Here is a 144179-nt window from a genome sequence, read left to right as displayed (position 1 = left end):
TTGCCAAGTATAAATGTAGTTTGTATTCCTATTCTTCTTCTTTCTACATGTGGAGTACTAGTACATAAAAGAATTAAATTTAAAGCCACACTTCTTATAACCGAATAACAATCAGTTAAGCTAGATGCATGCAAGTATTAAAGTTGCATCAATATAATGGCAGTTCACATAGATTTTGGTATGACTGTAACTTCTTATAACATATTATAAGAGCATAGTCAAAAATTACTTTTGAATTCATAATATATGCTTAAAGAAAAGGAAGAGAAGGATGATACGATACATCTATATCTATCTATACTATAAAGATCGAAAACAATTAAAAATGTTTCTCACTCAAATAGGATCTACTATACCCCTCACGCTGGATCTATATGGGTCGAGAGAAGTGGGAGGGAGGGTAAACCCATAAAAATTACACGTTATAGAGATGCCAAAAAGTAATTTTTCTTCTCACCACATCCGATCCTTACCCGCGCACTGTACGCGCTCATCTGACTCCCTATCAATCGCGTGTCGTTTGTTTGCTTCCTTCCCTGCTCCGTCCGGGTCCGGCTAATTTATGGTCGCCTGTGAGGATTGGACTGGGCGGTCGATTCTCCGACAACGCAAATTTCCAAACGCAGATTTTCGTTTTAGGTAAGAAATTGATTTTCTTTCCTTGTTTTCCGGGAAACGAGTCTAGCTGAACGCAAAAACATTAAATGCACCCCACTGCCTATTCCACGTGCATGTGCATAGATTCATCTGCTAGTTCCTACCGAACTATTCTAAGGCATGTGCAATGTGCATGGATTCATCTAGTTCCCATGCTTGGTAAGCTCCTCCAATTATATTCGTGACGATGGATCCCATTGATAAATACAACGATGTCCAAAAAGATTCCGAATAAATTTTGGATAAAAATTGAAATCAAAATTTGTGACAGAGCAAAAATTCAAGGGAAAAAATTAAACACACAAAACTTTGTGAAAAAGAGAAAAATTTGAGGAAAAAAGAGAAAGTTTGAATCAATATTTTTTGTCCAAAAATATTACAAACGCCAAAAATGGAAAAAAGAAATTGGAGTAAAAATTAGGAAACAAAATTTTCAGAAACACATTTTGCACAAAAAAATTGGAATCGAGATGTGTGGGAGAGAAAAAAGAACACAAAAATATCTGGACAAAAACTTTTGGAGACAAGCATTTGTGTTAAAAAATTGAAACAAAAAATCAGAAAAAAATATAAAGAGAAATCTTAAAATAAAAAGTTGGAGCAAAACTTTGGGAAGATAAAAAAATTACGAACAAATGTTATAGAACAAACTTTGAAAAGATAAAAAAAGAACCGGTGGTGAGCTTTACCTCACCGGCGCATGAATCGGAGTTTGACGGACGGGCTGGAGCACTTATCCGGCTGGTCGGAGCACGCCGATCTAAAACATCTGCACCTCGCGCGGTGTCAAAGCAGCAGCTTGCCCACCGCTTCCCACTTTCACGTGGCAAGTACTCCAATCACCCGGCCAGCAGAAACATTGGATGGTGGGCCCCAGCTCCGGACGCGTGTCCGCGTCTTCGACCGGAAGCAAAAGAATCACTGGGCGATTGTAAAAGAGTTAATTCTCTGAATTCCATTGAAATTTTCGTCAATCCTTTGAACACCACTAAATGGCATTGAAGAGATTTTTTTTGTGTCTATGACATGTAGGGTCAATGACAATTAAGAGATTAGCTAAAATTTTAATAACATAGAGGGAATTGGCTCATTGTAAAATGAGCATCGGGGCTCCGTCGTACTCTGCTCCAGTCCTCCCCTGCTCCGTGGTACTCTGCTCCAGTCCTCCCCTCCCCTCCTCCCTAGCTACCCGAGATCCCCCAATCCGTCCAGCGCCCAGCCCGCCCTTGCCCGCGTCTCCTGCACCGAAGCAGATGCGACGGCGGCACCATCCCCGGTTGGAGGAGGCATGGTGTCAGTGGGGGGATCGACAGTGCCACCTCGATCCCGGCAGCCGACGTCTGGTACTCGGCCGCCGAGGCGGGAGCCCCTGCCCCGTGGCCTGCTGGCCGGTGGAGGCAGAGGGTAGGATGGCACGGCGACGGCGGGCCGTCGAGGTGCCCTTGTGGCCAAGCTGCTTCGCTCTGTGCCGGACCTGGAGCCGGCGCTGCTGTTCGAGATGGAGTTGTTGGACGACAACAGCAAGGCGGGTTGCTTCTTGTTTTTGGTCTCCGATCCATCGGGGATTAGTAGTAATTCAATTGAATCAAGAGCTAGAGATGACGCAAGGGATGTGTAGTGACTGATGTGTAGTAGTACGAGTATATAGTTCAACAAGATAAGAAAATTCATTGGTTTAATAATCTGGTTGCTGATTGGGCAGCTAGGTACTCACTGGCTCCAACTAAAATCGGTTGGAGCCTGATGATGATTCTTTGTTTTGGATACTTTCTTGGTCCAGTAATTTGACATTTTTTAAATTAGAACTGCTGTGACATTCAATCGATGTCTGCTCTTCTCAGTATTTTCCTATTTGGCTCAAGTATGTGTCTAGCCTCAAGTTCATGATGGACGATCAGACGATGCCCCTTTCAAGCGGGGACCTCGGCACGCTACCAGTCATAAGTTTTCTCTCGATGCCGCAAGGCAAGAGGCCAAGAGCATCTCCAAAAGTTTCCTCAATAATCCTTTCCCAATAATGAGTATTGGGAGATGTCTCAATAGCAGTTTTAGAATTATTAGATGAGTTACTTTTGCAATCTCCCAATAATCTTGTCCCAATATAACTAACATATTAGGAGGGCATGAACCCTCCCTTTATTTGAGGGGAGTTAGGGTGAAATATTGAGACAATCCAATAATTATTGAAAAAAGAAAAATATATTGGAAAACTGCTATAGCATACCTTTGGAGATGCTCTAAGGATTCTATTTCTTTTTTTCCATATTATGCGGATATATGTGATCCAAATGCGATTTATAGAGACATGAATTGTTGTCCAATCCAATCCAAATGCGGGTGATTTTTTGTCCATCTCATATCATTGATACTTTTTCCTCTCTAAGTTTGTTTTGATGTCAACATTTTTGTGTTAAAGGAAATAGCTTTTTCAATACAATAATAAAAAAACCAAGTGAGTGAACTGCTCAATTCTCAAATATTGCTCGCTTGAATTTAACAATACCTATCAGAAAATAGTGCTATGCTTGGATTAGGCAAACAACAAATGCAACTAAATCTTGCATCATTATCTTGAAGTGCACTTAGGAACTGAGTTTAAACTTTGATTCAACAATATGATCTGAGAAATAATGTGGCAAAATGTCATCTATGTTGATAAATAAATATAAATATGTGTTCAAAAGTATATTTATTTATTACGTGCTATAAGGAACCAAAAGAATTGAAATTGCATCTGATCTGTAACCTTACCCTCACCCTCTCACGAAGGCCCGCGTCTCAGAAACTTTTTCATTGTTTCAGGCTCGACAGGGCCTACGAGAGGCAAAACCATCGGCTATGTTTGGTTAGGGGTGAAAAAGTTTTGATGCAAACTTTTTGCAACTTTGACCACTAATTAGAGGTATTAAATTAAGTCTAATTATAAAAGCACCTCCACAACCATGGGTACTGTAGCAATATTGTACCTAATGAGGCTTTTGACCGCATGTTTTGGCGATGATTAGAGCATGGTTACTGTAGCATCACTGTATCTAATCATGTATTAATTAGGCTCATTAGATTCGGCTCGCAAAATTGCATCCATCTCTAACTTTTTTTTACAAATAAACTATATTTAGTACTTTATGCATACAAAATTCTCTTTTCGCAAAATTTTAACTGTTACAACCAAACACGGCCATCGATTCCGTGATGTTTCTGCCATCGCAAGCCTTTTTTTTACCGTGAAACCTACCCGCCCACACCTAGCACGCGCACGCGCTTTGGCCTTCCGTGATTGCAGGGTCCAGTTCCTCGTTGATCGCTGCATGTCCGTGATCGGCACAGCGGCCATCAGGCGGCCAGCTGTGACAGAACCGCCAAGTTAAACGGCTTAATTAAGCGTAATGGCCATCATTTGAACGCATCAGGCGCATTAGCTTAATTAAGTGTAAACTGACAGCCTGTTTCCAACCCACAGGCCGATCGAAACACACCAGAAGTCTCGCGCGACGGCGAGTACAGACGGTACCAGCATAATATAATTTCACAAAAATAGATAATAACATAAATATTTACAAAACAGTTTTAAATTTAGAATTTACATAAAATAAATGATAGCAGCGAAAGAGAATATGACCTGAGAGAAGGAAATTTGATTGAGAACCAATAAAACAAAATGATAACTATGAACACATGAGGACGTCACATTGAGCCCACTGATGCGAATCCTGGTTAGCTTCTATACCTGAAACAGGGTAAACAACAAACCCTGAGTATACTAATACTCAGCAAGACTTACCCGACTTTTGGGTATACTTAGCCCACATATCTAGACATGCAAAGCTTTCTGGCTGGTGGATTTATTTGCAGAAAAGCATCTAAGGGTAGATCCTTAATTTCAAAATTTTAGTTCCAAATTATAGTTATAAAGTTGCTACACATCTATGATTTGCAGATCTATAACAATCAATGTGAAAACATAATTGATTAAATAACATCAACATGTATCATATCATTTCGTTTCATTTCCTTACTACGATGTGACTCGGAGATCAAGGTGCTCATGTCCGAGAGCGACTGACGGCGAATCGATCCGATTTAACCTTGTAAGGTGGACCTAACCAACACGACACATATTTGCCCCGTCGGACAATACGAACCAACCATTCCCCTCCCCGCCTCGAACTACAGAACCGCCCCACCTGCATATAGTCAACCGAGCCCTACGAGAGACCACTAAAAGTAAACATATACATCCCAATTCTCCGCGGCCACTCGACTGCCCTAAGGGGTGGGTAGAAGTTCTGTACTTTCGAAACAAGGCAATACTCGGCTTACCGGTTTCGACTACCTCCTACTCCCGGCATGTGGTTAGTACAGTTCAAATATGATCAGCAGGGCCAACAACGGTACGGTCCTCAATCGACTCGGACGGGGCTAAGACACCCAGAAACCCTGTTCTGCTGCCATACCTATACATCATCATCATTCCCCCGTCCGGTCTCAAATTTCCAGTCATTCCATATTGTATTCCATATCTCATATACTGGAATATAAAGATAACTATAAATATCGCGAGTAACCGAAAATTACTCGACTTTTGCCCTATAGCTCGCGAGTGACAGGAAATCACTCGACTTCTAAATATCCTATATCTCGCTAGTGCAAGAAGGCACTCGACTTCTATCGAGAACTATTAAGCATAGCATTTCTATCGTCCTATACATGCTAGTATAACTCAGGGAAACCTAGAGATCATGCAACTAGGGTTCCAATCAACTCCTGAAACGTAATGCACAAGTAATAAACACATATATAGGTGTCATAATTTCAAATAATAGGATGTGCACCAGGGCTTGCCTGGGATTAACACTAAGTCAGTGTTAGTTAGATGATACTCGCTTGGCGAGCATCTTCCTTTTGGTCATGCACATCGGGTTCCATCCATCCGTCTTCGGGATATGTCCACCAACATCGTCTTCGGGTTTGGCTCCAGTAGCACGTCCTTCATATGGTTCATCTATCGTACCTAAATGAGATGCGACAATGCATATGTATGAATGCATGGAAGTACAACACGCAAGGCATTCATAAAAGTACAACATACTAGCATAAGCACCTAGAGCTATTTAACTTAACCATCACTCAAGCATCTCATAGAAGATGACAAGCACATCAAGCATGCCACACAAATTAACTTAAATTAAACCACTGCAAGCATCCACCATTCAGGAAATTAGCCAAACCTTCTAGCCAACAAAATTTAACATGATTCACCCAAAAATGACATACTTGATGTATCAAACCATGCAGAAAAGAATGGCTTAGCAATACTTTTGGAAAGTGAAAGATATAACTAGAAACTAAACAAATGTAAAAACTTAATTTGAGGACATGATCTAGCAACTAAAATTTACCAGCATGATGAGCTATTGATAAAGCATGCAACAATATTTTGCCAACATTTATTGACAACAGAAAATATTTAATTTAGCCCTAGCAAAATAAATAGAACAAAAATAGATTTACAAACATGCACATAGCTTCTGGTTCTGAAATTTTTACAGTGAATTAAACATGCAAAGAGTAAGCTACTGTATAAATTTCATAATTTTTGAACTTCCAAAACTGCAGATATTAAATAGACAAACGTAAACAAGTATTAACCATGATTAAATCAATACATCATGAAAACATTAAACAAACAGCAGGATAAATATTTTTCCTAAGTTCTACATGCCAAATTAAAGCTAATCCAACTAGTTTTACATTTTTACCATTTTCCTACTATTTACTATGCATTTTCAAAGCTTGCAACCACTTAAACTAGCATTTAAACTAGAGCAAAAATTATTTAGAAATCGAAGATCAACATGTAAGGAAAGTTTTAGATCATAGGACAAGTAATCCAACAAATTTTAGTTTGCATTTTTCTGATTTTTCTATGATTTACTATGATTTTTCAAAATTTCAGCCAATTATTGCAAAACAACATTTCGCAGCACTATTCATCTGAGTCTATGACAATGCAGAAAACCCCCTGCACTTGTTTGAATTTCAGCCCGAGGTCCCTGGTCGCGAAACAGAGCAGGGGCGGCGATTTGTGGCCTGATTCCGGCGGCAGGGCTCAACGACAGCATGGGGAAAGTTGGGGAAAAGCTAGATGGTCTCGAGAGCTACCTCTGGGTGGTCTCGGTTGATGCCAGGGTGGCCGGAGGAGGGCCGGCGTCGGGAGCAGTACTTCGGATGGCGATGGTGGCGGCGTGTGGCGGCGCTCCGGTGAGTGGCCGGCGACAGGGCGGCCATGGGAGGGTTCAGCAAGGCCGAACGAAGTGTGGGCGCTCGGCGGCACGGCACAGAGGCGCGTGCGCGCGTCTCGCGGCGAGCAGCAGCATGCCGGTGGCGGCATGACTCGAGAACGAGCGCGGAAACTCGCGGAACGCGCTGGAACGAGGAGAGCATTTGCTTCAGGGAGTCAAGGAAAGTCGATTCTAGCCTTTGGTTGTCGAAGACGATGACCGGATGTGGGAGTTCACCGCTGAGCGGATCTCGGTGGCCATGGCAGCCGATGGTGGAGCTCGGGCGCGAGCAGGCGGTGCGTGCGCGGGCACTGCATGGGCGCGCGGGCAGCACTGGCCGGCGGTTTGATGGCGCGGTGTGCGGCGGTGGCGTGAGCGCACGGTGGCAGCGCAGACTAGCGGTGGCGGCGGCGTGGAATGGCGGCGAGTCGGCGGCGCATGCAAACGGCGATGCGTGGAGTCAGGCTAAAACAAAGAGGAAGAGAGGCCGGTGTCCGCGGGCAAGAAACATATGACATGTGGGCCCCCGTGATTTTCTTTAACACCGGTCGATCCGACGCTTAGGTTTTGAATGCCGGTTGATTGCGTCGGTTCAGTTTACCCGAGACTCCAGCAAATCTGCATCTGAACACCGGTTGAACCGATGAAGTGAAGTTTGAACTCGCCGGTTGATCACTGAAATCATCGGTTGATTGCTAGGTCAGAACTGTGTTATGTTCACCGGTTGATCCGATGCTGTGACATTTGCATACGCCGGTGGAACGCCTGGATTTGACTGAGCTGAGACAAAACTTAGTAACGCCGGTTAAACCGATGGTGAAGATCCATTAAACGTCGGTTTAACCGGTGAACCCGAAAAACCTTCACTCAGCTCACTCTTCTATGCTAAGTCCAATAAATTTATAATTCAACTAAACTCAAGTTAATGGACTTGCATAGGCGACTTTATCCCTCAAAATATTTAGGATAGCATACAAGCCTAATAGTTTTTTCTTTTCAAACGCAAGGAAAAGCCGCGAAGCGAAATAAAGCGCCAAATAAAATGTATGAGCCATGTCATAGGAATATTGAAGATAGAGAGCTTCAAACTCATCATGACATGACTCAGTAGGCAATAACGCACCTAACACTTTGCTCTATTCACTTTTCATGAATTGAGATCTTGCATATGAAACAAGTCTCATTTTCATCAAGTGATCTCCTTTGTGACCCTTACGCATGCAATGATGGTGCAAGCTATAACCACATGCGAGAGAAAGGTAAACATGAAGGTGCACATCTATATGACAAGAAATACATAACAAGAATTTAAGTTCTACTTGTCAAGTTTGAACCCATGGGAAGCTTCTTCATGATGAGTCTTTCTACAAGCCTAGAGGAAAACAAGTGAACCACCACCTCTAGCTAAACCCATGCTCATCACTATCTTACCATGGTTAGACAAGTGTCCTATAAAAATGTATGCATTTTATATGGCACAGCAACATTACATAACGTTTGTCGCATCTAAAACATTTAGCTCATTTCTTAGCCTAACAAAGGTACTCTCGTCTAAAGGTTTTGTGAAAATATCCGCAATTGCTCCTCGGATCTCACACCTTGAAGAGATATGTTTCCTTTAGCTTCGTGATCACGCAAGAAGTGATGTCGAATATCAATGTGCTTTGTGCGAGAGTGTTGAACCGGATTTTTGGCAATTTTTACGGCACTTTCATTGTCACAAAGGAGTGGAACCCTAACTAGTTTCACACCAAAGTCCAAAAGTGTTTGCTTCATATATAGGATTTGGGCACAACTAGGGCTGGACGAAAAACTCGTAACTCGCTAGCTCGCTCGACTCGCTCGTTAATGGCTCGGCTCGAGCTCGACTCATTTTATAATGAGCCAGCTTGTTTTATAACAAGCCAGCTCGTTTTATAACGAGCCAGCTCGAGCTGGCTCGCGAGCCGCTCGCGAGCCATAACAAGCCAAATTAAATCTCAAGCTAACAACTAAAATTGACTAGGCCCGTTAGCTACAAATTTCTTGGCAGCTCGGCCCGGCCCAAATCGTAAAACCCTAACCCGCTCAGCACACCACCGGTCCACTACTCCACCACCAGTCTGAGGAAGTCACGGAAAAAAAAGTCATGGACGGTGACTCATTCTCTTCGCTAGGTCTTCGCCCTTTCCCTTTGCTCCCGAGACCCAGCCGCCGCCCGCCGCCCTTTCTGGTTCCTGCTGCCGCCCGCCGCCCTGCGGCCCCTCCGCCCCTGTGCGGCTGTGCCTGCGCAGCGCACGGCGCACGCAGCAGCACCTGCACTACACCAGCACACCGCCACCCTGCCGCCCTGCTGCGCACACGTCGAACACCGCCCTGCGTGCGCAACCGCCCTGCTCTGCCTGTGTGCGCTGGTCATGGAGGATGAGGAAGAAGTCCAAGGAATGCTTCCTCCGGTGGCGCCAAGTCTTGAATCGAGGAGCAAGCGTAAGAAGACGCCGTCTATGATGGGAAATCGCGGTGGCCGTGGCCGTGGCCGTGGCCGTGGCTGAGGTCGAGGATCAGCAAACACGGACACGGTATGTATTTTTGTTGATACTTCTCGATCTGTAGGTTGCAGTTGCAGCCTAGAATTTGTGATTCGTTTGATTGTGCAGGATGTCACTATGTCAATATATTTATTTTAATTCATGTCAACATGTGATTCGTGTGTTCTGTAGACAGTAGTAATCTGTGTATCAAATTTGATTTTTGACCAATATGTAATCTTAATCTGTGTAGCACATCGAGCCTTTGGCGGAGGATGAGGACAATGGAGAGAACTTTGACATGAATGATGCCAGTACTATATCTTTGAGTGTGCCAATAGATGATGATGATGCAGATGGTGATGCAAGTCAGCAGGAGGATGGAGATGATGTAAGCATGGCATCAAATGCATCGAAGCCAACTAGAGGGCGGAAGAAATTGAAGGCCGGGACTGGTATTCATTTATCGCCTTCTAAGACCAAGGTAAAGAGAGGAAAGAGGGCTGGTTGTTGGAAGTATTTCAAGGAGATACATGTTCAATCTGAGAAGGAGTTTGGTGTTATGGTGACAAAGGCTAAGTGCAGATTCTGTCATAAGAGTTATGTATACCATCAAGGGGGAGCAACTTCACAGCTGAACCGCCACCTTTCCTGCTGCACACAGTTTCAGAACAAGCTTGCTAAGGCGAAACGACAACTTGCTCAAGGTACACTCAACTATGTTGCAGATGATGGATGTCTTGTTGTTAATCCTACTGAATATGACCATGAGCACACTAGAAATTGATTGCAAAGATGATAATTGTCCATGAGTATTCGTTTAGAATGGTTGAGCATAAATGGTTTAATATCTTGATGAAGTGGATGAATAGCAACTATGAATCTATTGGTAGGAAGACTATTAAAAATGAATGCATGAAAGTTTATGAATCTGAGAAAGAGCAGCTAAGAAAGAGTCTTAGAGAGGCTGAATCAATCAGTTTGACTACTGATTTGTGGACATCCAATCAAAATGTGCAGTACATGTGTTTGGTGGCACACTACATAGATAGTGATTGGGTTTTGCAATGCCGTGTTCTTAACTTTCTTGAGGTAGATCCTCCGCACACTGGTTTGGTGATAGCTCATGCTGTTTTTGAGTGCTTGGTGGAGTGGAAAATAGAAGATAAGGTTATGTCAATCACCCTTGATAATGCTTCAAATAATGATACTGCTACTACAAATTTGTCAGCCAAGCTGCTTGCTAGAAAGAATGGTCAGTTTGATCCCAAATATTTTCATGTTCGTTGTGCTGCTCACATAGTCAATTTGGTTGTCAATGATGGTCTAAACCAAATAGAAGGTCTCATAAGTGACCTAAGGAATACTGTGAAATATTTCAAAAGGTCTCCAAGTCGCCTGTACAAGTTTGTAGAGGTTTGCAATGATTATGCTATTGAAGTTGGGAAATGTTTGTCTCTTGATGTTAAAACAAGGTGGAACTCAACATATAAAATGCTTGACACTTGCATTCAGTATAGGCCTGCATTTGGTTATTATGCTCAAGTAGACCAGAACTATGCATGGAAACCTACAGAATCTGAATGGAACATATATGAGAAGATTAGACCAATTCTAGGAGAGATGGCTGGAGCAACCACTGCATTTTCAGGATCAGTTTACCCTACTGCTAATGTGTTCTACCCTTACATTTTGAAAGTCAAGATTGCATTTTTAAAGGCAAAAAATTCTGATGACCCATACTTGAAGAAAATGGGTGCTGCAATGTTAGACAAATTTGATAAATATTGGGAAGAGAAGAACAATGTAATGGTTATTGCTACAATCCTTGACCCTAGGTTCAAAATGAGATATATTCAGTTCTATTTTAATGGGCTTTATGGCCCCACAAGGTGTGAACAAGAGGTTGCTGATATTAAAAAAGAGTTAGAAGAGCTGTACAAGAAGCATGAGTTGGAGCAGCGCCGGAAAATAGGTGGCAGCAACAGCTTATCAACCACACAATCAGCCTCATCATCAAAGGAAACAACCAGCTCAGTGGCTTGTCTTGTTTCTAGTGAATTTCAATCCTTTCTAGAGTCAAGTGCTTCAGAAAGTTCAAAATCTGAGTTACTTATCTACCTAGATGAAGCAAACCATTCCTTAAATGATAAGAAATTTAACTTACTTCAATATTGGAAGGTGAATGCTCTTAGATTTCCTGTTGTGTCTAGTATGGCAAAGAAGTTCTTAGCTGTCCCAGCTAGCAGTGTATCATCGGAGTCCACTTTCAGTTGCGGGGGTAGAATTCTTGATGACTATAGGAGTTCTTTGAAGCCAGCAACTGTTCAAGCACTAGTTTATGCATCTAGTTGGATACGAGGTTCTAAAAGTCCTCATGTTATTCTGGTATGTGATTTTTAATCTATTTTTCTACTCTATTTTCCTCAAAGTATGTGTGTGTAAATATGTAATACTTAATTCTTTTACTGTTTTTACAGGGAGAAGATGGTGATGATGGTGACATTGAGACTGTGGAGCTTCCGAGCAGTGTGGTGGAAAGCAACCATTAAGGACTAGGGATCTGTTGGCTGCGCGCCTGCGCCCCATGGCTGCTTCTATCTTACTTTTGGTGTTTATATATTATCTACAAATTTGATCAGTCTAGCACTCAAGCCGTTGCTCATTTATTTAACTTATGTAAATTGTATGACAGTATGAGTATGACTATCGTGGACGGCGGACTTATGGTCATGGTTGTGGTGGGATGGACAAAAACTTTGTGGAATTGTGGATCAATAGTTGGATGCATTATATTCTTCATTGTTAAAATTATAAATATTTTGTGATTGTTGCTCACTGCTATTATAAAATCTCACCGTATTGTGTTTCTGTGGTTTGGCTCGCGAGCCAAACGAGCTAGCTCGAGCTCTTTAACGAGCCGAGCCGAGCTGGTCTGCTGGCTCGTTAGTATAACGAGCCGAGCCGAGCCAGCTCAATAACGAGCCGAGCTATAACGAGCCGAGCTCAAACGAGCCGAGCTGGCTCGATATCCAGCCCTAGGCACAACATGCACCGGCCGCTATATATTCCGCTTCCGCGGTGGACAAAGCCACGGAATTTTGCTTCTTACTTGACTAAAAAACTAGAGAACGCCCAAGCAAGTGGCAACCCCCGGAGGTACTCTTGCGATCCACACGGCTTTCGGCAAGATCCGAGTCCGAGTATCCCAAGAGATCTAAGCTAGCGCCCTTGGGGTACCACAAGCCTATGCTTGGGGTGTGCTTGAGATACCGAAGGATCCTATTCCCAGCCGAGAGGTGTGATTCCTTTGGGTTTGCTTGAAAGCGGGCACACAAGCACACACTAAACATTATATCGGGCATAGATGTGGCAAGGTAAAGCAAATACCCTATCATAGAACGATAGAGGGATTGATCAACCGGTTTACCGTCCACATCCAAGTCGAGATGCCCATTGATTGCCATGGGTGTCTTGATCGGCTTGCATTCATCCATCTTGAACTTCTTCAAGATATCTTTAGTATATTTTTCTTGATAGATAAATGTCCCTTCCTTCAATTGTTTGACTTGAAAACCAAGGAAGAAGGTCAATTCACCGATCATGGACATCTCGAATTCTCTAGATATCATGGTAGCAAACTCATGGCTTAGTAAATCATTAGTTGAGCCAAAGATAATATCGTCAACATAAATTTGACAAATGAAAAGATCCCCGTTGACGTCTTTTGTGAACAATGTGGTGTCCACCCTCCCGATTTTGAAGCCTTGCATGATTAGGAAGTCACGAAGCCTCTCATACCAAGCCCTTTGAGCTTGTTTGAACCAATAGAGTGCCTTGTGCAACCTATAAATATGGTTAGGATTCCTCGGATCTTCAAACCCGGGAGGTTGCTCAACATAAACAAGTTCGTTAATAAAGCCATTTAAGAATGCACTTTTCACATCCTTTTGATATAATTTGATATTATGATGAGAAGAGTAAGCAAGAAGAATGCGGATAGCTTCAAGTCTTGCAACCGGAGCAAAAGTTTCACCAAAATCCAAACCTTCGACTTGAGAAAACCCTTTTGCCACAAGTCTTGCTTTATTGCGTACCACCACCCCATGTTCATCTTGCTTGTTTCGGAAGACCCACTTAGTGCCGATGATGTTCTTGTTTTTTGGAGGAGCTTCAAGGACCCAAACTTCATTGCGGGTGAAGTTGTTCAATTCTTCTTGCATGGCCATCACCCAATCCGAGTCCTCAAGCGCTTCCTCTATGCTAGTGGGTTCAATACAAGAAACAAACGAGTAATGTTCGCAAAATGAAGCATGCTTAGAACAAGTTCTTACTCCCTTGGAAGGACTACCAATGATTTGATCAATTGGATGATCCTTGGAGATACGACCAAGCATCACTAGCGGTACATGCGTGGATGTTTGTTGAGGTGGATCATGGATGACTTGTGCTTGTGGTGGAACATTTTGCTCTTCTTGTCCTTGCACTTGAGGGTGTTGGCGTTGGAACACTTTCTTGAGATTGTAGATCATCTTTTTGTTTATCTTCATCCACTTGGGGGTGCCATGGAGGTCCTTCCCCTTGATCATTGTCTTCATGCACCTCTTTCGGTTTGATATCCCCAATGGACATCTTCTTCAAAGCTTCTTCAATCTCCTCATCACCTACATTGTCATAGCCAATAACCTCCTCTTGGGAGCCATTAGATTCATCAAACTCCACATCACATGTTTCTTCAACTAACCCGGAGGTTTGATTGAATACTCTACATGCTTTGGAGTTTGATGTATAACCAAGAAAGAATCCTTCATGACATCTACTCTCAAACTTACCGAGCCTTTTCTTCTTATAAATGAAGCATTTACAACCAAAAACTCGAAAGTAGGAGATGTTTGGTTTCTTCCCGGTGATAAGTTCATATGACGTTTTCTTGAGGAGTCGGTGGAGATACACCCGGTTGGATGCATGGCAAGCCGTATTAATTGCTTCCGCCCAAAACCTCTCGGACGTGCCATAATCATCCAACATTGCTCTTGCTAGAGTGATCAGTGTTTTGTTCTTTCTTTCCACCACCCCATTTTGTTGAGGCGTGTAGGTGGCCAAAAACTCATGCTTGATGCCCTCTTCATCGCACTATTCTTCAATCTTCATATTCTTGAACTCGGTGTCGTTGTCACTCCGGATCTTCACAATTGGGGAGTTGTACTCCCTTTGAGCTCTTCTTGCAAATGTCTTGAAGACTTCCGAAGTTTCACTCTTATCGCCTAGAAACATGACCCAAGTGTAACGTGAAAAATCATTAACGATTACTAGGAAATAGAGGTTACCACCAACGCTCTTGTATGTGGTTGGACCAAAGAGATCCATATGAAGTAGCTCGAGCGGCTCGGAGGTAGACAACATCGTCTTGATGGGATGATGTGTTGCAACTTGCTTTCCGGCTTGACATGCACTACATAGTTTGTTCTTGTCAAAGGTGACATCCTTCAAGCCGGCGATCATCCCTCTCTTGTGGGCTTTCTTGAGGTTGCTCATGCCAATATGAGCAATTCTTCTATGACAAAGCCACCCAAGAGACGACTTGGTGAAGAGGCATGTCATGGGGCTTGTTTGTTTTGAAGAGAAATCCCCCAAGTAAATATTGCCATGCCTAAACCCCGTGAATACCAATGACTTATCTTCTTCAAGGGTTACTACAACACCATTCTTGTCAAAGGTACACGTTAGTCCAAGATCACATAATTGAGCAATTGAAATAAGATTAAAACTAAGTGATTCTACAAATAAGACATTAGAAATGGATAAATCTTTAGAAATTGATATTCTATCCAAACCTAAAACTTTCCCCCTTGAGTTATCACCATAGGTGACATGTTCATGATCGCCAGGGTCTTCAAGAGAGGTGAACATGCTATCATTGCCGGTCATGTGTTGAGAGCAATCGCTATCAAGTACTCAATGTTTTCCACCGGCTTTGTAGTTCACCTAAACAAATGAGAATCATTTTTGAGTTTTTGGAACCCAAACAAGTTTTGGGCCTTGCACATGTGTGACAAGAGCTTTGGGACCCAAAGTTGCTTGGGGAGCTTCTTCTTTGCTTCCTTTGTGACCTTGCCAATGAATTTGGCCTTCACCTTGCCCTTTACCTTACTCAAAAGAAAATGGTTATTTTGATGCATAGATGAGTAATTTTTAGGTAAAGTAGGGAGATGACGTGATGGCAAGGGACACTCCCTAGTGTGGTGCCCGGTGACTTGGCAATGTTGACAATATGATCCAACTTCTTTAATGAAGCTAGTCTTGATCTCCGGAGAAGGAGTAATGCCTTGGTTTGGCTCCGGAAATGAACCAAGACCTCTCTTGCCATAGTCACGAACATTGTTGAAGAGAATTTCCTTGTGGATGTATTCTCCTCGTGAGAGCTTCTCCACACTACTCTTGAGGCTTGCCACTTGATCCATCAATTCCTTTTCCCTAGAGGGAGCAAGCTTGGGCAAAATATTAGTAGCATTTGCATCAATGAGTAGGTCATCACATGAAGTAGAAGCATTGACCTTTTCAATATTTTCATTGATAGAGTTCTCAAGACTCGGGTCAATTGCTTCATAGGCAAACTCAAGCTCTTAATATTTGTGAGCCAACTCCCTATGCTCTTGCTTGAGTTTCTTGTGGCTCTCTTCAACTTGCTTAGCAAGTGCAAGTGACTCATTGTGCTTTTTAAGTAAGTCATTGTACTTGCCAAGTAAATCGGAGTGAGCTAACTCTAGCTTGGCATGAGTGCTCTCAAGGTGCTTGACCATGCCCTTTTCCCTCTTGATGACGGATGTATACTCATTGATGAGGTTAGCAAATTCATTTGGATCAAGCTCATCATCACTGTCACTATCCTCCTCACATACCTTTATGTTACTTTTTGCCATGAGGCACATAGGAGATGGAGGTAGCAATGGTTCTTCATTTGTGAGAGCAATGGTGACGATGTCTTCTTCATCACTTGATTCTTCACTTGATGAGACATCGGTCACCCATTCTTGTTTTTCCATCAAGAAGCTTCTCTTGGTGTTTCCTTTCTTCTTTGGGAAGAGCTTGGTCTTCTTCTCATGGCTCTTCTTCTTCCTATATTTCTTGTTCTTGATCTTCATCTCATCTTCTTCATCATCGCTCGAATCATGGCGATGCTTGTTTTTGTTTTCTTTCTTTTTTTTGTCCGGCTTGGGGCAATTTGGAGAGATGTGACATTTTTCTCCACAATTGTAGCAAGTTTTGCTCTTGGAATCTCCCCTTGGCCGGAACATCTTTCTTTTAGGGTCAAAATTGTAACCCCTCTTGTTGATCTTGTCGCTCAAGCGTGTGAACTTTCTCATCATGAGGGCAAGTTCTCCATCATCATCTTCATCATCGGATGTGCTTTCTTGATGATGATCTTCTTCATCGCTTGGGCTTGATTCTTGCTTGATCATCTTGAGCTTGCGGTGCTTGTCGACCTTGGTCTTGAGAGCGATTGATTTGCTTGAAGTTGGCTCTTCGGACATACCAAAAATACCCATTTCATGAGCGCGAATTTCGCCCACAAGCTCTCCCACGTCCATCGTATCAAGATTCTCCTTTTGAAGCATAGCAATGATGATGCTGTACTTGGTCTTCGGTAGGAGCATGAGTATCTTGCGGTTGATGGAGCCACTGTCAATTTTAGATATTTCAAGCGCATTAATGTCCTTGACAATGACATTCAAGCGAGAATACAAATCATTGCAATTTTCATGAGTTAGCATTTTAAAAGAATCATACTTAGCTCTAAACAAGTGATATTTTTGCTCACAAACTTTGGTGGAGCCTTCATGAATTTCAATGAGCTTCGAAAATTGCATTTCTTGCCTTGGCATTCCACTTGAGTTGTTCCGAGGTGGGAGTTCCGGTCAACCCGGTCTTTGTTGCTAACCACACTTCGGGGGTAATCGCATCAAGGTATGCGGCCATGCGAACTTTCCAATAAGTAAAGTTCTTGCCCTCGGAGTGAGGAGGCGAACCACCCATCTTGGCCATAGCTCTACGCGGTGAAGCCTAATGATCCAAATGAGCAACGAGGCTCTGATACCAATTGTAATGATCGATGGACCAAGAGGGGGGGGGGGGTGAATTGGGCCTTTTTCAAATTTCTAAAACAAAATAAAGCAACCTTAACCTATGCAATGCTAGTAAGGCTCAATTCACCAACCGGCTAACTAAGCAACCTACACAAGCTATAAAGGAAACAACAAGATATAAAGCTAAGCAAGGTAGAGCTAAGTTATGATCTCTAGGGTCAAGCACATGAATAAATTGCATGAAATTAAGTGCTTGAAAGTAAAGAGTTGGCAAGAGACGACCGGATTTTTTTCCCGTAGTGTCGATGTGTTGGCACAAACCCCCTAATCCACGTTGTGACACTCACTAAGAGTCTTGTCACCTCCCATGTCACCAAGACAAGGGTGCTCGCTAAGAGTCTCCGTTCACCATCCCGGCGTGGTGGAGCTCAAGCCACGTACAGTCTTCTTCGAGCTCCCACAATCAACTTGGCAAGCTCCGCAAGAAGCACCTCAATCACCAAGATCGCCTAGGTGATGCCAATCACCAAGAGTAAAAAGCTAGGGCCTTCACTTGAGCAAGAACCGATCACCAAGAACGGATGCACACAAGCTTCTCTCTACTCAAGTCCTTAGCTTTGCTTCCTGGATGATTGAATGATCAAATGAGTGGAATGTGAAGCTCAAGGTGGCTCTCAACAAGAGAATAAGTGTATGAGTGTTGCCTGGTGTCAAGAGACTTCAAAATGACCCATTGGAGGGGTATATATAGGCAGCTCACGTGGATAGAGCCGTTGGAGAAAAGCTGCCAGAAAAGTACACAACGCCGGTTAATTCGACGGCCCTCCAAAAGTCATCGTCGGTTTAACCAATGAATGTAAACTGCCCAATTGAAATACTAGCCGTTACAGCTCGGGCAATTTAACCGATGTATCATCGGTTTAACCGGTGAGTGTAGTTGTCCACTGATCAACTGAAAAACCAACTCTCTGGACAACTACACTGACGCTAACTCAAATCCTTCGTCGGTTTAACCGGTGAGTGTAAGCCTGAAAACCCCTAAAAAACCGACTCTCTGGACAACTGAACCGACGTTAATTTTAAACATCATCGGTTAATCCGGTGAACACTGTGTCCAGACTTCAGCAACTGCGTTTAACCGACGTATAGAAAATTGATGTCGTCGGTTAAACCGGTGATAAGACTTTTTCTTGATTTTGTTTTTTCTAATCTGAGTCTTGAATGAAATCTAAATATTCTTGAGATATGAACTGAATAGCACTTGTTTGAGCTTCCAAGAACCTGAGTGACCAATGTGTGCATCCATTTTTGATTGACCATGTCCATGCTCAAGTTACTTGGCCTTAACCCCTCTTAATAGTGCGACCTCTACAAAACTATAAAACCTATACTAACCTAAGTGTCCTTCTCAACCTTGCGACACTTAGGACTAGAAAGATCCTTAGTCTTGTTATACACTTGAGTTGAATACCGAGATCGCCTTTTTGAATAATGAAATTTAGGGGCCTCTTTAACATATGATCCAATGAGCGATAAGATTTCATTAAGCTGCACAAACTCATTAGTCACAATAATGGTTGTCATTAATCACCGAAACATACCTTGAGGGCCTAGATGGTTTCAGCAGTTATCACTGTTTTATTTTGTAACTGAAATTTGTTCTCCTTTAGATACATATATGTAAATATACACAAGCAATTAATTGTCAATTTCACAACTTATTTATGATCAAGATGTTTTAATTTTATCCATGTATAGTATTCTATTTGTTTCTATGAAGGTTGCCTTTCCATGCCACGTGTATATCTTTGCTATAAATATAAGATTATTTTTATTTTTCCTATGAATATATAATCCTTATACACCTTTGCTACAAAAATAAAACTATCATTTATTTATAAAATTTTGTTTTCAATATTTTCCAAATAAAATTCTCATCAAAGATTGTCCAAGATTCCAAGAAGACAACATGTTGAAGTGTGGTTTGACGTTGTGTTTTATGGCTTTTGATTCCGGCTTTCCTCAATTATATTACAGTTCTCGATGGTCTTTCTCCATCGGTGAAAACCTCCTTATTGAGGGGGCAATTTGCCCTTAGATTTCACGAGATGTTGTCGTCACTATTTTTGGCAATCTTCAGTGAATCCCAACAATTTTCTTCTCATTTATGGCTGCATGGGAAATTTGGAGTTCCTCGTGACATGGCCTCTTCGGCTATGATGGTTTGAGATAGCGCATATTCTTTTTTTTGTGTGGCAATGGCCAATGAGTTTCAATAATTTGTCTCCTCTACGGGAGTCTTGATATACGCCTATTAGGTTTTGTTCGGTTGCAAGGGAATTGAAGGAGATTAGAGGAGGTAGGAAGGAATTAAATCCCAAACAAGTTAAAATCCCCCTCAATCCTCTTTTGGAGGGGATTAACCGAACGTCTTACAGGGATTTGGCCTCAGGTTGTCGGCTTCGCGGCCAGTAGCCGCGGATGATATTACTACATCTCCTAAATCAGGCATTGAGAGAATGGTGATGCAGTAGAAATTTCTGTGCTACAGCCCACGAGACAATTGATGATGCCATGAGTTTTTTTTTTCTGAGAAGCCATGGCACACGACATTTAGGTCCTATTTGGTATGGTTCTAACTTCACCTTTTTCTGCTCCACTCCAAAACTCTAGCTGGAGCATGCTTCAGTGGAGTTGGAGCTGCTTGGATAGGGTGTTTGGTTAGGAGGGTACCTCCGATCCAGAAAAGAGGGTTGTGAAGGTGGATTGTCTTTTTTGCCCTTGGTTTGATTGATTGTAACAATAATGAGATATCGTCTTGCTACGCCGCCACGAGCTGGCTTGACTTACTGTTTCTTGCACAGTTTGAGCTACGCTAGGAACCTAAGATATCATCTACCTTCTACGCGCCATGAGCCAGCTTCTCCGCCGGATTCGGCTACTCCACTGCCTCCTAGGAGTTGGTGCCCCCCGTGAGGCCCAAGGGCAAGGCCAGGAAGAACCCAATGAAGCAATCGCGCTTCGACTTCACCAAGGTGGACGCCGTGCTTCTGCCCACCACCATCCTCGTCGGCCGCCCCAACATCGGCAAGTCGGGGGCCGGGGGGAGGGGGGGGGGACAAACTTTTTTTTAATGGGTACCATTTGTGGGTAATTAACCTAGAACTTCATATCTAGGTTTATATTTAACTCCATGCCTAGGTCCATATTTAAGGATTTTTGGAGCTGCAAAAGAGGTAAAAAAAATTAACTGCAGCTCCAGGGGTAGGGTTCTCGGGGAAAAAAGAAAACAAACCATTTTTTTGTAATGGGTAGCATTTGTGGGTAATTAATCCAGAACTCCACGTCTATGTCCATATATAAGGGTTTTGGAGCTGCAAAAGATGTGCTAAAAAAAATGAACTGCAGCTCCACCAGCTCTATGGAGTTAGGCTGCTCCGCCAATTTTTGGAGTTGGGATGTTTGGCTAGCTCCACTCAGCTCTAGGCTGGAGTTTGGAGTTAGAGCCGTACCAAACAGGTTCTAGATGCACTTCAAAGTGACATGAACGGTTTCAGTACGAGGATCATACTAATCTAAGGATAATCTCTGATTCAATCCTATTTCCTAAGGAAAAAAAGGGGACTAGGATGCAAAGTACAACATAGTTGTGTACTTGTGTTCTCGTGTAAGTAGTTTGCAAAAAGAAGAGTATTCCGGCGTGAAAACTACAATTATACACCTCAAATGCCATTTCAATTTTGTAAATTTCTAGGACCGTCACACTAATGACTGATAACATGAATCTTCAAGCCCAACAAGTGTTCTGGTGTGTAGAAACATTGCAGATCCATCAAGCTGACGCATAATACATAAATTTTGTAAGTAGAAAAGTTTGTAGTTGATAAAAAAACGTGATACAGCAAAATACAATGCTGAAACAGAATCCAAACGCTTCGTAGAGCACATAAAATTTTCATAAACTTTTTTTGGGCCACGGATGCAGAATCTAGAGTGAGGTAACAATTTCCAGATGCAAAATTGGCACCCTGTTCACTGAGTTAGGATAGATAACAATTTGTACCATAGCTGCTCAAAATTGGGCAAATGATCAAGTTCCTGGACTCGTGATACAGTTCCCTCTTTTCCTTGTCACCAAAGGGTTCTCAATAATGTTTCCTGATTGAAGTCACTGCTCAATGACAAAATGAACTTGGGCCCATGTGGCCATGATCACCTAATTGCACGTTATAAGTTATAACGCCAAAACCAAAAGCCAGAGCAACCTGAGGGCGCATCAGATCAAGATGATTTTCGCGACCTGCAGACCAGCAGCTCATTATATTGCGTATCCTTCAAAGATGAGAGCAAATATTAGCATAGTGCGAGATCACTTGCTAGCAAAATTGTTGAAATTAACTAATGTTCCCGGGATGATAATACCAGATGTTTTCTACAATCCATTAAGCATCTCCCAATTATATGCTACATTAATTGCAGTTTGCAGATAATACAACTGTCATTTGGTTGCAGGTTGACTACTGATCAACACGGCCATGGTTACGACGATGGACGCGCGGTAGAGAAGAAGACCTTATCGAATTTGATTGTGTAGCAAAAACACAGCACCCCTAACTTCCTAGACCTCACGGAACCATGGAGCTCTCTCCCTCCCGCGTCCCCTCCCCCTCCCCCTCCCGGAGCGCCACGCCACTGTAACAACCCACCTTATTATGAGCATCGATTAACTCTAAGTAATTAGGGTTAAGAAGATAAAAAGGAGAAGAGAAAAGAAAAAGAAAGGAAAAAGACTAAGGAAAGGTCAAACTGGGTCAAATTTCGTCAAATTTCGACCAAATTTAAAAGTTTGAAAAGTTTGAAAGTCAAACACTCTGAAGAGTGTCAAACAGCAGATCTAGTCAAAAGATATTCAAATTTGAAGCTGGAAATTCGAACTCCATGAGAAAGAGTCTGAATTCAAGAGGTCACGTAACATAATAAAAGTGGCTAATTAGCCATGTTCAACAGCTGTTAGTTTGGTGTCCTATTGGCCAAGTCAACTTTTGGACAACATGAAAAAGTTAGAATAAAGTGTGTACTTTGCAGTGGAATCAAGCTTGGAACAAATGGGGAATGTTTTGGAATTGTTTAAAGGCTCCAAAGTTTGGGCAACGTGCTGTTTTAGCTGAGGACACAAAAGTCTCTGCTAAGTCTGAAAGCAGTGACGAGAGGGCAGATTTTGGTTCCAATAAAGTGAGATTTTATGTACAAAAGTTGGACAACAAGTACCTGAATGTGGAGAGATTTGTTTGTACTACACAAATGGTCCATTTTTTGTCATGAAAACACTCAGAAAGATATTTATACTTGAATCCAAACTGGGCTAGTTTGGAAAAGTTAGCTGAAAATTCTGCACTTGGTCTGACATCTGTGCAAGCATGCCATGTTCAGATTCTTATAAAATAAGATTTTAGTTGTTAACTCTGGATGAAAAATGTACAGCTGGGAATGTGGATGTTAGGGCTTCATAAAGATGTCATTTGATCAATTGGAAAATAAGGCAAAATCAGAGAAGACAGGCACATCTCGACTGAAACACTGAATTTCAGTAAAACAACAATAATCAAAGTTATGTTTGAACATGATTAAGGACAAATCAGAGAAAGTGTACAACATGAAAAGTGTGTATGGATGTTTCCTATACGACTTTGGTGTTCATAAATTCTGAAGTTTTGTGATGAATTTTCGAGATAATTAAAGGCAAAGGTGACAGATTTAGGTAAGTTAACTGAAGAATTCTGGGATTTGTCTGAACCCGACCTGTTCAGAGCAATTTTTGGAGGGGTTCAAGACTGAATCAGTATATATGCCTGAATTAAAAGTTTTAGAAAAATATAAAATCTACAACTTTGTTTTTGGGGGGATTTTGATGTACAGTAGTAGATTTTGAAGATAAAAGGCCTGCAAGTTTCAGGTTCAGAAACCTTCAGTTTTAACTCAGTGCAAACAGCCAACTTCAGAGCACTTTTTGACCATGCTGGAGGCTGAACCAAAGAAAGTGCATAACATGAATAATGTAGCTGGATATGCCCTCTATAACTTTTATAATGGCCTATTTCAATGTTCAGTAAAGTAATTTGGAGATATAGGAGCTGCAACTTTCAGATTTAGATGAAAGAGTAGAAAAGAGCAGAGAGGAGCAGAGACAGAGCAGGGAGCTCGAATTTATCCAGTTGCCACCGCCGTCGCCGGTCAGGTCGGTAAAAATTTAACTACTACACGCGTCGGATCGAGCCCGTGCCAGCAGCAAACAAGCAGCAGGAGGTGGCAATCATGCAGGTCGACTTGATTCAAATAAATCGCGCCGAGGTCATGTTTATCCCCTCCCTCCTGCCATTCTGTTTCTTCTCGGCCGAGCTCCTTCCTCGCCCAAATTCGCTGCCGTTACTCCATCCCCGCTCGATTCCTTACATCCACACCACCACCAGCAAGCCACGAACCTATTTGAGCAGTTCCTAGAACAAGCCCTCCTCCACAGCAGCCTGCCCGCGGTCATCTTCTACCTTCGCTTGCTGACGACCCAAACAGGAGGGGTCACTGGTGAGCGAGGTCTTTCCAGCCCTTGGGTTCTGTTCTGGTTGGTCTGGGAGGGTGAGTGGTGTGTGTAGTTCGTGCTAGGGTGGTTTTCCGGCTGGTTCCGTGCACGGGGTGGCCGGAACGCGAGCCGTCGCCATGGCCGAGCCGCGGCCATGGAGATCACTGTCGAGCCTAGTGCTCCGGCCCTCCAGGGGCCTGGCTGTTGGCCGTGGCATGGTCGAAAAAGGGGTCGGGGCCCCACCTGTAAGAGAGAGGGAGGGGTAGAGCTGAGTGTTTAGAAAGTCCAGGGGGTTTTGTGCAAATAATTACTTTAGATTTTATTTAAGTGCTGAAACTTGTTTTAGTTACACTAAATCATAGAACAGTCCTCAAATAGTCAATCCATTCTTTTTAGGTTTGTGTGATTTTTCTTTATGCATTAAAATATAATAACCCTAGGTTAATAATAAGGTTTAATATTTATTTATTTCCTTTATTCTTAAGGGATTTAAATAAATATTTAAATCCTTATTTTATATAATAATAAAATTTGGTTAATTCTTAACCAATTATTAGAAATAATTAGGAATAATAATAAATAGGAAATTAGGATTTTTCTTAGTATAGAATAATTCAAGTTAACCTTAAATAATTGTTTAAAATTTGTTTTAGGGTTTAAATAAATAGGATAAAAATGTGTTAGGGCTTCTAGAAGGGTAATTAGGGTTGGATTGCAACTTTATTGAGAAGAAAAGTTGTGATTCATTTCTAAAACATTTTGCATACACTAACATTGCATATCATTGCTATCAGAAGTTCGATCGAGGTCGTTTGAGCCGAGTTCGTCAAGTCGCTGTCCGAGGATCCAGGAGAAGAGAAAGGAAGTTGATCATGATCAAGTACGAACAGGAACTCTAAGTTGAAGCTTCACTTTTCAAAAGAAAGCAAGGCAAGCCCCGGTGCATTTATACTTATGCTTTCTATAATTATTATGCAATCATCAAAAATTAGTTTATTTCATGATTGTGCATTAGTTCTAGGAGTTGATTGCAACCAATTCTCTTATGCATAATCCCTCCTTGTTTAGTATGACGTCTTTGCCATCTGTTCAAACTTAATTAAGTAATACACCTATGCTTAGCAATGCTTAGTTGTTACGTTATAGTTACCCTATTACTTGAATACGTAAGGTTAATCTGGCTCTCACTTTGATCAAGGGAATGGCTTGTTCTTAAAGTTGGGGGCAGAAGCTAGTGATGTAGTTCTGCCCATTGAAATTAATTTGTTAAGGACCGTTCGTTGTTTTAACCTTTGATCAAGTGATACTACCTAGTCGCTTACTGCCATCGGGAACCGGCAAGCTCGGTAAGTTAGTTGGCTCTTGAATTGGAAATGATTTATACCCGTGCTTGGCATGTGGAGGAAAGGCAGGGGCGTAGCTTGAAACTCACATTGGAGATCAGGCCAGACATGGGGTCCCATGTGGGGGTGCGCCTCTGGGTTCGGGTAACTTTGTTTCCGGTCCTTGGGTGTTGACGCTCAGTAACGACCAATTCTAGACGTCAACTTGATCAGAAAATCATGAGAGTTTGCATTTCTTACACGCACTATCTATCAAATAAATTCCAAAACATACTTTACCCCCTAGAGAATTGCAAGTGGTATTTTCAAGCTAAAATGTAGGTTGTAAGCACACTTTGGTCCAAGATAAAATCACAGATAAAATTAGAGCACAGATTCAGGCTCAAATGGACCAAAAGTAGCCCAAGTGCTCAAGTAAACCGGCTTAGGACAAGGCAAGACACCTGCTTTGGACAAGAAGAGGCCCAGGACAGCCCAACCCCCAGCAGTTGGGGGCGGTTGGCGCCGTGGGCAGGCCGGCCGACCAGCCCATGGGCCCCACCGCCTTACTCCTTCGATGTGGCAGCCTCCCATTGGTCCTAGACGTCAGTTCTTGGAGGATTGGCAGCAGCTCACCCCCGTGACTCCCTCTTATAAATATGAGAGGGGAGGGGGTGAGAATATGGACACACACAACTCAAGTGAAGCTCAACACACTTCTTGCTTTAGCTCTATAGGTTAGTGGAGTTTAGGTGAAGTCTAGTAGTCATCGAGTCCCCGGAGTTGCTCAGGAGTTCTGGTATGAGTTCTTCTCTAGTTCCCTTGTGTAATTCTCGGTCGTTTGTAATAGATTTAAACTATGGTTACCGATATCTGCTCGATTTATATTCTGAGTTATGAAACGTATACTTCGTGATCTGGTTGTGTTATCGCTCAATGCTTGCATTGTGTTATCGCCCTGTGCTTGCGATGGTTAACATATTAGCTTTAGAACTCTAGCAATTGCTCCAGTATTCGTATGTTTGCTCTAGTGTGATGTCTGTCCATCCGAAGGGTGGGGGCTCCGCGCGGGATGCTAGAGTATCGCTTACTAATGTAGACGTGATGTCTAGACTAGTTAAGTGTTGCTGGATGTCGCCCTTTCCCACGGTTTGTAGAGGTAGCCGGCAGGTGGTGACAGTCCTGTCCGTGCCCAGTAATCCTCCACGTTCGGATTGGGAGGTAGGAGGTGCATAAAGCCGTATAGCTTGGTCGGGCTCCTCCTGTCAAGTTAGTAGCGGTCTCCCTGTTGTACTAGTTTAATCTTCTGTTGATCTAATCATAAGATAGCATAGATATAGCTAGCCTAGTACTTTTGACTCGAGCTGCTGACTTCTACCTTTCTCCCTACCTATAGAATATATATTTAGAGTTGAGTGTAACTTGTGTGTGTCACACTACCTCCTATCCAATCATTTATCTTACCCCTGTTTATGCATTTGAATATTCAATCTAGATCAATTCATTAACTAGCATATGTACTTCCATTCGTCGCCTTCTCTGCAGAAATATAAATGACACCCTGGTATACTCCCGGGTAAAATGCTACAGCGGTATTCCGTGCACTTGCGGAATCGTTCGTGGTTCATGAAATACCTGCCATCCCCCTTGGTGTCTGCGGGCGTCATCGCTGGACAACAGCGGTGGCGTTGGTAGGTGCCAACAAGTATTTTTGGCGCCGTTGTCGGGGACGACAAAGATTGAAGATACATAGGCAAAAGTTATGAACGAAATTGAAATTGGTATTCGCTTGCTAAACAAGTTAACTTGGCTTTGTTTTCTGTCTTTCTTTGATGTGAAAACAGGGTAGTGTATGACCAATTTCGACTTGCCGCAAAATTTCACTCCTAATCCAGAGTTGCTTTTATGAAGAGTTCGACCCTGTGTCGTGCCTCCTCAGATCTCGCTCTCGGCAGCCGAACCAGTCACCGAAGCACCGTCAGCTTTTAAAGCTATGGCCCAGAAGACGCTTCGCGATTACTCTGCTCCATCTGCTACCCAGGTCTCCACCGGACCTGAGGTCAACACTGGTGTAAGGATCACCGGGGTGTCCGACCCTAGAGGGGGAGGGGGTGAATAGGGTCACTAATCGCTTTTTAACCTAGGGCTCAAACTACTTGCATAAGATAAACCTAACACATCCTATACATATTAGTTATGACTAAGGTTTATCTTTGCTATTCTCTACTTACCCCAAAATACTTGCAACCTATAACCAATCCTAATCAAACTAACTAGGAAAGTGGAGGCATGCAAGGTAGAGTAAATGCGGAAACATAATATGGTAAGTAAAGAGGTAAGTGCAAGAGAGATGCAAACTCCCGAGTAGATACGGTCATGTAACGTGGTTCGGCACAAACGCCTACATCCACGGGACACCGAGGCTCTTCCGATCACCGTCTTGCACTACGCCACCAAGGCGATGCCGGCAAGCAAAGGCAAGTGCCCACAAGACACCGAGTCTCGTGCACCGCTGTAGCGAAAATGGCCTCTCATGCCATATTTCAATATAATGTTTTGGCGATTGATGACACACACAACACTTGGACTAATGTGATTGTTAAGATGACTATTCTCAGGCTTTTAGGTTCAAGTGATGACAAAGAGAAGAGAGGCGTAGCAAGGCCCGAAGGGCCACCCCTACGGGGGTTCCGCTAAGATATTAGCGGACGGGGGTCGAGGGGGAGCCGCCCCTCGCGGGTCTCAGGGCAGCGCCCTGAAACCTCTTCGGTCCAAAGGACAAGAATCGAAGAGACTGTGAAGAAATTCAATATACCGGTTGAACCGACGTTAAGGAAAATACACACGCCGGTGTAATTGTCCAGAAGCTGGAAACTGAAGGTACACTCACCGGATTAACCGACGTTGAAGAAAATGCATACGTCGGTGCATTGCCAAACGAAGACCGATGAAAATACATACACCAGTTGAACCGACGATGCATCGGTCAATTGCATCGGTTCAGTTGTCCAGAGAGGTGGTTTTTGGAGGAACGTGAAGAAGTTACAATCACCGGTTAAACCGACGCTAATTTTACATACACCGGTTGATTGCATCGGTTAAACCGGCGATACACCGGTTAATTGCTAACGACTAGTTTTTCAAGTAGCAGTTTACATACACCGGTTAAACCGATGATGGCTTTGGAGGTACGTCAGATTAACCGGCGTTAAGCGTTTTTCTGGCAGCTTTTCTCCAACGGCTATATTTGCTTGTGCTGCCTATATATACCCCCAAGGCCGGGTCATTTGAGAGTGCTGGAGTTCAAGGAAGTATACAAGAGCTAAAGATCATCTCCAACCACATAGAGCTTCATTGTACATCATATAGGCTTAAGCACACTTGTGAGAGTGCTTAGTGCTTGTTTAGGCTTAGTTCTTGAGAGAACTAGCTTGAGAGAAAGTCTTGCTGCGGCAAGCAACTTGTGTACTCGTCGTGTGACCCTCCGACTTGGTGTGGAGTGGCAACGACACTTTGTGCGGGGAAGGAGGCCCCTACTTGGTGTTAAAGCTCCAAGATAGTGAAGACGGTTCCGTGGTGACGCTTCGAGATAGACGGTGGCGGTGACCTCGTCTTTGTGACTTGGCGTCACTTAGCCTTTGCTTGTCGGGAGCCCTGGAGGCGTGGCAGGACGGTGATCAAGCGAAGAGACTCGGCATCCCACTTGTTCTTTGTGAGCAAGTGGCCGTGGACGTAGGGAGGGACTTTGGTGTCCTAACCGAACCACGTTAAATCGTGTGTCTTGGTGTCTTCACGGGAGTTTGCATATCCTCTCCCTTACCGCTTTACTTACCGCATTACGTTTCCGCATTTACTCTTTCTTGCTTACCTTTACTTTCCTAGTTAGTTTGATTAGGATTGGCTATAGGTTGCAAGTCTTTTGGGGTAAGTAGAGGGTAGCATAGATAAACCTTAGTCATAACTAGCATGTGTAGGACGTGTTAGGTTTATCTTATGCAATTAGATTGAGCCCTAGGATAGAAAAGCGATTAGCGACCCTATTCACCCCCTCCCCCTCTAGGGTCGGACACCCCGGTGATCCTTACAACCGCCACCGTCTCTCTCGGTCACCCAGCTGAAATCCACTACGGAGCTTCTCTACCAAGGAGGGGGGCTCCTCTTCCCCCGCACAAAGTGTCGTTGCCACTCCACACCAAGTTGGAGGGTCACACGACGGATCACAAGGATTGCTTGCCACAGCAAGACTTCTCTCAAGGGAGCTCTCGCAAGAACTAATCCCTATTACAAGCACTAAGCACTCTCACAAGTGTGCTTAAGCCTATATGATGTACAATGAAGCTCTATGGTGGTTGGAGATGATATTTGGCTCTTGTATACTTCCTTGGTCTCCAGCAACCTCAAATGAGCCGTGGGGTGGCATATATATAGCCCACACACTCCAAACTAGCCGTTGGAAAAAGGCTGACAAAAAGTGCTATCACCGGTTAAACCGATGCTCACGTTTTTGTCATCACCGGTTTAACCGGTGAGTGCATTTTCCAACTAGCCGTTATACTTCAATGGCTATCTCAATCGACCGACGTAATCAACCGATGCAGCGTCGGTTAAACCGGTGAGTGTAGTTGCTGAAAAACTAACTCTCTGGACAACTGTACCGACGTTCACCAATATCTAGCGTCGGTTCATCCGGTGTATAGATTTTGCCTCAGCTGCTGAGTTCATTGCACCGACGTATTCAACTTTCCTGGCGTCGGTTCAACCGGTGTTACCAAAACTCCCAGACGTGCTCCAAGTCAATGCACCGGCGTATGTAATTTTCTTAGCGTCGGTTCAACCGGTGATACTAAAATATCTTAGCGGAACCCCCGTAGGGGTGGCCCTTCGGGCCTAGCTACGCCTATCTTCTCTTTGTCATCACTTGAACCTAAAAGCCTGAGAATGGTTATCTTAACAATCATATTAGTCCAAGTGTTTTGTTGTCTATATCAATCACCAAAACATTATATTGAAATATGGCATGAGAGGCCATTTTCGCTACAACTGGGGGAGAGAATTTTGAGATCAAGACGGGTCTTATCATGATGGTGCAGGACAGCCCTATCTGTGGCAAGGCCAATGAGGATGCTAGTGCTCATCTCCAACAGTTCTTGGAGCTTTGTAGTACTTTTGTTATCAGGAGAGTATCTCAGAATGCAATCCGGCTCCGTCTGTTTTTGTTCTCTCTTCTGGGGAGAGCAAAACAATGGTTCTATGCTAACAAGACCGCTGTGGATACCTGGGACAAATGTGCCAAGGCGTTCCTCGCGAAGTTCTTTCCTACGGGCAAAACCAATGCTCTTCGGGGAAGGATTTCGAACTTCCAGCAGGCATCTAATAAGTCAATTTCCGAGGCTTGCAAGAGGCTTCAGGAGTACATCCTTGCATGTACGCACCATGGGATGGACAATTGGCTCATTCTTCAGAACTTCTACAACGGGCTGACTCAAACATCCCGTGATCATGTGGATGCCGCTGCGGGTGGCGCTTTCTTCTCGCTGAGCATTGAAAGAGCAACAACATTAATTGAGAAGATGGTGTCCAACCAAGGTTGGAGCGATGATTGGCTCCAACCACGTCAGCGAGGCATGCACTCCGTAAAGAAGGCAGACATGCTTGCTATGAAGATTGATCTCGTCCTCAAAAAATTTGAAGATTATTCCCAAGACAAGGCTCCGATGAAGACACTTCAAGCCTTGAAAGCTCGCATGACGTGCGAGGTCTGCGGGAATGTTGGACATTCGAGCAATGATTGCCCGGAAACCCAAGAAGAAGCTATGTACCTCAATGGCAACAACAATGGGTTTCGTCCACAAGGAGGTCAGGGGTGGAACCAGCCACGCCCATATTACCATGGAGGTAACGGTAATTCAAATTCTTTCAATCCTAACCAACCTACATTGAGGGATCTTGTCTACGGCCAAGCGAAGATCAATGAGTCCCTTCAAAAGAAGTTGGCCGCTAACGACAAATCCTTAGAGACCATCCATGCCAAGATGGACGGTTTCTCCACTGCCATTAAGAACTAGCTGAGTTTCAAAAAGATGATTGAAACTCAACTTGCTCAAGTGGCTGCCACCATGCCACCTGCTATGGAAAATGTCTAAGGCAGTGACGACAAGAGGAGGTAAGACCACTCAGGATCCACCTTACCCTAACCATGATAGCAGAAAGAAGGCAAGCCCTATGGCAGAAGAACCATCTCGAGAGGATGAATTCGAGAAGGTTCATGAAGGGAAAACGGCTCCGCACGAGTTCTACGATACCCAAGTATTGTCGTTCCCTATGAAGGTAAGGAAACCAACAACGGATGAGCAGTTCATCCACTTCGTAGAATTGATCTAGCCTCTGGGCGTGCCACGTGGCATGCTGATGTCAGCATGGCTGATGCTGACGTCAGCATTGACAAGTCAACATTGACCAGTCAATGGTCAACAGGTCCATGGGTCAGTGGGGCCTACATGTCAGCGAGTCTCACCGATAGGTGGGACCCACATGTCGGTGCGGTGCGTTGAAAAAGAAAAAGAAAAAGGAAAGGGTGTTAACGGGCTCAAAGTGCAGCTGGGTTGCCTTCGATTTTGGGTCACCGAGTTGGGTCTCGGCCCATCTTTCTCTTCCTTCTCGTTTTCTTTTCTTTTACTCCCTCTCTCTCTGATAGCTCTGGCCCACACGTCAGCACCTTCTTCCTCTCTCTGACGGCTCGGTCCCACATGTCAGCCTTCGCGGGATCTGGTGCGGCCTCCTCCCGATCCGGTGCGGCTTCGAGTGCGTGTGTGCGTGTGTGTGGTGTGCCCTAGGTGTGTGTGCGACAATGCGTGCAAGGTGCTCGATGGAAAGCCCCAACGGGCTCATCACGCCGTGGACGCGACATCGCGGCGTTAGCGCGGTGACTGGCGGCAACGGCGAGGTGGCGGCGACAATGGAGACGGCGGCGGCTCGGTCAGCGCCATGGCAAGGCAAAGGCCTGGCCCTGGGCACCAATGCGCGTGCACGCACATGAACACGTGCATGGTGAAGCCATGGCGAGGCCACAGCGACGGCGAGCAGGGCCAAGGCGGCGGTGGTTCTGTCCGGCGAGGCTCAAGGAAGGGCAAGGCGAAACCGGAACGATGGCGACGGGGCAGGTCGAAGCTAAGGGCACGGCGAAATGGGGTAGGACAGAGCAGGGTCAGGAGGGTTCGACGGCGAGGTGCTACGATGGCGAGGTCAGGGCGGAAGGCTCCAAGGCCGGTGCGCGTTGCGAATGCGACACCGCGTCGGCGGCGGTCAGGACGAGGCGTGCCAAGGCCAAAGGCATGGCCTAGTGTGGCGCACGCGAGTGGACTCACCGGACATGGCCACGGGCCCACGGCGACTTAGGAATGCTCATGCGCGCGAGCACTCGGCATAGCCGAGGCCACGGCATAGCGGGGTAAGGGCTCGGTTCAGAACACGGCCTCTCGACCAAGGTGGTGATGGCGAGCCTGCCTCGGCCCTGCCAGAGGCATGGCCTCTGGTTGCCGGCCGGGGTTAGGGTGTGCACGCGCGAGAGCCTGGAAAGCCAAGGGCCCGGCGGCGAGCCTGTCACGGCGGGTTTGCGGGGTCATGCTTGGGGCAAGGCGTCGGCTCCTGCACACGAGGCAACAAGGGACAAGGGGAAACCTAGGGGCCACGCTACGCTGGGCTCATTGGCGGCCAGTGGCAACGCCGGCAGCAGGGAAGGTCGGCGAGGTCGGAAGGTGGTGCTCACCGGTCGGGCTTGTGGACGACGGGCACGACGCGGTGGCAAGACGAGGCAGGGGAGGTCGAGGCCGTGCCATGCAGTGTGGCAACGGCGGTATAGAGGTTCTGGCATTGGCTTGGTGAAGCTTCCGGTTGTGGCGGCTCCTTCTTCTCCTCTTTTCCTCCTCCTCCTTAGCTTCTCCTCCTCTGCTCCTCTGTTTCTTGGTGGTGGCGGCGGAACGGAGCCCGGGGGCTTAGGGTTTGGGGCGTCGGCCGATTGGGGCTTTATAGGTGCGGCTCGAGGGTTGTGGCGGGCCCGGATGCCGAGAACGGCATGGATGGGACGGGCGCGGAGCGGGGCGACGTGGCAAGCATCCTGGGGCTGAGCGCCTAAGGTGTGCGAGCGCAGCGTGGGATGCAAGCGCACCCGGGCGGTCGCGGCCGACACGGAGCAGGCAATGGCGTCAGTGGGGCCGACGGCGCCGGCGCGGAACGCAGACGACGCAGGTAGAGGAGACCCGGTGTGAGGCGAGCGGGAGTGGTTGGGAGGAAGGGGATAAGGCTGACAAGCGGGGCCCGTTTGTCAGGTACCCAGCGCGGCGAAGGGGTAGGCAATGGGGTGTTGCACAGTGGAAAGGGGCGATGGGTGCATGGGCCAGCTTGGGCCGCGCAGCGCGCGCGCGCGAAAGTGAACGGGCCGGGGCAGCGGCCGCGGGTTGGGTCGGAAAGCGAGTTGGGCCGGTTTGGGTAGGGGCTTTCAGCTCAAGGTGATGTAGGGAGCAAAGTTAGCTTTTGCGATTAATTTGAATGGCCATATTCAAATTAATCACCTCACAAGTTCAACAAAAAATCATTCAAAGCCATTTAAACAAAGTAGATTAAAAAATATGCAAAGCACCAAATATAATGTCACTAGCAAATTAATATTCCTTAATTTAACTCAAATTTTTAATTACTAGGAATTTAGAAAGGTAGAATTCTTAAGTGGATGAAATTACAATGCTGCCACAAAATTTTTTGAAATTCATATTTTTTGACTTTTGAGCATTCCGAAAAAATTCGGGATGTTACTGTCTTTCCCCCTCACAAGAATCTCGTCCTCGAGGTTAAAGGCTTCCTAGGGTTTCGTAAAGGTGAGGGTCAATAGTCCGGATAGTTGCCGCGTTCCGTGTGCGGTGGTTGCAGAAACTTTCTTTATGTTCAGCTTCTTCCATTATAGCTCATCCAAATTCCTGAAAGCATCTAGGCCCCTAATTCGAGTTTTGGTAATTAATGACAACGGTTTTGTGGATTAACGATTTCATTTGAGATAATGAGTATAGGTTGATCCACGAATGAAAGAGATTTGGTTGTGAACGTATGGAGTTTTGGAGATGATGAGCAAAGCTCGGGCTCAAGGCAAAGGTATAAAATAGGGCCTTTGTGTTTTACCGGTCACAAGGCATTTAGTGGATGAAAAGTGACCGTATTTGTTGGATAGATAGCCGTACTATCAAGAGGGGTTGTGTACTCATGCTTGACGGGTCTTTAGTGCCATTTTGCTCAAAATTTCTAGTTGCATGCATGAGGGCTAACGGCGTTTTTGAAAAGATTTGAAATAGACTAAGTTCGAGAGCTGACTGAGTAACGGCAGACAGTCCGCGCCTGAGGGGCGGACAGTCCGCGCCCGTTCCAGAGAGCTTGCAGAGGCTCTGGTGGGCTGGCAGATAGTCCGGCCCGGAGTGGCGGACAGTCCGCGACCGTTCCAGAGAGCCTGCAGAGGCTCTGGTGGGCTGGCGGACAGTCCGGCCCAGGTGGGCGGACGGTCCGCCACTGTATTTCATTTGTACCAGAAAGGTTGTTTCTCTGGTTTGGGCTAAAACGTTAAACTGCGGACGGTCCGCTCCTGAGGCGCGGACGGTCCGCAGGCTAATCTCAAAGTTGTTCCAGAGACGATGTAAGTCTCTGGTGGTGTGGAACTCTTAACTGCGGACGGTCCGCCACTGGGGAGCGGACGGTCCGCCAGGGCTTAACGGCTAGTTCTGACACGCATTAAATGCACTCTGACTCACTGGTTTATAACGGCGGACAGTCCGGTTTTTGAATCGCGGACGGTCCGCGATTTCGCAGAAAAGAGTGTAACGGCTAGTTTTTGGAGGGATGTCTATATATACCCAATGCCCGGCCATTGGGTGACTCTCTTGGCCATTTGGATAGCATTCTTGACACATTAGAGCTAAGGCATCCCTCTCTCACACACACTTGCTTAGAGATTGCTTTTTGAGAGTGTGAGAGCTTCCTAGTGCATTGCATCAAGAGTTTGAGCTTTGTGGCATTAGGGAAACTTCAAGCAAGCGTCATCAACTTGTTACTCTTGGGAGTTGCCGCTCCCTAGACGGCTTGGAGAAGTGGATTTCGTGGAGCACCTCCAAGGAGATTGTTGAGGAGCCCTGATTTCGGTTGTGAGAGGTTTTGTGCTCACCTCACCGGAGTGGTGAAGAGCAACTCTAGTGGAATCGAGGTGTGGAGCGGTTCCTTGTTTCAAGCCGGCTTAAGATCAAGAGGTTCTTGATAGAGGAGCGGTTGATTCTTGGAATCCACCTCAACGTGGATTAGGGGTGACCGGCAAGTCATCGACACCACGGGATATATTCTTGTGTCAAGCTTGGTTACTTCTCTTGCTCACTTTTATTCTTGTCTTTACTTTGAGCAATTTACTTTACTAGAGCTTGATTTGTGTCTTGTCACCCTAGGTTGCAAACCCATCTAGAGATAGTAATAGCATAACATAGGGCTTTCCTTTGTTACTAATTAAATTTCTCTAGTGTTATTGGTTTTAGTTTTTAAACCTCCTATTCACCCCCCCCTCTAGTCGGTGTTCTTGATCCTACAAATGGTACCAGAGCTAAGTACTCCATTAATTGCGGATTTAACCATCTTAGAGTAGAACAATGACTAGTGATCATGAGATTCATGTTGGGAAGCCACCGTTCTTTGATGGGAATAATTATGATTATTGGAAGACTAGGATGTCGGCTCATCTCAAAGCCATGAGTAGAAAGCTATGGAGAGTAGTAAGTGATGGATATGTCATTTTGGACCCAAAGAGTTTGACACCCCTAGATGAGGAAAATGAGACACTAAATGATCAAGGGGTTAATGTGCTCTTTAGTGCTCTTGATGTGAATGAATTTAATAGAGTCAAGAGCCTCACAAATGCAAATGACATATGGAAGAAGCTCATGTAAATTCATGAGGGCACATCAACTGTGAAGGAGGCCAAGTTGTATTTGCTCAAAGGGAATTTTAGTGAATTCACCATGAAGAAGGATGAGAGTATAGCCGAGATGTTCAACCGGCTAAATGACATTGTGAATGACCTCAAGGGACTTGGATTTGAGGTACCGGATGGGGATTTCAACCACAAGTTTCTTAGATGTCTTCCAGAAAGATATGACACAATTGTGACCTTACTTGTAAGGTCAAATGTGAAGACCGCAACTCCCACACAAATATTGGGAGAAATTCTCACCCATGACATGTTCAAGAAATCTCAAGATGAAGCTCATGGTGGAGAAATTGATGTGAAAAAGAAAAGTGTGGCATTCAAAGCTCAAGATAGCAAGAATGAAGAAGAAAGTGGGTGCCAAGAAGAAGAATCGGATGAGGAGATGGCTCTCTTTGTCAAGAGATTCAATAGAATGATGAGCAAGAAGAACTTTGGCAAGAGAGGTCAATCATCAAGAAAAAATCCTTTTGTGGACAAGACTTGCTTCAATTGTGGTGAAGTAGGTCATATCATTGTAAATTGTCCAAACAAGAAAAAGGACAAGAAAAATGATGAAAAGAAGAAGAAGAAGTTCATCAAGAAGAAATGGAATGGCCAAGCATATTTTGTTGAATGGGATTCCGATGCAAGCTCCGATGATGATGATGATGATGATGACAAGCCATCCAAGGGAGTTGCCGGGATCGCCATCAAGGAGGCTCCATCACTCTTCTCTACGCCACATTGTCTTATGGCAAAGGGTGGTGCAAAGGTACAACAAGATGGTGAACTTGATGAACTTTCATATGATGATCTTGTTGAAATGCTTAATGATGCCGATAAATTCATGACAAAGGAAAAGGCTAAGTTGAGGGACTTGAAGTTGAAGTTTACTTCTCTTCAAGATTCCTATGAGGAGCTAAAGACTTCTCATGAGAATCTCAAAGAAACTCATGAGAAGCTTGAGGAAGCTCACAATACCTTGCTTAGTCATGAAAGAAAAGCAACATTGAGCATTGGTGTTAGTTGTGATTTAATTGATGATAAATCTTGTGGCTCTAGCTCTACTAGCTACTTGTGCACCAAAATAGATAACTCATCTTGCAATAAATCTCTCATTATGGAAAATGATTTGTTAAAGAAAGAGGTTACTTGCTTGACTAATGATTTGAGAAAATGCTATGATAGTAGAGCAAAGTTTAATCATTGTTGGGCAAGCCAAAAGTTCACCTTGAACAAGCAAGGGTTTGGATATATTCCTAAGAAAGGGAAGAAGGCTTTTGTGCAAACCAAAACTACCTTTGTGAAGAGTAGTGGGAAGCCATATTGTGAAAAATGTAAGAAGGTTGGCCATGTTGAGAAGAATTGCACCAACAAGAAAGTCATATCCTTTGATTCAAGTTACATGCGTATGAAAAATTTAAATGGCAATGTTAGTGCAAAATTTGTTGGGATACCTATAAATGGTGCTAAAAAGAATACCTAATGTGGTCACTAATGTTCAAGGACCCAAGAAAGTTTGGGTACCTAAAAGAGTTACTTCCTCTTTGTAGGTGAATTACAAGTCCGGAGGAAGACATTGGGTGCTTGATAGTGGATGCACTCAACATATGACCAGAGATCAAATGATGTTTTCCTCTCTAGATGAGAATGTGGGTGGCTATAGTGACATCATCTTTGGTGACAATAGCCGGGGCAAAGTCAAAGGAGTTGGTACAATTCCTATCTCAAGCAATCATTCTCTTTTAAATGTATTGTTGGTTGATTCTCTCAAGTTTAATCTCTTAGCGGTCACTCAACTTTGTAATTTTGGATATAAGTGTAGTTTCACTAAAGATGATGTTGTAGTGACTAGCTTGGATGGAAAAGATCACATCTTTACGGGATTTAGACATGAGGATGTATATCTTGTGGATTTTGCTACTAAAGAGGCAAACTTGTCCACTTGCTTATTCACTCAATCATCTTTGGGTTGGTTATGGCATAGAAGGCTTGGTCATGTTGGCATGAAGCAACTCAACCGACTTTTGAAGCATGATTTAGTAGTTGGCTTGAAGAATGTGAAGTTTGATAAAGATAAGCTTTGTAGTGCATGTCAAGCCGGAAAGCAAGTTGCAAATGCTCATCCCACTAAGAGTGTCATGTCAACCGAGAGACCATTGGAATTATTGCATATGAATTTATTTGGTCCTACAACATATAGAAGTATTGGTGGAAATTGCTATTGTCTTGTGGTAGTAGATGATTACTCAAGATATACATGGGTTTTCTTTCTTCATGACAAGGCCGATACATATGACACTTTCAAGAAATTCTTTACAAGGGCCGAAAATGAATTTGAGCTCAAGGTGAAGAAAGTGAGGAGTGACAATGGAAGTGAGTTTAGAAACACAAGAGTTGAGGAATGGTGTGATGTGAAAGGAATCAAGCATGAATTCTCAACCAAGTACACTCCGGAACAAAATGGTCTTGTTGAGAGAAAAAATAGAACCTTGATTGATATGGCAAGATCAATGCTCTCCGAGTACAATGTTTCGGATAGTTTTTGGGCCGAAGCAATCAACACGGCTTGTCATGCCTCAAATAGATTGTATTGCCATAGATTTCATAAGAAGACCCCATATGAGTTGCTCATTGGAAGGAAGCCAAATATATCATATTTTAGAGTGTTTGGTTGCAAATGCTATATTCTCAAGAAGGAAACTCGGTTTTCAAAGTTTCAAAGCAAATGTGATGAGGGTTTTCTTCTTGGATATTCATCTAATAGCAAGGCTTATCGGGTCTACAACAAAACTCATGGCATTGTTGAAGAAGCAAATGATGTTGAGTTTGATGAAACCAATGGTTCTCATAATGAACAAGAAAATCTTGATGATGGGAGAAGTGATGGTTTGAGAAATGCAATGAAAAATATGTCAATTGGTGATGTTAGACCAAGAGAAGAAGATGAAGATGAAGATGGTCCTTCTATCTCTATTAGAGTTAATCCTTCAACTTCTATCTCAAATGATCAAGCACAACAAATTGTACAAGATTCAAGTAATGATGATTCTCAAGTACAAGATCAAGTTGGTTCATCTAGTGCACCTTCTTCATTAACTCAAGAACCCATTGTTCCTCAAAGAATTCATCATATTCTTGCAAAGGATCATCCGGTGGATCAAATCATGGGTGATATTAGTAAGGGTGTCCAAACTCGATCTCGCATTGCTTCATTTTGTGAACATTATTCTTTTGTATCTTTTGTTGAATCTAACCATGTAGATGAAGCATTGAGAGATCCGGATTGGGTGAATGCTATGCATGAAGAATTAAATAATTTCACCCGGAATCAAGTTTGGGATTTAGTTGAGAGGCCCAAGAATTATAATGTTATTGGTACTAAATGGGTTTTTAGAAACAAGCAAAATGAAGATGGAATGGTTGTGAGAAACAAGGCAAGATTGGTAGCTCAAGGCTTCACTCAAGTCGAAGGTTTGGATTTCGGTGAAACTTTTGCTCCCGTTGCTAGATTAGAAGCTATTAGAATTTTATTAGCTTATGCTTGCTCTCACAACATAAAACTTTTTCAAATGGATGTGAAAAAGTGCTTTTTTGAATGGCAAGATTAGTGAACTTGTTTTTGTTGAGCAACCTCCCGATTTTGAAGATCTCAAGAAGCCAAATCATGTATACAAGCTCTCTAAAGCTCTTTATGGTCTTAAGCAAGCTCCACGAGCTTGGTATGAAAGATTGAGGGATTTTCTTATCTCTAAGGGCTTCAAAATTGGTAAGGTTGATACTACTTTGTTCACTAAAGATATTGGTAAAGATTTGTTTGTTTGTCAAATTTATGTCGATGACATTATTTTTGGTTCAACTAACCCATGTTTTTGTGAGGAATTTGGTGAAATGATGTTTAGAGAATTTGAGATGTCTATGATTGGTGAATTGAGTTTCTTTCTTAGACTTCAAATCAAGCAACTCAAGGAAGGCACCTTTGTGTGTCAATCAAAATATGTGAAGGATATCTTGAAGAAATTTGGTATGGAAGATGCAAAACCAATCAAGACTCCTATGGCCACAAATGGGCATCTCGACCTAGATGAGGGAGGTAACCCGGTTGACCAAAAGCTTTATCGTTCTATGATTGGTAGTTTGCTTTATTTGACCGCATCTAGGCCCGACATCTTGTTTAGTGTTTGCATGTGTGCATGATTTCAAGCCGCACCTAGAGAATGTCATTTGACCGCCGTCAAAAGGATCTTGAGATACTTGAAATATTCTCCTAATATTGGTTTATGGTATCCCAAGGGTGCTCATTTTGATTTGGTTGGATTCTCGGATTCGGATTATGCGGGGTGCAAGATTGATAGGAAAAGCACTTCCGGTGGTTGTCAATTTCTTGGAAGATCTCTTGTATCATGGTCATCAAAGAAGCAAAATTCCGTGGCTCTTTCAACCGCCGAAGCGGAATATATCTCGGCCGGAAGTTGTTGTGCACAATTGTTATGGATGAAGCAAACTCTTCTAGATTATGGTGTGAAACTTGATGAAATTCTCTTGTTGTGTGATAATGAAAGTGCCGTGAAGATTGCCTCTAATCCGGTTCAACATTCAAGAACCAAGCATATTGATATCCGCCATCATTTTCTTAGAGATCATGTGAACAAGGGTGATATCAAGATTGATGGTATTGGCACGGATGATCAATTAGCCGATATATTTACAAAGCCTTTGGATGAATCTCGGTTTTGCAAGTTGAGAATTGAGTTAAATATCATTGACTTCTCAAATGTGGCTTGAAAACTAGCACATGTAGCATATGGTTCTTTCATGCACTCCTTGTTTCATTTTTCTGATTTTTTGAGGTATTTTTGATCCATTTATGAGTTTTCATGATTTTACTCGATTTATTTTCGAATTCTTGTTGAAACTTGCTCATATGAGTCTTTTGAAGGTTTTCATGCAATATTTGAGATTTTTGGATTTTTATATGAGCAATGATCCCAAATTGGAGTTGGAATTGAGAAAATTGGCAGAATTCAGACTTGTCAGATTTTTGGTAGCGCGGACGGTCCGCGTGTAAGAAGCGGACAGTCCGCCGTTCATGGGACTTGTTCACCAGAGGCTCTGCAGAGAAGTTCTCAACCGCAGAAATACACTGCGGAAGGTCCGCCAAAGGACCGCGGACGGTCCACCAGAGGCTGTGCAGAATTTAACAGAGGCAGTGTCAGTCGGGCTGCAGTGTAAAGATTCAAAGGCGGACGGTCCGCCGGGATATCGCGGACAGTCCGCGAATGGACAGAAAGGTGGGGTCGGCCAGACTTGATTTATAAGAGGTGTCCCTCTCACTCTCCCCCACCAAACCACACATATCCTCCAAAAAGCTCTCTCTCTTTCTCTCTCAAGCACGTGGGGGAGACAACAAGGTCAAGCCTTTTTGGAGTGGTTCCCGGACGGTCCGAGAGCATCCCCGGACTCTTCTCAAGATTGTGCATCATGTCCTCTCGGTATTTCGATGAATCCCTAACTCTTGTTCTTGGATTTCTTTATTGGAAAGAGTTAGGGTTAGATGCTCCGATCTATTTATGGACCATGGATTCTTGAAAATACTTGGGGGATCTTATTCCTAGTGATGAGGAGATGTTATAGTTTAATTTTGGTTGGTGGATTTGAATCGAAACTCAAAATATGGGTGAATCAAAGATGAGGGCGATTTTGTGTTCCTGCGCAGAACAGATGGGTCGCGGACAGTCCGCCTGCTGGAAGCGGACGGTCCGCCGTGGTAGTTCATGAACCGCGGACGGTCTGCATTCAGAAATGCGGACGGTCCGCGAGTATCAGTTTTTTCAGATCAGTGCTGAATTGAGTTATATCATTAAGGATTGATTCTATGACTTTAGTAATTGTTCTTATGGTTAAATCTTGATCTCAGGCCACCCCGGAAGATCATCAAGGCCACTGCTTCAAAAATTAAGAAGGCATTGACTTCCAAGAGACAAAGAGACAGTGATGACTCGGATGATGTGGACTATGCTCCAAATGTCAGTGAGATGGCTGCTGCATCTTCAGTGGGAGATGTTGGTGATGAGTCTTCAGAGGAAGATACTGAGGGGGTTGACAATGATGTTACAGATTTGATGGGGCTGGATCTACCTAGTCGACAGTGGACTGCAGAAAGCTATGCAAATGCAAGTGCAGTGGATCAGTTTAGCTTGCCTCGGGACACCAACATTCTCTTCTTCAAAACCGAGGTACAAAAAGATGTTTACTTTGGTCATTTAATTAAGAAAAATGTCTTCAAACATCAGACCATTGACCTAGCCTATATGAGACAACATCAAGTCATGTCTGATCTAGTGGATAGATTTCAGCAAATGGGGTTAGCTAATTTTCTGCAGCATAGGTGTGATTGGAATGAAACAGTGATACGCCAGTTCTATGCCACTCTAGAGATCAACATGGTTGAGGAAACATTTAGGTGGACAACTGGCAAAAGGACCTATGGTGCTACATTTGCACAGTTTGCTGAGGCAAATCAATTAGATTATAATTTCATCAATAGTGAGCAAAGTATGAATGTTGTGCTAGAAAACCCTCTAGATGAGAATGACTACCCCATGTTCTATGAGCCTGCACATCTTGGAATTGCTAGAACTTTTGGGGGTACGCAGGGTCTGAGGCATCATCCTGCAGTGATCAATAAAATTCTCAGAGTCACATTCATGCCTAAGAGTGGCAACAAGGACAAGGTTAGAGGGCACTATTGGAATGTGATATCTCATATCATGAATGGAAATAGAATCAATGTCATTGCTCTTATCATGGATCAGCTTGCAGACTTGAGGCTTAACATGGAGATGAACTTGTACTTTGCTCCATACATTATGTCCATCGTCAAGGTGAAGACTAGCTTCAGAGGGTTATGTGAAAGTAAGCACACTCCTTTCAGGCCATTCAAGAATGACAATGCTTTTCTCTTGAGGCCTTTGACTCCCTTCCCTGGAGATGATATGGATGCCGAAGCACAGGGGCAAGATGATAGTGATGATGATGCTCATATGGGAGCAGCTGCAGCTCAGCATGCCATGCCACCACCGCATCCTCCAGTACAGCAGCAGTGGGCCCCTCCAGCTGGCTGCTTTGACCCATACTTTGCATCCATGCAGGAGAGCATGTCCTCTCAGATTGCGGGGTTAGCTAATCAGATGCAGAATCAGATGAACCTCAACTTTCAGAACATGCAGCAGCAGATGTTCCAGCCTATGATGGCTCAGATGCAGGGGTTTCATGATAGTTTACATTCAGATATAGCAGCTCTTGACTCACGTTTTGAGGATTTGCCCTCCTCTGAGCAGTTTGAGCAGCTTGAGCAGAGACAGGACCAGCTAGAGCAGCGCTTTGATGCCTTCAGCACAGCCTTCACAGGGTTTACTGATCATTTCTACTCAGTGTTTCCGGCTCCAGTGCCGCCTCCAGAGTTCTACCCGCACCAGCTGTTCTACCCACCGCCACGTCCTCCACCAGCCGTTTGACCTTATTGGGAATTGATGCCAAAGGGGGAGAAGGAGCTTTGGAGTGCTTGATCTAGGGGGAGCTCATGGACTTCTAATGGAGATCATTCGTTTTCGGCTTCCGCTTGCCACTCTTGTTTATTTGTGTCTTGCATGAACTCTATTTAAGACTTGTGTTTGGATTTGAACATTTGGTTTGTATTGTGTGATGAACTATGTTGGTTTGTGCTAATCTTATCTCTTTATGTTCTTCTTGTGGTTGTGAGGTTGTGCTAACCATGTTAAAGTTCATATCATATATAACTTGTATCTTGTATGCCTCGATTTCCACTTGTAGCGAAAACTCCGTCAAAAGTTTCAAATATATATATATGTGTACTTAGTATTCATGAAAATTTATATGCACATATCAAGGGGGAGTTCTCTCTACTCATCGAACTTGGTGAATTTATTCATACCATATTCTGAAATTTTCAAGAAAATGAGTAAGTTCTTCCAAAGTTCAATTCCAAGTCCACCTTATGCCTAGTGTATAAAGTTGACTTGAAAACTTTTATCACTCCAAAATTAAGTGTTGTCATCAATTACCAAAAAGGGGGAGATTGAAAGCATCTAGGCCCCTAATTCGAGTTTTGGTAATTAATGACAACGGTTTTGTGGATTAACGATTTCATTTGAGATAATGAGTATAGGTTGATCCACGAATGAAAGAGATTTGGTTGTGAACGTATGGTGTTTTGGAGATGATGAGCAAAGCTCGGGCTCAAGGCAAAGGTATAAAATAGGGCCTTTGTGTTTTACCGATCACAAGGCGTTTAGTGGATGAAAAGTGACCGGATTTGTTGGATAGATAGCCATACTATCAAGAGGGGTTGTGTACTCATGCTTGACGGGTCTTTAGTGCCATTTTGCTCAAAATGTCTAGTTGCATGCATGAGGGCTAACGGCGTTTTTGAAAAGATTTGAAATAGACTAAGTTTGAGAGCTGACTGAGTAACGGCGGACAGTCCGCGCCTGAGGGGCGGACAGTCCGCGCCCGTTCCAGAGAGCTTGCAGAGGCTCTGGTAGGCTGGCGGACAGTCCGGCCCAGAGTGGCGGACAGTCCGCGACCGTTCCAGAGAGCCTGCAGAGGCTCTGGTGGGCTGGCGGACAGTCCGGCCCAGGTGGGCGGACGGTCCGCCACTGTATTTCATTTGTACCAGAAAGGTTGTTTCTCTGGTTTGGGCTAAAATGTTAAACTGCGGACGGTCCGCTCCTGAGGCGCGGACGGTCCGCAGGCTAATCTCAAAGTTGTTCCAGAGACGATGTAAGTCTCTGGTGGTGTGGAACTCTTAACTGCGGACGGTCCGCCACTGGGGAGCGGACGGTCCGCCAGGGCTTAACGGCTAGTTCTGACACGCATTAAATGCACTCTGACTCACTGGTTTATAACGGCGGACAGTCCGGTTTTTGAACCGCGGACGGTCCGCGATTTCGCAGAAAAGAGTGTAACGGCTAGTTTTTGGAGGGATATCTATATATACCCAATGCCCGGCCATTGGGTGACTCTCTTGGCCATTTGGATAGCATTCTTGACACATTAGAGCTAAGGCATCCCTCTCTCACACACACTTGCTTAGAGATTGCTTTTTGAGAGTGTGAGAGCTTCCTAGTGCATTGCATCAAGAGTTTGAGCTTTGTGGCATTAGGGAAACTTCAAGCAAGCGTCATCAACTTGTTACTCTTGGGAGTTGCCGCTCCCTAGACGGCTTGGAGAAGTGGATTTCGTGGAGCACCTCCAAGGAGATTGTTGAGGAGCCCTGATTTCGGTTGTGAGAGGTTTTGTGCTCACCTCACCGGAGTGGTGAAGAGCAACTCTAGTGGAATCGAGGTGTGGAGCGGTTCCTTGTTTCAAGCCGGCTCAAGATCAAGAGGTTCTTGATAGAGGAGCGGTTGATTCTTGGAATCCACCTCAACGTGGATTAGGGGTGACCGGCAAGTCATCGACACCACGGGATATATTCTTGTGTCAAGCTTGGTTACTTCTCTTGCTCACTTTTATTCTTGTCTTTACTTTGAGCAATTTACTTTACTAGAGCTTGATTTGTGTCTTGTCACCCTAGGTTGCAAACCCATCTAGAGATAGTAACAGCATAACATAGGGCTTTCCTTTGTTACTAATTAAATTTCTCTAGTGTTATTGGTTTTAGTTTTTAAACCGCCTATTCACCCCCCCTCTGGTCGGTGTTCTTGATCCTACAATTCCTTGGTGTATTTTTCTCGTTCGGGCGACCATTTCTCGTTCCCTTGAGTTTCTTCGATTCCTTAAGTCTTCTGAACCGTTACTTGGTAGGATGACCTTGCAATCGTGTTTCACATTTTGTTCTTATCTCCCAGATCCCCATTCGGGTGTCAATTCAAACTTTTCTCTGGGATGCACTTCCTGCTATTCTAAACCCAAGGGTACTCCTTCATGCACCTTCTCCATCCGGTTTCACAGTTTGCGTACCCGGTGTGCATCCTTCGACTTCAGGGGTTCTATCCTGATTCGGTCCCTCTCTAGGGCATTTCAGTATCTTGCTCATTGAAGGATTGAGGTGGCGTTTGGGTCCTTCTCATACACCCTTCTTCGGTCTGGCCAACACCATGCTTGTTATTCTCGTTGTATTGTCCGTTTACTTGGGATTGTATGCTGTGCTAAGTAGGTCCCTTCGTGATCTTCGCGCCCCAGCACGGGGTGCTTTTTGCTTGCGATCGTTGTTGCTTCCGCCTCTTGGTGATAGGGGGGTTTAGCGTTGATCCCCTCATCGTCTTCTTCCTTGTCTTCTCCTTCGTCCACCTATCCATTAGGATTTGGGGAACTCCAACTCCAATAGTCCGGGCTGCGCCTCTGCCTTGCTCCGCAGGTGGGTTAGATGCTGAGCACGTTCGTGTGCTGTGGCGGTAGTTTCCTCTTGAGCGTCTTCCTCCAAACGTGCTATCTCACTGCTCGATCTTTGAACTGGCATCTTTTGCGAAGGATAGACGAAAGAATCTATCTTGCTTTGGGTACGTCACTCACCTCAAGGAGGGTAGATAGCAAATACACACATTACAAGTTCACTCAATAGGAAAGAGCGAGTAAAACCATAAAAGCACATTGAGATCCAAGCATTCATTCAACATTACAAGTCTTACACCCAGGTCATCTCAAGGTCTCAACAAACCTTGTAAATGATACAACTAGCGTACTAAGGGTACATCGTGAAAAGCTTACAAAAGAGGGCGACTCATAACGTGACTGCTTGAACAACTCTAGACAACTCTAACTGACTCAGCTGGCATTTGACATCAGCTCGTGACTCAACTGACGGAGACATACGCCGGAACGGGTCATCGACGGCTTGATGAAACTCTTGGGACTCTGGCCGGAACGGGGCATCGGCATCCTAATATCTTACAACTCTACTTTTATTCCTTGAACCTCCTCACATGCTCAGTCCTTAGAGCGGCGGGGTTTCTTGTGTGACTACACCATCTGGCTCTGTGACATCCCGAAAAATTTACCAAAATAAATCATGCACTAAAAATAATTTTCAAAACTTTTTCATCGTTGAGCTCAATCATCAAACCCCTAATCATTTGATTTCCCTCCCGGAATTTTTCGCCGTCCCGACACCCGATTTCAATTGCCGTCCCATCCTTTTCTTTTCTCGTTCCGCGCAATGCGCTGCGTGTCGCTGATAGGCGCGCATGCTCGTCCCGCCGCGGTCGCCGCCGCGAAATCCGCCGGCGCGATCTCCCTTTCTCTCTCTCTTTCTCTCTATCTCTTTCTTTCTTTTTCTCCCCCTTTTTCTTTTTCTTCCTTTCTTTTTCTCCCTCCTTCTCCATTCTCCCTTCTTCTTCCTGCTCTGCCGCGCACGGCCACAAGCTGGCTCAGTGCCGCTATGCCCCTCGTGCCGCATCCCCCCACGCGCACCATGCGCCCCACGCCACCGCACTGCTCGCTGCGCCGCTCGTCGCCAAAGCCAGAGCCGCACAGCGCCCTCCCTCCCCTGTCCACGCGCGCACGCGCTCCGCGTGCCCGCAAAGCTCGCCGCGCACACTCTGCTCCCCACCCACGTGCGTCCCTGTGCGCCCCGGATGCTCGCCGTGCCGCTCTTTCTTGCCCGAGCTGTCCCGTCGTCCTGTGGCCGCCTCGCCGCCCGCGCCTCTGCTCCACGACACCACGATAGCTCCAAAACGGCATTAATGGCCGCCGGGATGCCCGCCGGCCGGCCAGCCACCGTGCCCCCTCCCTCCACCGCCTTCCAGCGTCTATAAAAGGGCCCTTCGCGTCGCCGGCGAACTCCACAAGCTGCCCAACCACCACGCGCCCACTCCCCAACCTCCCAGCGCCGCCACCACGGCTGCCACGGCCGCCCGCCGTCGGCCCTAGCCGCGCCACCGCCTCACGCTGCCCCAGCTCCGAGTAGGTGAGGGAATCAACTCCCCTTGACCCCCTCGTGCTTCTTCCCCCAGCCCTGGCCGCCGCCGCATCCCACAGCGCCGCCGCCACAAACGCCGCAGCCCGCCGCCCGCTAGCCCTCGTGGCACCGCCGCCTCGCTTCGCCCCAGCACGAGCTAGGCAGGGGAATCGAACCCCCTCCTCCTGCTCTCCATTTCCCCCCACACCCCGGTCGCCGCCGCGCCCTGGGATGCCGGAATCGGCCACCGCCGGCGCCCCAGACCCCCTCCTCTGTTCTGTTCGGTAGGGAGGAGGAAGAGGGGCTCTTTTGCCCAAAGGCCCCTTCCCTTCCCTCTATTCTTTAAAGAGCCCCCTTTTGTGTTTTTTTTTTCAAAATAAACCCCCATGTTCTCCCTAATTAAGAATTAGTCCCTCTGCCATATAGAAATAATTATGAATAGGTCCTTACCCTTTCCGAGAATAACCCTGATATTTCCAAATATTATAATCAAGTCCTTTCCTTTCAAAAACTATTTATAAATGGGCCTTTGGATCCTTGTTTAGACCCTAAACACCCCGTTAACTTATCATTTCATGCACCAAAAATCTTCCAATCGCCCCAAAACTTTACCACGCCATTCCCAACATAAATTTGGCCGTACCATTAGAAGACCGCCCAAAAATATCACTCCTATCTTCATATCTTAATTGTTCCCGATTCGAGCTCAACGATAAAACCTTTATTTCTTTTTCTTGATTGTGTGCTTGCTTGTGTGCGTCGTAGATCACGGTGTGAACAAGGGAGAACCCGTCGATGAGCAGTACCGCGAGCAAGTGAACGAGGACCAGTTTTGCGACCCCGAACCTGAAGGACGGTACCTCGATCAGGACTTCCCGGAAGGCTTTGAGAACGGCAAGTTCAATCCAATCCTTTGATGCATATTTTGTCCCAGTTTTATAACACACAACCTATTGGCCTGTTTTACAAAACTGCATATGTTTTGACTGCTGAAAACATGGTTTGATAGCCACCCCTTGATTTGCTATAACCGTTCCTTGACCACCTAGATTAATGTCTGAATGTGATTTGTTTGGACGTTAATCGCTGCTAGAACGCTTAGGACCATAAACACGGTACAACTTGTTTTATAAAAGAAAAGAAATGTGTGAGTGTGTGGGAAGGGAAAATGTGAAATTTTCGAAAGATGAGTTTAGACGGGATGGATGGCACTTCTTTGTGAATTGCCGAATAGTGTGCTCGTACATGTGTGGTTGAGCAAGGTTGGTAGATATCCATCTCGTCACAATTAAGGACCGAGTTGGTGTGTCATCTTGCCTAACTCCACTATTGTGCAAACCACTCGACCGTTGTATGGGCAACGGCTTAGCATAAATCCCACTAGTTAATCTGATAGCCATCAGGAGAGCTGAGAGCAACGGGTGATCAAGGAGAAGGGATAAGCTCTGTGTGACTTATGCCCTGGTTAAACCTCAGTGATAGGTCAATGGCCCCTTGGTGGATCCCGTGTTGGCTAGTCAGGTCTAGCTAAGGTGGGTAATGGCTTTGTTGGGATCTGCACCGACACTAAGGTGATCGTGCTGTGGTACCCCGCTTGTGGGTAAAGTTGCACACCTCTGCAGAGTTAAAATCTAGTCGAATAGCTGTGCCCATGGTACTGGGCGAGTTACGGTTTGGTCACACAACTAGTGTTTCTTCTGGGAATGGATGGGTTGGCGTGAGTTGTTTTGGAAAAGTGTCCAGCAGTTATGCCGTGTGCTACAACGGATGAGGAGTCCGGTAGCAAATTTAAAACTTGGATCCTATGTGGATCAACCCTACGTGTTACTCAGTACGAGAAAGTTGCTTTGAAAATCCTTTTCTTTCAAATGAACCCCTGCATAAAAATTAGCTTTCCGCAAATTAAACCCTAGCCTTATCCTTGATTTACCCTGTGCATTATATTCTGTTTATACCCCCTCCGTGTGTGTGGTTGGACTTGCTGAGTACGTTTGTACTCACCCCTTTCTTAATTTTTACAGAGGAAGATCCAGACTTTGTTCCTGAGGACGTTGAGTAGGGGTTCCATTCTGCACCCAACCTTCCATTTGGATAGGGTCACCAAGCTTCGTATGACGCAAGACTCTGATGACCTCTTCGTGCTTCATGTTCTTGTCTGAGTTGTAGTTGTTGTCCTTGCGATAGTGGCGCTTCACTACCCACTTTCGTGTAAAGTTAAACGGTGATGTACCATCTGATGGAATAAATGTGTTATCAGCCTCCTGGGACTGATATTTGTATCACATTTAAGTCATCTCTTATGAGGGGATGCTTCAGGCTCTCTCCTGGATAGTCCTCGGGTAAGATCTCGTTGGCGGTGGCGATGGTCCTTAGTTTCCCCTCAGCTTCAACCGAGGGTGGCTGGTTCTCGAGCAAGCATTCCTATAGATGAGGCTCTATCTGTATCAGCGAGGAGTCCTCCTTCCTGGTGACGGGCTGGCACTCCTAGATCTCATTGACTCGGATTGGGTCTGACCCTATCCAGGTCTTCAGGTTACAGTGAGCTTGATTTTGCACTAGCTCCATGGCTGCCAGGTATGCTTCCTCCTTGCATGTCATCTCAATATAGTGTGCTCTGAGCTTAGCAAGCTTGGTCTCTACCTAGGCAAGCTTGATTTCTGCGGTAATTCTCTGGGCGGTCTCCTTGTTGAGCTTCTTGGCTAGCGCGCTCTGGTCCTTTCTGGCGACTCCTGCAATCCTTGTCACTTTCTGAACTTCATCTTCCAAGACCCGATTGCGCTGCGCACAAGCGGCGAATCCCTCCTGCATGATGTGGCTTTCTATAGCAGAACCACCCAAATTAAACCGGCTTAAGTGCGCTAACTATCATCATAATGGTTAATCAAGTTACCACGCACTTAAAACGGTGTAATCCGGTCGTCTGTCGGGTTAATGATCGAAAAACACTGGAAGTCTTGCATGAAGACGAGTACAGATGATTACAAGCTGACAAAAGTTCTCAAAGTTAATTTACAGTGCGGAGTTTTGCAAACAAGTTTACGTAAAATATCAAAGTTCAAAATGCAGCAGAAATTAAATAGAAGTTTAGTTTAGAAAAACAACGATAACTACGATGACGTGAGGACATCACATCGAGCCCACCGATGTGAATCCTGGTTAGCTCCAACCAGCAGCAGCTACACCTGAAACAGGGTAACAACAAACCCTGAGTATTCTAATACTCAGCAAGATTTACCCGACATGGGTATACTTAGCCCACTATCTAGACATGCAAAACTTTTTGGCTCTGGAGTTTATTTTGCTGAAAAGCGACTAATAGTGGATCCTTACTTTCAATATTTTAGCTCAAGTTTAATGTACAAAAATTGATTAGGTTTGCATAAACATCTAGAGCAGACATGGTATATCACATTATATTTTCCATCTCATCACATTGCCATTCTCTTTCCACTTCTTTACTACGATGTGACAAAGAGATCAAGACTCTCATAACCGCGAGTCACGGCGAATCGATCCGATTTAACCTTGCAAGGTGGACCTAACTCACATGACACATGCAAACCACGCCGGGCCACACGTATCAACTGTTCTCGTCATTACCACGACACCTGAACCATTCCTGCCAAAACCCAGGTGAGGGGCCCCTCTCGGTGAATTCCCAGAGATCCCGGAGGCGACATACACTCCAACACCCGCCATCATTCCACTCCCAGAGTAGCAGGTCACAGTTCAAGCTATCGTTGTAAATTAGGTCTACAACTTGCCGGTTTCGACTACCTCCTACTTCCGGCATGTGGTTAGTACTGTTCAATCCTTGATCAATAGTGCCAACAATGGTACAGTCCTCAATCGACACAGGCGGAGGTTTATTTTTCATCCATTCCATACCCATAATCCAATTCCTCTCCACCCGGTCTCTATTTTTCTTTTCTCACATATTCATTCTCAAACCACTTTGCCACAAGTAACAAGAACCTATAACTCGCGAGTGACAAGAATTACTCGACTTCTACCGAAACCTAATTAAGCCTTGCAGTACTAACGACCTGCACACTAGTAGAATAACTGAGGAAACCTAGGGATTATGCATCTAAGGTTCCAATCAACTCCTAGAAACGTAAATGCACAATAAGTATATAGTAAACATTGAATACTAAAATTAAGGGTTATGCTCCGGGGCTTGCCTGGGATTAACACTAAGTCAGTGTTAGTTAGATGATACTCGCTTGGCGAGCATCTGCCCTTGGTCATGCACATCGGAATCCATCCATCTATTTGCTGGATATGTCCACCAGTACACCATCTTCTGGCTCGGCTCCAACTTTATCCTTTAGTTCCACACGTCGCGCATATAGAGTACCTAGATGAGATGCAATGATGCAAGTGCATGAACGTAAGAAAAACACCACATGATGCATTTAAAAGGCATACAAAGCAAGCATAAGGCCACAATTGCATGGGCACAGATGATGCAATGCAATGCGACTAAAAAGAAAGACAGAACTGGCAACTATTTACTGAACAACACAACAACAAGTTCAAAAGAGAAACAGGTCAGCGTTGCAATATGATAGATCATTCAACTTAAATTTAGCCTGAAGTGTTTCCAACAAAAGCGTTACTTAATTTATTTAGGAAAGGACTAAGCAAAGATACAAGGCAATCAGGAGCAATTAGGAGGATTTATTTAACTAAAAAGATACATGAAACTAAGTGATATAAAAGTAACCTACATTCTAGTATTTAAAAGAGTTCACAAAACTTATACCAGATCAACATGAGTTACGGAAATTAAACCTATAGGAAAGAATTACCCAGCAACCATTATAACAGAAAAGCTATGGCTAGCAACTAAACAAAAGCAGATACATGACTTGCAGCCTTAAACTTGTAACCAAAATTTACCAGCATGATGAGTTATTGATAAGGCATGCAATAATATTTTGCCAACATTTATTGACAACAGAAAAACATTTAATTTAGCCTTCACAAGACAACTGAAAAAATATATTTACAAACACGCACATAGCTTTTGGATTTGAAATTTTTACAATGAACTAAGCATGCAAAGAGAAAGCTATTGCATAAATTTCATGATTTTTGGACATCCAGAACTACAGATTATTAAATAAACAAGCGTAAACAAGTATTAACCATGATTAAATCAATACATCATACAAATATTAAACAAACAGTAGGTGAAATATTTTTCCTAAGTTCTACATGTCAAAACAAAACTAACCCAACTGGTTTTATATTTTTCTCATTTTTCTACTATTTACTAGGCATTTTCAAAGCTTGCAACTACTTAAACTAACATTTAAACTAGAGCAAAAACTATTTAGAAAATGAAGATCAACCTCTAAGGAAAGTTGTAGATCTTAGAACAAGTAATCCAACAAATTTTAGTTTGCATTTTTCTGATTTTTCTATGATTTTTAAATGAATTTAGAAGTTCGTTGCTTTGTTTTCATGTACAATTTGCAATCTAACCCCTGAAGGTGTTTGAATTCTTGCAGAAAGGCCCTTGGCCGGGTTTGGGAACAGAGGAGGCAGCGGCGCTGGGTTTCCCAGCGATAGAGCTCGCCGGCAGTGTGGGGTAAGTTGGGGGAAAGCTAGAGGGGGTCGAGGGCTACCTTGTGGATGCCTTGGTAGGGGTCGGGGCGGCCGGAGGAGGTGGGGCTGTGGGGGAGGGCGGCCGGCGGCAGTAGCTGGCGGCGGCGGCGGTGCTCCGACGTCCACTGGTCGGCGGGCTCGAGTCGAAGAGCACTGGTGCGTCATGAGGAAGCTCGATGCGGGCTCGGTTTGGGGAGAGAGGGCCGGAGGGAGGGCTCGATGTGCGGGGCGGAGCTTGAAGCGGCAACAATGGTGGCTGGCCTGTGTGGGAGCGATTCCCATCGATTCTGCTGGGGAGGTGCTCGGCCGAGGTTCGGGCAGGGTAGAGGAGGTAGATGGCCGGACTCGACGACGGCGGCGGTCTGCTCGGCTTGGTCGTGAGGAGGAAGAGAAAGGAAGGAAGAAGAAGAGAAGGCGCCCGGGGCGGAGGGGATAAGATCATGCGCGAGGGATAAGGCCGAGTGCAGCGTGGAGGGCGAGGATCGTCAGGCGGCGACGTGTGGAGGTCGCCGGCGACGACGCGTGGGCGTGCGGCATGAGCGCCGGGAGCAGTGAACAGAGAGAGAAAAAAAATGATTCAACGAAACTTAGTTCGATTTTGACCGTCCAAAACTCAAAATTTCACATTGAAACTTGAATTTTTGCCAAAACAAAAGTTGTAGAGGAAGGAAAAATCTACAACTTTGATGTTGGGCAACACTTGATTTGAGCTTTAGATTTGGCAGAAAAATAAGGATTAAAGCTCAGATGACATGAAATGCCACTAAGCGAGAAATGTTAATATTAATGACAATGTTTAAGTGAGGATTAGCGACTTAAGCATATGATTAACTCAAAACATAACACTGGGGTGTTACAATCCTACCCCCTTAAAAGAATCTCGTCCCGAGATTCAGAACGAAAGATTTTCAAGGGAAGAGGAACAGAATAACCATCAAAGGCATCAAGGACAGTCACACTGGAGAAGATCGATGCTGATAGTAGGAGCCATTGTAGATAAGGATTGAGAACTTAGAGAAAGTGTAAGAAGCAAAGTGTAAGAAACTCGATATGTCCCACGATTTTGTCCGACTGGTAACTTCTCCAACTTTACGTGTTGTATGCCCTCTTGCTCCAACGGTGATGTCATATGTTTCTTGATCATCTTGGCAGATTACCCAGGATCCCTTGTCTATCACCTCTTGCAGTCTTCTAGCATTTACACCCATTACCATTTCCTTCGAAGATTATCCTCTTCGCAACTTCGGAAGAAAGACTTACTCGATTTGGGGTCCGATATATAGATCTCCAGACAGACAATAGAGATAGATGTGAGTAAGGCTCACGAGTAGATAGCACACCAATGTAGGTGCATAAGGGATCATGACTATCTTTCTCGATACCAGCGAGTGCCAAAAAGCACAACCACTTGTCGATTGCTCAGAGGAGGCTTTGGGTTTCGTTGCAACACCGTCAGTCGTTAATCATGACACCATTACAGAGATACCACCAGTGAAAAAAAAATCCCATGTAGCATAGATAGATCATGCATGGACGGACATTATGGAAAACAGGGATAGCAAAGAGGTGATCCAGTTATGACATGATAGCAACAAAGATTTTAAACGCCAAAAGCTACAGGGCATAAGACTCTTGCTTTAGCTTCACATACAGCTGGGTCCACCAAGAGATCGCCAGATTGACAATCAATATGAGATTTGGTCCGGTTGGCTAGCAATACGAGATCAAGCCCAATAAACAATTAGAGACCTGAGGGAACTAGAGATGAAACAAGCAGGACACAGAAGAAAACTGATATACCATCCAGAGACCAGGATGATAAGGCAATGTCATGCTTCACAAGGGAAGGATTCTGAGGCCAAGGTAGAAAAGAAAATTAACACTACACAGCATCGTATTTAGGATACGTGACTGAGAGGTTCAAGAATGATTGCAAGGTATGATTTTGACCAGCAGGCACATGGGCATACCACAACCATAGGCAAGTAGTGAGGAAACTTAGCTAGGGTTAACGAGTCAACTAAAGGTCTACAAGATGCAAAGATACTGGTTTTTTGCAGCACAAACAACCGTAACTAGCACTGCATACAAGAATTTGTAGCTCCAAACCTTGATTAGGGTCGTTTATGGGACTCAAAGAGTTAAACACACATTTCGAACTCAAGGTTAGCTACCAAGGCGGAAGCAGCTTCCTTTTTAGATGTAGCTGGGAACACCTCCTGATGACGACAATATTTTGAAGAAAACACCAGAACTCGATTCTTACACGGCTCCTCAACTAAAACGGTCAGGGAAATCCCGTAAAGCTTTTTGATCCAGTAGGGAAAAGGTTAACAAAACAAAGTATGGTGATGAGACGAAGTGATCACGTTCTCACTGAGCTGAGATCACAACAGGAGGAAAAAGATGTCAGTGAGATTCATCACAAGGCTTACGGATGTCAAGCGAGGATAGTACGAGAGATTGATTTACGAGTGGTGTTTGGAACATTCCTGCTCAGAGTTTATTATCTGAATGATTTGCATGATGCTAGTTGTAAAACATGTTCATTTATGCCAATGCAATGCCAGCGTAATGCCATGATAGGATGTCCCATGCACAAAATAAAATGGTGCATATGACATGATGCATTTGTCATGATGTCGGCCCAATGATGCATACACCATGATGCAAGGATGACGATGCTCGTGATGTATGCACATAAGAGATGCATAAAGTATGATGCGTACACACATGAGTTTGCGATGCACACAATGCAACACGCGTCTTATGACCGTTCCCTCGTGACTAACCTCGCGTTAACCCTATACCCTTGCGTAAGTATTAGAAGTTAGGACACTAGCAAGGTTACATAAAAAGAGGACTGCAGTGAGTTACGTCACATATACCTAAATACCAGCGCGCTCCTAGTGGCTCAATCATGTGGCTGCAGCGCACATGAGGCCCTAGGTTCCAACACATCATCAGGGTCATGTGATTAAACACCACCACAAAAGAAAGAGGAATTGCAACCCAGTAGTGCCAGCAGCGACAAGATAGGTTAAAAAGAACCGAAGACAACTCAAAGTTCTACTCGAACGCACACCCGGTAGTTAGTTTATGGATTCCGGATGATGATGCAACACCATGCACTAACCAAAGATATGATATGATGTGATGCATGAATTTTGCAGGAAAAACTGTATTCAAAAAGTAATTATTGTCATAAACCTTTTTAATTTATTAAAAAAAAATCTGAGCAAGAATTGAAGGTGCAACTTTCCGACGTTGGAACCAGAATATCCAAGGATCACTGAATGATGGGTTGAAGGGTTTGCTGATCAATATCAAAGTTTAGCCATTAAAGGAAAAGCTCAAAGCTTTGCCAGAACAGATTGAAGATATTCAACAAGGGTTTGATTTGAAAGGCAAACTAAGATTACAGTAAGGTTCGCACATGACTCAAACCACTGACTTGAAAAAGGTCTTCTCAATCCAAGATTAGGCTAGCAGATTACGTTAGCCCACTGCCACAACAGAGAACCTAGGCGGACATTTAGATAAAACCTGCACATTTAGCAGAACGATGTAACAAACAAGACAATCAAACAATCCAAGATATGCCATGATGCATTCACGTTCTACCGTTTCTCACCCAACAATTGCCAATAACTAGGCATACGGGGACGATTGGTGGCACAATACGTACTCTCCCTATATATACTAGTCGTTCTTACGTTCATAACTTACGTGACGTGGTTAGTGTACCTGCAGAAAAACACAATATATATTAACTTCTAGACCCTTCATGCCAGCACACACACGAACGGCCCCCCATGTGTCCTACGCCACACGGGTAACACATATGCAGTTTCTCACATATTAACCATACATCACCATCCACTATAGAGATGGCGCCCATGCGTTCAATGCTGCATGGACAGTGCTTCATACGTCATAATAACGTATTCACTTCCTGTACAAATCGCCTTACGGGACACCCAAGGGTAAACGTGTCCCAAGGTACACGATCATGGCCAATCGCATGATAGACCTACATCTCGTAACATTGGCTTACGAGATGGCCGTGGTTACAATCACACGGTAGGAAGTCCGCGCTCCATATCAGGCGGCAGATAGCGACAGGCTCGTTTGAATTGAGCCTTATCACCTCCTCGTATGCTCATCATACGGGACCCGCGCACGTATGAAATACGTGGGCTATTCTAAAGGACTACCAAGAATGCTTACCTTGCTTACCTTAGCGTAGGTGCGTCGTTACCAAATATTAGAGACTAGTTGTGCAAGAAAGTAAGCTTTAATAGAATGTAAAGTGCTGGAAGTGCTGGAACAAAATAGATACATAGATGCCACCATAACTAATAAAACTTAGATAGGGCATACGAGCTATCTATCTTATTCCTTAGCGCAACTAGCATCAAATTTTGAAAACCAAAAATTTTGCAAACTAAAAAGTTAGTTTTAAACTTAATTAAACATGCAAATAATCATACCCAGTGCGTTTCGGCTCTAATACCAGCTGTAGCAGAACCGCCCAAATTAAACCGGTTTAAGTGCGCTAACTATCATCTTAATGGTTAATCAAGTTACCACGCACTTAAAATGGTGTAATCCGGTCGTCTGTCGGGTTAAGGATCGAAAAACACTGGAAGTCTCGCACGAAGACGAGCACAGATGATTACAAGCCGACAAAAGTTCTCAAAGTTAATTTACAGTGCGGAGTTTTGCAAACAAGTTTACGTAAAATATCAAAGTTCAAAATGCAGCGGAAATTAAATAGAAGTTTAGTTTAGAAAAACAACGATAACTACGATGACGTGAGGACGTCACATCGAGCCCACCGATGTGAATCCTAGTTAGCTCCAACCAGCAGCAGCTACACCTGAAACAGGGTAACAACAAACCTGAGTATTTTAATACTCAGCACGATTTACCCGACATGGGTATACTTAGCCCACTATCTAGACATGCAAAACTTTTTGGCTCTGGAGTTTATTTTGCTGAAAAGCGACTAATAGTGGATCCTTACTTTCAATATTTTAGCTCAAGTTTAATGTACAAAAATCGACTAGGTTTGCATAAACATCTAGAGCAGACATGGTATATCACATTATATTTCCCAAGAGTATCATAAACATATCTCGTCACATTGCCATTCTCATTCCACTTCTTTACTACGATATGACAAAGAGATCAAGGCTCTCATAACCGCGAGTCACGACGAATCGATCCGATTTAACCTTGCAAGGTGGACCTAACTCACATGACACATGCAAACCACGCCGGGCCACACGCATCAACTGTTCTCGTCATTACCACGACACCTGAACCATGCCTGCCAAAACCCAGGTGAAGGGCCCCTCTTGGTGAATTCCCAGAGAACCCAGAGGCGACATACACTCCAACACCCGCCATCATTCCACTCCCAGAGTAGCAGGTCACAGTTCAAGCTATCGTTGTAAATCAGGTCTACAGGTTACCGGTTTCGACTACCTCCTACTTCCGGCATGTGGTTAGTACTGTTCAATCCTTGATCAATAGTGCCAACAACGGTACGGTCCTCAATCGACACAGGCGGAGGTTTATTTTTCATCCATTCCATACCCATAATCCAATTCCTCTCCGCCCGGTCTCTATTTTTTTTTGTCACATATTCATTCTCAAACCACTTTGCCACAAGTAACAAGAACCTATAACTCGCGAGTGACAAGAATTACTCGACTTCTACCGAAACCTAATTAAGCCTTGCAGTGCTAACGACCTGCACACTAGTAGAATAACTGAGGAAACTTAGGGATTATGCATCTAAGGTTCCAATCAACTCCTAGAAACGTAAATGCACAATAAGTATATAGTAAACATTGAATACTAAAATTAAGGGTTATGCTCCGGGGCTTGTCTGGGATTAACACTAAGCCAGTGTTAGTTAGATGATACTCACTTGGCAAGCATCTACCCTTGGTCATGCACATCAGAATCCATCCATCTATCTGCTGGATATGTCCACCAGTACACCATCTTCTGGCTCGGCTCCAACTTTATCCTTTAGTTCCACGTGTCGCGCATATAGAGTACCTAGATGAGATGCAATGATGCAAGTGCATGAACGTAAGAAAAACACCACATGATGCATTTAAAAGGCATACAAAGCAAGCATAAGGCCACAATTGCATGGGCTCAGATGCTGTAATGCAATGCGACTAAAAAGAAAGACAGAACTGGCAACTATTTACTGAACAACACAACAACAAGTTCAAAAGAGAAACAGGTCAGCGTTGCAATATGATAGATCATTCAACTTAAATTTAGCCTGAAGTGTTTCCAACAAAAGCGTTACTTAACTTATTTAGGAAAGGACTAAGCAAAGATACAAGGCAATCAGGAGCAATTAGGAGGATTTATTTAACTATCAAGATACATGGAACTAAGTGATATAAAAGTAACCTACATTCTAGTATTTAAAAGAGTTCACAAAACTTATACCAGATCAACATGAGTTACGAAAATTAAACCTATAGGAAAGAATTACCTAGCAACCATTATAACAGAAAAGTTATGGCTAGCAACTAAACAAAAGCAGATACATGACTTGCAGCCTTAAACTTGTAACCAAAATTTACCAGCATGATGAGTTATTGATAAGGCACGCAACAATATTTTGCCAACATTTATTGACAACAGAAAAACATTTAATTTAGCCTTCACAAGACAACTGAAAAAATATATATTTACCAACACGCACATAGCTTTTGGATTTGAAATTTTTACAATGAACTAAGCATGCAAAGAGTAAGCTACTTCATAAATTTCATGATTTTTGGACATCCAGAACTACATATTATTAAATAAACAAGCGTAAACAAGTATTAACCATGATTAAATCAATACATCATACAAACATTAAACAAACAGTAGGTTAAATATTTTTCCTAAGTTCTACATGTCAAAACAAAACTAACCCAACTGGTTTTATATTTTCTTCTATTTACTAGGCATTTTCAAAGCTTGCAACCACTTAAACTAACACTTAAACTAGAGCAAAAACTATTTAGAAACTGAAGATCAACCTGTAAGGAAAGTTGTAGATCTTAGAACAAGTAATCCAACAAATTTTAGTTCGCATTTTTCTATGATTTTTAAATGAATTTAGAAGTTCGCTGTTTTGTTTTCATGTACTATTTGCAATCTAACCCCTAAAGGTGTTTGAATTCTTGCAGAAAGGCCCTTGGCCGGGTTTGGGAACAGAGGAGGCAGCGGCGCTGGGTTTCCCGGCGATAGAGCTCGCCGGCAGTATGGGGAAAGTTGGGGGAAAGCTAGAGGGGGTCGAGGGCTACCTTGTGGATGCCTTGGTGGGGGTCGGGGCGGCCGGAGGAGGTGGGGCCGTTGGGGAGGGCAGCCGGCGGTGGTAGCTGGCGGCGGCGGCGGCGCTCCGATGTCCACTGGTCGGCGGGCTCGAGTCGAAGAGCACCGTGCGGCGTGAGGAAGCTCGACGCGGTCTCGGTTTGGGGAGAGAGAGGGCCGGAGGGAGGGCTCGACGTGCGGGGCAGAGCTTGAAGCGGCAACAATGGTGGCCGGCCTGTGCAGGAGCGATTCCCATCGATTCGGCTGGGGTGGAGCTCGGCCGAGGTTTGGGGAGGGTAGAGGAGGTAGTGAAGAAGCTCGTGGCACGAGGAATTGAAGCGCAATGGCCGGAGATGGCTGGACTCGACGACAGTGGCGGTCTGCTCGGCTTGGTTGTGAGGAGGAAGAGAAAGGAAGGAAGAAGAAGAGAAGGCGCCCGGGGAGGAGGGGATAAGGTCGTGCGCGAGGGATAAGGCTACGCGCGGCGTAGAGGGTGAGGATCGCCAGGTGGCGACGCGTGGAGGTCACCGGCGATGACGCGTGGGCGTGCAGCATGAGCGCCGGGAGCAGTGAACAGAGAGAGAGAGAAAAAAAATAATTCAAAGAAACTTAGCTCGATTTTGACCATCCAAAACTCAAAATTTCACATTGAAACTTGAATTTTTGCCAAAACAAAAGTTGTAGAGGAAGGAAAAATCTACAACTTTGATGTTGGGCAACACTTGATTTGAGCATTAGATTTGGCAGAAAAATAAGGATTAAAGCTCAGCTGACATGAAATGCCACTAAGCGAGAAAGGTTAACAATAATGACAATGTTTAAGCGAGGATTTGCGACTTAAGCATATGATTAACTCAAAACATAACCCTGGGGTGTTACACTTTCCCTCTCCATGTTCCTCAGCAGGCAGTCCACGTGAAATAGGTAAGAGCCAGTGGTGGAAGTCAGGAGTTGGTTCTTTCCCTGTATGTGGTACGGAGCTTGGGCAATCGCCGACTGAGTAGCCATTATATCCTCGGTTTCGAAGATGGCCCAAGGGATCAATCTGTACTTGCTTGTCCCGAACTTGGTGTTCCAGAACCAAGCGATAATCCTCCTTGTCATCTCCCTAGTTGCAGACTGGATGGCAGTGGCGAGAAGAATGCCTGAACTAGCGACCATCTCTCCGGGAAATTCTGGCATCTATGGGTCAGGCATCACAACTAGCATGGCTGCGTAGCCGGTGAAGTATGGGTGGATCTACGTCTCTTAGGAAGAGAGCTTGACACGCCTCTGGTTGATGCCGGCTATCTGTAGAACTCGCTCCATTACTAGGATTAGTCCTTGGCGGTGACTGGCGTACGTCCATGGTTCATGGATCACCTTCTCCATCATGTCCTTCATAGCGGCGGCTTCCATTCTACGCACACGTAAGAGTGACGTTAGCGTAGGTAAGAGAATGAGTCGAAATAGGGGAGAAATGAATCAAGAAGCTGGTAGAATATAGCTCAAGGCAATATAGCAAACATACACAAGCGTTTAGATAGTCCTAGATCTAACGACCATGTCTACGGCTCGTGATACGGTCAAGTATGCTCTGATACCAGCTGAAACGACCCGGGTTTCCGAAAGGAGAACCCAAATCCCTGTATCATTGTGATAGTCCCTGGATCAGTTGCTATCACACACAGAACTCATTTCAATTAGATATCACAGACGTACAACGCTGTAAATCATTACATGGATTTAATTATTACATAATCTAGAGGATTGTATTATGAATTCTTGAGTACAAGCCCCTTGGGCTAAAGGAAAACAAATAGAGATCGAAAGCGGTAGCTAAACTTCTAGGCATCCTTCGTCTTGATGTCCCTCCTCCATAGTCAAGACTTGAGCGTAGCTCGAACCGTCCTTAGCTTCATTCATCCTCGTAGGGCTTGATCTTCAAGTCGGATCCTGCATATATCAGACTATCCCCAAGGATGGGATAGGTTCACGTCACCATCCATATGCAAGCTTTAAGTGGAAGCAAGGTATAAAAAGTAGCCAACGGATAGGCTGGGGTTTCCTATGCAAGTAGCAACATCCAAAACACCTCGACGTGGGCCATTCCGGCATTTCGGACTCTCTATCACACACACCTTCACTAACCCACCTGAGTCAGTGCGAGAACTCCGCTCCCCGCACCTCAATTGCTGTCCGAGTAGGAAAGAAGACTAGAGGGAGGTAGAAATCAAGTAACACAAACTAGATAAAGTAACAAAAGAGTAGGAATATACATGACCGAGTACGCAGCTATACGTATAGTTTTCACCCTGCAGGGGTTGTACACTTGTACCCACTCGCCCCGATGCCAGCCGATCCGTCGACTGACTGACCCCGAGGCACCGGTCTATTGAGAATGAAACTAACCGCTACGGCACCATCCTGTTCCCCTGGGTTTGGGGCACGTCCTCCCGTTAGAGGTTGCCCCGGGGTTGTGAAGCGTCCCTTGCGTCTCGGGGTATAATGAGGCCAGTACTCCTTCCCCCAGTCCGAGAACCTCCCCCTACACTGATCGATATCCCATCCTACAACAGGTCTGGTGACGCGCATAGCAAGCCTGGACCGGGTCCACCTGCATAGTGAATAGGTGGCGTGCACGTTTGACAAAGTCCCACAAATCATAGTTACCGCATATGCCCTTACGTGTCGGGGCAAGCATCTTCACGCGCGGTCCGCCACAGTGGTCCGCCATAGGCACCCATAACAGGTATTGCCTATCCACGCTCCGCTAGTACCGCACCCGCCATAGGTGCTTCGTAGGATGTGCCCAACACACATCCCCAGCCAATCGCTCGCCCCCGCTAAGAAGCCCTAATCACCGACTCCTCATAAGTGGATCTTCACTCACGCCAAGACTATCAATCATGAATTCCCACACAACACATTGACATGGCAGCCAGGGCATCTAAAAGAAGGTAACATAGGAGTGCAAGGAGTACAGTAAACAAGAAGGCCATGCAGGCTCATCTCATATCACAGTTAAGTAAAGTAATAGCGTAACCAGCAAGCAATGTCTAATAGGAATTCAACTCGTAGATGGGCGTGAACCTGGAATCTCTTTGTAGTCTTTTGGGTCTCGGTGGCTTCTCGTAGTCCGGGACGTCCTCCTGGGTCTTCTGGGCGTCCGTGGTATCAGTCAACTCCTTCTCGTATGGACCTAATCGTAATTACATATAAAGATATGGACATCAGTGCAAAAATACACAAAACAGCTAAAATAAGGACCAATCACACAACAAAACCTACTCTAACGGGTAGATCATGATTTTAGAAGAATTATGAAACTAGTTTCATAATTTTCGGAGCTCCAGTTGATTTATTATGAATTTTCTAGTATTAAAGCATTTTCTGAAATTGATAAATGATTTTTGGAAAAACATTAACATCGTCAGCGACACGTGGCAGCCTCTGGACGTGGTACGTGTCATGCTGACGTCAGCATGACATCATCTAGGTGGTCGGGTCTTGCTGACGTCAGCATGGCTGATGCTGACATCAGCATTGACCGGTCAACATTGACCAGTCAACGGTCAATGGGTCCACGGGTCAGTGGGGCCCACATGTCAGCGACTGGGTCTCACCGACAGGTGGGACCCATGTGTCAGTGCGGTGCGGCGAAAAAGAAAAAGAAAAAGGAAAGGGTGTTAACTGGCTCAAAGTGCAGCTGGGTTGCCTTCGGTTTTGGGCCGCCGAGTTGGGTCTCGGCCCAACTTCGTCTTCATTCTATTTTTCTTTTCTTTTACTCTCTCTCTATGATAGCTCTGGCCGACGCGTCAACGCCTTCTTCCTCTCTCTGGCGGCTCGGTCCCACAAGTCAGCCTCCGGGGGATCTGGTGCGGCCTCCTCCCTATCCGGTGCGGCTTCGAGTGCGTGTGTGTGCGTGCGTGTGGCATGCCCTGGGTGTGTGTGCGACTACGCGCACAAGGTGCTCGATGGAACGCCCCAAGGGGCTCGCCACGCCACGGACGCAACGTCACGGTTTGAGCGCGGCGACTAGCGGCGACGGCGAGGCGGCGGTGACAACGGAGACGGTGGCGGCTCGATCAGCGCCAAGGCAAGGCAAAGGCCTGGCCCTGGGCACCAACGCGCGCGCACGCGCATGATCACGTGCATGGTGAAGCCATGGCGAGGCCGCATCAGTGCCGAGCAGGGCCAAGGTGGCGGTGGTTCTGTCCGGCGAGGCTCAAGGCTGGGCAAGACGAAACCAGAACGACGGCAATGGGGCAGGTCAGAGCTAAGGGCATGGATAAAAAGGGCAGGACAGAGCAGGGTCATGAGGGTTCGGCGGCGAGGTGCTATGATGGCGAGGTCAGGGTGGAAGGCTCCAAGGCCGGTGTGCGTTGCGAACGCAATGCCGCAGTGGTGGCAACGCACGGCACGGCAGTGGCATGGCCACGGCGCGTCAGTGGCCGTCAAGACGAGGCGTGCCAAGGCCAAAGGCATGGCCTAGGGCAGCGCGCGCAGGAGGACTCGCCAGACATGGCCACAGCGAGGCCACTGTGACTCAGGAACGCTCATGCGCATGAGCGTTCGGCATAGCTGAGGCCACGACATGGCGGGGCAAGGGCTCGGTTTAGAACACAGCCTCTCGGCCAAGGTGGGCACGGTGAGCCTGGCTCGGTCCAGCCAAAGGCATGGCCTCTGGTTGCCGGCCGGGGTTAGGGTGTGCACGCACGGGCGCCTGGAAAGCCAGGGGCCCGGCGGCGAGGCGGCGACGACGGGTTTGTGGGGTCACGCGCGGGGCAAGGCATCGGCTCCTGCACACATGGCAACAAGGGACAAGGGGAACCCTATGGGCCGCGCTACGGTGGGCTCATCGGCAGCCAATGGCAACGCCGGCAGCACGGAGAGTCGCAAACGCGTATCGGAAGATCTAGCCGATACAAAAAACGACAAATCGGCCCAGACAGCCAATTGCACGTGCATAACAGTATAAAAGCTGCGAATGTGTAACTTAAATAAGGTTACTCGATAACACTTGAAACAGATCTAAATTGGCTTTATAATATTTTGATAATATCACAAAATTCCACAGCCGATCACACGTGTTTCAATGTAGAGAAATCTGATAAAAGCTGAAATGATAGGAAAAATCTATAACTCTAGCAAATATCGATGAATCGTGAATTAATCTAGACGAGACGACAGCGATACGCCTGGAAGTCAAAGCCTAGACAGAATTCGATAACTTTGAACAAATCTAAATGAAGCAATAGCGATACGCCGGTTGACTAAAGCTTAGATTTACTCGATAAACGAAAACTTACCAGTAGATCAAGTCGCTCGAATGTGAGGCGTCTTCGATCAACTCGAAAGAACTCGCAGAAAAAAGAAAATAGCGAAGTCGCCAACAAGAAAGTAAATTGCGATGGAATTGTAAAGGTTTGTTGTATTGGATGTGTATCAATCTTCTCAGGTCCCGTACAACTGCTATTTATACCCTAAAACTAACAAGTCCTAGCCGATTACGGCAAACATATATTTTGACAAAAAGAAAAAGATTTCCTAAATAAAACAAACCGACTCAAGACCAAACCATCAAAATCCGATCGAATATGGAATATTCCTTTGGCCCATCGGCAAAGGCATCATTGGCCGATCTCCATACTGTACACGCTAGTACCTCCCAAATTGAAGTATCTTTTCGGCCCATCGGCAACGGCTTTATCAGCTGGTTCCCACATCATGCATGTTGGCTCCTTCCAAATCGGCAATCTTCCTCCACTTCCTTGTTTATCTTGACATGTGTCAAAAAATGGCGTCAACAGGGATAAGCAGTACATCGTCCTCAAGACTACTTCTGATCAGGCATCAAGGCCGCGCGGCTCCTGCAAGGGCACCTACCATGAGTCCACGATCCTCTCCGCCAGCTGCACAACAATATTCTCCTTCACCATCATCTCCTGGGCATCCATCAGGTCCTCCTTTACCAACGTCTCCTAATTCACCTCCTCCGCAACCGGCAAAGAAGCAAAAGTTACCACCGAAGAAGCATGCACCAGTTAATGACTCACCGAAGAAAAAGAAGCAGCCTTCGAAGAAAGCTAAGGAGGCTCCAAAGAAATTGTGGGACAAATCTTACGAAGAATGCAAGAAGTAGAGTATGGCCGAGGTTGAAGAGCACCCGAAAGAGCCAGAGAAGAGGCAACCAATAGATCCAAGGCAGTCAGCCTTTTTTTTATTGGAATGACCGATGCAAATAAGAAGAGATTCATTCCATCTGTATCAAACTATGACCATTCGGTTACCAAGTCATTCGAGAAGAGAAAATCGAGGTTGTCGTCTAATGTTCCACAGCTCGGAGCCCAGCCGAAGCAATCAATACCACCGCTCGTAGTGCAAAATATGGAATAGTAAGATTTAATTAGTTTTATGAAAACATCGAAGCTCACGGCGGCTGAGGTTGCAGGATCAAACGAAATTCTGTTAGCTCCAGTGGTTCAATGGAAATATGATGAGGGGAGGAGCCTTGTCCCCCCAGAGGTAGTGCCTATGCTTCCAACGTAAATGTGAAGGCTACATGAATGCTACATGGATGCAATGAGAAATGGTGATTTCATGCAGGGCGCAAAGTTTACAGATGAAGATTTCTTTCGTGGAGAGGGCATTATATGGTTGACTTGGGAAGAAGTGTACCAACTATACCATCAAGACGCCCTTGACATCTCTATCATCGGCTTGTGGGTTCTGTAAGTGGTGTACTTTAAATTTTATTCATTAACATATATAAGTAACGAATATTAGAGTAAAATGCTCTAGGGGTACTTAAACTAGTTGACCTGTTCTGTTTAGGTCCATGAACTTTGAAAGTGCATTTTTAGGTCCACAATCTATTCAAGTGTGTCACTTGAGGTCCAAAACACCTCTTACCAGCGTTGACCGCCTACGTGGACCGCCACGTAGATCCAACGTGGACCGTATATTAGCAAATCAACGTTGGGAGGGGTGATGTGCAAATCAACATTGGGAGGGGTGATGTGCAAATCAATGTTGGGAGGGGTGATGTGCAAATCAATGAGCGGCCCGGCGGTGCGGGAGCAGAGGAGATGAAATGATGGGGGAGAATTGAGGAGGGCTCGGCTTGGGAGGGGTGATGTGCAAATATACGGTCAACGTTGGATCTACGTGGCGGTCCACATAGGCAGTCAACGCTGGTAAGAGGCGTTTTGGACCTCAAGTGACACACTTGAATAGATTGTGGACCTAAAAATGTACTTTCGAAGTTCATGGACCTAAACAGAACAGGTCAACTAGTTTAAGGACCCCAGTGCATTTTACTCCGAATATTATTACATGACCTCAACCTATTAATGATTCCTTGTTTTATTTTGTATCATGTAGAATGGAGATTCAGACTTGCCAGAAAAATGGGTACTACCACATCGGCTTCATCGACCCAACGATTGTAAATTGCAAGAATCTACGTTCAACCCCTGAAGAAACATTTCATAACATATACAAGTACTTCTCTGTTCAGAACTACAAGCAGTACGTATTGTTTCCTTACAACTTTGCATGAGTGTTTTCTGCTGTGTAACTCTTTTAATCCTGTATAATTGAATTTTTTTTAACCCTAACAAGAACGGGCTTCGTATAATCTTGCAGTGATCACTGGATACTAGTTGCCATAATTCCTCATATGAGCTTAGCGGTAGTTATGGACTCAATGAGCAAATATCCAGAACTATACAAAGACATGGCTGACATGTTGAAAAGGTAATTCCGGTCATACTTCCTCAATCACCATTATTTTGAAATCATTCGTTAAATATATTTATTCGTTCTCGATCATGTGCAGGGCTTAGAAGAAATTTGTTAAAAATCATAGAGGTAATTTCAGCCACGAACTAAAATTGAAGACAGACTTTTCGGTACGTACTGGATGCTGCTTTGCACGTTTCATTTATTTATTATATATTCATATGGATACCTGATGAGTTCTTTTCTCTTAAAGTGTATGAGGCAGGCATAGAGCAATAATTTATATGGATACTATGTGTGTGAGAACATCCATGGTCTAGTAGGTCCTCTGAAGACATTTACTACTTGGGAGAAGGAAGCAAGTAAAAAACTTTGTCAATGTTTCAACTTGTTTTGTAAATTGTCGTAATTAATCACTTTTCCATATAGGTCGATGCGATGCGAGATCAGCTCATACCAGAGGAAATGATTTTTGCGGTTCAAGAAGCCTTGTGCGGATTTATTGTTGAGCAGGTCATAAACAAAAAGGGCGAACTCTACTATGATGGAAGGTCGAACATAGATAACAAGAGTAAATATGATGATATTGCGTAAAACTTTTGTTGCAGTTTGTATGTAATTAAGTATATGTATATATCTATTTATATCTATGGCCCTGTTTGGAGAAATAGCCAAAAATTATTTTGAGGGCTAAAGTTTAGCTCAAAAAAATAGCCCTTGAGATGTTTGGATCCAAGGGCTATTTGGCTCATAAAACACTTTTTCAATCATTGAGTTGTTACTTTTCCAAGAGAGAGTGAGTGAGAGAATCAATGGGCCCCACACGAAATAGCCTCAAATGGCACCCCTTGGGGGGATATTTTTTTGGGTAGGCTATTTGCTAATAGTCCAAAAATAGCCCTCCTGTTTGGCTCCCTTTGAGCTATTTGGGGCTATTTGGGGTGGGCTAAAAAATAACTCATGGATCCAAACAAGACCTATGTATGTGTATGTAAATATATATATGAACTCTAATAATATATATATAGATATAGATATTCGTTTATATAATATTTATTCTGAATATTTTTCTATTTTTATAAAAATATTCAAAATAAATATTATATATATATATAATAAGTCTATTGAATACCTAGTTATGAAATAAAGTATTCCATAGCTGAGCCGACCCTACCCTCGGGCGCGCACGCGCAGTCCGGTCGTCCCCTACCGCGACGGTTTTCTGCGGCTCTCTCCTCTCCAAACAGTTCAGCTCCTTCCTCCCAATCGGTTTCACTTCCAGATGCCGACGCCGCACCTACGCCGCTCCCTCCTCCGCCGCACCCTCTCCTCGACGCCGCTCCCCCCCTTCCGGCGCACCCTCCCCCGACGCCGCTCCCTCCTCCCGATGGTGCTCCCCTCCTGCGACGCAGCTCCCTCATCCCGACGGCCCCTCCATCCTCCCGACGCCGCTCCCATCCTCCCAATGCCGCTCCCCTCCTGTGACGCCGCTCTCCCATCCCTGCGCCGCCGTTCCCCCATCCCTCCTTCGCTCCACCATCCCGACAACCCTTGATCCTCCCGACGGTGCCCCAAAATTGTTTCCAACCCCCCCCCCCCCCCCCCCCCCCCCCCAGCTCGCAATCCGTTTTCCGAACCCGCTTCGCCGTTCCTCACGTCGCCGATTCAGGGACTGGACGCCTGGTGCCGCCCGCCGCAAGCTGCTGGCCAGCCCCTCCGTCGATCCCACGATTCAAGATTGTGGCCTCCTAGGTCATTAACCTCCGTCCAGATCTGCTTCGCCCGTTCCTAGCTCCCTCCGGGCTCCGGCCACCGCCCGTCCTTCTGTCGCCGCCGCCCCTCGCTTTTCTCCGTGCAAGTCAACGCCCAGCCAGATGCCGCAACAGCCCGCCGGCGCAAGGGGCAGAGCATCACCCGTCCGATTCACCGTGCCCCGAAACAGCTTACGAGGTTCTCCACTGTGGTTTGTCTTCCATTCACTGTTCCGTCTCCATCCGGCGTTACTGCCGCTGTCACACACAAGTTGAGGTTAAGGATGGATATGGCAGGTGGGTCGCAAACAGAGGTGCCTGCGGCGTGATGACTAGGAATGCGGCCATAATGCGTCATGTTGAGGATTTTGGCAGAGGATGCCTGCTGGACCTCTCGCCTCTTTCTGGGCCAAGCCAGCATCGCTGTGAAGTCACTGTGACCTAAGGCAGCTGGGGTGATCCCCTGGAACTCACATCCCATGGAGAAGCAGTGATGGATGGACATGGCTAGTTATTGATGGAATTGCAGGTATTAGTAGGGAAATTCCCCTAATTAAATTGATTTTGCAATTGATTATAATGTTCTTGTGGATGATTAGTTGATTCCAACCCCAATTTTCACACCCCGTGTAGATCGGGTGTCTGGAGGTTGACTGGATCGACCCTAGTGCTGATGCCAATTTCCAATCAACGAGCTGTGGCAATGAGCATACTTGCAGCAACGTGCCATGGTGCCCCCAATCTCTGCTGCCTTCAACCCGAACAGGCCCTGCAGAGCATCTTCTGTCCAGGTGCTCGCCGCCAGGAGCCCATGACCATCATCTTGCGAAACATCAGGTGCTGGTTCATTTTCTTTTCCAACCATCGTCGGTTTGTTCTTCTGCTCTTGATTATTTTGTTTTCGCTATTGCATTAGATGGTTACTGCAAACTGCATTCTTCTTGATATTTATATGTTTTTAATTACTAGCTCAAGTTATGCAGTAAAGGCTAGATCAGAGCATCGATTCCATGATTTTTTTTACTGAACTACCTTGATTAGTTTTCTGAAATCTTTTCAGTATCTCTTATTAGATTGCACCTATTAGACTTTAGGCATAATGTAGTAGTAATATATCTATTGAACTATCTGTGGTTAGTTTTATGAAATCCTGCCAATATCTCTTCTTAGATTGCACCTATTAGACTTTAGGCATATTGTGGTACCACTTTATCTATATGTCGGTGTTGATATTTGAGATTTGAGGTTTCTGATTGTTACAGTATATGGTTGTCTTAGTACAAATTCTTGTGGAACAAATTGGTGCTCATATGTTCATAAATCCCACATCTGGTTGACTTTTTTTTTTTTGAGAACCACATCTGGTTGACTTTGGTGTCCATATGCATGCTTATGTATTCTGAAATTTCAGTATCTGATTATGCATGTCACTTTGGACCGGTTCAGTCTTTCTTTGAGCTATGAAGCTAGCTATCTTGTTAGCTGACTATTTACTGACAATAAGAGAACAAGCATGCTATCTTAGTTCAGTTCAGGCCCTCCTAGTAAAAAACAAAAATAGTTCGTGTAACTTTTTTATTCGTTGCCCATTTTACCTTTTGAACGATATTATTTTGAAGCTTTAGTCTTATGGCACTAGACTTCCTAGTAAGAAATAAAATAGTCTGCGCCTTCTGTTTTGCAGGCATCACCCAGCTTGGGATTAGGTCGGTTTAGCTCCTCCCATCGCCGGTGCTCCTCCGGCGCTTCGTGATGCCGCTCCATCCTCCCATCGCTCCTAGGAGAGTACCTTCCGATGGTGCAGGATCATGCGATTAGATCCTAGAGAAGCAAGCGCAGCACCCTTATAACGAGTTTAAAATTATGTTTGATTCAAATTTCTTTTAGGGGTTCATGTCGCTGCGGGATTTCGATTCTTTTGTTCCATTGGTCAATGGGTGTCGTGGCTGACTCCTGGTTCCTACTTCAAGGAGGATCTGTTAGGGCTGCTACTGTGGTGGATGGATTGCTCGATTCATACGCCTCATATGAATTCAGCTGATAGTTTGCCTATTTTTTATCTTGTATATGTCTGAGTCTGGGTCATGCTTGCTATCGCCATGGAGTTTTATTAAGGAAACTTTTTTCGTTCTCTATTTTTCATATGGACGGATAGGTGCTGCTGCAATCGAGACCGAGTACATGTTGTATGGACGATTGAGCAACCACATTGCAATCCATTTCGGTCGATGGTGTCCCAATCCATGGGGATCCTGTCCACTCCATCCTGCATCAACAGACACAAGGTATTCAGGATCCCTCCAATCGTCATCAATTTTTTTATGAGTCATCTCAAAGCCTGGACACCTCTGAAAACAACCACGGGCGTGGAATTGTAAGCTCGATGTGAGCAAAACTTCTGCAAGCTCCTCCTTAGTCACAAATAGTTTATGCTGATTAAAAAAATAAATCAGTAACTTAATTAATCCTGTGCAGCACGCAATCAACTGAACAACCATGTGCAAGTGTTTTCTAGCATATGAATATGAACGAAGTTCTTTTTTTTTTTGCACTAGGTATTAATAATTCTGATTCCTGATGTATGATCAGGTCATACTGTTGGTTGTTGAAGGTGACATTGCGGTGAACTCTGTTCTGTCCACTGTGCCAGCTTGCTAGCTATGCTCTTTCAACCTGAGTCCACACTTTAGTCTAGTGATCATATTAGTTCTAATAGTTAAACTTGGCTTATTTGCATTCTTTAAATTTTCAAGGACATTAAAATTGGATTCCTATTTGGTTCAAGAAGGTTCTCCGAAATAAATTCTACATTTTCTTTGCTAGATAAAATAGTGGTGTTTACAATCGTGGCAGTCAATAAATGATACTATTCCAACCGTGCACGATATTATTGAACAGCTATCCATATGCATGCTTATGTATTCTGAAATTTCAGTATCCAATTATGCATGCCACTTTGCTTGCTACAAGAACATTTATATATTGCTCAGATGCTTATCTTTGAATACGAACATCATTGTAATTTGTATCTTTTGTCAATTTGATGCACGCCTCATTATTGCAATTTTCTGCCATATATTGTCAATTTGATAACTCACTGTCCAACATTTTGACCATGCACTAATGTCCAGCCCACTGCCTTATCTATGTTCGTGTAAACCCTAGCATGCAAGGTATGCATGAAGCCTCATCAGCCATGACACTATTTTTGGTTGGTAATCTGACATGTTCTGTATCTTTGGGTTGCTGTGAGATGGATTGCCCCCCCCCCCCTCAAAATGCACTCCTGTATCCATGAAAGCAAAGAATTCAAACCTAAAGCTGCTTGTTTCTTCCAATTCCAATTCGGGATGCTTGCTTCTTCACATCTTTAGTCTCATTTCAGGATGATTGCTGGTGGGGTCTCTATATCTTAATTGATATATATATATATGGAAAGAACAAGTTCTTTATTAATTAATTAGCTTAACCATGCGTATCAAGTGTGAACGACATTTTTTTCTTACACTTCTCCTGCTGATTTGGACTGAATAATTTGTTGACAAATTCCTAATCTGCAGCCAGTTCGTGCACCTGAGTGTATCCTGTCTATGAGGTTTGTTGCAACACAATTCGAATCTACTCCTTAATATTTGTTTTGCTCTTATATAATGTGTATAGGCTCTCTTTAACCTGCATATACTAATAATTCTTAGCTCTTATGCAGATTGCAATATGCATGCTGGTTGCCTGCACGTGAGATGGTTAATTGGCATTTTCATATTTGTTTTGTGATAAGAGAACTAATTTGGGGCTAGTTTGCATAGAATTGAAATTTTTATGATCGCACATGGTTCAACGACAAGTCTTTGTTTGATAGAAAATGGTTACGGTCTTACTCAATGACCTGAACAATCATCCCAACTGGAATTAATATATTTTCCTTCTCTAGAATGAGAATATCTGTTTTGACAAAAAATATCGTGCCAACAAAAAATTGTACACCAATTATTCAACCTAAACACAAACAGTGAATAATTCCTCAGAAAGTATTGGAATCGTCGTGTCCCTGCACTTGCACTGGCGTACAGATCTTAGCAGGCGATTCTTTTTCTCACGCGCGAGAAGCAACGAGGAGATGGACATGGACATGTGCATGTACCTGCGCGGGAAAACCGGACGCTAGCCTCTCGGCCACGGACGTACGCGTCTGTCTCGTCTCAAAAAAAAAAAGACGTACGCGTCTGTCACGCAGAAAAACGGATGCGGAGTGGAGCCCACCGGCCCACTAACGTACGCGTCCCTCGCACAGAAAAACGAACGCGGAGTGGGCGCGGCGTCGGAGCGCACGCGGACGTAGTGGAGCTCATAGTCAGCTTCAATTCCAATACAAAAATATAATTGAAATGAAAAGAAAATGAATGGAAAGGAAATGAGGGAAATGAAAAAAAAAAACTTTTGGTCCCGGTTGGTAACACAAACCTAGATTAAAGGAGGTGCCTGCCACGTCAGGTTTGGCTGCCCCTTTCGTCCCGATTTGTACCACCGACCGGAACCAAAGGTGATTTTTTATCCCGGTTGTCTGACCCGGGACTAAAGAACTCCCATTTAGTCCCGGATTGGTGATCTTTGTTGGAAAACTGGGTTAACAAGAGTTTTTCAATCGGGACTAAAGGTCATTTCTGTACTAGTGGTTCTTGGTAACAAAGGTGTGGTCGCCAAGTTCTTGGCAGCCCATCCCAGTCCGGACGGGCTTTTGCGGAGAGAGCCAGAGAGGCTAAGGAAAAGCAGCGAATTGATGCGGTGCGAGCTTCCCCAGCTGCATGAAAAGAAGCCTGATGCAAATGCATGGACCATGATGCTATCATTATCGGCCTCCCGCAATTGCCGCTGGACCTCCATCATGCGTATACATCAGAATTCTTAACAAGTAAGAAACCGCGGCAATTGGCGTATACATCATTATCGGCCTCCCTTTCACACTCCTGCTCCTCCTTTTAGCCTTTTTTTTTGCGGGTACCTTTTAGCCTTTTTTTCTGACGACGCAGCAAAATTCTTAACGAGTAAGAAACCGCGCGTTCGCTCGCGCCGAAAATCAGTAGGAACTAGGATCATCAGAACAAGAACTGGTCCGCCGGATGCCATCATTGCTCGGTGCATGGAAGAAGATACAGTCTTTTTTTTTTTTTTGTTTCAACGGATGTTTACGTGGCGTCCCAGTGAAAACGAAAAGGTGAAAAACTGGCCAGTTTCACTTTGATCGGCGGGGCCCGCACCATCCGCCGGGGCTGAAACTGAAACGGTAAAAAGAGGAGAGAGCTGCCGCCATGGGCCCGATGGGCAACGAGAACAGCGTGGCTGGACCCAACAGTCGCGGACTCCGGCGCTCCGCCCTCCTCGTTTTAATTTTTAAACGCTCCCCTCCTCTCTCTCTCTCTCTCTCTCTGGCCCCTACTCCCCCCTGCTGATCAGCCACAGCGCATCGCATCTCTACCTCTCTCTCTCTGGCTCCGCGCGCAGAACCCCGCCTCCGCCGCGGCTCCGGCGCCGCATCCGTCTCCAGGAGCAGTCAGTCCCTTCTCCGCGTGGTGGAGGTACGGCGCCGCTCTTCCTCCTCCTCGCCATTCGCTTCAGTTTTTCTCTTGTGCTCTTTCTCTATGGATGGATGGATGCCGTTCTTGATAGATTCCCCCTAGCGGGCAGAGAGAGAGAGAAGGGGGGGGGGGGGGTCTGGAATTGTGATACCTAGGGTTATTTGATTCATCGTCATGCTTGTGTTTTCCCTCGTCGCTGCATTTTGGTTCTATGTGGCGTTTATGATTTTATTTATCGCTGAGTGCCTGGGTCCGCTTTCAGAACGGGCGTTCCCCCTTCCACTTGAAGAGCTTCATGTGGGATGCCATCAACCCAACTCTCGAGTACAACCAATTTGACAACATAAAGATTTGACATCCCGTGACCATTAATAAAAAAGTACGTCAGCTCACCTCTTTGGTCCAACCAATCTCAAAACACGAAAGCGCGTGGCCAGAAAAATCTGGGCCGTCCCGTCAGGCCATCGAACGGCCACGGGAACGAGCAAGCCTCCCGAGCGTCGCGCTGCCCCGTTGCTCGGGCCTTCGGCTGACTTCGTCATCCCGCCGCCTCGCGAGCCCCCGCCATCGCGCCCCTCCACAAGCCGCTCCGCCCGCCGGTCTCCCGCCCTTCGCCTCCCTCCTCGAGCTCCGCCCAACCTGCCTCCGCCTCCGAGCGGGCGACGCTCGCACCTGCGCTCGCCGCTCCAAGAACCAGCCGCCCCGGATCGACGAGATCCAGCCCAGCGACGGGACCTGACATGGGCACTTCATAGCGACCTCTAGCCGCCGCGGCGCGTGTGGTCCAGCACCGACCACTGACAGTGCGAGCAACGACGAAGACGAAGGCGGCGTTAGAGGCCAGCTGGAACTGGAGGATTACACACAGCTACAGAAGGCGACGTCAGCACAAGCGAGGGACAAGTCCAAGCAAGGAGAGGACGACGTCGCCGGTGGTACTGCAGACGACACCGGGTCTTCGTGAACCCGAACCAGGTGCTGCAGATGGCCCCGCCCCTCGCGAGGCCATGCCGGCCGTTCTGCTCTTATACTCCGAGGTAGTATGCAATAGCATGCACTCCACCTGTTTGCTCAAATGCATGTGGGAGATGAAAGTCAGTTTGGCCTAGGAGTAGCATGCTGTAGGATCCACGGATCAAGGATAGACATCTCTTTAGATTATCGCTGGCTGATCCAGTAGGTGCATACTGATCTATCCATGCTAATTCTAAGTGTAGTGAATGGTGATTAGCACATATGTAGTACTCCTATATAGACTGAACATTCTAGTTGAGCAACAGAGTAGGATAAACTGATTCAGTAATACTGATGTTTTCATCATGTGATTAAAATCTTTCATATCGAATAGGAGCAATTCACCATGTGCTTCTGTCTTCCGGAATACATAATTGGATATTGTTTATCAGTATTATCTCTTATTACTTGACAGTGGCAATCTTCAGACGGTACTGTGATACCCACAACGAAATTGTATAAAAATTATTGATGGTTTAGAAAAAATATTCATCTCACTATTATAGGAATTCTAGAATAACTATTTCATACACTAGAAGACAAGCCGTCTTCAATCAAAATTCAGTATTAGATTCTAGGAGAATAATTGCACGAGTACATATACTGTACCATGTCTTGTAATCAACAAAATTTGCGATGTTCAAAAAGAAATAGCATATTACTTTTGCAAAGAAGACAGAACTGGTGGTAAGATGCACACTTCTACTAATACAAAAACAAAAATTCTCTTGCAGTGATGAAACTGCAAATGGGCTACATGTATACCTAGGTACAACTTGAGTTTTTTAAAAAATATTTTTTCTTTTGTGAAGTATAGTACTATGTAGCACCATCCACACGGCCCTTATTTACTGTTTCACAATTTATCTTTTTACACTTTTTTAAAGCAGGATCTTTTTATGTTTTTGAGAATCCACATGTTTAGTGAACTAAGAATTCCTCACAAATTATCTTTTGTTGCTGCTATTTCTGATCGAGTGCAGTTCTCTAACAATTGTTGCAACAAACTAGAGAGATACATGGGACATATTTCAATAAGTACTTTGTGCTTATTTCACAATTTCCTTTCCTGAAAGTGTGGTTACAAAATGCATCTCAATATATCTGTCTTTGAACAGACATTGCCCAGCACGTTAAAGTTCAATTACAATATCGGCGGACATACAACTGAAGTCCCAAATGGTATAATCAAAGTCCCACTTCTGGCCAAGCGCGGCAAGGCCGCGCTACTATTTCTAGCCCGAATTCTAACAGTAAGATGATTTGTTTTCACAAATCTATAAGGCACTCAACTTCTGGATCCTACCAATGCCATCAGCTAATTAGTTATATACTAACAGTGCTGTTCGGCGTTTGAACTCCTACCAAAGGAGGCACATTGTAATATCCGTGTGTCATAGAAAAACTTGAGGCAATATGCAATGATGGCTTCCTTTGGACACTTAAACCTGTCCTCGTTGTATCACGGACGTATTTGGAACCACTTTATTGAATAACTTTCAAATGCCTAATGCAGCTGTACTTACCACAATAGCAATGATGTATGAATGGCAAGATTCTAGTTCTAGTTTGACAACATATCCCGCGACCATTAGTCAAAATATTTTTATTTGAAGTGGAGTTATATAGTATCACTTTAAGAAGCATTTGAAGCCGAGCACAGAACTAAGCAGAGAACATGGTAAAGAGTAGAAGTTGCCCATTTATCAAGAATTATGCTACAAAATTTAAACCTGCGACTTGGTGTCAGAACCACTCGCAGAGCTAGGACAAACCCAACAAATGGAGATGGGAGAGGAGGATCGAGGCTGCACCTCCTGATGGCAGCCGTGCTGAGGGGCGCCTCCTCCGATCCGCCGGCACTATGGCTTAAATTTTGACAAATTTGGCAAATTTTTAATTTAGACATGCAGCAGTCTTATCAGTTTATAAAATGGGGTAGCTTCATAGGATATAACACAACATGATATGATAGACATCTAAATCCACATTTGACAATGTAAGGATATGGGAACATGGCAGCAATTGAACCTGGACTACTTAACAAAAATGCTTTATTCATGCTTACAGTTTACTTCCTTATTTCGGCTCAAATAATGGACCCTTGTACACACAGTTACCTTCTGGACACGGGGAACCAAGAAAAGAATGAAAACGGCATAAGCATGGCCAAGAAACAAAGATATTTGCACCAAGAGTTTCGCCTGAGTAAAAAGCAGAGGACAGCGGAAATATTGTGAGAACCGCCCAATTTGATACTATTTTAAACGAACCGCCGGTCATTATCACCCAGATGAGAGTTAACAAGTGCTTGCCGGAGAGCGTGCCACGTGTTATCCCACATCTAGAGACACGAATAACCGACACGTTATTCATCCAAAATAATATCAAATCCGGTAGTCCCGGTATGTGCTCCAATATACGCCCAGAATCAGCATATGCACATACCGTATACAACCGAATACATCGCCAATAATCCACAAAGAGCAGTTTTACAAAAACAGAGTTCGAAACTTAATATTACAAGTTCAATATAGTTGAGTTTCAAGCTTCACTTACAAGCCTTGGGCTCACGAAAGTCTTATTAAACAGAAACATAAAGTTTATTGCATTTACATGCTCTCACGAAGCTCGATTACGATAAAGACTTACTAAAGTAATGATGCCTTGCTCAAGGACATCATTACAGCCACCACGACCTACTCTTCCCCCGCATTTGGATCAGCGGGGTAGAAGTGGCCGAACACCACTTCCGGCTCACCTGCAACTAGGTTTAGAAAGCAACCTGAGTACAAAAGGTACTCGCAAGACTTACGCGAATACATATACAAGGATCATGCAATGGCTCAAGTAAAAGCTTTAATGTTAAGTAATTATTGCAGAAGCATTAGTCTGTACACTATCACCTATCAGAATTAATTAATATTGCCCAAACCCCCAAATAATTTTAGTTGATTAAGAGAGTAACATAACATTCAATAGATCAATGACAAGACATGAATCCAAAACCAACAATACCGGAACTCTCTAAGAGGAATTCGGCGAACCAAGAGCTTGCTCATATCCGAGAGCGCGGCAATTCGAATTGTTTATAACCTTGCAAGGGTGTACTACTTTATCCACACGACGCGAGGACCATGCGACTCACCCAACCGATCACGCCGGGCAAGGGGGTACTCATGTCAACCGTTCCCAACAAGGCTCGATCATTGAACCTCACACCTAGCTTACGAGTAGAGACTTAGTTCCACCAGGGACATCTCTAAACTTTCCTACACATAGGTCCACCTGGGGACACACTAAGCCTCTCTGCATAGCCCGTAGCCATGTATCTAGGACTGCACATCAATGATCAAGTCAAAGAAGGTAATTGGCTCATCTGTACCATTATATTGGATATGTGGTAGCACGGAAATGTGCTCAAGGCCGATGGCATCCACTCGGTCCTTAATCGATCCAAGCGGACTATGCCCATGTGACTTCATTCTCTAGGCCCTACCATTCCGCTCGAATCTCGATACTACCAAACCCTTACCACTAAACCGAACCAGTGCGATCAAGGGTAACCGGTAAGTGTCATACTCCAAACTATCCTTTTTAGTAAGCGAAAAGATTATTCTAAGCATAGCTCAGCATCTAGTCAAGTTAAGTGAGTGTCTGACTAATATGTGGCAAGGATATGGTTGAACAATTCAAGGAAGGATAGTGCATCAAAGTAGGTACAAGAATGCAATACAACATAATATATATATAACCCAACATTACCCAAGTGAGATAACTAAGCTAGTCAAATTAGATAGGTGCAAGGAATTATGCTTAGTTGCTTGCCTTGGTTAACTTCGGGTTCGACCACGAACGGGACTCCGGGTTTAGGCTCAACGGACTCGGTGGGCTCCACGGGTTCGACCTCCGACGGCTCGGTTACTAAAATACATGAATGCGATGCAAGAATTAAGAATTGAACTAAGCAACAAGCACAAATCATGAAATAATTTGAGCATGCAGAGGACATCACAAAGAACTCATGAAAATTGGATTTGCGGGAAAAATGATTTACCTATAATTAATCATAAATATATTAATTTTTAGCCACTCTAAACAAGGTAAACCAGAAAAGGCATGCAAACTTAACTAAACAAATCCAAGAAAATTATCTTAGATACTAGGCATGAAAACAAAGCTAACAAAACTGGTTTTACTATTTTCTCACTTTCCAGCAAAAAGTTCTATATTAAACCATTTTCAGACAAAGTATAAGAAAACAAGCTAAAACTTTGATAAACAGCATGGAATCATATGAACAAGTTGCACCACTGAAAACTACACCTCACAAGGAGTCTAACAAAATTTAGTTTGAAATTTTTAGAGCAATACTCAAATAAATATGCACTAAACTCATTTTTGCAAGATAAATCTAGAGCAAAGTAACATGCAAAACAATATTTTTCTTGAGTAGATCTAAGCTAGTCTAAAAAACAAGTTTCATAATTTTTGGAGTTATACACGAATTTCTACACATTTTGCAAGATTGCAGATATACTAAACATCACAAAACCCTAGCTAACTCCTAGATCCACCCGGATCCTACACCCGCAGGCGCTGACAGGTGGGGCCCGCTGGCTAGCGGCCCACCAGCCCGAGTCAAGGCCAACCAGGGGCCTTGACCCGCGGCGGGGCGCGGCCACGGCGCGCTGTGGGCGCGGCCACGGTGTCGCGCGCGGCGACGGCGAGCGGCGGCGGTGCAAGCCGGCGCGGCAAGGCGAGGCCGGAGCAGGCCGAGGGAGGTGCGCACGGGGTGGAGGGGATGGCGGCGAGCCTCACCGGCTACTTGGATGGCGGGGAACGGCAGCGGAGGGGCGGCGCGGCGTGACCCAGCGGTGGCGTGCGGAGGAGAGCGGCGGCGGCCCTGTGCAGTGAGGGAGGAGGCCGGGTTAGGGGTGGAATCGAGCGAGGGAAGGGAGGAGATGCTCCCCGCGCAAGGAATCGAGAAGTAGCTCACCGGAGACGGCGAATCGACGGCGAGGAGGGAGCTCGGGGCCGGCGGCAATGGTGGAGGGGAACGACTAGGGTTTGAGAGGGGGAGCCATGGAGGATAAGGCTACGGTGTTGTCGTGGAGGATAAGGGCGAGCGGAGGACGCACGTGGCACGGAAGCCGGGGATGACCGGCGGCGGCGACGCGTGCGTGCGGCGCCGAACAGAACAGGAAGGAGGGAGGGAAGGGGAGACTGACAGGTGGGCCCGGCGTGGGTTTTTTTTATTTCTTTTTTTTTCCTTGGGCCGTGACAACTCTCCCCCCTTAAGAAAATCTCATCCCGAGATTTAAATAGATAGGATGGAAGGGACAAAACTCCAGGTCGATTGAGGCCATATTCACCTAGACAAGATAAACATCTAAGCGATGATGCACAAAGGCAGGGATGATGTGGTGTGAGACATTCCTAGGGTTTTCTTGATGGTGATATTGTACACATATAACAGTATCCAAAAAATAAACTTCATTAAGAAAGTGGGAGTGATTGAGAGAAAACTTACTCATCGGAGAAGAATTCAGGGTATTCTTGACGTAATTGATCTTCACACTCCCAAGTGGCTTCATCTTCGGTTTGATTGCTCCATTGAACCTTTACAAACTTCACCATGTTACGCTTCACCTTTCTTTCATCTCGGTCAAGAATGTCAATTGGGTGTTCTTCGTAGGTAAGACCCGGTTGAAGGTCTAGTGACTCAAGGTCGATGGCGTCAGTTGGAACACGATGACATTTCTTGAATTGAGAGATATGAAAAACATTGTGCACTGCGGAGAGTGATGGAGGAAGTTCCAATTGATAAGCCACGGCTCCAACCTTCTTGATGATCCGAAAGGGTCCCACATAGCGTGGCGCTAATTTTCCTCTTACTTGAAAACGGCGAGTGCCCTTAAATGGAGAAACCTTGTGATAGACATAATCGCCAACTTTAAGGTGAAGTTCTCGGCGACGACGATCAGCATAAGTCTTTTGACGAGATTGAGCAATGCGAAGATTCTCACGAATAATCCTGACTTGCTCCTCGGCATCTTTCACCAAATCTGGACCAAAGAAAGGCTTTTCTCCAGATTCGGACCAATTGATCGGAGTTCTGCACCGTCTTCCATAGAGAGCTTCAAAAGGAGACATTTTGATACTTGCTTGATAACTATTGTTATAGGAGAACTCTGCGAACAGCAAGCAAGTAACCCATTTCTTCTCATATATAAGAGCACAAGCTCGTAGCATGTCTTCTAAGATTTGATTGACTCTCTCAGCTTGACCGTCGGTTTGAGGATGATAAGCAGTACTATAAGTGAGATCAGTTCCCATAGCTTCATGAAGACTTCTCGAAAAATGAGCAACAAACTGAGGACCGCAGTCAGAGACAATTTTCTTAGGAACACCATGAAGACAGACAATGCGAGTGAGATATAACTCCGCATATTGCTTGACATGATACGTAGTCTTTACTGGAAGGAAATGAGCCGATTTTGTCAAACGATCCACGATTACCCATATGGAATCATATCCTTGAGAAGACTTGGGTAATCCAGTGATGAAATCCATTCCAATTTCTTCCCACTTCCATGATGGAATAGGTAAGGGCTGAAGAGTACCAGCTGGTTTGAGATGCTCGGCTTTAACCTTCTGGCAAACATCGCACTCGGCGACATATTGAGCGATTTCTCGCTTCATGCGAGTCCACCAAAACCTTTGCTTGAGATCTTGATACATTTTGGTACTACCCGGATGAATGGAGAATTGAGAACTATGGGCTTCATCAAGAATAATTCGCCTGAGGTTATGATCCTTAGGCTCCACAATTCGATTCCCAAAGAAGAGAAATCCTTGATCATCCGTAGAGAAACACCGAGCTTTGCCCTCCTTCATTAATTCCCGAATTTGAGCCATACCCTTATTCTTCTTTTGGGCTTCTTTAATTTGATCATAAAGGTCGGATTTAACCGTAAGAGTAGCAAGATAACCTTTCTTGACCATAGAAATTCCGAGTTTTCGGAGATCATCACAGAGAGTATGCAAAGGAGGGGCTATGGTCAAGCAATTACATTGAGCCTTCCGGCTTAGTGCATCATCGACAACATTTGCCTTACCAGGATGATAATGCACTTCAAGATCATAATCCTTGATCAGTTCAAGCCATCGACGTTGCCTCATGTTGAGATCAGATTGAGTGAAAATATACTTGAGACTCTTGTGATCAGTATAGATGTTGCAATGATTGCCAAGCAGATAGTGACGCCAAATTTTGAGAGCATGGACAATAGCCGCAAGCTCTAAATCATGGGTAGGATAATTTTCTTCATGTCGCTTGAGTTGTCGAGAAGCATAGGCCACTACTCAATCTTCTTGCATAAGAACACAGCCAAAACCGATGCGGGAAACATCGCAATAAACATCGAAACTCTTGGAAATATCTGGCTGAGCAAGAACTGGAGCAGTAGTGAGGCGATCCTTAAGGGTTTGAAAGGCTGCTTCACAGGCTGGGGACCAATCAAACTTAATCCCATTCTTCAGTAACTCGGTCATAGGCTTCGCAATTTTTGAAAAATTCTCTATGAACCGGCGGTAATATCCCGCAAGTCCAAGAAAACTCCGGATCTCGTGGACATTCTGAGGTTGCTTCCAATCCAGAACATCTTGCACCTTACTAGGATCTACAGCAATACCATCCTTGGAGAGGACATGACCAAGAAAAGATACTTCTTCAAGCTAAAACTCACATTTGCTGAACTTGGCATAAAGACGATGCTCTCTAAGTTTTTGGAGGACGATATGAATATGACGAGCATGATCTTCTTTGGTCTTGGAATAAATGAGAATATCATCAATGAAGATGATCACAAAGACATCGAGTTCCTCCATGAAGATGCTATTCATCAGATACATGAAATAAGCCGGTGCATTGGTGAGGCCGAAGGACATGACAGTGAATTCATAGAGACCATATCTAGTAGAAAAAGCCGTTTCTGGAATATCTTCTTTCCGGATCTTGATTTGATGATAGCCTAATCTTAAATCAATCTTGGAGAAATATCGAGCTCCCGAGAGTTGATCAAATAAGATATCAATCCGAGGAAGAGGATATTTGTTCTTGATAGTGACTTCATTCAACGGACGATAATCAACACAGATCCGTAAACTATCATCTTTCTTCTTCACAAAAAGAGCCGGACATCCCCAAGGAGAGGAGCTCGGACGAATAAAACCCTTATCCAACAAAATCTTGAGTTGTTTCTTCAATTCCTTCAACTCATTGGGAGGCATTCGGTAAGACTGTTTAGAGATAGGAGCAGTCCCGGGCATGAGCTCTATAATGAATTCCACCTCACGATCAGGAGGCATACCCAGTAATTCTTCCGGAAAGACATCCGGATACTCACAAACCACGGGAATATCTTCCAACGCTGTGGCTTTGGTACTCGCCAAGGCATATAAACAAGATTCCACCTTGGCAAGAGACAGAAAAACTCTACTCCCAGAAGGGTGCAAAAGATCAATGGTGCGGGGCCCACATTTGATAACTCCGTCATGCTTACCCAACCAATTCATCCCAAGAATCACATCTAACTCCAGCTTGTCTAGAATGAGAAAATTGGCTCCAAAAGTAACTCCCTCAATGAGAATTGGAACCTCATTAACAAAGTGTCTGGCAATGTTTTCCCCACCCGGTGATTCTATATGGTATGGCACTTGTAGATTTTGCATCTCAAGCTTACTATGCAGTATAAATTTCTTGCTGATGAATGAAAAAGTTGCTCCAGAATCAAAAAGAACCATTGCAGGGTGAGAATTGATTAGGAGCGTACCCATGAGGACTTCGGCATTCTCCGGAATTTCTTCGGCGGTGGTGTAGTTGAGACGGCCACGCTTATGAGCTTGTTGTGGCTTGGCTTCTTGGCGTTGTACTTGAGGTAGAGGGTTATTGGGCCTGGGTGCATTGAAGGCACCACCACGCCTCGGAGAGGGGCAATCCCTAGAGAAATGGCCTGTGCCACCACAATTGTAGCACGGACCCTTTGCGGCAACACCTGGGTTGCTCCAATAGGCATTGACCGGCCTAGGAGCTTGTCCTTGAGGAGGTTGAGGGTGACGCACAATCCACATAGGACGGGAAGGTTGAGCACCCGGTGCCCGAGGTGGAAAAGGAGAAGGCCCCAGACGTGGACGTGAGGAGCTACCGCCCGCCGAGGTAGGAGCGGAACGCTTGTTCTTTGCTTCTAGATTTTTCATTTTATGCTCAGCTCTGATGGCGATATTCACCAAGTCATTGAAGTCTTCAAACTTGGTGGTGGAGAGCTTGTCTTGTAACTCTACGGAGAGCCCATCATACAAGCATTCTTGTTTCTTGGCATCAGTGGCCACTTCTTCAGGTGCATATTGGGAGATGGTGTTGAAGGCATTGACATAGGCCATTACGTCACGACTTCCTTGAGTGAGATTTTGAAATTCTTTCTTCTTGATATCCATGATACCCTTGGGAATATGGAAGGAGCGAAAAGCTGTGCGGAACTCCTCCCATGTGAACCGGTGGTTGGCAGGGTGAGATGCCTTGAAATTCCGCCACCAAGCCCCAGGGGCATCATGAAGTTGGTGAGCAGCAAATAAAACCTTCTCAAATGGCTCACACTCAATAAGACTCAGTTTCTCTTCAATGACATTGAGCCAGAAATCCGCATCAAGAGGATCATTAGAGCCACGAAAGATGGGCGGGTTGGTGCGGAAGAAATCCCCAAACCTGTTCACTTGAGGCTCAGCCCTTGGACCATGATTGCCGACATTGCCCATCTGATTAACTAGGTGTGCCATGAGTTCAGTTTGCCGGGCCAGGACGTCCGCGAGGCTTGGGTGAATGGGAGGATTAGGAAGGGGATCCTCATTGTTGCGATTGTTATTGCCACCCGAACCATTGGCACCATCCCTCTCAGTTCCCGAACGCAACACCATCCTGTTAATAAACAAAACGGTTAGCGGTCAGGAATGAAAAATGGAGAATGATACTCAAAGGCAGGGTGGAAAGATAATGTGTAGATAAAAATCTAACACATAACCAACACTAGAATAACATATCTAAGAGAAAGGGTAGATTTGGCACACTAAAATTAACAAGATCCAACTAGGCAAGATCTTAACAACAACACACTCGATTGATGCAGCACAGAATTGGAGACCAGAAGAGAGAGTATGCATGCATGCGAAATATGAATGCAACATGACGTCTCCTCATGTCGTGAGCACGCTTTAACGTTCTAACACTACTTACGACCCAAAACAACTGCATTGTCCAGCAGCGCTACAACCCTCCTAATAGCGCTCAGGACAATTGGTGATTCCCACATTATCAACCCTGATAAAAGGCTTAAAAGGTTTCCAGCAGATGAAAGGGTTTTCCTACGCTCCCGCTACTCATGAAGACAAGAGGGGTTAAGCACGTCTTAATTAAACGAGTGAAGCAGTAAGAAAGAATTAGCTCTAAGATAAAGGAAGAAAGTTAGCATTTCACCTTAAGTTCAAATTTTTAACCAAAGTAAATCTTAGTGCAAGTAGTCAAATTTTATTTGACTCTCAACCCACTAAGCAAATTTTAGGTTCACTTCATGAAACCTTACCTCTGATACCCGTTGTGAGAACCGCCCAATTTGATACTATTTTAAACGAACCGCCGGTCATTATCACCCAGATGAGAGTTAACACGTGATTGCCGGAGAGCGTGCCACGTGTTATCCCACATCTAGAGACACGAATAACCGACACGTCATTCATCCAAAATAATATCAAATCCGGTAGTCCCGGTATGTGCTCCAACATACGCCCAGAATCAGCATATGCACATACCGTTTACAATCGAATACATCGCCAATAATCCACAAAGATCAGTTTTACAAAAATAGAGTTCGAAACTTAATATTACAAGTTCAATATAGGTGGGTTTCAAGCTTCACTTACAAGCTTTGGGCTCACGAAAGTCTTATTAAACAGAAACATAAAGTTTATTGCATTTACATGCTCTCACGAAGCTCGATTACGATAAAGACTTACTAAAGTAATGATGCTTTGCTCAAGGACATCATTACAGCCACCACGACCTACTCTTCCCCCGCATTTGGATCAACGGGGTAGAAGTGGCCAAACACCACTTCCGGCTTACCTGCAACTAGGTTTAGAAAGCAACCTGAGTACAAAAGGTACTCGCAAGACTTACGCGAATGCATATACAAGGATCATACAATGGCTCAAGTAAAAGCTTTAATATTAAGTAATTATTGCAGAAGCATTAGTCTGTACACTATCACCTATCAGAATTAATTAATATTGCCCAAACCCCCAAATAATTTTAGTTGATTAAGAGAGTAACATAACATTCAATAGATCAATGACAAGACATGAATCCAAAACCAACAATACCAGAACTCTCTAAGAGGAATTCGGCGAACCAAGAGCTTGCTCATATCCGAGAGCGCGGCAATTCGAATTGTTTATAACCTTGCAAGGGTATACTACTTTACCCACACAACGCGAGGACCATGCGACTCATCCAACCGATCACGCCGGGCAAGGGGGTACTCACGTCAACCGTTCCCAACAAGGCTCGATCATTGAACCTCACACCTAGCTTACGAGTAGAGACTTAGTTCCACCAGGGATATCTCTAAACTTTCCTACACATAGGTCCACCTGGGGACACACTAAGCCTCTCTGCATAGCCCGTAGCCATATATCTAGGACTGCACATCAATGATCAAGTCAAAGAAAGTAATTGGCTCATCCGTACCATTATATTGGATATGTGGTAGCACGGAAAGGTGCTCAAGGCCGATGGCATCCACTCGGTCCTTAATCGATCCAAGCGAACTATGCCCATGTGACTTCATTCTCTAGGCCCTACCATTCCGCTCGAATCTCGATACTACCAAACCCTTACCACTAAACCGAACCAGTGCGATCAAGGGTAACCGGTAAGTGTCATACTCCAAACTATCCTTTTTAGTAAGCGAAAAGATTATTCTAAGCATAGCTCAGCATCTAGTCAAGTTAAGTGAGTGTCTGACTAATATGTGGCAAGGATATGGTTGAACAATTCAAGGAAGGATAGTGCATCAAAGTAGGTACAAGAATGCAATACAACATAATATATATATAACCCAACATTACCCAAGTGAGATAACTAAGCTAGTCAAATTAGATAGGTGCAAGGAATTATGCTTAGTTGCTTGCCTTGGTTAACTTCGGGTTCGACCACGAACGGGACTCCGGGTTTAGGCTCAACGGACTCGGTGGGCTCCACGGGTTCGACCTCCGACGGCTCGGTTACTAAAATGCATGAATGCGATGCAAGAATTAAGAATTGAACTAAGCAACAAGCACAAATCATGAAATAATTTGAGCATGCAGAGGACATCACAAAGAACTCATGAAAATTGGTATTGCAGGAAAAGGATTTACCTATAATTAATCATAAATATATTAATTTTTAGCCACTCTAAACAAGGTAAACCAGAAAAGGCATGCAAACTTAACTAAACAAATCCAAGAAAATTATCTTAGATACTAGGCATGAAAACAAAGCTAACAAAACTGGTTTTACTATTTTCTCACTTTCCAGCAAAAAGTTCTATATTAAACCATTTTCAGACAAAGTATAAGAAAACAAGCTAAAACTTTGATAAAAATCAAGGAATCAAGTGAACAAGTTCCACCACTGAAAACTACACCTCACAAGGAGTCTAACAAAATTTAGTTTGAAATTTTTAGAGCAATACTCAAATAAACAAGCACTAAACTCACTTTTGCAAGATAAACCTATAGATAAATCTAGAGCAAAGTAACATGCAAAACAATATTTTTCTTGAGTAGATCTAAGCTAGAGGAATCCAACAAAACAAGTTTCATAATGTTTGGAGTTATACACGAATTTCTACACATTTTGCAAGATTGCAGATATACTAAACATCACAAAACCCTAGCTAACTGCTAGATCCACCCGGATCCCGCACCCGCAGGCGCTGACAGGTGGGGCCCGTTGTCTAGCGGCCCACCAGCCCGAGTCAAGGCCAACCAGGGGCCTTGACCCGCGGCGGGGCGCGGCCACGGCGTCACGCGCGTCGCGCGGTGCATGCGCACGCGTCGCGCGCGGCGACGGCGAGTAGCGGCGGTGCAAGGCGGCGCGGCGAGGCGAGGCCGGAGCAGGCCGAGGGAGGTGCGCACGGGGGTGGAGGGGATGGCGGCGAGCCTCACCGGCTACTTGGATGGCGGGGAACGGCAGCGGAGGGGCGGCGCGGCGTGACCCAGCGGTGGCGGGCGGAGGAGAGCGGCGGCGGCCCTGTGCGGTGAGGGAGGAGGCCGGGTTAGGGGTGGAATCGAGCGAGAGAAGGGAGGAGATGCTCCCCGCGCAAGGAATCGAGAAGTAGCTCACCGGAGACGGCGAATCGACGGCGAGGAGGGAGCTCGGGGCCGGCGGCAATGGTGGAGGGGAACGGCTAGGGTTTGAGAGGGGGAGCCGTGGAGGATAAGGCTACGATGTCGTCGTGGAGGATAAGGGCGAGCGGAGGACGCATGTGGCACGGAAGCCGGGGATGGCCGGCGCGTGGCCCGGGGTTGACCGGCGGCGGCGACTAGTGCGTGCGGCGCCGAACAGAACAGGAAGGAGGGAGGGAAGGGGAGACTGACAGGTGGGCCCGGCGTGGGATTTTTTTTATTTCTTTTTTTTTCCTTGGGCCGTGACAAATATTGCCTCTTTGATCGTGTCTGTGAGCTTCCATGACTGAATTCCTTGTCAAGTGTCAACCAAAGAAAAAATTAGTACACGGGCAGTCAAGAGGATCTGCATCCTTGTGACACACATTCATAAAAATATTTTAATACAAGTAATAGTTAAATATATTTTAAACTCGTATTTGTACACAAAAGTCGAATGGAATAAAGGCCGTATTTAGATTATTTGGCAAAATTATTTTAAAAAAGAATCTTACTATTTTGGAGTACTAAATAAAATCTATTTGTAAAACTTTTTGCACGGATAGATTGTAAATCACGAGATGAATCTAATGAGCCTAATTACTGAAGCATCACGGTTGCAAATCATGGATTAAGTCGGCTCATTAGATTCGTCTCGTGATTTACAGTTCATTCGTGTAAAAAATTTTATAAATAGATTTTATTTAGTACTCCATACATATATTCAAACATTCGATGTGATATTTTTTTAATGTAAAATTTTTCATCTGAAAAGGGCCAAAGTCGGAAAGCGTGATTCATATACATGTCTCTTGAGTGGCAAAAACAAAGGCCCTGCTTAGTTTCCAAAAAAATTTCTACAGTATCCGTCACATCGAATCTTTTGACACATGTATGAAGCATTAAATAAAGTTGAAAAAAATAACTAACTACGCAGTCTAATTGATTAGTATGAGATAATTTTTTTAAATCTAATTAATCTATAATTAAATATTATTTATCAAATAACAACAAAATGTGATATAGTGTCAAAACCCAAACTTTTTTTACCAACCAAACTAGGCCGTAAATGGACATTCTGTTAGCCTGGCAACCGAGTTCCCAGGCGCGTAGCACCTTCTGCGAACCCACCGCGTTCTCCCAGCCCAGGCGCGCGCGCGGAGGGATCCCGGGAGTTACTCGCTCCATCTCTCGCTCGCTCACGCGTCCGCCCCGAACCCCGACCTCGTCGGAGACCGCAGCGATGTCGGCCGCGGCGGGGACGCCAGCGGAAGGCGGAGGGGATCGGCCGTGGCAGTCATACCACACGGCGTACACCAACGCCAAAGCTGGTACGGGCGCACTTTCTCCCTCTGTTTCCTTAATATTGGGGGATTTCGGGGTTTTGGCTCGGCACCCAGCTTGGATCAAACCCTGCGCCATAAATTTTCTCCAGAAGTGCTTTAATGATTGGGCCACTTAGCATTGGATCAGATTGGAACTGATTTTCACTCTGCCATCAGATGAGTCAAGAAGTTAGATGTGTATCTGATACTGTATTAGTCCCATTTGTTTCCTTGAGTTAATGGGGGAAGTTCAATGGAGTGATAAAATTGTAAGAGTGGAACCCTAATCTCACATTTCAAGAGAACAATAATGTTGGCGTTTTCTTCTTTACACAATCTGGAATAAAAATTTTCCACGTTATTAGAGATTACCAATCGGAGTTGAGTGATGTGTTCCCCTTTTGTCCCCAAGATTTTTGTTGACCAGTAGTCAGTAGACTAGTACTTTGTTAATCATGGCCACTATAAGTTTGTAGTGTGTTCTATGTTCTGATGTTTCTTTGAGATTTTTGTAATTATTCTCTTGTGGTGTTGCATTAAGAATGGAGGGAGTTGACAAAGAGAAGGTGCAGAAGGTAATCTATGAAATGAGCAAGGGTTCAAAGTATTTTGAAAATGAGCAGAGGAAGGAGGCATTGACCAAACAAAAGATTGAACATCTCCGTGCACAGTGTGCGACATTGACTGATAATGATTTATCACATTTTCAGAAGGTATAATTTGTAAACCGTGCTTGGCTCTCCTACATTGGTATACAACACTACTAGAATACAACCAAAATACGTTGTTCCTTCAGGTTAATATCAAGTGGTCAATTCATCAATATTTACTTGTGCATCTGTGGTCTGTAGAAATACTCACTTTTGCACGAGTACTTTTATCGTCCTAACCTCGTTTGAGCTATGTTTCATGGGTATAAAGCTATTTGATTCATAGAATCAAACAGACACTGTACTAAGCCAATGTAATCATCCATGTATGTGTGTGGCATATTTTACTAATAGCATTTTATTTTTCCTCTCTTGTGGTTTTACCCCTACTTGACAACATAATTTTCAGGTTGCGGAAAGGAAAATGTTGGAGTTAGAGGCGTCACGGGATCTTTCAAAGATATGGCTTCACACTGACATGGATGCCTTTTATGCTGCTGTCGAGACATTGGAGGATCCATCCTTGAAGGGAAAACCATTGGCAGTTGGTAGCATGTCTATGATAACTACTGCCAGTTATGAGGTGAACATACTACCTTATCATGGAATAAGCACAATCTTTTAATTTAATTACTCTAAATAATGTGTTTCGTTGCTGTATTCGAAGATGATAGCTGAAGTTCTAATATCGATCAAAATTTTCAATGTTGGATTTCCATGTATTATAGAATGTAAACTGGATTGGCCAAAGTGGTGTTAGGTTTTTTATCCTCGTTGATAAAGGTACAAACAGCATTATTTTTTTATCTAATGTATATTTTAATTGATTAACTGATGCAGGCACGAAAGTTTGGAGTTCGTGCAGCAATGCCTGGTTTCATTGGATGTAAACTATGTCCTGGCCTGGTTTTTGTCAGACCAAACTTTGAGAGATACACTCATTATAGTGAGCTGACAAGAAAAGGTTTGTAAAATAATATTCAATTAAATCATTACAAAAGAACTATGATACTCGAAAATGTGATTATAAGAACTGATTACTGAAGTATTGGTGCCCTTAGTTTTCCAGAGTTATGATCCCAGTTTCATCGCAACAAGTCTAGATGAAGCATACCTCAACATAACAAGTGTCTGCATTGAGAGAAGCATTACAGGAGAGGAGGTAACCATGAACATTTCTAACTGTCACAGTGCTCTACTTACTAGGAGCATGTTAATTGAGTTGCTTGTTATGTTTCACATGTCTTGCCAACATTCTTTTACTACAGACAAAGTTTACTTATTACATCATCGGTTTTCTTAGGTTGCTACTGAGCTTAGGGCTGCCATTCACCAGGAAACTGGCCTAACATGCAGTGTAGGGGTTGCCCCAAACCGCATGATTGCAAAGGTCAGAACCTGAAGCTTTTCTTTACTTCTTTCTGGTTTGAATCACTAAAGTGGCACCAGTCTGTTCCTGTTATGTTTAGTCTCTGTCTTTTCTTTATGTCTTTTATCTGCTATCTTGTTGGGTTAACACAAAACTATGTAAGAGCATAATTGGCTCGTACTGGGCTAGTAGGGGTGTTTGTTTTGCATAACCAATATATGTTGCAATTTAAGCTGTTGTTTAGCACGCATGACTGGAGATCTTTTTTTTTTGTTTACTCTTCCTGTTTACTCCTCTTTTAGCAATCTTGTGTTCTTACTCTTCCTGTTTACTCCTTTTGCCTTTTCTATCCCTTTGCTAGGTTTGTTCTGATATTAACAAGCCCAATGGACAGTTTATTTTGCCAAATGATCGAGAAGCTGTATTGACATTTGTATATACATTGCCTATAAGAAAGGTACTTATTTTTCTATATATGATCAAAAGTGTTCCTTTTTGTTCTGTTTTTGTTTTACTGGCCAATTTATTCTTGTTTTCCTCTTCATATTTGATCATTTATTTATTTACTTTGTAAACAAAGATGTATTGTAACCAGTGTAGAGACACTTGATTATAGTTTTTCTATGCATTTATGAACTCACATTTTAATTCTTCGGTTAAGAGGTAATATTGTTCACGTACAGAGGCTGACCTGTTGTTGGAATCTGTGAAAAGGAAAAACAGCTGATTTTCTATCTGAAGATCTTTGTATGCAGATAGGTGGCATAGGTAAGGTGACAGAACAGAAGTTACGTCAGGTTCTTGGAATCAGTACATGTCAGGAGATGCTGCAGAAGGCTGCTTTCTTATGCGCTCTTTTTTCTGAATGCTCAGCTGGTCCGTATGTCAATCACACCTGTTAGACATTCTGTTTCAAGCTTTTAGAAAGCTATATTAATCTATTCAGGCAAGATCTCAGAATTCAAGTTGGAATTCAATGTCTTCAGATTTCTTTCTTTCGGTTGGTCTTGGATTAGGAGGTACAGAAACTCCAAAGCAAAGGCAAAGGAAAAGTATCGGTTGTGAGCGAACTTTCATAGCAACAGATGATTCTTCTTTGCTTTTCGAGAAATTAGGTAAAAACTGTAACTTATTTCTGTAACTAAACAGGCTGATGATTCTATATATCAAATGTTGGCATCTTGCCATTTATAAATATCTTTTGTGCTTAAGCAACTTGGTTTTGTTACAGACAGCTGATTGCTGTATGAGTAATTTCTTCTCTTGCTTACATTTTTTTTGCACTATGCGATCTATCTAAGTACTAGTAATAGCACAATTCATAATGCATTATGGATGTTTTTTGTAGCACCTTCAGAGGTCAGTTTTAACAGTGTTTTTTATTTCCCTAGTGAAGCTTATACTTTTACCGAGTATATTAAGAGAAGAAACGTCAAAGCCTAATCTGTTGTTGCTGCATATCATGCTAATTTATGGAAGTAATAATAAGATTTTTCTTTGTATTATGTGAACAGACCATTTCCTATTATGATATATCTAGGTCCAAGATTTTGTTATGGGTTCTTTAGTGGTATATTCCAGTACCATTTCATGTTCTAAAAAATGATTTTGTGGGAATAATCCTTTTAAAATGCTATAGATGTTATCATGACTTCCATGAGCTACTGCTCCTGATGTGATATGTTGTTAACAATTTTGAATGTATGGCTCGCCACAATGTTATCTATTTTCAGCTAACCTCGCTGAAAACTTAATGGATGATTTGCAAAAGGAGGGTTTGAAAGGAAAGACACTAACACTCAAACTAAAGACTGCAGATTTTGAGGTTTGGTTCTCCCATCCATATTTCGGTTGACTGATTTTCTGTGAAGATAATCAAAGGAGATGATTTCTATTTCACGGATTACTAAATTGATCGATGATCTGAATCAGGTTCGGACGAGAGCAGTAACTACACGAGGCTATATCAACTCCAAGGAAGACATCCTGATCTACGCTACTAAGTTGCTTAAGGCTGAAATGCCTCTTTCTTTGAGATTGATGGGTAAGTTCGTGTGCATCTGAATTATTTTATTCAACCAAGCTAATGATTACCAGTTATGTGGAACTCCTACAAGTTTGACCTCTAACCTCTAATGCTGCTCACATGACAACCATTCCTGCTGGAATAGTATTGTCGTTGGAGCACTTTTTACCATTTTTTTTCTTATCCTCAAGTTTATCTAGTGGCTTTGACAGCTAAAGTATGTGATTATGTCATGGTGCATCTTCATTTACCTTATAAGTTGAACTGCAATGATTTCATCATGTCTTATGTCCATATTTTTATGTTATATATTCTGTTTGGACTATGTTGCATTATTTGCATTTGACATTTGTTTGCTCTTGCTATGGAAGCCAACCTGACAGTTACTCTACTACAAACTATTAGGTTTGCGGATGTCTCAGCTTCATGATGAGAAGGATGATTCATCTACTTCAACACAAAAGACGATAGATATATTTTTTCGCTCATCAAACAGTAATTTAAATGTCAATGGAACAAATGTTCAGAGTATCACTAATATCTCAGGGCAGGATAATGGTCCTATTAGTGTGACAACCGAGGATGGGTACTTGGTACCTGATAGTGGAACTGGTGCGTCCACAGATCAACAGGATTTCTTTGTCCATGATGAGAGCATTTTCATCCCAGAACAAAGGAATTTAGTCAATTACAATAACGAGGCTGTCTTAAGCAATCCGGTTATCGGTGATGGCCTAGGTGGAGCAAAGATAGATGATGTCACTCACACTGCAAAGGTTTGTCTGAATAATTTTTCTATTAATTGGTAGCAAAGAAAAGGGTAGAGTTCTATTTTCGATATCTTCATACATGAATACAGTAAGTTAATCTTACTTTTCATTCAGGTTATGAACTCTGAGAAGCTTGATGATGTTGGCCAGTTTATCAGTCACGAAGCTACAGCTTCATCAGGTAAACCTGGTCAGCAGTTATGGATTGATGGCTACATTTGCTCCATTTGTGGGTTTGAACTACCTCCAGGATTTGAGGAGGAGAGGCAAGAACATTCAGATTTTCACTTCGCTGAATCTCTACAGCAGGAAGAAACAGTTGATAGTAAAAGACCCATTTGCAGCGAAAGGTATTTATGTTTTGACATGGCCTCACAATAAGTTGTTTCCTGCTTCCGTTCCAAGTTACATGGTAGAATTCTTGTACTGGTTGCAGCTACTCTAGGTTCATTATGATTCTGCCTCATCCTTGCGAGACAGTCTTTATGCAATATTAGTATATGGTTAATTAGCTTAATGAACTTTAATTTACGTCCTTGCTTGAACATAAATGGTTGTTTCATAGCTCCGTTGTCTGTCTTTTTTGCAAGGCTGGCTGAAAAACAATGCTCTACTACACCCTCACCCAAGAAAAAGCTGGCTGAAAAACAATGCTCTACTACTACACCCTCACCCAAGAAAAAGCTGAAGTCTTCCAAAGGAGGAAAGCATATTCCAATTGATGCCTTTTTTGCAAAGTGCAAAAAGAACTTGTAAGATAGGATTTGCTGGCGACTTTGTAACAATGGGTGTGCCAGCCAAGTGTTGAACGTGTAACTTTATTCTTCATGAGAGTAATATGTAAATATCAGTTCAGCACTTTGCTCCTGGCTGTGAAAGGGCAGCTCCAAGATCTCCAAAAATTTGAGTCACAGAAGTCACAGTAAAATTAGAGATTTTTTTAATTTTCAAATTTATATGAGTTTGCTACGTTGAGGTCCAAGCAAGCAATGGCGCTTGGGTGGGACCCACGGCTGTGTTCGCTAAGTCCATTTCAGGCACGTGTGTGTAAACAGAACCGATTTTTGTTATATCTGGGATATATTGGAAACGAAATGTTAGAGATTTTCCAGGGAAAATAAAGAAGTATCCGGTCCGGTGCAATCTTAGCCTTGTTTGGTTTGGAGACTCGTTGGCCGGACCCCGGCGCGACCAAAAGCGTGTACCTGTCAGTCTGTTTCATTCCCGGATACCATTAGTACACGTGGTCGGAAGAGGTCAGCTCGCAGACGTAGCCCGGCGAGCAAGAGCGAGGCTCTCCCAACCAGGGTTTTAATTTCCTACCGGACCGGAAGTGAACAGTCCACCTGCACCTTCTAATTTTCCTTCCAAACTCCCGGAAGCTGCTTTGGAAATTCTTCTGGAATCTATTTTCAACAACACTACAGGTGAAGTGGTGATTAACCAAGATGGGCACCGTCAAATACTAGGGACCCCTACTGAGGTGGCTTTGTTGGACTTTGCATTGTTAATAGGTGGAGGCTTTAAAGAAAAGCGGCAGCAAACCAAGGTTGTTAAGGTGGAGGCTTTTTTTTAGAGAAAAGGTTTCCCCACTTTATTCCAAGGGAACAAAGCATTCAGGGTGTTCAGCCTTGTACAGTTTAGGTTTTGCGTATTTTTAAGGGCGCCCGCTACAAGTCTGAACACGAAAGTTTACTAAACAAGCGTTCTAGGAACAGTAGAGTTCTCAGCCATGGCGCTGGAGACTGCTCTCAACACTTCCAACTCTGATGATGGTGGAGCCGATGTTGATGAAGAAGTCGCTTCGGTCCCCAAGCTTCCTGCTATCAGCATCAAAGGCCTCAAGCTTTTCTCTGTTATCTTGTTGATTGCCCGTCGTACTTCTCCTCGCTTCCCGCCTTGCATAAAGGTCTCCAGTTCTTCAATGCTTGAATTGTCTTGTTTAAAACCACTCGCTTGTCCTTCCAAATCTTTCCCTGAAAGCATATTTCATTTCTTAGTTTCCATAAACTCCACATCAAAGCAGCACAAACAGTGTTTAAGACACTATTTTTGTTGTAGCTCACCCACCAACGGGCTACAGATTCAAAGCTAGAGCCAATTTGTATTTCAAATATATTTGACACATGTTTCCAAAGGACACTAGCAATGCAACAATCAAAGAACAGGTGATGTGTTGTCTCAGTGTCGGAGCAGAATAGGCAAGAGAGATCCGCAAGAGACCTTCTTTTGGCTAAGTTCTCGTTAGTGTTTTATTATTAGAAAGCAGCCAAAGGAAAATATGTACCCTAGGAGGCACATACAGATTCCAGATCACAGGTGTGTACACAGGTTGGATTCCTCTAAAACTCACTGTGTTATACATAGACTGGACCGAGAACTTACTGCTATTATCAAAGGACCAAATAATAGCATCACAGTCACCCGAAAAGGTGATGGATTCAGCAATTGCAGTCAAGGCTAACCAGTCTTGCATGAGAGTTTCATTAACTCCCCTCCTAAAGGAGATTTTTAGCTCTACACCATCCCAAATATCAGCCATACAAAGGTTTTTTTGATCACTAATGACATAAAGACCCCAGAATTGGGTGGCCAAGCTACAATTACCAAACCACCAGTCTTCCCAAAATCTCACCGATCTTTCATCTCCTATTTTCCATCTCACCCCCATCTTAGCAGCTTTGCAAGTCCACAACACCCCTTTTCAAAAAGGGGAGGCCCCGATCTCAGGGCAGCATAAGATGTTTGGGTTATTATTGTATTTATAATCAACAATTTTTTTCCAGATCACATTATCACTCAAGTGATATCTATTAATCCAAGAAGCTAGTAAACACAGATTCATATTGCTAATATCAGGAATGCCCCAACCTCCATGATCTGTTTTTTGGGCCAGACTTTGCCAATTTGACAGATGGTATTTACGTTTTCCTTCAGCATCATGCCAAAGAAAGTTGGCCATTTGAGAATTGATACATTCAATAGCCCATTTAGGGAACTTAATCATAGAAAGCAAATATATAGGTATACTAGCTAGACAGGTTTTGTCGGTGTTCTGACCCCGCGGTCTAGCACCAACTAGTGAATATGCTGTGTGTTCCGGTCTCCAGATGGTTGATGCAAGGAGAAACACAATGACACCGGGTGTATCCTGGTTCCGGCCGATGAGGTCATACGTCCAGCAGAGGAGTGTGCACTGTATTACTTGCACCGAAGTGCTCGTAGTAGGGGGTACAAGCTAAGGCGAGAGAGGGAGAGAAGCTCCCAGATCTCAAGGTGTACTGGGAGTGATTGAGGCGAGTGCCAATATCAGTGGAGTGAGTACGTGCGTTCTCGTGGTTGTTCTTCCTTCCGTTCCCCCTCCCCCTTTTATAGGCTCAAGGAGGAAGGGTTACATGCATGGGGGATCAGTGAGGTTGTCTACTTCTTCCCCCTTGGTCCGGGGGAGAACAGTGGGTCTTCCCTGTCGCCGAGCGCTGTGGAGCATGGCGTAAGTCGTGGTCATCGTCCTCGCGAATCCTTCCGCCCATGCCCGGAGTGCGTCCTTGTCCTGTGACGCCAGTCAACGGCGTGGTGATTGCTGTAGAAGTGCACAGAACCCCACGTCGGTTGAGGTGGGGCGTCGAGGGTGCTGAAGACTCCGGTCTTTCCACGGTCAATGGCTGTACTGTGTCCGAGGGTTGCTGCCCACGCCCGCCGAGGGTCCTGTAAAGGGGAAAAGTATACAAGGTGGGCGGCACAGTGGCGGACGGTGACAGGCAAGTCTGCACTGTGCGTCGCAGACCTGCCCCGCGCCGGGAATAGCGGCACAGTGGCAAGTGCAGGTTGAGGAGACGCCGGTCACGTTCGCTGTGTGGCATGGTGGCCGACACTAGCTGATGCCGTCCGACACCGTCTGACACCCGCCCCACACCGCGGAGTAGTTGGCGAGTAAATGCGCCCCGTCCCGTCGGGCTGTTGGGCCGCCTCCTCAGTCTGCCGAGGGGGGCTCGAGCGAGGCGGAGTTTCCCCCGTGCCGAGGGCCCGCGGAGGGCTCGGCTGACGGAGCCTCGAGCGAGTCAGAGATTGCCTGCATGTCGAAGGGCCTCGGCAGGGAGCCCCCGAGCGAGGCGGAGGTCGCTTCGCGGCTGGTGAGGCCTCGGATGGACCGTACCGTGGCGTTGGTCCGTGGGCCAAGCGTGTACTTCGAGATTCTCGTGCCCGAAGAGAATTTGGGCCATATGCTGGGCTGTGTTTTGCGTCATTATTTGGGGGGAGTTTTAGTCCTAGGTTAGGGTGCCCCATACTTATGGTACCCGACAGTAGCCCCCCGAGCCTTTGGCCGAGTTAGGGGACTCGGCCGGAGGGTGTTTTTGCGATTTTACTTCTTGATGTGATCGATCGGCGGAGCGCTCCTGCTGGGCGTGTCTGGGCGCTCGCCTACATGATGTGACGACTTGTCGGTCGGGGTAGTGCGCCTGTAGAAAAAGAACTCCGAGGCGCGTGCCCTCCTTGTTTTGTTTCAGTGACAAGACGCGTCATCGCGTTGAGCAGGTTAGGGTATAATGGCGCTTGCTGCCTGAAGCGTCCCCTCATAAGAGGTGACTTAAATGTGATACAAATATCAGTCCCAGAAGGCCGATACACATTTATTACATCAGATGGTACATCACCGTACAAACCTCCGAGGAGGCGGACACTCGATACAAACGATAATCAGTAATAAAACAGCTACGGTGATACACCAAAGCACAACCCACATGGGATCCAGCTCAGGCTCAGAGTAACGCGCTAGCAGAAGCATCTTGCAGAGGCCAACACCACATGCAAAGTTGGGGTTCGGACGCAACCTCTACTCGACGTCTTCAACAATGAAGTCCGGATCTTCCTCTGAAGAAAACCACAAATATATATCGGGTGAGTACAAAAGTACTCAACAAGTCCAACCCCATCCACGGAGGGGGTAACACAGATATGCACAGGATAAACCAAGGATAAGGCTGAGGTTTATTTGCAGTAAAGCTAGAATTTACACATGCAAGGGTTTATTTTGAAAAGAGTTTTTCCCAAAGCAATTCTTTAGTAACCGAGTAATCAGTGGGGTTGATCCTACACAAAGGATCCCAATTTTAAATGCTACCGGACTCCTCATCCGTAGTAGCTCACGGCACATCTGCCGGACACCTTCCAAAAACAACTCACACCATGGAACCATTCATCCTAGAAGCTAGTTATGTGACCAAACCGTAACTCGCCCAGTACCGTGGGCACGACTATTCGAATATGTTTTAACTCTGCAGAAGTGTACAACTTTACCCACAAGTGGGGTACCACAGCACGATCACCTTAGTGTCGGTGCAGATTCCAACAAAGCCATTACCCAGCTTAGCTAGACCTGACTAGCCAACACGGACTCCACCAAGGGGCCATTGACCTATCACTGAGGTTTAACCGCAGCATAAGTCACTATGAACTTATCCCTTCTCCTTGATCACCCGTTGCTCTCAGCTCTCCTGATGACTATCAGACTAACTAGTGGGGTTTATGCTAAGCCATTGCCACACACAACGGTCGAGTGGTTTGCACGATAGTTGAGTTAGGCAAGATGACACATCAACTCGGTCCTTAATTGCGACAAGATGGATATCTCCCAACCTTCTTGCTCAACCACATCGGTACGAGCCTCCAACATATGACAATCCACACAGGGAATGCCATTCATCCATCCCATCTTAACATTTTATTCTTTATAACCCAATTTCCCTTTTCTCAATACTCACACATTTTCCCTTCTATAAAGCATGTTGTAACCATTTTTGAGTGTAATAAAATGAGTACCGGGTCCTAAGCGGCGCTTTAGCAGCGATTAACATCCATAAAGAATAAATCATATATAGACGTTAATCTAGGTGGTCAAGGAATGGGTATAACAAATCAAGGGGTGGCTATCCAACCATGTTTCAGTAGTAAAAATATATGCAATTTTATAAAACAGACCAATAGGTTGTGTTTATAAAACTGGGTCGAAATATGCAATCAAAGGATGAGATTGAACTTGCCATTCACAAAGCCTTCCGGGAAGTCCTGATCGAAGTACTGTCCTTCGGGTTCGGGCTCGCGGTGCTGGTCCTCGCACACCTGCTCACGGTACTGCTCGTCGACGGGTTCTTCCTCGGTCACTCCATGATCTACGGCGCATACAAACAAACACACAATAAATAAAAAGAAAAAAACATTTTGTCGTTGAGCTCGAATCAGGAATAACTTAAGAAACGATGGTAGAAAGAATATTTTTGGGGCAAACGGAGGATTTTTGGTGCATGAAATAATGAGTTGAAGGAGTGGTTAGGGGTTAAATGGGGGTTCAAGGGCTTCTTTGTAATTATTTTTGAGAGTGGAATGACTTGATTATAATTTTTGAAAGTATTTGTGTTACTCCAGAAAGGGGCAGGGACCTATTTGAAATTATGTTTATATAGTGGAGGGGTTATTTCTTAAATAGGGGAAACATGGCGGGTTTATTTGGAAAAGAACATAAGAGGGGGGGGGTTCTTAAAGGAATAGAAGGGAAGGAAGGGGGTTTTGGCAAACATGACATCTTCTTCCTCCTCACGCAGGGGAACAGAGGAGGGGGGGGGGGGGGACAGCCTCGGCGGCGCCTGGCCGGCGGCCATGGAGGAGGGCGAGAGCACGAGGAGGCCCTGGGGGTTCGATTCCCCCACTTACTCCGAGCGGAGGTGGCCGGTGGAGGCGCGTCCACGGCGGCCGGCGGAAGGCGGGCAGCTATGGCCGCGGTGGCGGCGCTGGAGGGTCGGGGGAGGGGGCTAGCGGCGGCGGAGGTGGTCGCGGGGGTGAAGGGCCGCGCGGAGGCCTATTTATAGGCCGGGCGGAGCAAGGATGGGGCGGGCCGTGGTGGTTGGCTGGCCGGCGAGCTCGGCCGCACTAATGGCGGTGGGGGCGGCTCGGTGGCGCGGAGGTGACGGCGCGCAGGCAACGCGACGGGTGGGTGGTGGCGCGTAGCGGGGGAGGCGCGTCCAGGGAAGGTGCGGCGCAGGGGGGGTGGTGGCCAGCTGTGCCAAGCTCTGCTCGGCAGCGCTGTGCGGGCGTCTCATCGGGGCGGGCGCGAGCGCCGAGGCGGGCAAGGGGGCACGACGCGCGCAGAGGAGGGGACGGGGGAGTAGGGGCGGTCGCGCAAGTGGAGGAGGGGTGGGGGCCGGCACTCGTCGTCGAGCTCTGCTCGGTGCCCTGGCGTGCCGCGCGTGGGAGAAGAAGGGAGAAGGAGGGAGAAAAAAAAGAATAGGGAAAAAGGAAAAAAAGAAAAGAAAAGGGAGAGAGGGAAAGAGAGAGAGCTGCCGGCGCGATTTGCAGCGGCGGTCGGCCACGCGCGCGCTGCGACGCTCAGCCGGTCGACGACGTGCACGCGGAACGAGAAAAAGAGAGACGGGACAGGGATTGGTACTGGTGTCGGGACAGCGGATCGTCGGGACATGATTTCGGGAGATTGGGAGCTCGGGCGGAAAAAGATTTTTTAGTGATTTGAGCTCAGCGACGAAAAAGATTTTGGAAAAAAAATATTTTTAGCGAGTGATTTATTTGAGCGTATTTTCGGGATGTTACAAACCTACCCCACTTAAAATGAATCTCGTCCTCGAGATTCGACTGAGTTCTGAACAGATGGGGATATTCTTTCTTTAATGCATCTTCGCGTTCCCACGTAGCTTCTCCTACTCCGTGTCTGCTCCATTGCACTCTGAAAATTCATACTTCCGAGTTCCTTGTTCTTTTTGTGACAGTGTCCAGAATTTTGACAGGCACTTCTTGATACCGAAGATCCTTTTGCATGTCAATTTTTTCCACTGGTACTACTTCTTCTTTAGGTACCCTCAAGCACTTTCTGAGCTGAGACACATGAAATATTGGATGTATATCTGACATTTCCTCGGGCAGTTGAATATGGTAGGCTACCGCTCCAACTCTTTTAACTACTCGGTAAGGTCCAATATACCGAGGGGCTAATTTTACTTGGACTTGAAACCTTCGAGTTCCTCGAATCGGAGAGACCTTAAGGTATACAAGATCTCCAACCTCAAAATATTATTCTCTTCTTTGCTTGTCTGCATAACTCTTCTACCGTGATTGGGCTGCTTTTAGCTTCTCTCTAATCTCAGCCACACGTTCTTCTACCTCTTTTATGAGAGCTGGTCCGGTTAGTGTACGTTCTCCTACTTCCGACCACATCAAAGGGTTCTACACTTTCTTCCATAAAGGTCCTCAAAAGGTGACATGCCTAAGCTTGATTGATAACTATTGTTATATGAGAACTCTGCATAAGGTAAACTTTGTTCCCAGTCCTTGCCATAGGTAAGGACGCAAGCTCTTAACACATCTTCCATAATCTGATTTACTCTTTCTGTCTGACCATCGGTCTGGGGGTGATAAGCCGAACTAAAATCCAGCTTCGTACCCATGGCTTTATGCAAGCTTCTCCAAAACTTAGAGGTAAATTGGGTTCCTCTATCCGAAACAATTTTGCTTGGCACTCCATGTAATTTCACTATGTGGTCTATATAGAGTCGGGCCAATTTTTCTCCACCATAATTGGTCCGAACGGGTAAGAAGTGTGCAACCTTGGTAAGTCGATCCACTATCACCCATATAGAGTCATTTCCTTTTTGGGTCCTGGGTAAACCAACCACAAAATCTATGCCAATCTCAACCCATTTCCAAACCGGAATGGGTAATGGTTGTAATAACCTAGCCGGCTTCTGATGCTCAGCTTTGACCCTTTGGCAAATATCACAATGTGAGACAAACGGGGCGATGTCCGCCTTCATTCCATTCCACCAATATTTTTGCCTCAAATCTGTATACATCTTGGTAGCTCCGAGGTGGATGGAATATGCTGAATTATGGGCTTCGTCCATGATAATATTCTGGAATTTCCATTCCTTAGGCATACAAATCCTGCTCTTATACCAAAAGGTTCCATTGTCATCCACTCTTAAGTCTGGGGCCTTATTTTCTCCGGTGTGCTTACAGATTTTCATCAAGTCTTGGTCCGAACTTTGGGCCTTCCTAATTTCTTCTTCTAAGGTAGGCTGAATACTCAACTTGCGGTGAGATCCTTGAGGAATGATGTGCACATTTAATCGTGCAATCTCTTCTTGTAAATGGGCATTCTTGGCCCTAAGTTGCTTGTGAGGTTTCCGGCTTAAGGCAACGGCTACCACATTAGCTTTGCCGGGGTGGTAATGGATTTCTAGGTTATAATCCTTAACCAATTCCAGCCACCTTCTCTGCCTTAAATTCAAATCTGGTTGGGTGAAAATGTACTTCAGACTCTTATGGTCAGTGTAGATCTCACACTTATTCCCGATCAGATAATGTCTCCAGATTTTGAGGGCATGCACTACGGCTGCAAATTCCAAATCATGTGTTGGATAATTCTGCTCATGAGGCCTGAGTTGGCGGGAAGCATATGCAACTAGTTTCCCATCTTGCATAAGGACACACCCTAAACCTTGTCGGGATGCATCACAATAGACGACGAAGTCCCGATGGATATCCGGTAGGGTCAGCACTGGGGCGGTCGTCAACCTTTTCTTCAATTCTTGGAATCTCCTTTCACAGGACTCTGTCCAAACAAACTTCTTTTTTTCTTAAGCAGCTCCATCATGGGCCGGGCGATTTTGGAGAATCCTTCAATAAATCTCCGATAATACCCAGCTAAACCAAGGAAGCTTCTGATTTCACTAACATTGGTCGGCTGCTGCCAATTGGAAACTACCTCAACCTTCTCGGGGTCAACTGCTACTCCTTCTGCGGTCAGAATATGACCAAGAAAGGCTACTTTCTCGAGCCAAAATTCATACTTGCTGAACTTGGCATATAACTTATGTGCTCTTAGCTTTTCCAGGACCACTCTAAGTTGTTGCTCATGCTCTTCAGCACTTTTGGAGTAGATGAGTATGTCATCAATAAAGACTACGACAAACTTATCCAACTCGTCCATAAACACCTTGTTCATGAGGTTCATGAAATAAGTAGGTGCATTAGTGAGTCCAAATGACATCACGGTAAACTCAAACTGCCCATAACGGATGACAAAAGCTGTCTTTGAGATATCACTTTTCTTAATCTTGAGCTGATAATATCCTGACCTCAGATCAATCTTGGAGAAGTACTTGGCTCCTTTTAGTTGATCAAAAAGATCATCAATCCTGGGGAGGGGGTACTTATTCTTGATGGTAACCTCATTCAGTGCACGGTAATCTATACACAACCTCATACTCCCATCTTTCTTCTTGACAAATAGGACTGGGGCTCCCCACGGGGATGAACTAGGCCTGATAAAACCCCTTCGTTGTAACTCTTCTAGTTGTTTCTTCAGCTCTGCTAGTTCTGAGGCTGCCATCCTATAGGGTCTCTTGGTAATGGGAGAGGTTCCGGGGATCAGTTCTATGACAAACTCTATATCTCTGTCTGGTGGCATTCCTGGGAGTTCTTCTGGAAAAATATCAGGGTACTCGTTCACAACTGGAACTCCTAGGGATTTCACTTCCATACTGAAAACCATTGGGTCTGGTCCACTTCCCCGAGTATGACAGGTTACTTGTATCCCATCTGAGTTGGTTAGGTGTACTACCTTGTCAGCACAACCTATGAGACCATTGTGTAGGCTCAACCAGTCCATTCCAAGGATCACATCTATTCCTTTAGACTTAAGTACTACCAGATCGGCTAGAAATTCTACCCCACTTAAATTGATCCTTACCCGTAAACAACCCAGTTGGCATTTGATGTCACCTCCGGGCGTCCGGGTTAATAGGGGTGTTTTTAGTAGTGCTGTAGGTATTTTATGTTTATCCACAAAGCTTGACGATATAAATGAGTATGATGCTCCAGAATCAAATAATACTATTGCCAGAGTTGAGCTGACTAGGAACTCACCAAGTACCACTCCTTGTGCACCCTGAGCCTCCTGCGCGTTGATGTGATTGATGCGGGCTCGTCCATATGGCTGTTGGCTGTTGTTGTTGCCCTTGTTGTTGCTGCCGACGGGGACACGGTTGGCTCCGGATACAGGTGGCCTGGGCCCATTCACCGTGTTGGAGAAGGCTGATGCAGCAGGCTTGTTTTTGGCATATGGGCAGTTGGCAATATAATGTCCTGTCTCATGGCAGTTGAAACAGGCTCTAGCTTTGTTGTTGTTGGTGGTGACTTGGCTGGCATTGTTCTGCGGGGCTCTCATAGTGTTCTGGTTCCTGAACTGTGTGTTAGGGGCCTGGGGGCCTGTCACTTGGGATTGGGTCCTGTACTGCATTGGGGCCTGAGATCCTGGTGCAGTATAGCTAGAGCTTCTTGCTCTCTGGAAGCGGTTCTTTTGGCGGGTCTTGCTTTCCAGGAATTTACGCTTATTTTCTTTTCTTTCTTCAACTTTGGCCCTTTCTGTGAGAATGACCATGTTCATTAGAGTATTGAAGTCTGGGTATATCTGAGGGGTAAGCAGGGTCCGGAGTTCTGGGCTCAATCCCTTCTTGAACATATCATGCTTCTTTTCATCCTTGTCCACTTCCTCTGGTGCATAGCGGGCAAGTTCCATAAACTGGTAGGTGTATTCTTCCACAGACATACTCCCTTGCTGCAGTGCGCGAAACTCATCTGCTTTGCGCTTTATGGTGGCTGCGGGGATATGGTAGCGGCGGAACTCTTTCACAAATTCGTTCCAGGTGATGGTGGTGGCATCTTCAGCAGCGGCACAGTAATTTTCCCACCAAGCTAAGGCAGTTCCTGTGAGTTGGTGAGCTGCCAGAAGAACTTTATCTCGGTCTTGGCATTCGAATGGCTCGAGCTTCCTTTCGATCACACGAAGCCAGTCATCTGCCTCCAAGGGGTTGCTGGATCCGGCAAAGGTGGGTGGCTTGGCTCTCAAGAAAGCTGTCAGCTTGTCATTCATGGTCTGCTCTCGTGGCCACTTATTGATGATGCCATTGGCCAGGGCTTCTAGTATGAGGGTCTGATTATTTATCGCCTGTGCCAGGTCTCCGACAGGTGGAGGTGGTGGCAGTGGCACTTCTCCTTGGTCCTGGTTCACTTCCTGTTCTCTGAGGGGGTCCTGTCCGTGCCCATTTTGCGGTCCTCCTGCGCCAGGGGCTGCAGAGTTCCGACTATGGGAGGCTCTTGAACCGTGTCGGGAAGCCATCTGTAGATTGGATAGAGTCTTTGTGAGTCTGGGATTAGGATTAAGTGATGTTTAAGTTATTTAGTTCGTAGTTTTTGAAAAGGCAGAATCCACCTCCTGTCGAAGCACACCAACTAATAGCAAACACACAAGACTAGCAAGCAACAAGCACAAACAACTTCATTACTGCAAGGGGGGTACAATACTGGGGCAAGGCCAAAACACATACTACACATCCGGATACACAACTCCAAAAGAGGGGGCACAACTCTAACTTCGGACCACACGGCTTCATCCCTTGACGGTCACTAGCACTTAGGCAGACTCATTGGCTTGAGTGGGTTCTCCCCTTGGAAGAGAACTCACATCCTCCAGGGGAATGAGCGATCCTTGCTCGCCATTCTCTATGTCTCCATTTTCCAAGGGTTGCTCAGCAACTTCTCCTTCAACGGCGGCAGTGGGCCCTTCAGGGTTCTCGGGTGGGGCTTGTGGGGTCCCAAAAAGCGATCCCCATCCCATGATGGGCGTCCCAAGTAGGACATGGGTTTCTCCAATTGCCGGGACTGGCGTTCCACTTCTGATCCATTCTTGTATACGTAGGTCCTGGGCCTGCCTGAGGCTCTCTTGGGCAACCGCTTCACTACTGATCGCGGCTGCGGCTCTTGCCTCGGCTTGAGCCACCTGAATTTGATGCATCCTTATCGCGAGCTCTGCTTGCTCGGCCCAATGGGTCTGCTCTCTCAGGATGCTGGCTTGCTCATCAAAGAGCTGATCCAAAGAGGCTAGATAAGTAGCCACTTGGTACAGGGGATCCTCTTCATGGTGGCACCGTTCCAGGCTTGTCATGCGAGCCTCCCAAACTGGGGTTCTGATGGCCGGAGGAAAGATCCTCATTGGTGTGGGGGCGAGATGTTCCTCGAAAATCCGGCACAGATAACGAAGCGCCTTCCTGACGACCAAGGGGTATGTGTCTCAGTACCTAAACCCGGTGGTGGTCACTCGCCATGGCTGGATGTCGGGGTAGCGGTCACTTTTGGCGATGACTAGGATCACCCTGTAGCGAAGGGTACCATGGTGCTCGTACTCCCTGCTGTAGTACCTTGGGTGTTCCGAAACACCAAGGCTCTCCAGGGCATTGATCAAAAGGCTGGGGAGGCCAGGTGCAGCTTTGCAAATGTCCTGGGTCCATCCTTCCTCAGCCATCTGAAAATAAAGGTAGGGTGAACAAAACTTTGCATAAATGCTTGAGTACAAAGGGGGTAGATGGTCCTTATCATTTCAACGGGGTGGGGTACATTTTGCATGGATACATGATTATTAGGATAGTGGTTCTAGCCTAGGTGTGCTACTCTTCTATCATGGGAAATCTTCCTCGATCTGGATAGGGCGCTTCTTTGGTGGAAGACACTGTTCGTCTTCGGTCTGAGTACCCCTATCCCAATGGGTTTCTTCGGGTTCTTCTTCTTCTAACCATCCACCCGCTCCTCTGTGAGCCTCGTGGTCTTGCTATTGGGCTTGGAGAGCGGCTAGGGAATACTTGGCTCGCACGGCTCTTGTCTGTTGTTCCTCCATTTCTTGGGTTGCCTTTTCTGCCCTGCGGATTTGGTGCTTCAGTTGTTCCGCCTGTTCGTGGTAGAGCTCATCCAGGACGGTGAGGTAGATGGATAGGGGGAGACCGTATCTTCTAGGCCTTCTTCTTCTCTCCCAAGTCCTCTCATCCGGGCAATCCATGAGTGTCCTCTTCCTCCAGTAGGCGGGAAAAATCCCATAGGAGTCCGCTGAAAATGATGCTTGTAGACCACACGCAGGCGTCGCAGGGTTTTTCGGGCGGCATTTCGGTAGGTATCTAGGAAGCGAAAGCCAGTGGTGGAGATGAACCAGGGGTCCACGTTAGGGTAGCGGGTGCTTTTTCCCACGAAGATCATCAGGTCGCACCAAAGAGTGCCCTTGGAGTCGTACTCCCGGTAGATGTACTCCGGTGTGTCCACAACTCCGACGCGTTCCAGGCTGAGTAGCAATAACTTAGGGAGGCTAGGCTCTACGAAGCAGATTCCGTTACTCCATCCGTTGTCAGCCATCTGGAATAGGCAAGAGTCAGTGGTGAGTGTTTGTGTGGAAAAAGGCTTAAGCAAGGAAAGTTATAATGTGGAAAGGCTCAGAAAAAAGGGTTTTGATCCTAGGGTCACGTCCTATGGCCAACTTACGGCTGTGATACCACCTGAAGCGTCTCCTCATAAGAGGTGACTTAAATGTGATACAAATTTCAGTCCCAGGAGGCTGATACACATTTATTACATCAGATGGTACATCACCGTACAAACCTCCAAGGAGGCGGACACTTGATACAAACGATAATCAGTAATAAAACAGCTAAGGTGATACACCAAAGCACAACCCACATGGGATCCAGCTCGGGCTCAGAGTAACACGCTAGCAGAAGCATCTTGCAGAGGCCAACACCACATGCAAAGTTGGGGTTCGGACGCAACCTCTACTCGACGTCTTCAACAACGAAGTCTGGATCTGCCTCTGAAGAAAATCACAAATATATATCGGGTGAGTACAAAAGGACTCAACAGGTCCAACCCCATCCATGGAGGGGGTAACACAGATATGCACAGGATAAACCAAGGATAAGGCTGAGGTTTATTTGCAGTAAAGCTAGATTTTACACATGCAAGGTTTATTTTTGAAAAAAGTTTTTCCCAAAGCAATTCTTTAGTAACCGAGTGATCAGTGGGGTTGATCCTACGCAAAGGATCCCAATTTTAAATGCTACCAGACTCCTCATCCGCAGTAGCTCACGGCACATCTGCCGGACACCTTCCAAAAACAACTCACACCATGGAACCATCCATCCCAGAAGCTAGTTATGTGACCAAACTGTAACTCGCCTAGTACCGTGGGCATGGCTATTCGAATATGTTTTAACTCTGCAGAGGTGTACAACTTTACCCACAAGTGGGGTACCACAGCACAATCACCTTACTGTCGGTGCAGATCTCAACAAAGCCATTACCCAGCTTAGCTAGACCTAACTAGCCAACACGGACTCCACCAAGGGGCCATTGACCTATCACTGAGGTTTAACCGGGGCATAAGTCACTATGACCTTATCCCTTCTCCTTGATCACCCGTTGCTCTCAGCTCTCCTGATGGCTATCAGACTAACTAGTGGGGTTTATGCTAAGCCATTGCCACACACAACGATCGAGTGGTTTGCACGATAGTTGAGTTAGGCAACCATTTTTGAGTGTAATAAAACGAGTACCGGGTCCTAAGCGGCGCTTTAGCAGCGATTAACATCCATAAAGAATAAATCATATATGGATGTTAATCTAGGTGGTCAAGGAATGGTTATAACAAATCAAGGGGTGGCTATCCAACCATGTTTCAGCAGTAAAAATATATGCAATTTTATAAAACAAGCCAATAGGTTGTGTTTATAAAACTGGGTCGAAATATGCAATCAAAGGATGAGATTGAACTTGCCGTTCACAAAGCCTTCCGGGAAGTCCTGATCGAAGTACTGTCCTTCGGGTTCGGGCTCGCGAAAAGGGAAAAGGAAAAAAAGAAAAGAAAAGGGAGAGAGGGAAAGAGAGAGCTGCCGGCGCGATTCGCGGCGGTGGTCGGCCACGCGCGCACTGCGACGCTCAGCCGGTCGACGACGTGCATGCGTAATGAGAAAAAGAGAGACGGGACAGGGATTGGTACTGGTGTCGGGACAGCGGATCGTCGGGACATGATTTCGGGAGATTGGGAGCTCGGGCGGAAAAAGATTTTGGAGTGATTTGAGCTCAGCGACGAAAAAGATTTTGGAAAAAAAATATTTTTAGCAGGTGATTTATTTGAGCGTATTTTCGGGATGTTACACTGCCCTATGGCTAGTGCTGGCGCCGTGCTGCCCAACGCGCAGGGTCTCAGCTCTGCCCCATTTGGTTGCCTTGCGGTGCACCGTTCAAGGACAGTTGGGCGGTGCCTGACGCCACGCTGCTAGGTGCACCGTGGCTCGGCTTGATTTTGTTCAGTCGCTTCATGGCGCGTTGAGCGAGGGCATCCTTTGCTTGTGGGGCGTTGTCCCTTCACGGGTGCTACAGACCCCGCCCATGTCGTGAGCTAAGGCTTAGCGCCCGATGAGGCTATAAATAGGGGTCCGGGGACTCCCTTGCCTCTCCAGCTCCCCTGCTTATGCTCCTAACCTCACTTTAACTTGTAATGTTTCCTTCCGATTCCCTTGGTCGACCCCCGGACTGGGTGGTTCCACATCGTTAGGTTTTGAGGCTAGAAGAATACTTGCGAGCAGTGGGGGCGAATGCTAGAGAGGGCGTGCTTACCATCCCTCAGCTTCAGTGGAATCAGCAGAAGAACATCGGGCCCGTGGAGGGTCGGCTTCTGTGATGTCCCCCAGCCTGTAGGGATGGCGGAGCGTCTCGGGCACGGGGGCAGTGCCGTGTTTCATCGTCGTTCTGCACACCGTCCTCGTCGGCGATAAGACTGCTCTTGGAGAGGTGGCGTCTGAGGGTGTTGTCCGCCAGCTTGACCCCCCGCAAGATCTTTGGTGGAGGAGAAGTCAGAAGAAAGCTTGCGAGAAGGGCATCCCTTCGGACCCGTGCGGTCTGGGGATTGCTTCTCGTGAATCCGAACAGCCTGGTCGTAATGTCGGTCAAGGACATGGTGCTTTCCGTTGGTGCTTACTCCTCCCCAAGACAGAAAAGATTGCCACGTAAGTGGCAATGCGTTTGTATCTTTGGACGGCCTCGAGCCGATAGCCCTTTGTAATCTTTGTTTTCAAGGAGCAATGAAGCCTTTACTTCTTTGGCGCGGTTTGCTTTTTGCCTGTTTACTCGGGGTATTGTCCCTCGAGTTTTGTGAAGTTCTTTCTGTGGGGGCGCGTCAGCACACCCGCGGGTGTAGCCCTCGAGGCCTTGGAGGAGTGGGAACACTCGTCCAAGGGCTATGAGCATCGTGTTTGTACGGTTGACCGGGTAGCAGGGCCTCTCAGCGTTCGTTTCAGTCGGCCTCGGCATTATTTCAGCCGGCATCGGCATTCAGTTGGAAATGCGACCCGTACTCCCTTTGGACCAATTCACACGGCTCGCCGAGCGTGCAAGGTGGTATGTCTTAAATGTAGGACTTCACCGCCAGGTGGCAGCCAGCTCAATCGAGGGTGTGGCTCTTGCCGAGACGTGCGAGGAACCCCCGAGCCTCAGCCCACGTGAGTGCGATCAAGGGGGACCCTCGTCTTGTTAGTTCGACCCTCGAACAACCTTTTTGCAAGGTGGAGGGGTGAAACAAACCATGCTACCCTTGCCCGGGCCGCGAGTCATGGATGCTTCGATGAGCTGTTAACGGGTGGTTCGAGCGAACGTCCGTGCCCCGTTCGGTGGGGGGTCGGCTCGTGGTCCGGAGACACGTTCCGTTAAGCACTCGCAAAGGTTCGCTAGGCAGGGCTCGGACCTATTCAATTGGGTCTGAGGGCTCGATGCTCTCCCTCGATCGTATCCCTCATTCTAGCTGCCTCTGTCCGGCCTCGAACACAATGTTGGGCATCTCGAATTCCGCATTCGAGGCTTAGGCTTTGTATGAGCATGCCCAGATTGCCCCTGACTCTGTTGATCTGGGGCGGCTGTTTCGAACCCTCGGTGGGTCTGCCTTCGAACCTCTGATCAGTAGGGCTTGGAATGGCCATTCCTTTGGTGGTAAGGAATCCTCCGGAGGGGAATATTTCGTCACAGTTCTCGGCGTGGCATGTAGTGCCGTGGAGTAATGCGAGTCGTGGCCTGATGCGTGCAGGACGGGTGAGCCTTTTGAGGCATCGCCCTCGGGCAAACAGAATGGCGCGGACAGCCGCAGGGTGATGGGATGCCATCAACAGTGCGCCTGCGCCGCTTCGGGAGCCGTCCCGCAGCAATTACTGCGCCCGCGTGTGCGCTCCCGCGATCGTGGGGCCCAGCCGGCAGCGTCAGCGGTATCTACCGCATTGAATGAAGCGGATTCGAAACCACCGCGGTGAATCCGCCCCCTGCCGCTGTTAAATAGAGAGGTACAGGCGGGGCAGTTCGGCTTACCTTTGCTGTTGCCTTCTTCCTTCTTTCGCCGTTCTTCGCTCGAGCAAACAGACGAGAGAGAGAGAGAGAGAGAGAGAGAGAGAGAGAGAGAGAGAGAGAGAGAGCAAGCACACCTTCTTCCCGTCCGAGCGCCCCCCTTCCTCGTTCCGCTCCACCGTCGCCATGGTGAAGCCAGTGAGGATGGAAGACCCAGTTCCCTGGGGCCGGTCCACCGCCGACGCGCCATATTTGGAGACCCTGGTGGCTGCCGGACTCCTGCCGGCGATCACCGATCCCGCACGCCCGGAGTGGATTGCGCTGGGATCAGATGCAGAGCCGAGGCCCCCGAGCAGCTACGTCATCAGCTTGACGCGGCTCCACGAGCGGGGTTTCGGCGTTCCCGCCGGCCGCTTCCTCCGGGCGCATGCGGCGGTCTTTGTCGCCGTCTGCAAGGGCTACCTGGGGATCCAGGCACACTGGGACTTGTGGAGGCATCTGTTCCGGGGTGAACTCTACACTGAGTCCATCTCGCAGGGGGTGCAGAGGCCCATTCGCGCCGGAGGCCTGACACTCCATCTGCAGGGGTCGAGGAAAGACCTCTACATCCCCTGCACGATGACGTCGAACAACCACGACGGCGGTCGGCTCCCAGCGTACACCGGAAGGGTGCTGACAGAAAAGCCGGACGCTTGGGGGTACGGGATGTCGCCCCTCGAGCACCAGGCGAGGCTCAAGATGTACACTGTAACACCTGGTTTATAAAAGGACATAAACCGAGCAATCATATACGTGCCAGGATCAAGTCACACGTATATACAACAGAATGAACAGTATATCACAGCACATATCACGTAAAAAGATATAATAAAGCGAGTACGAATGTTAATTATTACATTAATGACAAAATGTCTGATACAGAGTATGCGGAAGCGTAATACATAAACGAAGCCTCTCGGAAGCTGGGCACCACAGGGACGTCGACTGGGAGACGAATGCCTAGAAGTCCTCGTAGTCCTGGTAGCGCTGAGCGAACTCCCTCACGTCGGCAGGAACTGAGCAGCAGTAGAGTGTCCCCAAGAGAACAACAGGAAAAAGAGTAGAGTAGGCAAGAGTGAGTATACAACTTGTACTCAACAAGTATAACACAAACTATGAAGCTCTAAGGTTGGCAGACTGACTGCATTAGCTTTTAATTCTTGGCAAAATTTTATTAAAGCTAATTACTACAAGTTGGTGAATTACCATAAACCCAGTTACATAATAATTAATCAAAATTAATCGTGTTACTACTGAGAACCATACCAAACCAAGCCACCCGGGGAAACCTGCCTCGTCAAAGGAAGATAACCCCACTAATCAAAAGGAGGATCTAGGACGCTCATGACCGTGAGCACGGCTAGTATACCAGTTTTACACTCTGCAGAGGTTGTACGTCTTTACCCACAAGTCGTGAGCTACGCTAGTTGTTCATCACACTTCCTTAGGTGAGATGGCTAGCAAACTCACTACGAGGCTGTTACAAAGGATCACGTTGGTAAGGTGTAACCGCTAAGGAATCAGGCTCCGCAACGATGGTGACCACCTCGAGGGGTACGCAGACCAAGCCTCGTAGCCTGATGACCATTGAAGCTCACCACCCCTCCTGCCCCGTCGGTAAGTTACTCCCGAACCAAAATGACCTAATTAGTAAGCCAAGCCCGTCCCGTTCCAGTCTTGTGGTAGCGCTGTTGTCCCAGGTTGTCGCTCTATGAACCGGTCCTTATGGAGAGTGGCCAACCAGGCAGTAAGCACCGTGCTGGCACCCTAAACCATGTTTCTAACAAAACCAATTTTAACGAGACGTGAGCCCCTCAAACGGGCCACTCTCAGAATTAAGTTGCATATACCATTAATCAAATTAATTAAAAAGGACCAAGTGTGTTATAGCGCAGCACCTAGCACAACTAACCAACATGCAACCCAAAGGATATATATAACGGATATCAAGTGGCTAGGAAAATCCTTATAGGCATACAGTATTAAAATGCAGTATGCAAACGTATTTAAAAGTGATAGGTTGTTCATGTTATACTTGCCTTCCTTGTACTGCTCCTGCTGCTGCTCAAACTGGTCAGAAGACGGCTGCTCCAGGTACTGGTACTGGGGCTCCTCAGATGGATCAACGTCTACTCACGAACACATGGCCAAAAACAATACACAACATAAACATACATGCAAACAATAGCAAAAACTAAGAAACAGTACAACAATACATAAACACAACACACTAAACTAGTCTAAAACTATTCTACACGTTACAACGATCGCATGGACATAAAGAACGCCTAAAACGGAGCTAAAACACAAAATCTACGCCAAAAACAAGTTCCAGGGACCTATTTGTAAGAAAACTAGAGTTCCAGGCGGTTTCTGGGCAAAACCGAGGACTAAAACGTAATTACCGAGTAGATCTAGGGTCTAACTCGCAAAACTGCACTGACTGGACTGCGGGTCCTATTTCTAGGAAGCTCAGGGGGGTCCTTGTAAAGTTTTGGGCCCATTTGTAATTACTTTTGAACACAGCTGGACCGCGGGTTGATTCTAGGAAAGATGGGGGGGTCTTTAGCAAAAGAACCAGGGCGAAAGGGTATGGGTGGATCTCAGCCGTTGGATCTGTAACACCCAGTTTATAAAAGGACATAAACCGAGCAATCATATACGTGCCAGGATCAGGTCACACGTATATACAACAGAATGAACAGTATATCACAGCACATATCACGTAAAAAGATATAATAAAGCGAATACGAATGTTATTTATTACATTAATGACAAAAATGTCTGATACAGCGGAAGCGAAGTACAAATACGGTAAAAACTCTCCGAAGCTGAGCAGGGCGCCACAGGGACGTCGACTGGGAGACGAACGCCTAAGAGTCCTCGTACTCCTGGTAGCGCTGAGCGAACTCCCTCGTGTCGGTAAGAACTGAGCAGCAGTAGCGTATCCAAGAGGAAAAATTAGAGAAGAGGCAAGAGTGAGTACACAACTTGTACTCAACAAGTATAACACAAACTATGAGGCTCTAAGGTTGGCTGACTGACTGCATTAGCTTTTAAGTCTTGGCAAAATTTTATTAAAGCTATTTACTACAAGTTGATGAATTACCATTAACCTAGTTACATAATAATTAATCAAAATTAATCATGTTACTACTGAGAACCAAAACCGAAACCACCAAGGTAACCCCGAGAGGCACCCCCCTCGTCGGAAGGAGATAACCCCACTAATCAAAAGGAGGATCTGGGCCGCTCATGACCGTGAGCACGGCTAGTATACCAGTTTTACACTCTGCAGAGGTTGCACATCTTTACCCACAAGTTGTGAGCTACGCCAGTTGTTCATCACACTTCCTTAGGTGAGATGACTAGCAAGCACACTACGAGGCCTTTACAAAGAATCTCGTTGGTAGGGAGTAACCGCGAGGGTGGATCGGCGACTATGGAGCAAGTCTAGTGGGCGTCAAGACACGAAGCACAGACGAGGCCACTCAGCATGAAGGCCATAGAAGCTTACCGCCCCTGCCCCACAGGTAAGTTACTCCAAACCAAAAAGACCTAATTATTACGCCAAGACCGTCCCATTCCAGTCTTGTGGTAGCGCTGTTGTCCCAGGTTGTCACTCTATGAACCGGTCCTTATGGAGAGTGGCCAACCAAGCACTAAGCACCTTGCTGGCCCCCTAAACCATGTTTCTACAAAAACCATATTTTAACGAGACGTGAGCCACCCAAGCACGAAGCACAGAGGGCCACTCTCAGAATTAAGTTCAAGTAAACCATTAATCAAATTAATTAAAAGGGACCAAGTGTGTTATAGCGCGGCCCCTAGCACATCTAACCAAAATGCAACCCAAGGGATATATATAAAGAATATAAAGTGGCTAGGAAATCCTTATAGGCATACAGTATTAAATGCAGTATGAAAATGTATTTAAAAGTGACAGGTTGTTCATGTTACACTTGCCTTCCTCGTACTGCTCCTACTGTTGCTCAAACTGCTCAGAAGACGGCTGCTCCGGGTACTGAAACTGGGGCTCCTCCGGTAGCTCAACGTCTACTCACGAACACATGGCCAAAAACAATGCACAACATAACACATACGTGCAAACAAATGCTAACACTAAGAAACAGTACATCAATACATAAAAACAGCACACTAAACTAGTCTAAAACTATTCTACGCATTACAACGATCGCGTGGATATAAAGAACACCTAAAACGGAGCTAAAACGCATATTCTAGGCTAAAAACAAGTTCTAGGGGCTTATCTGCGAGAAAAACTAAGTTCCAGGGGGTTTTCTGCAAAAACCGAGGGCTAAAATGTAAATGAACCTTAGTTTCAGGGGCTAACCTGCAAAACTGATGGCTCAGGACTGCGGGTTCGATTTCTATAGAGCTCAGGGGGCTTCGTGTAAAATTCTGGGCTGAAAAGGAATTATTTTTGAATACAGCTGGATTGCGGGTTTATTCCGAGAAAACCCAGGGACTCTTATGCAAAAGAGCCTGGCTGAAGCGGTACGCACGGATCTGATCCATTGGATCACGATCCGGCAGCTGAGAACAAAACGGTTCAAGATCTAATCTTAGCCACAGGAAACAGATCCGACGGCCGGGATCAAACGGGCGCGCGGGGCGGCGGTGGAACACGCCGGAGTTCGATCTTCGCGGCGGGGCTTCGCCGGCGTTGAGCAATCCGGTGCTCTGGGGGCTTATTCGGGCCGGGGTTTGACCGTGGAGCACCGCCGTGGCATGTGTAGTCCACTGGCGGGCTTGGACAGGCGGTGCAGGGCTGGGAGAGGGGGTCTCGCCGACATGGGCGGCTCGGCGGCGGTGGAACAGCGCCGGCGAGCGTGGCCGGGGCACGTCAGGTGCGCCACACACGAAGACGTCTAGTGCAACAGAAAGGAGAGGCCGAGGGGATGCTCACCAGGCTTGGAAATGGCTGGGGCATGACGCAGCGGAGACGGCGGCGGAGTTCGGCGGCAGGTCGCGGCGGCGCTTGAGGGAGAGGCTGCTGCAGTGGAGCTCCGGCGTCTGGGCTCCACGGGCGGGCTCTGCGTCGCGCTGCGAGGCCAGGGAGGTGGTTAGCATGGCTGGGGAAACACCGGCGGTGAAGTAATTTCACGGCGGAGCGGCTCACCTGAGTTGAGCTCCCGGCGAAATCCCCGGCGAAGTGCGGCCGAGCTTGGGGTCGACGGTTTCGGGAATGCTCCTGGAGTCGAGGCGGAGCTCCGTAGGTGGTTGGCGGGGGTTGGTGGGCTATGGCGGGGCCAGTCCGCGGCGGCGCAGAGGGGCCTGCGCGGCGGAGCAGGGCGAGCGGGGTGGAGCAGGGTCCTGGCGGCGGTTGTGAGGCGAGATGGGGACGCATGGAAGGGCCGGGGTGCGTTTAAAGGGGTGTCCAGGGATTTGGGCGTGCATGCCCGCGGCGTGATCCCGGCGAGGATCGCGGTGGGTTGTTACCGCACGGGGGAAACGGATCTCGTCCCACGATTTGGGATGAACCGAGCTCGGGAGAAGCTTCCAGAAGGGGTGCGCGGCTGGCGAGTGGCCCTGCGTGGCCCGGGATGGCCCAAGGGGCAGCGAGGCGCGGCGCTGGCGAAGCAGAGAGTCCGGCGAGGAAAACGGGCGGGGGAAGAGGAAAGAGCTTACAGCGGGCCCGTCTGGTCAGAGAAACGGGGAGGGCGACGCGCGCGACGCGCGCGGGCTGAGAGGAGACTGACTCGAGGGGGCCACTGACAGGGGCGGGGTGCGCGTCGTGCGGCTGCCTGCCAGGTGGGGTCGTGGCATCGGGGCGGCTTGAGCTCGCTGGAGAGGGAGCGCTGACGCTTACGCGCGGGCCTGCGGGTCAGCGAGCGTGCGGCTGCAGACAGGCGAGCGCGAGCGAGCCAGGGTGCGGGCAGGTGGGCCAGGCGTGACGAGGAGAGGCGAGCGACGCTTGACTGCGGAGGGAGGCGGGGTGGACCGGGCCGGGTGGCTGCGAACTGGGCCGGCGCGGGTGTGCTGGGCCGAGCGGGAAAGAGAGATGGGCTGCGGGTTGGGCTGTGGTTTTGGAGAGAGTTTTGGGCTGGGCTCTCTTCTGTTTCTTTTTTTTTCTATTCTATTCCTATTTCAAACCAAACTCAAACCATTTGAATTCAAATTCCAGTTTGAATTCAAACCTAGCACTCAAACAAAAAGAACAATGCACCAGCATGAATGCAACAACAAATTTAAACCTATGATAAAATTTTAATTACTTATGGAACAAAAATTAGATTAAATGCGAGCCTAAACACAATAAACCTTAGAAAATTAAATAAAGCCAATCAAATTTATTATTAAATGCTGGAATTTAAATTAGGGTGTTACAGACCCTACCCCCTTAAAGAAATCTCGTCCCCGAGATTTAGCTGGGCTGGTTAGTAAAGAGATCTGGATATGTCTTCTTTAGCTCATCTTCTCGCTCCCATGTAGCCTCAGCTTCACTGTGGTGACTCCACTGAACTCTGCACATCTTGATGCGCTTGTTCCGAGTAACCCTTTCTGATGTCTCCAGAATCTTCACCGGATGCTCAGTATAAGTCAGATCTTCCTACACATCTACTCCATCCAGTGGTGCCTGCTCCTCGGGTACTCGCAGACACCTCTTTAGCTGAGATATATGGAAGACATCGTGAACTCCTGAGAGGCTGGTGGGCAACTCCAGGCGATAAGCAACTTCGCCTTTCGTCTCTAGCACCTTGAATGGTCCAACATACCGAGGTGCTAACTTCCCCTTGACATTAAACCTGCGGATTCCTCTCATCGGAGACACCTTCAGGTATACATGATCACCAACACTGAAAGTCAGGTCTCTCCGTTTGCCATCTGCATAGCTCTTTTGTCTGCTCTGTGCAATCCTCAGATTTTCTCGCACAGCTTGAACCATCTGCTCTGCATCATCTATGATCTCAGGGCCAAAGAGCTGCTTCTCACCAATCTGATCCCAATAGAGAGGAGTCCTGCACTTCCTGCCATACAATGCCTCAAAGGGGGACTTCTTCAGACTGGCCTGGTAGCTGTTGTTGTATGAAAACTCAGCATATGATAGGCACTTATCCCAACTAGTTCCGTACTGAATGGCACAAGCTCTCAGCATATCTTCCAACACTTGGTTGGTTCTCTCTGTCTGTCCATCTATCTGAGGATGATAGGCGGTGCTGAATCGTAGCTTCGTATCCAAAGAATCATGAAGCTGCTCCCAGAACCATGAAGTGAACTGAGATCCTCTGTCAGATATAATCTTCTTGGGCACACCATGCAAGCAGACAATCCGAGAGATGTACAACTCTGCAAGTCTAGCACCGGAGTAAGTAGTGTTCACTGGAATGAAGTGAGCAACCTTCGTCAGACGATCCACTACTACCCATATGGAGTTGTACCCTTTCTGAGTACGAGGCAATCCAACAACGAAGTCCATCGTGATTTCCTCCCATTTCCACTCTGGAATCTTCAAAGGCTGTAACAGACCTGCTGGCCTCTGATGCTCAGCCTTGACACGCTGACATGTGTCACAAATAGCCACATACTCTGCCATGATAAAGTAGACAGGGTAGAGTGGACTGTTTTACCCCCCAACGATCTATCTCATTTTGTTAATTAGTTAACTTAACATAAGAGTGATTTTCTTTAAACAAATTTAACTACTAAGCTATGCAATCATTCAAAAATCCAAATCAAACATGTAGCATAATAACAAGCAGACAATTTCCACAACTTAGCCGAGTTTTACACATGACTCGACTAACACAACGCGTCGCAGAACGTGCTATCGTATTATTATAAAAGGGTCGCCTAGCTAATACTCATGGTGGTCAGATGACTGATTTAGGCCAAAATCTACGAAAACTATTCTTCAAAGAGAGAAATCAAGGCAAGAAGGGTAAAAGTCATAGAATTCAAGGGGTATAATAGTAAAATAGTTTCAGCAGACAAGGATTGGAGAGAAGAAGTCCTACAATTCGACCAGTTCTATCTAGGCTTCGTCCTACAGTCGATATGGCTCTGATACCACTCTGTAACACCCGGTTTATAAAAGGACATAAACCGAGCAATCATATACGTGCTAGGATTAGGTATATACGTGTGACCTGATCCTGGCACGTATATGATTGCTCGGTTTATGTCCTTTTATAAACTTGGTGTTACAGGATCACAATCCGGTGGCTCAGATCTGATCAGCTCACATTCTAATCCTGGGCGTTGCTTCTAGATCGGACGGCCAGGGGCAAAGGGCGCGCGGGGCGGCGGCGGAAGGCCACCGGCGACGGCTTCCTGCGGCGGAGCAGTGCCGGAGAAAGCTAATCCGGCGCTCTAGGGGTCCGTTCGGGCTGCCGCTTGGCCGTGGATGGAGCGCGCAGCATGCTTAATCCACCTGGGGGGTTATTTGGATTCGGGAAGGCTCGGAGCTGCGCTCGCGTGGGCGGCGGCGGCTCTGCAGGTCGTGACCGCCGGTGAGCAGCGTTCGTGCCGTGCGGGTGCTGGATGGTGTGCACCGCGGGTGGAAATAACTAGCGCAAAGGGAGTTTGGGGGCTTGGGGGTGCTTACCGAGGGTCAAGACTGGTGAAGCTATAGCGCGGAGTCACCGGCGTCAATGGCGAGCGGCGGCGCGCTGTACGGTGCCTGTTGACAGGACCGAAGGAAGGCGTCCCAGGCTTCTGGACCTCACTGTACGGGGGTCAGCGTGGCCGGAGCGGCACCGACGGCGAGCAATTGCTCGGATCAGAGTTACCTGCGGCGGCAGAATCCGGGGAAAATCCGGCGCAGGCAAATGTCGAGGTTGGGGTTGGTGGCCGCAGTGCTGCTCCTGGTGCTCGGGCGAAGCTCCTGCAAGGTTGGCCGGGGTTGTGGCACGGCGGAGCGGCGAGTCCACGGCGGCGCAGGGGCGGAGCTGAGGCAGGCGAGCGGCTAGGGTTTGGAGCGGCGGCTGCGGTGGAGGTGAGGTGCAGGGGGTGCGGCTGCGGGCTAAAAAGAAGGGGGCCCGAGATCTGGGCGTGCGGGATGGGCAGGGGAATCACGGTGAGGATCATGGCCGTGATTCGGGAGGCCGTTGAGCGCAGGCGCGTCGGGGAAGGAGGACCTGGCAAGCAGGCCCGGATGGTCAGCGGGTGCTGGCGTGGGCGTGCTACTGTGGCTGACTAGCGGGGGCCACTAGGCAGAGAGGGGAAAGGGCGTGCGGGGCGCTCGGGTCGGGCTGAAGGCGGGTGCTGCAGGTGGGGCCATGCAGCAGGAGTTGTGGCGACGCGCGAGCGGCGTACAGGTGGAGCCGCTGACGCTGACGTGTGGGCCGTCCATGTCAGTGTAAAGGCGCGCGCGCGGGCGGTGAACGGAAGCGCGGGGGCAGGTTGCGGGAGCGGCTGATTGCTGGGCCAAGCTGGGCTGGGTGAGCGGGACGGGCCACGGGAAAGAGAGGGAGAGAGGGTTGCGGGTTGGGCTGCGGAGAGGGTTTGGGCTGGGTTTTGGGTTCACTGTTTTCCCTATTTCCAAACCTCTTTTCCTTTTCAAATCAACTCAAATCTATTTGAATTCAAATCTATTTGAATTCAAATGAATTTGAATTCAAATGAATTTGAATTCAAACTCCTATGCATTCAACAAAATAAAACCATGCACCAGCATGAATGCAACAACGAAAATAAACCTAGCAAAATTTTAATTACTTGTGAAACAAAATTAGATTAAATGCAAGCCTAAACACACTAAGCCTTAGAAATTTAAATAAAGCCAATTAAATTTATTATTAAATGCTGAAATTTAAATTAGGGTGTTACATACACTGACGCGCTCCAGCGTCTGGCGGGCAAGGGACTGACCACGGCCATCGTCATCGCCAACTTCCACCGGCGGAGGGTGCTTCCCCTCATGGAGAGGAAACTTCCTCTTTTCCAGATGACGGAGAACGCCCCGTTCGAAGGTACCCGGATGATGGAGGAGTTCCTATCCGACGATGTGTCCGCTCAGCGAGCGGGGCGGGCGGTGTCCCAGCCCCCAAACAACTTCGCGGACTATTGGAGGATCTCGATGCGCCCCGACGCGGGGTACATCAATGTGGTAAATCTTATTCCCAACCCTTGGCGAAGACATTGTTTTTCCTTTTCTAATCCGGGCCCTGTTCGCAGGGGGTGCATGGCCAGGGCTACACCTCGGATCCTCTGCTCCCAGAAGTCCGAGCCGTGAACCGCGAGCTCGCAGAGAGGAAGAAGAAACAGAAGGACGCGGAGAAGCGGTGTCAAGAGAGGAAAAGGAAGGACAAGGAGGCGAGGGAGAAAGAGAACTGGGCGCGGGAGAAGCAAGGCAAGCCGCTTATCCCAATGCCCGAGCCAGAGTCCTCGGCCTTGGTGGAGGTCGAGGTTGACTACTCGGCGCTGCCCGACCCCAACGTGGAAGGGGCCGAGGGCCAGTCGCCGGGTTAGTAGGAAGTTGGCCCCGAGCCCCCGGCGCAGGCCGAGGGCGGGGATATGCGTGCGCCATCGCCGGAGGAGGGGTTGCCCGCACAGCTGGATGTGGGGACCCTCAAACGGGTACCACTGCCGAGGCACCAGACCAGCCCTGGCATAGTGCCCGGAGATCGCTCGTTGGGGGCCGGTGGGTCAGCGCGGGCCCCGAAGAGTGGCTCGAAACAACACAAGTTGGAGGCCGCCTCGGGGTAAGTTTTCTTCCATTCGTTTTTTCGATCCAGCCTTCTGCCTTTGCTTTCATTGGCTTGATTCCTCCCTCGTTCGACTCAGCATGAAAGTCCCCACTGCCCGGGTTCCTTCGTTGGCGCCCACCAAAGCCCTCAAGACAGGGAGGTCCGCGACGCCAGGCACGGCGCCACAGCCCCCGATCGGGGGGCCTCGATCGGCGGAGGAGATCGCCGAGGAGCTCTGGGCAGCGATAGCCCGGGGGCTGCGTCGGCTTGCACGTAATTGGGCGTGAGTGACACCGGTCGGAATGGCGCGGAAGACGCCATCCGGCCGAGCATCGAGGGGGAAACCGGCCGAGGTGCCGAGGGAGAGACCGGCCGAAGCGGCAAGGAGGATGCCGCCCGGCCGGGCACCGATGGAGAGAAAAGGACTAACGGGGCTGCGCCGGAGCAGCCCATTTCTCAGGTGGAGAGAATAGGCCCTGTCCCGGAGCCCACAGAAGCCAGGGATGAGGGAGCCACGGTGGTGGAGTCGGTGGTGGAGATGCCGCCGGAAGACGAGCCGGAGGTGATGGTGTTGGGGCAGTCCGAGGACCCGGAGCGGGTCGCCCCGAACTCCGCTCCCGGCGCTACCAGCGTTGCCGCTTCTTGTGAGGGTGGCCTTGACTCCGGACAAGGGCCCCCCGCAGGAGCCGAGTGGGCGATGGTCCAGCACGGGCCCCCCCTCAAATTTTAGTCGCAACGAGTGGGAGGAGGAGGAGGTCTGGAAAGCGCAGTACGAGGTTGGTTCCCAGATCCAGGCCGCCCTCGACCGCGCCTTGCAGCTCCATAAGACGATGGATTTCCAAATCAGCAATTTAAGTGCCCTTCCCCAAAACTCGTCTGTTTCCGCTCACATTCATATATCTTCCGCTCACACACTCCGCTCGCAGCGGCTGAAGGAAATCTCGCACGACAAGAGCGCCGAGCTAGCCCAGCAGTACTCCAAGGTGCAATGGCTCGAGCAGTGGAACACCAATCTGATCACGCGGTTGGGAGAGACCAACACCTTGGTGTCTAATCTGGGGGCGCAAGATCGTGCGCGGCAGGAGGAGTTGACCCGAGCCATCGAGAAGCGCGACACCCAGAGGGCCGCGGTAGAGCAGAAGGCCTAAGAGGTCGAGCTGCTCAACACCGCGCTGTGGCAGAAGGATGAGGCTCTCGAGGAGAGGGCAACCCAGTGCGCGAAGCTGGAGGAGACTCATGAAGCGCAGGACGTCTCCCTTATGGAGAAGGAGGCCCTCATCGAGAGGCAGGGAAACGCCATCCTCACCGTCGAGACTACCCTCACCACTGCGAACGCGGAGATAGAAGAGGGGATGAAATACATCGCGGGTAAGTACCATGATTATGTTTAGTGTACTTGATTTTGCCGAGACTTATCTTTTGCTTCTGCTCAGAGCTACGGAAGAAGATGTCGGAGGAGACCGCAGTGCAGGAGGCCCTCCAAGCAGCGTACGCGTCCGCGCAGCGGGACTACGATGACTTGGAGGAAGCCGCCGTAGCCGTGTGCCAAGCCGTCAAAGGTGAGGGCGGCGTGTCAGGGAGCTCACTGGCGAGTCGTCTGAGGTCCTTGGGCAATCGGGTATCCGAGCGGCTCAAGGGCGCCCTTCGCCTTGGCGTTCAGAAGGCCCTCGGTGTCGTCTCGACGCACTACGTCATTGACTTTGAGCTCCTGGCCACGGGCTACATCATCCCTGATGGTGATGACGATGCCAAGGTCGAGGCAATGGAGCAGGCTGACACAAGTGCTGAAGGCGCTGCCACCACCTTGGCCGGGCTCTTCAAGGGCGACCTCTTCCCCGACGCCGCAGATGTTGGAGACGAGGGCGAGCGCAGCGAGGGGGCTGGCAACAACCTGTAGATGGCCTGGTCCTCGAAGCCCAAGTGGATAAGTTAGGATTTTGTCTAGATTTTTTCTTCTGTGTAGCGAACAAAAGTGCAATCTTGACAATATGGCCACTCGAGGACTTCGTGTATATTCGACTGCTATTTTTTCCTACTTATTTCCTCGCACTCTTGTATGCTTGCGTATGACTTAGATAAACTTCTGCAAGGATTGTCGCATTCATAAACTACTTAGGCGCAGGGTGGTGAGGGGGGATGCTGTATCCCGGAGGCGTAGGCGGTCCCACGATTCGGCCGATCCCGTGCCAGAGTTGTTTACGCCGTGCGTCCGTTTTTCTAAGTGTTCGAGAGACTTAGATGTGAAAAAATTTCGGAAAAATCGTGACATTTTGGGGACGTTTTGGGGGTTCCCCTCCATTGTAGCCCCCGAGGGAGGCTCGACTTTGCCAAGGGCAAAGCCGAGGCTCACTCAGTGTTGTGCATGCATCCGAGCCCCCAAGGGTTCGAACAACTCCCAAGAAATTTAAGATACGAATACAAAGTATGTGCAAACAACTTGTAATTTCAAGGATAGAAGCGACATAACTGCTGGATGTTCTAAGTGTTGGTGAAGACTTTGCCTTTTTCGTTAGCTAGTTTGTAGGTACCGGGTTTTAGGACTTCCGCGATAATGTACGAACCTTCGCATGGCGGCGTGAGCTTGTGGCGCCCTCGGCTGTCTTGTCGCAATCTCAACACGAGGTCTCCCTTGTTGAGGTCTCGACGTCGAACCCTCTGCGCCTGGTATCGTCGCAGAGACTGCTGGTAGCGCGCTGAGTGTAGAAGTGCCATGTCTCGAGCCTCGTCCACCTGGTCTAGCGAGTCCTCGCGGGCCTCCTGGTTTTGGTGCTCTTGGTAGGTTTGAGCCTCGGGGATCTGTACTCCAAGTCAGTGGGGAGGATGGTCTCGACACCATAGACCAGGAAGAACGGACTAAACCCCGTGGCTCAACTTGGGGTTGTTCTCAGGCTCCAAATGACCGAGGGTAGCTCTGTGAGCCATCTTCGGCCAAACTTGTTCAGCTTGTTGAAGATTCTTGGCTTAAGGCCTTGTAGGATCATGCCATTAGCACGTTCTACTTGGTCGTTCGTCTGTGGGTGCGCCACGACCGACCAGTCCACACGTATGTGGAAGTCGTCGTAGAACCTCAAGAACTTCTTGCCTGTGAACTGGGTGCCGTTGTCCGTGATGATTGAATTCGGAACCCCGAACTTGTAGACTATGCCGGTGAAAAACTGCACGGCTTGCTCGGATTTGATCTTGGCGATGGGTCGAGCCTCGATCCATTTGGAGAACTTGTCCTCCGCCACCAGCAAGTGGGTGAAGCCCCCGGGTGCTCTCTGCAGCGGTCCGATGAGATCTAGTCCCCACACGGCAAAGGGCCATGTGATGGGGATGGTCTGCAGGGCATGAGCTGGGAGGTGCTTTTGACGGGCGTAGAACTGGCAGCCTTCGCACGTTCGCACGATCTCTGTGGCATCGGCGACCGCGGTTGGCCAGTAGAAACCCTGTCGGAACGCGTTGCCCACGAGAGTGCATGGCGCCGCATGATAGCCACATACTCCGGCGTGGATGTCTCGAAGCAGCTCCCTACCCTCGGGGATAGGGATGCATCGTTGCAGGACCCCCGAGGGGCTGCTCTTGTAGAGCTCCCTATCAATCACGATGAAAGACTTGGCTCTCCTGGTGAGATGCCGCGCTTGAGCACGGTCCGAGGGTAGCACCCCTCGGTTGATCCAGTCGAGGTACTGGTTGCGCCAGTCTTGTGAAAGTGGAGCCTCGTCAATCTGCATTGCCTCACCCTCGTCCTCCGAGGATACCTCGGTTTCTGTTTGCATGAGCTCGACCTCGTCCACCAAGGGGTTCCCGCCGGAGGGTTCAGCGATCGAGGGGCCCGGCCCTGCTGGATCCTTGAAATCGATGGAGGGCTTTGCGATGTCGCGAGCAAAGATGTTTGGGATATGGTGGTTCGCCCCGACGCGATCTTAGCTAGTTCGTCTGCATCCTCGTTGTACTTGCGTGGGATATGGTTGAGTTCCAGGCCTTCGAACTTGTCTTCGAGGCGGTGCACTGCGTTGCAGTATGCCTCCATCTTCAGATTGTGACAACTAGACTCCTTCATCACTTGGTCGATGACGAGCTGAGAGTCAACGCGCACGTCGAGGCACTTGATGCCAAGCTTGATGGCGATGCGGAGGCCACTGAGGAGGGCCTCATACTCCGCCATGTTGTTGGATGCTGGGAAGTGAAGGCGAATGACGTAGCGCATGTGCTCTCCTAGGGGTGAGATGAAAAGGAGGCCGGCGCCTGCACCGGTTTTCATCACCGACCCATCAATGTACATAGTCCAGCATTCTGCTTGAATTTGCGGTGGGGGCAGCTGGGTGTCGGTCCACTCAGCAATGAAATCGACCAAAATTTGAGATTTGATTTCCTTATGAGATGCATATGTGAGAGTCTCTCCCATGAGTTCCACTGACCACTTGGCAATCCTACCCTCGGCTTCCCTATTGCGGACTATCTCTCCCAGAGGAAAAGACGAAACCACGGTGACGGGATGGGCCTCGAAGTAGTGGCGTAGCTTGCGCCGAGCCAAGACTATTGCATATAGCAGTTTCTAAATCTACGGATACCGCGTCTTGGTTTCGGATAATACTTCACTGATGTAGTACACTAGCTGTTGGACAGGCAAAGCATGGCCCTCCTCTTGTCTTTCCACGATGATCACTGCGCTGACCACCTTGGTCGTCGCGGCTACGTATAAGTAGAGGGGCTCGCCGTCTGTTGGTGGCGTTAGGATGGGAGCATGGGTGAGAGACGCCTTCAGCCTGTCGGGGGTCCACGTAAAGCGTTCGGTTTTCCTCAGGAGTCGGTACAGAGGCAAGCCCTTCTCACCGAGGCGTGAGACGAACCGACTGAGGGCTGCAAGGCAATGCATGACCCTCTGCACCCCCTTCAGGTCTCGGATTGGTCCCATCCGTTTGATGGCCTCGACCTTTTCAGGGTTGGGCTCGATGCCTCGCTGGGAGACAATGAAACCCAAGAGCATGACTCGAGGCACCCCGAACACACATTTCTCTGGGTTGAGTTTTACCCCTTTGGCCCTCAGGCAATCGAACACGATTTTGAGATCAGCTACCAGGTCGCCTGTCTTCCTGGATTTTACAACAATGTCGTCGACGTATGCCTCTCCATTCCGCCCGATATGGTCCCCGAACACGTGGAGCATACACCGCTGGTATGTAGCTCCGGCGTTTTTGAAGCCAAAGGGCATCGTGACATAGCAGTACATGCCGAAAGGTGTGATAAAAGAAGTCGCGAGCTGGTTAGACTCTTTAATCTTGATTTGGTGTGATAAAAGAAGTCACGAGCTGGTTAGACTCTTTAATCTTGATTTGGTGGTAACTAGAGTAGGCATTAAGAAAGGATAAAAGTTCACATCCCGCAGTTGAATCAACAATTTGATCGATACGTGGCAAAGGAAATGGAACTTTCTGACATGCTTTATTTAAACTAGTGTAGTCTACGCACATCCTCCAACTTCCATTCTTTTTCTTCACTAATACAGGATTAGCTAGCCAATCGGGATGGAACACCTCCTTGATGAATCCGGCTGCCAGAAGTTTCTGCACCTCCTCGCCGATCGCCCGGTGCTTGAGCTCATCGAAGCATCGCAGGCGCTGCTTCACCGGCTTGGAGTTGGGTCGGATATCAAGGGAGTGCTCGGCGACCTCCCTCGGTATGCCAGGCATGTCCGAGGGGCTCCACGTGAAGATGTCTGCATTGGCGCGGAGAAAGTCGACGAGCACCACTTCCTATTTGCTATCGAGGGTGGCGCTGATCTTCAACGCCTTGTCGTCGGGCGTCGGGGTGGCTCGGGTCGAGGGGCACCACCTTGATACCCTCGGCTGGCTCGAAGCTGCCTGCGTGTCGGTGCATGGAGTCCAAAGCTTCGCTTGCCATCTTATCGAGGGTGGTGGCGAGGGCCTCGTCCTCCGCTTGGGCCTCGGCACGCTCGACGCACTCGACGTCGCACTTGTAGGCATGCTCGAACGACGGGCCGACGGTGATGACGCCCTTTGGGCCCGGTATCTTCATCTTGAGGTAGATGTAGTTGGGGACTGCCATGAATTTGGCATAGCATGGCTACCGCAATATGGCATGGTACGCCCCATGAAACCCCCCCACCTCGAAGGTGAGTACTTCCTTGCAGAAATTCGTGGGAGTGCCAAAGCAGACGGGCAAGTCGATCTGCCCGAGGGGTTGGACTCGCTTCCCTAGCGCAATGCCGTGGAACGGTGACACGCTAGGGCGCAGCTTGTCCAAGCCGATCCCCATGAGCTCGAGGGTGTGGGCGTACAAAATATTGAGGCTGCTACCCCCATCCATTAGCACCTTGGAGAACCGGTTGTTGCTGATGATGGGATCCACGACGAGCGGGTACAGGCCCGGATTCGTGATGTAGTTGGGATGGTCGTTGCGACTGAAGGAGATCGTATCCTCCGACCAGTCGTGGTAGGCTGGCATAGCCCTTGTGACAGAGAAGACCTCTCGGCGCTCTCACTTGCGCTACCGAGCGGTCATGTTCGCCGTAGGACCGCTGAAGATGAAGAAAACATTCTCCACCGAGGGATAGCCGTCGCCGCCCTTGTCCTCCTCGCCCTTTTCCTTCTTGGCCTCATCCTTGCGAACGAGACGATTGAAGTACTTGCGGAGCATGTCACACTCTTCGAGGGTGTGATTGACCCTGCCCTTGTGATAAGGGCATGGCTTCTTGAGCATGTCGTCGAATAGGCCACCGCCGCCTCGAGGGGGGCCTCGAGGACCTTTGCCATCGGGGGTGACGATGAGGGCCTCGTCGGAGTCCTCCTCTTGCCCCTGACCGCATTGGTTAGACGGGCCTTTCTTCTTGTCCTTCTTGCCCCGTTTGGGCTTCTTCGAGTTGTTCTTGGAATTGCTGCCCTCAGCGGGTGTGTCCACCTTGCGCTTGACTTTGTCGCCGTCGAAGATGGCACCGACCGCTTCTTCGCCAGAGGCAAAGTTGGTCACCATGTCAAACAGCTCATTCGCGCTAGAAGGTGGGTTTCACCCCACCTCACGCACGAGGTCCCTGCACATCGTGCCCAGATGAAAGGCACTAATGATTTCGGAGTCCTTGACGCTGGGGAGCTCGGTGCATTGCTTGGAGAAGCGACAGATGTAATCCCGCAGAGGCTCATTGGGTTGCTGTCGGCACCCTCGGAGATCCCAAGAGTTCCCAAGGCGCATGTATGTGCCTTGGAAGTTTCCCACAAAAATCTTGACTAGATCAGCCCAGTCGTGGATCTGGTTGGTCGAAAGATGTTCGAGCCAGGTGCGTGCAAAGTCTGCAAGATGCAGGGGAAAGTTGCGAATGATGACCGCGTCATCAATCGCACCACCCAGCTGGCATGCCAGGCGGTAGTTGTTGAGCCAGAGCCTGGGATCCGTCTCCCCCGAGTACTTGGTGAGTGTGGTGGGCTGCCGAAAGCGTGGGGGGAAAGGAGCAGCGCGGATTTCCCGGCTGAACACATGGGTGCCCGGAGGCTCTGGTGATGGGCTCCTATCCCAGCGATCGTAGCGTCCACCACATTGAGGGTGGTAGCCGTGAGCGGCACCATCCTCCTTTTTCTGGTTCAGGACGTTGCGGGCGTCACCGTCATGGGCATTGTCGCGCGTGTCCCAAAGTCGGTCCTTCACAGGAGTCAACTTGACACGATCGTGTACCGAGGGTGCCCTCGCCCTATTTGCTGGTGGGGTATGCACTGAGGCCTCATGGTCCTACTGTGCCGCCACATCAGCTCTCGCCAAGGCCACCGAGCGTAGTCGAGATGCGGAACTCTCGGCCTGCTGTACTGCAGCTTCCTCGAGGAGCGCCTGTGCCTCTTTGCGCAGGTTGCGGCCCTCGGGCGTGGACGGCTCAGGCATCGCACGGATTAGGAGTGCTGCAGCAATGATCTTCTGGCTGGCCCTAGGTAACGCCAGGGGGCTTCCTTCGTGGCCATCCACCAGGATCCGCTCCCGGGCAACACGTCCCGACTCCCGAGCTCCCGTACCGTGGCGGGTGTGTGCTTGCTCAAGCGCGTGGCGCAGCTTCTGCGTTTGCCGACGCTCTTCGTCGAGCTTGGCTTCAACCTCTCGGAGTTGTACCAGCTGTGCCTGCTGCTCCACCATGTTTGTTGGGGTGGACGACCCAGGTGCCGTAGTTGGTCTTGCAGCGTGTAACACCCTAATTTAAATTCCAGCATTTAATAATAAATTTAATTGCCTTTTTTTTCTAGAATTTATTTTGTTTAGCCTTGCATTTAACCTTAATTTCTCTCACAAGTGATTAAAATTTGTCTAAGTTTAAATTTTGTTGTTGCATTCATGCTGGTGCATGGTTTTGTTTTGTTTGTTTGTATAGGAGCTTGAATTCAAATTCATTTGAATTCAAATAGTTTTGAGTTGAGAGGAAAGGAAAAAGAAATGGAAAAGGAAAGGAACCCAAGATCCAAACCCAACTCAAACTAGCCCAGCACACAACCCGCGCTAGGCCCAGCTCCCTCTCTCCCCCTCCCGCTCTGGCCCAAGCCGCACGGGCCTGCTCCCGCGCGCGGCCCATCACCCCCCGCACGCCGCAGCCCAGCGCCCCGCTGCACGCGCTCCTCTCCCCTCGGCTCGCTCCACTCTGGCCCAGCACGCCTGCAGCCCACGCTCAGCGCGCGCCCGCGCCCCACCCCGCGACGCGCTGCTCACTCCCGCTGCGCTCCCGGGCCCACGCGTCAGCTTCGCCCCCTTCCTCCCGCAACGTCCGCGCTCGTCACGCCGCTTTTCCCGGCGAGATCTCCCACACCAGGTGCGCACGCCAAGGCCGCCGCCGCCCTATAAGTAGCGCCCCACGACCCCCCCTACATCCCATCTCCCCCAGCGCCGCCATCCCTAACCCTAGCCCACCGCCACCACCCGCTCCGCCGCGCTAAAACCTCTGCTCCGCCGTAGGCCGGCTGCCCCGCTACACCGGAGCTCTGGCCAGGCCGCGCAGGAGCACTGCCCCGACGTCCGGAGTTTCCCCAAGCCAACCCTTATCGATCTCGGCCTCGCACGCGCCCGATTTCCACCCGACACCGCCGCCGCAGGTGAGCTCTAATCCGAGCAATTCCATGCCGCCGGCATGATTCAGCCAGCTTTGACCTTTTTTTTCCGCTTCACAGTAACACACCGCGTCGACCAGTGCGGCTTCGGAGACCGGAGGAGCGCCCCACCATCCGGACCACAAGCTCCGCCTAGCGCCGCCTCCAGTTCTCGCCGCCGGCGCCACCTGCGTCGCGCCCCGCCCGGACCAAGCCTCAGTAAGCATCGCTAGGCCCTCATGTTTCTTTTGCGCTAGATCTTCGAAGTTGTAGGCCACCCCGGGAATCGGAACACCGCACTCCGGTGAGTTCCCGGCGCCCAGAGCCGCCTCTCCGTCGAGGGCCATGCCCCCATCCCTGCAGCGCCTCCCTAGGCACCCTAGTGCACTACCCATGCCGGAGCAGTGCTCCTGGGCCAAACCACAACCCAAATAGAGCCCCGCAACACCCCTATCGCCATCTCCGGCGAGCTCCCAGCCGCGCGCCGCCGCGGGAGCTCTGTCTCCGGCGTCAGCGCCGCCACACGCGCGCACCGTCCATCCTGGGCCGCCCGATCTTGTTTCAACGCCCTAGATTAGATCAACTTACCCCTTCGCCCGGAGCCGACGGATCGCGATCCAACGGCCCAAATACAAACTTACCGCTTCAGCCTGTAACTTTTGTTAAAGAGCCCCCCGGGGTCTGAGTATTCAACCAGCAGTCCACCGCCTTTGAAAAATAATTGCAGTTAGGCCCTGGTTTTTACCAAAACCCCCTTGACCTTTCTAGATTTAGCGGCCGCAGTCCAAACCTTGAGTATTTGCACGCTAGCCCTTAGATTTAACCGTTATTTACGTTTAGGACCTTGGTTTTTGCAGAAAACCCCCTGGAACCTTAGTTTTCTTGCAGTTTAGCCCCTGAACCTTGTTTTTAGCGTAGATTATGCGTTTTAGCTCCGTTTTAGGCGTTCTTTATGTCCACGCGATCGTTGTGATGCGTAGAATAGTTTTGGACTAGTTTAGTGAGCTGTTTTTATGTATTGATGTACTGTTTCTTAGTTTTTGTTAGTGTTTGCTTGTATGCTTATTGTTGTGCCTCGTTTTGGCCATGTGTTCGTGAGTAGACGTCGAGCTACCGGAGGAGCCCCAGTACCAGTACCCGGAGCAGCAGTCTTCTGAGCACTTTGAGCAGCAGCAGGAGCAGTATGAGGAAGGCAAGTATAACATGAACAACCTATCATCTTTAAATACAATTTCATACTGCATTTAATACTGTATGCCTATAAGGACTGTCCTAGCCACTTTATATCCTTCATATATCCTTTGGGCTGCATTTTGTTTAGTTGTGCTAGGTTGCTGTGCTATAACACACTCTGGTCCTTTTTAATTAATTTGATTAATGGTTTACTTGAACTTAATTCTGAGAGTGGCCCTCTGTGCTTCGTGCTTGGGTGGCTCACGTCTCGTTAAAATATGGTTTTTGTAGAAACATGGTTTAGGGGGCCAGCACGGTGCTTAGTGCTTGGTTGGCCACTCTCCATAAGGACCGGTTCATAGAGCGACAACCTGGGACAACAGCGCTACCACAAGGCTAGAATGGGATAGACTTGGCGTAATAATTAGATCTTTTTGGTTTGGAGTAACTTACCTGCGGGGCAGGGGCAGTAAGCTTCTATGGCCCTCGTGCTGAGTGGCCTCGTCTGTGCTTCGTGTCTTGACGCCCACTAGACCTGCTCCATAGTCGCCGATCCACCCTCGCAGTTACTCCCTACCAACGAGATTCTTTGTAAAGGCCTCGTAGTGAGTCGCTAGTCATCTCACCTAAGGAAGTGTGATGAACCTCTAGCATAGCTCACGACTTGTGGGTAAAGATGTGCAACCTCTGCAGAGTGTAAAACTGGTATACTAGCCGTGCTCACGGTTATGAGCGGCCCAGATCCTCCTTTTGATTAGCGGGGTTGTCTCCTTCCGACGAGGGAGGTGCCTCTCGGGGTTACCTTGGTGGTTTTGGTTTGGTTCTCAGTAGTTTCTTAATTAATTCTGATTAATTATTATTGGGTTAATGGTAATTCATCAACTTGTAGTAAATAGCTTTAACAAAATTTTGCCAAGATTATAAGCTAATGCAGTTGAGTCAGCCAACCTTAGAGCCTCATAGTTTGTGTTATACTTGTTGAGTACAAGTTGTGTACTCACTCTTGCCTTTTCTCTAATTTTTCCTCTTGGATACGCTACTGCTGCTCAGTTCCTGCCGACACGAGGGAGTTTGCTCAGCGCTACCAGGACTACGAGGACTTCTAGGCGTTCGTCTCCCAGTCGACGTCCCTGTGGCGCCCTGCTTCAGCTTCGGAGAGTCATTATCGTATTTTGTACTTCGCTTCCGCTGTATCAGACATTTTTGTCATTAATGTAATAAATAACATTCGTATTCGCTTTATTATATCTTTTTACGTGATATGTGCTATGATATACTGTTCATTCTGTTGTATATACGTGTGACTTGATCCTGGCACGTATATGATTGCTCGGTTTATGTCCTTTTATAAACCGGGTGTAACAGAGTGGTATCAGAGCCGTATCGATTGTAGGACGAAGCCTAGATAGAACTGGTCGAGTTTTAGGACTTTTTCTCTCCAATCCTTGCCTGCTGAAACTATTTTACTATTATACCCCTTGAAATCTATGACTTTTTACCCGTCTTGCCTTGATTTCTCTCTCTGAAGAATAGTTTTCGTAGATTTGGCCTGAATCAGTCATCTGACCACCATGAGTATTAGCTAGGTGACCCTTTTATAATAATACGATAGCACGCTCTACGACGCATTGTGTTAGTCGAGTCGTATGTTAAACTCGGCTAAGTCGTGAAAATTGTTTGCTTGTTATTATGCTACATGTTTGATTTGGATTTTTGAATGATTGCATAGCTTAGTAGTTTAAATTTGTTTAAAGAAAATCACTCAGATGTTAAAGTTAACTAATTAATAAAATGAGTTAGATCGTTGGGGGTAAAACAATCCACTCTATTCTGCCTACTTTATCATGGCTGAGTCTTTTTCCGCAAAGAGTTATCATATCCATCTGAATTTATTCCTGCAATATCCTTACTCGTGAAATCTTTTGTCCAAAATCAGATGGTGAACACCAGGCGTGGTTCTGACCAGCAGGGGCAGAACAACCAGGGTCAGAATACCCAGGGGACCGGGATCCCGATGCCTCCGCCTTTGACTCCGGAGCAGTACTTCCAGCTCCAGATGCAGATGATAGCCACCCTGAATAACACTGTTCAGGCTCTTCAGCAGGCTCACACTCAGTCTCCGCCTCCTCCACCGCCGCAGCCTCGCGACAGGCGAGCTGAGTTTCTGAGGGGTCACCCGCCGACGTTCTCTCACACGTCCGACCCTCTTCAGGCTGACGACTGGCTCCGTGCAGTGGAGCGCCAGTTGGACATCGCCCAGTGCGATGATCGTGAGCGAGTTTTGTACGCAGCAGGACAGCTGCGAGGTGCAGCTTTGGACTGGTGGGAGTCCCACCCAGTTCATGACCGCGAGTCTCTCACTTGGCTCCAGTTCCGGGAGCGGTTCCGCAGCCACAACGTCCCCGCGGGCGTTATGAAGATGAAGCAGAAGGAGTTCCTTGCACTAAAGCAGGTAATCTTAAATATAATCATTCCGCGGTTTCTTTTGAGCTAATGCCCCCTTGTTCTATCCTTATGAATCTTGAGTTAATCTTTCGATATCTATCTGTCTTTGTCACTTCAGGGGACTATGTCGGTCACGGAGTATCGTGATCGCTTTCTACAGTTTGTTCGCTATGCCCCTGCCGATGTTGCGGATGACCGCAAGAAGCAGGAGCACTTCATGGAGGGTCTTGAGGACTACCTCCAGTACGCGCTGCTCAACCTACGCTTCGACGACTTCAACCATCTGGTTGACAGCGCGCTTAACACGGAGCGCAAGCACTTGGAGATGGAGGACAAGAAGAGGAAGATTGTCCCTGTTGCTTCCGGCAGCAACACCCGTCCTCGCCTCCAGCCGCCCCAGCAATACCAGCAGCAGTACCGGCCTCCTCAGCAGTACCAGTAGAGGCCACCGCAGCAGTACCCGCCTCGACAGCAGCAGCAGGCAGGGCATGGCCAGAGGTTACCGGCACCTCTGGCTCGTGCTGCTCCACCAGCTCCGCCAGCACCTCAGGCTCCACGTCCGGCAGCTCCTACCGGACAGCAGGCTTCGACACTTGCACGCGTCTGCTATCACTGCGGCCAGCCGGGGCACTACGCCAACACTTGCCCCCGGAAGGCGCAGGCGGGATAGCAGGGGCGCCCAGCTCAGCCCAGGGCGACAGCACAGGCTCGAGTGAACCACGTGACGGCCGAGTCAGCGGCCGAGGCTCCTAACGTGGTTATTGGTACGTTCATAGTCAACTCTCACCCCGCTACAGTGCTTTTCGATGCCGGTGCTACTCATTCTTACATTTCCAAGTCATTTGCCGAGCAGCATGGTATACCAGTTTCTTGTATGAGGACAGCTATGGTAGTTACCTCACCTGGGGGTCAGATACGTACATGTTCTATATGCTCCAGAGTTAGTATTGTCATAAAGGGGGTAGAATTCCGCACTGGCCTGATAGTTATTGACTCCTCGGGGATAGATGTGATTTTGGGCATGGAGACCCTTACTAGGTGGGGAGTCCGTATTGATTGTGATCAGCGGACAGTTCACTTATCAGCATCTGATGGCCAAGAGGTGACAGTCAGTGCTTCAGAGCCTTCTGGATTTCTTCATCAGATGGAGGCTAGACCCACGGACGGTATTCGCGTGGTGTCTGAATTCCCGGATGTCTTTCCGGATGATCTGCCAGGTATGCCGCCTGAACGCGCCATTGAGTTTTGTATTGATCTCTTGCCTGGCACAGCTCCTATTGCAAAGCGGCCCTACCGTATGGCACCTATAGAGCATGAAGAAGTCAAGAAGACTATTGATGAGTTGCTAGCCAAGGGCTATATCCGTCGTAGCTTCTCTCCTTGGGCTTTTCCATTATTGCTGGTAGATAAGAAGGATGGCTCGAAGAGGATGTGTGTGGATTATCGGGAGCTGAATGCAGTCACTATCAAGAACAAGCATCCACTGCCCCGTATTGAGGATCTCTTTGATTTGCTTCGAGGTGCTCGTATATTCTCGAAGATTGATCTTCGTTCGGGTTATTTTCAGCTGAGGATCCATCCTGGGGATATTCCGAAGACGGCATTCACCTACAAGTACGGGCTATATGAGTATACGGTCATGTCCTTCGGCTTGACTAATGCCCCGGCTTTCTTAATGCATCTGATGAACATGGTTTTCATGGATTATCTGGATGTCTTCGTGGTGATCTTCATTGATGATATTCTGATCTTCTCCAAGACAGAGGAAGAGCATGAGGAGCATCTGAGACTCGTATTGCAGAGACTGAGGGAGCATCAGCTGTATGCCAAGTTCAGCAAGTGCGAGTTCTGGATTGATGAGGTTCCATTCCTCAGTCATGTTATCTCTCAGGGGGGCATTGCTGTTGACCTGAGCAAGGTGAAGGATGTGCTAGAGTGGGAGACACCGCAGACGGTGAAGGAAGTCAGGTCATTCTTGGGCTTAGCTGGATATTATCGGAGGTTCATTGAGAATTTCTCCAAGATCGCGAAGCCTTTGACTTCCTTGCTGGAGAAAAATGTGGTTTTCTCTTGGACTGGTGAGCGTCAGAGGACCTTTGATGAGCTTTAGAAGAGGTTGACTACGGCGCCAGTCCTGACTCTGCCAGACCAGACGAAGAGGTTCACGGTGTATTGTGATGCTTCGAAGGATGGTCTTGGGTGTGTTCTGATGCAGGAAGGCAGAGTGATAGCTTATGCGTCACAGCAGTTACGTCGGCATGAGCTGAACTATCCTACTCATGATCTTGAGTTAGCCGCAGTTGTGCATGCTCTGAAGATTTGGAGGCATTACGTGTATGGGCAGCGGTGCGATATCTACACTGATCACAAGAGCCTCAAGTACATTTTCACGCAGAATGAGCTGAACATGTGGCAGAGAAGATGGCTAGAGTTGGTCAAAGATTATGACCTGGAGATTCACTATCATCCAGGCAAGGCCAATGTTGTAGCAGATGCTTTGAGCAGGAGAAGCTATGTCAACATGGCCGTGGCTTTCCAAATGCCTCCAGAGTTATGCGAGGAGTTCGAGCAGTTGAGTCTGGGCTTCTTGCATCATACTTCCAGTGCAGCGTTTGAGGCAGTACCGACTCTAAAGGCAGAGATCAGGCAGCATCAGAAAGATGATGAGAAGCTGCAGGAGATCCGTGAGTTGCTCAAGAAGGGCAAGGCTCCTCATTTCAGGGATGATGATCAGGGTACTTTGTGGTACAAGAACCGGATCTGTGTTCCAGATGTCAATGATCTCCGGAAGTTGATTCTGAGTGAGGCCCATGATACAGCTTACTCTATTCATCCGAGCAGCACGAAGATGTACTATGATCTGAAGGAACGTTTCTGGTAGTATGGGATGAAGCGTTCAGTGGCAGAGTACGTGGCTATTTGTGACACCTGTCAGCGTGTCAAGGCTGAGCATCAGAGGCCAGCAGGTCTGTTACAGCCTTTGAAGATTCCAGAGTTGAAATGGGAAGAAATTACTATGGACTTCATTGTTGGGTTGCCTCGTACTCAGAAAGGGTACAACTCCATATGGGTAGTAGTGGATCGTCTGACGAAGGTTGCTCACTTCATTCTAGTGAACACTACTTACTCCGGTGCTAGACTTGCAGAGTTGTACATCTCTCGGATTGTCTGATTGCATGGTGTGCCAAAGAAGATAATATCTGACAGAGGGTCTCAGTTCACTTCTCGATTCTGGGAGCAGCTCCATGACTCATTGGATACGAAGCTGCGTTTCAGTACGGCTTATCACCCTCAGATAGATGGGCAGACAGAGAGAACCAACCAAGTGTTGGAGGATATGTTGAGAGCTTGTGCCATTCAGTACGGTACTAGTTGGGATAAGTGCCTGTCTTATGCTGAGTTCTCATATAACAACAGCTATCAGGCCAGTCTGAAAAAGTCCCCCTTCGAGGCATTGTATGGCAGAAAGTGCAGGACTCCTCTATATTGGGATCAGATTGGTGAGAAGCAGCTCTTTGGCCCTGAGATCATAGATGATGCAGAGCAGATGGTTCAGGCTGTGCGAGAAAATCTGAGGATTGCACAGAGCAGACAAAAGAGCTATGCTGATGGCAAACGAAGAGATCTGACCTTCAGTGTCGGTGATTATGTGTACCTGAAGGTGTCTCCGATGAGAGGAATCCGCAGATTCAATGTCAAGGGGAAGTTAGCACCTCGTTATGTGGGGCCATTTAAGGTGCTAGAGCGGAAAGGCGAAGTTGCTTATCGCCTGGAGTTACCTCTCAGCCTCTCAGGAGTTCATGATGTCTTCCATATATCTCAGCTGAAGAGGTGTTTGCGAGTACCCGAGGAGCAGGCACCACTGGATGGAGTAGATGTGCAGGAGGATCTGACTTATACTGAGCATCCGGTGAAGATTCTGGAGACATCAGAGAGGGTTACTCGGAACAAGCGCATCAAGATGTGCAGAGTTCAGTGGAGTCACCACAGTGAAGCTGAGGCTACTTGGGAGCGAGAAGATGAGCTAAAGAAGACATATCCAGATCTCTTCGCTAGCCAGCCCAGCTAAATCTCGGGGACGAGATTTCTTTAAGGGGGTAGGGTCTGTAACACCCTAATTTAAATTCCAGCATTTAATAATAAATTTAATTGGCTTTTTTTCTAGAATTTATTTTGTTTAGCCTTGCATTTAACCTTAATTTTTCTCACAAGTGATTAAAATTTGTTTAAGTTTAAATTTTGTTGTTGCATTCATGCTGGTGCATGGTTTTGTTTTGTTTGTTTGTATAGGAGCTTGAATTCAAATTCATTTGAATTCAAATAGTTTTGAGTTGAGAGGAAAGGAAAAAGAAATGGAAAAGGAAAGGAACCCAAGATCCAAACCCAACTCAAACTAGCCCAGCACACAACCCGCGCTAGGCCCAGCTCCCTCTCTCCCCCTCCCGCTCTGGCCCAAGCCGCACGGGCCTGCTCCCGCGCGCGGCCCAGCATCCGCCGCACGCCGCAGCCCAGCGCCCCGCTGCACGTGCTCCTCTCCCCTCGGCTCGCTCTGCTCTGGCCCAGCACGCCTGCAGCCCACGCTCAGCACGCGCCCGCGCCCCACCCCGCGACGCGCTGCTCACTCCCACTGCGCTCCCGGGCCCACGCGTCAGCTTCGCCCCCTTCCTCGCGCAACAGCCGCGCTCGTCACGCCGCTTTTCCCGGCGAGATCTCCCATGCCAGGCGCGCACGCCATGGCCGCCGCCGCCCTATAAGTAGCGCCCCGCGACCCCCCCTACATCCCATCTCCCCCAGCGCCGCCATCCCTAACCCTAGCCCGCCGCCACCACCCGCTCCGCCGCGCTAAAACCTCTGCTCCGCCGTAGGCCGGCTGCCCCGCTACACCAGAGCTCTGGCCAGGCCGTGCAGGAGCACTGCCCCGACGTCTGGAGTTTTCCCAAGCCAACCCTTCTCGATCTCGGCCTCACACGCGCCCGATTTCCACCCGACACCACCGCCGCAGGTGAGCTCTAATCCGAGCAATTCCATGCCGCCGGCGTGATTCAGCCAGCTTTGGCCTTTTTTTTCCGCTTCACAGTAACACACCGCGTCGACCAGTGCGGCTTCAGAGACCGGAGGAGCGCCCCACCGTCCGGACCACAAGCTCCGCCTAGCGCCGCCTCCAGTTCTCGCCGCCGGCGCCACCTGCGTCGCGCCCCGCCCGGACCAAGCCTCAGTAAGCATCGCTAGGCCCTCACGTTTCTTTTGCGCTAGATCTTTGAAGTTGTAGGCCACCCCGGGAACCGGAACACCGCACTCCAGCGAGTTCCCGGCGCCCAGAGCCGCCTCGCCGTCGAGGGCCATGCCCCCAGCCCTGCAGCGCCTCCCTAGGCACCCTAGTGCACTACCCATGCCGGAGCGGTGCTCCTGGGCCAAACCACGACCCAAATAGAGCCCCGCAACACCCCTATCGCCATCTCCGGCGAGCTCCCAGCCGCGCGCCGCCGCGGGAGCTCTGTCTCCGGCGTCAGTGCCGCCACCCGCGCTCACCGTCCATCCTGGGCCGCCCGATCTTGTTTCAACGCCCTAGATTAGATCAACTTACCCCTTCGCCCGGAGCCGACGGATCGCGATCCAACGGCCCAAATACAAACTTACCGCTTCAG

General features: G+C 46.9%; 2 protein-coding genes and 2 long non-coding RNA genes across 13 annotated transcripts; all 4 read left to right on the top strand.

The window, feature by feature from the left end:
- Positions 1-10231: 10231 nt before the first annotated feature.
- On the top strand, positions 10232-12100 carry LOC120696653 (zinc finger BED domain-containing protein RICESLEEPER 2-like). Its single transcript, XM_039979631.1, has 2 exons — positions 10232-11833; positions 11926-12100. The coding sequence occupies exons 1-2, from the start codon at positions 10241-10243 to the stop codon at positions 11995-11997; spliced, it is 1665 nt and encodes a 554-aa protein (XP_039835565.1). The 5' UTR covers positions 10232-10240; the 3' UTR covers positions 11998-12100.
- A 53866-nt stretch (positions 12101-65966) lies between these two features.
- Positions 65967-69781, top strand: LOC120651522. The gene is made up of 6 exons (XR_005666221.1): positions 65967-67793; positions 67875-67999; positions 68652-69026; positions 69109-69181; positions 69265-69373; positions 69441-69781. It is a non-coding gene; the product is annotated as an uncharacterized LOC120651522 (long non-coding RNA).
- Positions 69782-70618: 837 nt separating this feature from the next.
- LOC120696640 lies at positions 70619-74720 on the top strand. 5 transcript variants are annotated; one of them, XR_005684260.1, is made up of 6 exons: positions 70619-70961; positions 71060-71291; positions 71396-71599; positions 72447-73047; positions 74323-74357; positions 74469-74720. It is a non-coding gene; the product is annotated as an uncharacterized LOC120696640 (long non-coding RNA). The 5 variants fall into 5 exon arrangements; XR_005684255.1 differs by having other exon boundaries at positions 72447-74357; XR_005684259.1 differs by having other exon boundaries at positions 71075-71291; positions 72447-74713.
- A 1450-nt stretch (positions 74721-76170) lies between these two features.
- On the top strand, positions 76171-97957 carry LOC120696604 (DNA polymerase kappa). Of its 6 annotated transcripts, XM_039979594.1 has the most exons (15): positions 76916-77372; positions 92698-92869; positions 93216-93389; positions 93647-93770; positions 93868-93968; positions 94110-94196; positions 94537-94632; positions 94931-95051; positions 95162-95290; positions 95909-96000; positions 96108-96219; positions 96607-96977; positions 97086-97152; positions 97222-97321; positions 97562-97957. In XM_039979594.1, the coding sequence occupies exons 1-15, from the start codon at positions 77320-77322 to the stop codon at positions 97725-97727; spliced, it is 1965 nt and encodes a 654-aa protein (XP_039835528.1). In that variant the 5' UTR covers positions 76916-77319; the 3' UTR covers positions 97728-97957. The 6 variants fall into 6 exon arrangements, with proteins under 6 accessions (XP_039835511.1, XP_039835535.1, XP_039835528.1 ...); XM_039979577.1 differs by lacking the exon at positions 76916-77372 and adding an exon at positions 76171-76335 and having other exon boundaries at positions 97086-97321; XM_039979570.1 differs by having other exon boundaries at positions 76922-77372; positions 95192-95290; positions 97086-97321.
- Positions 97958-144179: the final 46222 nt, after the last annotated feature.

The sequence above is a fragment of the Panicum virgatum genome, chromosome 1K (genome assembly GCF_016808335.1).
Source record: "Panicum virgatum strain AP13 chromosome 1K, P.virgatum_v5, whole genome shotgun sequence".
Lineage (NCBI taxonomy): Eukaryota > Viridiplantae > Streptophyta > Magnoliopsida > Poales > Poaceae > Panicum > Panicum virgatum.
Note: the sequence above shows the minus strand (reverse complement) of the source record. Positions and strands in the feature narration are given on the sequence as shown.

Coding starts and splice junctions, on each gene's coding strand:
- LOC120696653 (XM_039979631.1), top strand. CDS start 10,241: ATGATAATTGTCCATGAGTATTCGTTTAGAATGGTTGAGCATAAATGG. Junction 11,834..11,925: donor AAAGTCCTCATGTTATTCTG/GTATGTGATTTT, acceptor CTGTTTTTACAG/GGAGAAGATGGTGATGATGG.
- LOC120696604 (XM_039979562.1), top strand. CDS start 77,320: ATGGCCCCGCCCCTCGCGAGGCCATGCCGGCCGTTCTGCTCTTATACT. Junction 92,870..93,215: donor ATTTATCACATTTTCAGAAG/GTATAATTTGTA, acceptor CATAATTTTCAG/GTTGCGGAAAGGAAAATGTT. Junction 95,052..95,161: donor TTTTTCTGAATGCTCAGCTG/GTCCGTATGTCA, acceptor CAATGTCTTCAG/ATTTCTTTCTTTCGGTTGGT.